The following is a 137,862-nucleotide window of genomic DNA, read 5'->3' as shown; positions in this document are numbered from 1 at the left end:
GTTGTCTGAGGCTTGTCCTGCTACAAGTCCCTTTATAAAACCATTAGATCTCATGGGATTTATTCACTATCACGAGAACAGCACTGGAAACACCTGCCCTCATGATTCAATTACCTCCCACCAGGTCCCTCCCAAAACATGTGGGAATTCAAGATGAGATTTGAGTGGGGACACAGCCAAATCATATCACCCCCGTTCTCTCTCTCTCTCTCTCACCCTTGCTTGCCCTTCTGTCATGGGATGATGCAGCAAGCCTTGCCTAATTGCTGGCCTCCAGAACCTTGAGCCAATGAAATTCTGTTCATTATAAATTACCCAGTCTAGCCAGGTGCGGTGGTTCACACCTATAATCCCACCACTTTGGGAAGCTGAAGCAGGCAGGTCACGAGGTCAGGAGTTCAAGACCAGCCTGGCCAACATGGTGAAACCTCATCTCTATTAAAAATACAAAAGTTAACCAGGCATGGTGGCATGTGCCTGTAATCCCAGCTACTCTGGAGGCTGAGGCAAGAGAATTGCTTGAACCCAGGAGGCAGAGGTTGCAGTGAGCCAAGATTGCACCACTGCACTCCAGCCCACGCAACAGAGCAAGACTCTGTCAAAAAAAAAAAAAAAAAAAATTACCCAGTCTGTAGTATTCTGTTACAGCAGCACAAAACAGATTAAGACATATGGTCAACTGATCTTTGAGTAGAGTGTCAAGAATATACAATGGAGAAATGATAGTATCTTCAACAAACGTTGTTGAAAAAACCAGATAACCACATGCAGAAGAATGAAATTGGACCCCTATCTTACAACATACACAAAAATCAACTCAAAATGGCTGGGCGTGGTGACTCACGCCTGTAATCCCAGCACTTTGGGAGGCCGAGGTGGGTAGATTACCTGAGGTCAAGAGTTAGAGACCAGCTTGGCCAACACGCTGAAATTCCAGGCTGGAGTGCAGTGGTGTGATCTCAGCTCACTGCAAGCTCCGCCTTCCAGGTTCACACCATTCTCCTGCCTAAGCCTCCCAAGTAGCTGGGACTACAGGCGCCCACCACTATGCCTGGCTAATCTTTTGTATTTTTTAGTAGAGATGGGGTTTCACTGTGTTACCCCAGGATGGTCTCAATCTCCTGACCTTGTGATTTGCCTGCATCGGCCTCCCAGAGTGCTGGGATTACCGGTGTGAGCCATCGCACCTGGCCCAAAGTTCTGCTTCTTTAACCCTCTCTGAAATCACCTAACACAAACTCCAACCCAGTAATACCTTTTCTTTTCTTTTTTCTTTTCTTTTCTTTTCTTCTTCTTTTTTTTCCCCCAAGAAAAAGAATTGTTTGAACCTCTGCCTCTTGGGTTCAAACAATTCTCCTGCCTCAGCCTCCTGAGTAGCTGGTATTACAGGTGTGCACCACCATGCCCGACTATTTTGTTTGTATTTTTAGTAGAGACGGGGTTTCACCATGTTGGCCAGGCTGGTCTCGAACTCCTGACTTCATGATCTGCTTCCCTTGGCCTCCCAAAGTGCTAGGATTACAGGCATAGCCACTGTGCCCAGCCTCTTTTCTTCTTTTTGTTTTTATTTATTTTTTTGTTTTGTTTTGTTTTTGTTTTGTTGTTTTTTTGAGACAATCACAGCTCACTGCAGCCTCGAACTCTTGGGGTCAAGTGATCCTCCCTCCTCGGTCTCCTGAGTAGCTGAGTCTACAGGTGCATGCCACCATGTCTATCTACTTTTTAAATTCTTTGTAGAGATGAGGGTCTCACTATGTTGCCCAGGTTGATCTCGAACTCCTGGGCTCAAGTGATCCTCCCACCTCAGCCTTCCAAAACAGGTGTGAGCCTGGGATTACAGGTGTGAGCCACCGTGTCCGGCTGCCTTTTCTAACACCCTTTTAATGAGATGCTCCATGGTTTCCCACGATGTGGACGCTTCATCATTACAATGAGTTAATAAATACAACTTTGGGCCAGGCACGGTGGCTCACGCCTGCAATCCCAGCACTTGGGGAGGATCACCTGAGATCAGGAGTTCGAGACCAGCCTGGTCCAACATGGCAAAACCCCGTCTCTACTAAAAATACAAAAAATTAGCCGGGCGTGGTGGCAGGCTCCTGTAATCCCAGCTACTTGGGAGGCTGAGGCAGGAGAATTGCTTGAACTCAGGAGGTGGAGGTCACAGTGAACCGAGATTGCACAGCTGCACTCCAGCCTAGGCAACAAGAGTGATACTCCATCTCAAAAAAAAGAATTAGCCAGGCATGGTGGCCCATGCCTGTAGTCCCAGCTACTCAGGAGGCTGAGGCAGGAGAATTGATTAAACCCGGGAGGTGGAGGTTGCAGTGAGCCAAGACCGTACCACTGCATTCCAGCCTGGATGACAGAGCAAGACCCTGTCTCCAAAAAACAAAACAAAACAAAACAAAACAAAACAAAATCTAACTTTGGTAAACTACCACTATGCTCCTGGTGGTCTTTGGCTGGAGGGCACTGGTATTATTCACTTAGAAAATCCAAGAGAATCATAAAAACAAAACAAAACAAAACAAAAAAAACCTTAGACTTAATAAGAGAGGTGAGCAAGGTGACCAAAACCAAAAATGAATACAAAATACAAAGATGGGTAGCCTTCCTTGACAGACACCTGAAATTAGAAAATGTAACAGGGCAGGGTACCACTGATCACAGTAACAAAATTCATCAACCTCTTGTGAGCAAGAAAAGTATGAGCTTGGCTGGGCGTGGTGGCTCACGCCTGTAATCCCAGCACTTTGGGAGGCCAAGGCAGGCAGATCACGAGGTCAGGAGATGGAGACCATCCTGGCTAACACGGTGAAAGCCTGTCTCTACTAAAATACAAAAAATTAGCTGGGTGTGGTGGTGCGTGCCTGTAGTCCCAGCTACTTGGGAGGCTGCAGCAGGGGAATCACTTGAACCCAGGAGGTGGAGATTGCAGTGAGCTGAGATCGCACCATTGCACTCTGGCCTGGTGACAGAGCAAGACTCTGTCTCAAAAAAAAAAAAAAAAGAAAAAAAAAGAAAAGAAAAAGAAAAAGAAAAGTATGAGCTCTATACATTATTTTTTTTTTTTTTTTTTTGAGACGAGTCTCTCTCTGTCGCCCAGGCTGGAGTGCAGTGGCGCCATCTCAGCTCACCGCAAGCTCCGCCTCCCAGGTTCACACCATTCTCCTGCCTCAGCCTCCGGAGTAGCTGGGACTACAGGTGCCCGCCACCATGCCTGGGTCATTTTTTTGTACTTTTAGTAGGGATGGGGTTCCACCGTGTTAGCCAGGATGGTCTCGATCTCCTGACCTTGTGATCCACCTGCCTCGGCCTCCCAAAGTGCTGGGATTACAGGCGTGAGCCACCGCGCCCGGCCAGAGCTCTATACATTTTGACAGAAGTAAAGAAAAAAATCACCAGAATAAATGGAAAGATATATCCGTGTTTCAGGCAAGAAGAATCAGCATTGGAGTCTGAGTGCGCCTGTAGTCTCAGCTACCTGAGAGGCTGAGGCAGGAGGATTGCTTGAGCCCAGGAGGTCGAGGTTTCAGTGAGCTAAGATGGCATCACTGCACTCGAGCCTGGGTGGCAGAATGAGAGTCTATCTCAAAATAAATAAATACAAATAAAAGAAAGAAAGAAAGAAAAAAACCATGTCCCGCAGTATGTCAGGCACCTCCCTGTGACTTGAACAGCATGATTTCATGTTGCCAAGTTTTTTGCTTTTTGGCTTTTTTTTTTTTTTTTTTTTCTTGAGGCAGAGTTTCGCTCTTGTTGCCCAGGCTAGAGTGCAATGGCGTGATCTCGGCTCACTGTGACCTCTACCTCCAGGATTCAAGACATTCTCCTGCCTCAGCCTCCCAGGTAGCTGGGATTACAAGTGTGCACCATCATGCCCGGCTAATTTTGTATTTTTTAAAGTAGAGACGGGGTTTCATCATGTTGGTCAGGCTGGTCTGGTGGGATCTCATCATGTTGGTCAGGCTGGTCTTGAACTTCTGACCTCAAGTGATCCACCCACCTCGGCCTCCCAAAGTGCTGGGATTACAGGCATGAGCCACTATGCCTGGCCATGAAGCCAGGTTTTTGAACTTTGCATAAGGGGAATCATTTAGTATTATCCTTCTGTGTCCCGCAGCTTCTTTTGCCCAACATTGTTTGTGAGGTCCATCCCTGTGATGCGCATGGAATTATCCTTTCTTCATTTTCATCGTAAGTCAGAACTGTGAAGGGTTTGAGTTTACCCTACTTGCAAGCTAAAAAGTTAGCCTGCTGAAGTTTTGCACAGACACACATACGTGCACATGTGCACACACAGAGAGATATAAAACACAAGACCCCAGCCAGGGCAATATAGCTAGACTCTGTTGCTACAAATTTAAAAAAAATTAAGGGCTTGATGGCACATGCTTGTAGTCTCAGCTACATGGGAGGCTGAGGTGGGAGGATTGCTTGAGTCCTGGAGGTCGAGGCTGCAGTCAGCTATGAACACCACACTGCACTCCAGCCTGGGTGACAGAGTGAAATTTTGTCTCAAAATATACACACACACCCACACACCCATACACCCCCCCACACACAGATTATCATGAATCAGAAAAATGGATCACTGATTACCACAAAAATCAGCAGCCAGAGCTATACCTTGTATCGATTCCTCATGCCCCAGCTCACACGAAGCCAGATGTTTCCTGTGTGTTCAGTGGGTTGCATCATGGGGGAAGAAACTAAAATTAGGAGACTCAGCTGTTGTGAACCTGCTGACACACCTGCCTGTCCTCCCCTCCATAGCCAGAGATTATTCATTACCCTGGAATGTCAGCAATCTCCTGGTTGGCGGGGGGTGGGCATTTCTGGGTTTCTTACCCTGAACTGTCTCTAAATCTCTCCACAGGGATGCACTATCTCAATATCCAAGGCTGCTGTTCAAACATTGTTCAGAAGGCCTAGTCCATGTAGGAACATGAGTGATCTGTGCAGATCTGCCTCCCAACACATTGCTATATAGCATTTCCTTGCGTGAATATACCATCATTTTTGTATCCATTCTATGGCTAACATGCATTTGGGTAGTTTTTAGTTTGGGGCTATTATGAATAAAGTTGCTGTAAACATTCTTTTATGTCTTTGGTTAACATTTATACACATTCTGTTTAGTATATACCCAGAAGTGGCATCACTGAGTGATGGGTGTGCACATATACAGCTCTAATAGAAACTGCTGGCCGGGTGCGGTGGCTCATGCCTATAATCCCAGCACTTTGGGAAGCGAAGGTGGGTGGATCAACTGAGGTCAGGAGTTCGAGACTAGCCTGGCCAACATGGCGAAATTCCGTCTCTACTAAAAATACAAAAATTAGCCGGGTGTTGTGGCAAGCGCCTGTAATCCCAGCTACTTGGGAGCCTGAGGCAGGAGAATCACTTGAACTCAGGAGACAGAAGATGCAGTGAGCCAAGATCTTGCCACTGCACTCCAGCCTGGGTGACAAGAGCCAAACTCTGTCTCAAAAAAAAAAAAAAGAAAGAAAAGAAAAAGAAAAAGAAAAAAGAAACTGCCAAACAGTTTTCCAAAATAATTGTTGTATCCATTATGCTCCCATCAGCTGTGAATGAGACATTCTGTCTCTGGAAATCCTTACCAACAGTTGGTATTATCAGATTTTTAATTTTTTGCTTATCTGGGGCCGGGCAGCGGTGGCTCACACCTGTAATCCCAGCACTTTGGGAGGACAAGGCACGAAGACCACCTGAGGTCAGGAGTTCAAGACTAGCCTGGCCAACATAGTGAAACTTCGTCTCTACTTTAAAAGTACAAAAATTAGCTGGGCATGGTGGCACATACCTGTAGTCCCAGGTGCTCAGGAGGCTGAGGCAGGACAATTGCTTGAACCCGGGAGGTGGAGATTGCAGTGAGCCGAGATTGCACCACTGCCCTCCAGCCTGGGCAGCAGAGTAAGACTCCATCTCAAAAAATATGTATATATATTTTTGCCCATCTGATAGACAGGAAATAAAATTTTGTTCCTTTAATATACAGCTCTCTGATTTACTGTGAGCATATTTCTATATATTTATTGGCCATTTGGGTTTCCTCTTTTGCAAAATGTTTGTTCATAACCTTTGCATAGTTTTTGATTGGGTGTCTTGTCTTTTCCTTAAAATTTTTTAGGAGTTCTTTATATATGAGGGATCACCTAACAGTACACGGAAAATGCATTTGATGAAAAAACCTATATGAATGGATTTCAAATGTTTTCTTGTTTTTTTTTTTTTTTTTTTTTTTTTTGAGACGGAGTCTCGCTCTGTCGCCCAGGCTGGAGTGCAGTGGCGCGATCTCGGCTCACTGCAAGCTCCGCCTCCCGGGTTCACGCCATTCTCCTGCCTCAGCCTCCCGAGTAGCTGGGACTACAGGCGCCCGCCACTGCGCCCGGTTAATTTTTTTCTATTTTTTAGTAGAGACGGTGTTTCACCATGGTCTCGATCTCCTGACCTTGTGATCCGCCCGCCTCGGCCTCCCAAAGTGCTGGGATTACAGGCGTGAGCCACCGCGCCCGGCCGTTTTCTTGTTTTTTTGTTGTTTTTCTGTTTTGCTTTTTCTTTCCTATTTTTGTTTTGCTTTTATTTATTTATTTTTGTTTTTTCTTTTTTGGAATTTCAATTTTTTTTCCACCAAAATAAATCTGCACTAACTTGTTATAACATGTCTGAACAGGATCTGGTTTGAGGGGTTAAGAAGGATAAGACATCGATTTGAAAAGAGCCTCTATCAGAGCCACTGCTAATTCTGCTAATACTGAAGCAATAACAAGATCAAATTTATGGTGACGGTTGGGTGGAAGAATGGTGAAAAATCACTGATGCTTTCTGAAAAGTTTATGGGGACAATGCCCCCATATAAATCAGCAGTTTACAAATAGATAACTCAGCTTAAGAATGGGCCAGGTGTGGTGGCTCACGCCTGTAATCCCAGAACTTTAGGAGGCCAAGGCAGGCGAACCGCTTGAGCCCAGGAGTTCAAGACCAGCCTGAACAACATGGCGAAACCTCATCTCTACAAAAAAAACCAGAAAAATTAGCCAGGCGTGGTGAAACATGCCTGTAGTCCTAGCTACTACTTGGGAAGCTGAACTGGGAGAATCACCTGAGCCTGGGTAAGTTGAGGCTGCAGTGAGCCATGATCAGGCCACTGTACTCCATCCTGGGTGACAGAGTAAGACTCTGTCTCAGAACAAAACAAAACAAAAAAACCCAAAAAACAAAACAAAACAAAAAACAGAAGCCAATAGTAAGATGAATCACATGCTGGAATTATCTGACAAGGATTTTAGAGTAGTCACCAAAAAAATGATTCAGTAAGGAATTACAAATAAACTGGAAACAAAAGAAGAAATAGAAATTCTTGGGCCAGGTGCGATGGCTCACAACTGTAATCCCAGTACTTTGGGAAGCCAATGCGGTTAGGTCGTTTGAGTCCAGGAGTTCGAGACCAGCCTGGGCAATACAGTGGAGCCCCACCTCTACAAAAAATACAAAAAGTAGCCAGGTATGGCGGTGTGCACCTGTGGTTCCAGCTACTTGGGAGGCTGAACTTAGGAGGATCGATTCAGCCCAGGCGGTTGAGGCTGCAGTGAGGCATGATTGAACCATTGCACTCCAGCCTGGGCAACAGAGTGAGACCCCGTCTCAAAAAAAAAAAAAAACTTCTCACCATATAGATGATATAGAAAAAGAACCATATAGAAATAACAGAACTAAAGATTATAAATGAAAATTAAAACTGACCTGGCATGGTGGCTCAAGCCTGTAATCCCAGCACTTTGGGAGGCCAAGGTGAGTGGATCACCTGAGGTCAGGAGTTCGATACCAGCCTGGTCAACATGGTGAAACTCTGTCTCTACTAAAAATACAAAAATTAGCCGGGCATGATGGCGGACACCTGTAATCCCGGCTACTTGGGAGGCTGAGGCAGGAGAATGGCTTGAACCGAGGAGGCGGAGGCTGCAGTGAGCCATTGCACTTCACTCCAGCCTGGGTGAAAGAGTAAAACTCTATCTAAAAAAAAAAAAAAAAGAAAAGAAAAAGAAAACAGAAAATTAAAGCTAATGCAAAAGGTTCAATAGCAGGATGAATATCACAGAGAAGTGATCTTGCAGACAGAACAGTAGAAATTGTCCAATCTCAACAACAGAGAGAAAATACGCTGGAAAAAAAAAAAAAAAAAAAAGGACAGAGTCTCAGAGACCCTTATAGGGCAACAACAAAGATCTAAGATTTATGTCACTGGACTTCTGCAATGAAAGAGGAGAAACAGTAGTGAAGAAAACACATTTAAATAAATAATGGCTGAAAGCTTCCCAAAGTAGGCAAAGGACATAAACCTACGGATTGAAGAAGCTGAGCAAACCCCAGTAGGATAAACCAAACAAAACCCAGGCCCATACGTCATCATTTAAAGTCTAAACACTAAAAACAAAAGAAAACCCTTGAAAGCAGCGAGAGAGAAACGACACACGAGGCATAGGGGACACTGATTAGAATGACAGTGGCGTTCTCATCTGAAACTAGGGAAACTAAAAGGAAGTGGCATGATATTCTTCAAGTACTGAAAGAACTGTCAACTGAGAGTCCTACATTGGGCAAAAGCATCTTTCAGGAATGAGAGGGAAACAAAGGCATTCTCAGGTGAAGGAAAACTAAAACAAGTCTGTGTTAATCAGTTCAGGCTACCATAATGAAATACCATAGAATGGGTGGCTTGAACAACATGAATTCATTTCTCACAGTTCGGGAGGCTGGGAAGTCCTCAGTCAAGATGCTGGCTGATCTGGTTCCCACAAAGGGCTCTCTTCGCAGCTTATAGAGGGCTGCCTCCTGGCTGTGTCCTTCTGGTGGGAGGAGAGAGAAGGGTAGGGGAAGCAAGCTCTCTGGTGTCTCTTATAAGGGCACTCATCCCATCACAAGGGCCTCTGATGGCCTCATCTAAACCCAATTACTTCCCCAAACTCCCACATCCAAATACTGTCATATGGGGGTGAAGGCTTCAACACATGAATTTTGGGGGAGACAAATTCAGTCCATATCAAATTTGTTTCTAGGACATCTGCTATTAAAGAAAGGTGAAAGGAAGTTCTTCAAACAGAAGTGAAATAACAGACGAAGACTTGGAACTTCAGAAAGGAAAAGAGAACAACAGAATGGGTTAAAATAGGAGTAAATACTCCTCTCCTCATGAGCTTTTTTTTTTTTCTCATGAGGTTTTTAAAACATATTTGATGGTTGAAGCAAAACATTGTAACAACATTTGATATGGTTTTCAATGTATATAGAGGGAATACTTAGGACAATTAACATTTTGAAAGTAGGATGGGTAAAGGGATCTAAAGAGAAGTAAGTAAATTCCTCCATGTCAATTACAGTGGTGAAACACTGACATGGGTGGACTGTGATAAGTCACACAGTTGCAGGTTGTAATACCCACAGCAATCACTAAGAAGGCCATACAAAGTGATTGTCGTAGTACATTCTGTGCTGCTGTAACAGAATACCTGAGACTGGAAAATTTATAAAACACTTTTATTTCACACAGTTCTGGAGGCTGGGAGTCCAAGATCAAGTCACCAAGAGGTCTGGCATCTGGGAAGGGCTGCTCTCTGCTTCTGAGACAGTGCCTTGAATGCTGCATCCTCTGGAGAGGGGAAACACTGTGTCCTCACATGGCAAAAAAGGGGAAAGGGCAAAAAGGGAGGCATTCCCTCCATCAAGCCCTATTCTAACAACATTAATCTGTTCATAAGGGCAGAGTCCTCATGACCTAAACACATCCCAAAAGACTCCACCTTCCAACACTGTTGCATTGGGGATCAAGTTTAGACATGAATTTTTGGAAGGGACAAAAACATTCAAATCATAACAGTGATATGCTCAAAAATTATATAAATAAGTCAAAATGGAATTCTAAAAAAATGGTAACGTATCCACCCCAAGGAAGGCAAAGGGAGAGAAACAAAGGAATGAGAATCAGAGGGAACAAACAGAAAAAAGTAATAAAATATACTAATGTAAACTACAATGAGGGCTGGGCACAGTGGCTCACACCTGTAATTCCAGCACTTTGGGAGGCCGAGGTGGGGAGATCACGAGGTCAGGAGTTCAAGACCAGCCTGGCCAACATGATGAAACCCCATCTCTACCAAAAATAGAAAAATTAGCCAGGCGTGGTGGCATACTCCTGTAATCCCAGCTACTCAAGAGGCTGAGGCAGGAGAATTGCTTGAACCTGGGAGGCAGAGGTTACAGTGAGCCAAGATCACGTCACTGCACTCCAGCCTGGGTGACAGAGCGAGATTCCGTCTCAAATAAAAAGATGAAGAGGCTAGGCATGGTGGCTCACATCTGTAATCCCAGCACTTAGGGAGGCCGAGGCAGGCGGATCACTTGAGGTCAGGAGTCCGAGACCAGCCTGGCCAACGTGGTGAAACCTTGTCTCTACTAAAAATACAAAAATTAGCCAGGTGTGGTGGTGTGTGCCTGTAGTCCCAGCTATTCAGGAGGCTGAGGCAGGAGAATCACTTGAACCCAGGAGGCAGAGGCTGCAATGAGCCAATATCGTGCCACTACGCTCCAGCCTGGGCAACAGAGCAAGACCCTGTCTCAAAAATAAAATAAATAAAAATAAATTAAAACAAAAAGACAAAGTTGGGCACAGCAGTGGATGCCTTTAGTATCAGCTACTAGGGAGGCTGAGTTGGGAGGATCACTTGAGCCCAAGAGTTCTAGGCCAGCCTGGGCAACATAGTGAGACACCTGTCTCTAAAATAAAAATAAAATACAATTTTTAAAAAGATGAAAGATAGTCCCAGCACTTTGGGAGGCCGAGGCGGGCAGATCACCTGAGGTCAGGAGTTAGAGACCAGCCTGAACAACATGGAGAAACCCCATCTCTACTAAAAATACAAAAAAAAAATTAGCCAGGCATAGTGGCAGGCATAGTGGCCTGTAACCCCAGCTACTTGGGAGGCTGAGGCAGGAGAATCGCTTGAACCCGGGATGCAGAAGGTGCAGTGGGTTGAAATTGCATCATTGCACTGAAGCCTGGGCAACAAGAGGGAAACTCTATCTCAAAAAAAAGAAATCAATATGTTAAAATGATATCTGCACTCTTATGTTCATGATATAATTATTCACAATAGCCAAGATAGGAAATCAACCTCTATCCATCAATGTGTGAATAAAGAAAATGTGGGCCGGGTGCGGTGGCTCACGCCTGTAATTCCAGCATTTTGGGAGGCCAAGGCAGGTGGATCACGAGGTCAGGAGATTGAGACCATCCTGGCCAACATGGTGAAGCCCCCTCCCTACTAAAAATACAAAAAATTAGCCGGGCATGGTGGCATGTGCCTGTAGTCCCAGCTACTCAAGAGGCTGAGGCAGGAGAATCGCTTGAACCCAAGAGGTGGAGGTTGCAGTGAACAGAGACTGCGCCACTGCATTCCAGTCTGGGCAACAGTGTGAGACTCCGTCTCAAAAAAAAAAAAAAAAAAAAAAAAAATCCACCAAAGAGATATAGCAATCCTAAATGTGCATGCACTAAACAAGATCATTTCAAATTACACAAAGAAAAAATGATTAGGCTGAAAGGAGAAGTGGACAAATCCACAATTATAATTGAGGATATCAACACCCACCCCTGCAACAAATGGAATTACTAGAAAGAAATTCAAGCAATGATAAAGAAGAACTAAACAACGCCATCAATCAACAGTATCAAGGCCAGGCTCGGTGGCTCACGCTTGTAATCCCCGCACTTTGAGAGGCCAAGGTGGGTGGATCACCTGAGGTTAGGAGTTCGAGACCAGCCTGGCCAACATGGTAAAACCCTGTCTCTACTAAAAATACAAAAATTAGCCGGGCGTGATGGCACATGCCTGTAGTCCCAGCTACTTGGGAGGCTGAGACAGGAGAATCCCTTGAACTCAGGAGGCAGAGGTCGCAGTGAACCAAGATCACATCACAGCACTCCAGCCTGGGGGACAGAGCAAGACTCCGTCTCAAAAAAAAAAAAAAAAAACTGTATAGAACATTCGACCCAACAACAGAATACATGTTGTTTTTGAGTGCCTGTGGAACATTCACCAAGATAGAACATTACCTGGGTCATAAAACAAACCTCAACAAATTTAGAAAAACTGTAATAAGAGGGAGTATGTTCTCTGATTATATAGAATCAAATTAGAAATCATAACAGAAAGACAACAGGAAAACCCCTAAACACTTATTTTAAAACATGCTTCTCAATAACCTATGGGTCACAAAGTAAGTCAAAAGGAAATTTTATAAATACACAGAACTGGAAAAAATGAAAATACACCTGTCAAAATGTGTGCAATGGATGAGTATAGTGTTGAGAAGGAAATTTATAGAACTAGGTACTTACATTAGAAAAGAGGAAAGGTCTCAAATCAATAATCTAAGTTCCCACTTCAAGAAACTAGAAAAAGAAGAGCAAACGAATCTCAAGGAAGTAGAAGGCAGGAAATAATAAAGATAAGAACAGAAATCAATACAACTGAAAACAGAAAAACAGCAGAGAAAACAATCAATGAAACAAAAACTTGGATCTTTGAAAAGATCAATACAATTGAAAAACTTGTAACAAGACTAGCAAAGATAAAAAGAGAGAAGATACAAATCGTCAATATTAGAAATGAAAAAGGGGATGTCACTACAGTACTGCAAGTTCCATAAAGAAGAACTCTATGCTCATAAATTCAACAACTTGGAAGAAATGGACCAATTACTCCAAAACTACAAACGATCAAACTCAAGCAATATAAAATAAGTGATCTGAATAATTCTACAACCATCAAAAATTTAAATTTATTATTTAGACCTCAAAAAAGAAATCTTGAGGCCCAGATGTTTTCACTGGAGAACTCCTCCTAACACTTAAAGAGAAATTAGCATCAATTTTGTAGAATCTCTTCCAGATAATAGAAGCAAAGGGAACACCTCCCAACTCATTGTATGAGGCCAGTGTTACCTTGCTACCAAAACCAGGAAAAAAAGCATACACACAAAAGGAAAGCTACAAACTGATATCTCTTGTGAATTTAGGCACAAAAATCCTCACCAAAATATTAGGAAATCAAATCCAGCAATGTTTTAAAGGAATTATACACCACGACCAAGTAGGATTTGTTCCAGGTATGAAAGGCTGGTTCAGTTTTTGATACTCATCAATGTCATCCACCAAAACTGGTTAAAGAAAAAAAGCATATGGGCTGGGCGCAGTGGCTCAAGCCTGTAATCCCAGCACTTTGGGAGGCCGAGACGGGCGGATCACAAGGTCAGGAGATCGAGACCATCCTGGCTAACACGGTGAAACCCCATCTCTACTAAAAATACAAAAAAAATTAGCCTGGCGCTGTGGCAGGCGCCTGCAGTCCCAGCTACTCAGGAGGCTGAGGCAGGAGAATGGCGTGAACCCGGGAGGCGGAGCTTGCAGTGAGTGGAGATAGCGCCACTGCACTCCAGCCTGGGCAACAGAGTGAGACTCTGTCTCAAAAAAACAAAAAAAAAACAAAAAAAAAACAAAAGGCCAGGAGTGGAGGCTCACGCCTGTAATCCCAGCACTTTGGGAGGCCGAGGCGGGCAGGATCACGAGGTCAGGAGATCGAGACCATCCTGGCTAACACGGTGAAATCCCAAAATACAAAAAATTAGCCGGGCGTGGTGGCGGGCGCCTGTAGTCCCAGTTACTCAGGAGGCTGAGGCAGGAGAATGGTGTGAACCCAGGAGGTGGAGCTTGCAGTGAGCCGAGATCGTGCCACTGCTCTCCAGTCTGGGCAACAAAGCCAGACTCCATCTCAAAAAAAAAAAAAAAAAAAAAAAAAAGCATATGATCATATTAATTGGTGAGAAAACAAAAACAACCCAGTGGCCAGGCATGGTGGCTCAAGCCTGTAATCCCAGCACTTTGGGAGGCCGAGGCAGGTGGATCACTTGAGGACGGGGGTTTGAGACCAGCCTGGCTAACATGGTGAAATCCTGCCTCTATTAAAAACACACAAAAAATTAGCCGGGCGTGGTGGCAGGCACCTGTAATCCCAGCTACTCAGGAAGCTGAGGCAAGAGAGTCGCTTGAACCCAGGAGGCCGAGGTTGCAGTGAGCAAAGATCACGCCATCGCAATCCAGCCTGGGCAACAAGAGCAAAACTCCATCTAGAAAACAAACAAACAAAACCAGTTTTTTTTTTCTTTTTGTTTTTCTCTTTTTTTTTTTTTTTTTTTTTTTTTTTGAGACAGTCTCTCTCTGTTGCCCAGGCTGGAGTGCAGTGGCGCGATCTGGACTCACTGCAGCTTCCACTTCCCGGGTTCAAGAAATTCTCCTGCCTCAGCCTCCCAAGTAGCTGTAACTACAGGCATGCACCACTACGCCCAGCTAATTTTTGTATTTTTAGTAGAGACTGAGTTTCACCATGTTGGTCAGCCTGGTCTTGAACTCCTGACCTGAAGTGATCTGCCTGCCATGGACTCCCAAAGTGGTGGGATTACAGGCGTGAGCCACTGCACCCGGCCCATCCCAGTATTTGATAAACACCAATACCCAGACTTCTGGTTCTGTTCCCAGATGGACCTGCTGGTTCTTGTGGTCCAATAATAAGATGCAGACAGACTAGAAGGGAAGGGAGTTTTTTTCTGCAGCTGGCTAGAGAGAAGGTAGGAGTAATTCACCAGACCCACCCAAGGTTAGGTGTTTTGTTAGCTTATGTATACAATTCAAACTCTATGCCTATGTGCAGGAGTGTTTCTTAATTAATCTAATCTTTTTTTTTTTTTTTTTTTTTTTGAGACAGGGTCTTGCTCTGCCGCCCAGGCTGGACTATAGTGGTATGATCTTAGCTCAGTGCAGTCTAGACTTCCCTGGCTCAAGTGTTCCTCCCACCTCAGCCTCCTGAGTAGCTGGGACTACACATGAGCGCCACCACACCCAACTGATTTTTAAATTTTTTGTAGAGATGCAGTCTCCCAATGTTGCCTAGGGTGGTCTCAAACTCCTCCTAGGCTCAAGTGATCCACCTAGTGCTGGGATTACAGGCGTGAGCCACCTCACCTGGCCATCTAATCCTCTTAATTAGGGGTCTGAAGGTAGGAAAGTTTATTTCTTTTTTTTTTTTTTTTTTTTGAGATGGAGTCTCGTTCTCTCACCCAGGCTGGAGTGCAATGGCGCGATCTCGGCTCAGTGCAACCTCTGCCTCCCGGGTTCAAGTGATTCTCCTGCCTCAGCCTCCTGAGTAGCTGGAATTACTGGCAGGCACCACCACGTCCGGCTAATTTTTATATTTTTAGTAGAGATGGGGTTTCACCATGTTAGTCAGGCTGGTCTCAAACTCCTGACATCATGATCCGCCTGCCTCGGCCACCCAAAGTGTTGGGATTACAGGCATGAACCACTGTGCCTGGCCGGAAAGTTTCTTTTTAATTTCTTTCTTCCTTTTCTTTTTTGAAACGGAGTCTCACTCTGTCGCCCAGGCTGGAGTGCAATGGCTTGATCTCAGCTCACTGCAACCTCCGCCTCCCGGGTTCTAGAGATTCTCCTCCTCAGCCTCCCTAGTAGCTGGGACTATAGGCGCATGCCACCAAGCCTGGCTAATTTTTGTATTTTTTAGTAGAGACAGCGTTTCACCATATTGGACAGGCTGGTCTTGAACTCCTGACCTCATGATCCGCCCGCCTCGGCCTCCCAAAGTGCTGGGATTACAGACGTGAGCCACTGTGGCCGGCCAAGTTTCTTAATCTTAATCCTAAATGGGTTTTGGTAGGGGTCGCATATGTAGGAATGCTATCAGGTTTTGAGGTTGAGAAATCCAGGAGGGGTTTTCGTGGTTTGTTTTTGCATTTCAGTTCTGGTACTCAGGCACCAGTTTTCCCAGGTCAGTATTCATTTTTTACTCCTGCTTTAATGTTTGACTTATACACTCCTCATTACAACAAAGGGCTTATGGAGACCTGGGTTGCCACAGTTCCTGGAAAAGATGGAGTGGATACACTCCTCCCTGTTTCTCCCACAAAGTACAGCTGAAACCCCTGGATGTTACATAGAAGCCTGAGAAGACTGCAAGGTACAGAAGAGCCAGCAGATGGCTAGGGATTTGGACTCAAGAAATGACATGGTGCTGAGCCCCGTGGGTTTTCTTATGCATTCAAGACCAGGTGCTGGAGAAAGCAGCAACCCAGAACACCAAGCAGTGCAGACAAAAAAAGACTCAGGAAAGCCTGGCGGGCACAGTGGTGCGTGCTTGTAGTCCCAGCTATCCAGGAGACTGAGGCAGGAGGATCACTGGAGCCCAGGAGTTTAAATCCAACCTGGGAAACATAGTGAGAACCCCATCTCTAAACAAACAAACAAAAAACCCAGAGACTTGGGGAAACCTCTTCCCCATAGCCAAAGGACCAGGTAAGGGGCAGCCTTGTAAGAGGGTGTGAACCAAAAAGTATCCCAGACAGGTCTCAATCAATTTTGAAGTTTACTTTACCAAGGTTGGCCAGGTGAGGTGGCTCACGCCTGTAATCCCAGCACTTTGGGAGGCCGAGCCGGGTGGATCACTTGAGGACAGGAGTTCGAGACCAGCCTGACCAATATGGTGAAACTGCATGTCTACTAACAACAACAAAAAAATTAGCCAGGTGTGGTGGCACATATCTGTAATCCCAGCTACTTGAAAAGCTGAGGCATGAGGATCGCCTGAACCCAGGAGGCAGAGGTTGCAGTGAGCCAAGATCTCGCCACTGCACTCCAGCCTGGGTGACAGAGTGAGACTCCATCTCAAAAAAAAAAAAAAAAAAAAAGTTTACTTTACCAAGGTTAAGGACAATGCCCTGGACACACATCTGTGCCTGTGCCTTTCTCCAAAGATGATTTTGAGGGCTTCAATATCTAAATGGGAAAAGCGGGCTGGAGGGGAAAGAGGGAGGGTGTGGTCATCCACAGGTTGCAAGAGAAAAGGAGCAGGTAGGGGATTTTTTTTTTTTGAGATGGAGTCTCACTCTGTCGCCAGGCTGGAGTGCAATGGCACGATCTCGGCTCATTGCAACCTCCGTCTCCCGGGTTCAATCGATTCTCCTGCCTCAGCCTCCTGAGTAGCTGGGACTACAGGCGCCCGGCACCATATCCATCTAATTTTTGTATTTTTAGTAGAGACGGGGTTTCGCCATGTTGGCCAGGATGGTCTCGATCTCTTGACCTCGTGATCCGCCCGTCTTGGCCTCCCAAAGTGTTGGGATTACAGGCGTGAGCCACCGCGCCTGGCCTAGGGGATTAATCAATTATGTATTATGGCTGGGCCTGGGGGCTCACGCCTGTAATCCCAGCACTTTGGGAGGTCAAGACTGGCGGATCACCTGAGGCCAGGCATTAGACACCAGCCTGGCCAACATGGAGAAACTCCGTCTCTACTAAAAATACAAAAAATAGCTGGGCATGGTGGTGGGTGCCTCTAATCCCAGCTACTCTGGAGGCTGAGGCACAAGAATTACTTGAACCCAGGAGGCAGGCGGAGGTTGCAGTGAGTTGAGGTGGTGCCACTGCACTACAGCCTGGGCAACAAAAGCAACACTCTGTCTAAAAAAAAAATAATATATATACACACACACACACACACACACACACACACGCACACATATATACTGAGTGTTTTGAGAAAACCAAAGCTTTAAAGCAGAAAAACACCTGGGAAAGCTTCATCAGAAAGTCTTTCTCCACCACCACAATGTCCCTGCCTACTGCTCTCATCAAACAAAGGCAATTGTCATTTCATCTTTCCACACTTTTTGAAGTCCCCTTGTATTGTGGCTATTCATCCTTTGTCAACCATATGTGTTTGAAGCTGACTATGTCTTTTGGGTAGACATATCTGTATGTTGGTCTAGGCAGATGGGCCCCACAAAACCACTGCGCTCCTGTTATGGCTGGGAAGAGGAAGCAAATATTTCCTATGCCTCCAGGGGATACAGATTTAACCAAGAGTTAGACCTGGAAGTACCCCATAGTCAGTTTGAGGGATAAAGCAGAAGCATCATACATGAGTCAACATCCAAGGACCACATAGTATCTGGCACATCTCAGAAGATACCTGTGTTGGCTGGGCACAGTGGCTCACACCTGTAATCCTAGCACTTTGGGAGGCCAAAGTGGGTGGATCATTCAAGCCCCAGAGTTCAAGACCAGCCTGGGCAACATGGCAAAATCCCATCTCTACAAAAAAGTATAAAAATTAGCTGGATATGGTGGTGCACACCTGTGGTCCCAGTTCCTTGGGAGGCTGAGGCAGGAGAATCACTTGAGCCCAGGAGGTTGAGGCTGCAGTAAGCTGAGATGGCACCACTACACTTCAGCATGGGTGACAGAATGAGACCTTGTCTCAAAAAGAACGTAAGAAAGAAAGCCTGTTTGAACAGAAAAGGGGCTAAGTGGGGGGCAGATCCTAAAGGAATCCTTCGATTTTACAGAAGGAAAACATAACATGCTCATTATTGCACTGAAATTTAAAGAAAATCTTCTTTGCCGCTATCCTTTGTATTTTGCAGTAAAAAGTTAGCTCCATAGGCCTAAATGCATTTTCTTTTTAATGTTCACCTAATTAAATTCCAGATCCAGACACTAGCCTTAATAATGATTGTCTTTATAATTAACTAAAGGAATCTAAGATTCCTTTTGGCTGTGGGGGGAGAGAGTCCAATCTCCATCATAAAGTTAGTTTACACCATCTGATTTGGTGAAGTGTTGAATTGAGAAACTTTGACAAGAATGTCTGTCTTGAGTCCCTGTACAACTACAGAAGCCTGTGAAATGCCCAGGGTCATTGCCAATGCCATCTCCATTAAGTCAAGTCTGTCCACAGTGGGGAGAGCAAAAGGTTGGTTAATAAATACAAAAGTACAGCTATAGGCCAGGCGAGGCTGCTCCCGCCTATAATGCCAGCACTTTGGGAGGATCACTTGAGCCCAGGAGTTCAAGAGCAGCCTGTGCAACATAGTGAGATCTTGTGTTCAATAAAAAATAAAGGCCAGGCGTGGTGGCTCACGCCTGTAATCCCAGCAGTTTGGGAGGCCGAAACGGGCAGATCACGAGGTCAGGAGATCGAGACCACCCTGGGTAACACGGTGAAACCCTGTCTCTAATAAAACTACAAAAAAATTAGCCAGGCGTGGTGCCGGGCGCCTGTAGTCCCAGCTACTCGGGAGGCTGAGGCAGGAGAAAGGCGTGAACCCAGGAGGCGGAGGTTACAGTGAGCCGAGATCGCACCACTGCACTCCAGCCTGGGTGACAGAGCAAGACTCCGTCTCAAAAAAAAAAAAAAAACAAAATAAAAAAATAAAAAAATTATCCAGGCATGGTGGTGCACGCCTGTAGTACCACCTACTCAGGAGGCTGAGGCAGGAGGATCACATGAACCCAGGAGGTTGAGGGTACAGTGAGCTATGATGGTGCCACTGCACTCCAGCCCAGGTGACAGAGTGAGATCCTGTCTCAAAAAGAAAAAGTCACACTGTACCTCATAAATATTTACAATTATTACATGTCTATTAAAAATAATAGGCTGGGGCCGGGCACAGTGGCTCATGCCTGTAATCCCATCACTTTGGGTGGCCGAGGCGGGTGGATCACCTGAGGTCAGGAGTTTGAGACCAGCCTGGCCAACATGGTGAAACCCCATTTCTACTAAAAAAAATACAAAAATTAGCTGGACATGGTGGTGTGCACCTGTCATCCCAGCTACTCGGGAGGCTGAGGCAGGAGAATTGCTTGAACCCAGGAGGTGCAGTTTGCAGTGAGCTGAGATCGTGCCACTGCACTCCAGCCTGGGTGACAGAGCAAGACTCTGTCTCAATAATAATAATAATAATAATAATAATAATAATAGGCCGGGTGTAGTGGCTCACACCTGTAATCCCAGCACTTTGGGAGGCCAAGGTGGGAGGATCACTTAAGGTCATGAGTTCGAGACCAGCCTGGCCAACATGGTGAAACCCCATCTCTACCAAAAATACAAAAATGAGCTGGGCATGGTGGGACATGCCTGTAATCCCAGCTACTTGTGAGGCTGAGGCACGAGAAATCACTTGAACCCGGGAGGCAGAGGTTGCAGTGAGCCGAGACTATGCCACTGCACTCCAGCCTGGGTGACAGAGAGAAAACCTGTCTTAAATAAATACAATACAATACAATAATAAAAGCAAAAAGAGGAATGTCTGTCCTTGAAATTATTACTTTAGCAAAGAAGGCTCATAAAACCTTCAAATGACACCTGTAGTTATAATTGAGAATATGTTGTCCCTGAAATTATGTTGCAAATGACATCTCTGAAACTCTAAGTGCTATAAATAAGGATTTTGAACTCCTAGCCTCAAGCAATCCTCCCATCTTGGCCTACCAAAGTGCTGGGATTACAGGTGTGAGCCTCTGCGCCCGGCTGTGGATTTCAGTCCCAGCCTTGCCCCTCTGAGGCAGCGTAGTCGTCAGAAGTTGCTTCGCCTTTTTGTTTCAGTTTCCTCAAGTGCAAATGAGGACAACGAAAGGCAGTTTTGTGTCACCTCAGACGTGGTCCTAAATGGGCCCACTGGGATAGTTCCCATTTTTTAAAGTCAGAGCATCGATCTCTAAAGGTCTGCCCCTAGGTTGGGGTCAGGGATGTAAGAGCTGCCCTGCCTGTCAGGCCCTGTTCTCCAACTGCCACTAAGAGAACAGCAGAAATAGGAACACTGAGACCAGCAGTCCCAGACTCAAGGTGAAGTGCGTGCACCTCTCTTCCGTTTCCCTCTTGCTCTTCCTCCCTCTGCGTTGACTCCATCTCTCCCACCTCTGTATCCATCTTACCTCCTCAATCTCATTTTCTCTCTGCTCCTGTTTTTCTTTTGTCCCTGTTATCCCTGTCTTGTGTCTTTATCAATGTGTCTTTCTCCTTCTTTTTTTTTTTTGGATGGAGTCTCACTCCGGCTCCCAGGCTGAAGTGCAGTGGCGCCATCTCGGCTCATTACAACCTCCACCTCCTGGGTTCAAGCAATTCTCCTGCCTCAGCCAGGGAAGTACATAGCTGGGACTACAGGCGACCACCACCGTGCTTGGCTAATTTTTGTATTTTTAGTAGAGAGGGGGTTTCACCATGTTGGCCAGGCTGGTCTCAAACTCCTGACCTCAAGTGACCCGCCCACTTCGGCCCCTACAAGTTCTAGGATTACAGGCATAAGCCACTGCGCCTGGCCCCTCCTTCTTCTTCTTCTTTTTTTTTTTTTTAAAGACAGGGTCTTGTTTAGTCACCCAGGCTGGAGTGCAGTGATCTGCAACCTCTGTTTCCTGGGTTCAAGCAATTCTGTCTCAGCCTCCTGAGTATGTGGGACTACAGGCATGTGCCACCACGCCTGGCTAATTTTTGTATTTTTAGTAGAGACGGGGTTTCACCTTTTTGGTCAGGCTGGTCTCGAACTCCTGACCTCAGGTGATCCACCCACCTCGGCCTCCCAAAGTGCTGGGATTACAGGCATGAGCCACCACGCCCAGCCTCTTGGTATATTTCTCTGCATCTCTGTTTCTCCTTTGATCTCTCCGTAAACTCTGGCTTCTCTTTCTATCTATGTCTTTCTCCCTATTCTTCTCTGTCTCTTTGATTCCTCCATGTCTGTCTCTTTCTCCCTAATCTGTCACGGTCTGTCCCTGAGGAAGTGAGTAAAGTGATCCCACACCTGTCAGGGCTGGACCCCCTTGCTCTTCTCTGATCCCACCCACCTCCTTAACCCCCTAGCCCACTGACTATTTCCCTTCTCCCCATGCAGACAGGTGGGTGGCAAACTCAAGGGCCACCGGGGTCACACTGTGAAAGCACCAGCCAGGGAGACTAAAGCAGAAAAATGAGGATGTGAAGCTGAGAGATCAAGACAGATAGAGGCAGAGACTAAGGGCTTAGGCAGGGAAGAAGCAGGAAGAAACAGGAGGAGGAACGTGAGACAGAGTCGCTGAAGTCCTTGCTGGAAGCAGATGGGATTAAATTAGAGAGGAGACTGGGAGAGTGCCAGAGAGACACCAAGAGGATGCAGGTGAGGCATCTGTCCCCTGAGGCCCCGCAGCTACAGTGTAGGCGGGCGGCAGCCGGAGGAGGCCTGGCCTGAAGCCAGCTCACAGGTCATCCGCTCCTCACTATGTCTCCCGTGTTTGCCTGCGTCTGATGCAGTATTCCCCTCTACCTGCCTGCGTTTCTGACCCTCACGCAGCTTCTTCTATTTTTTAGTGTCTCTCCCCTTCTCTTTGTCTCTGTCTCTTTTCATTGATCTCTTGCGTGTCTGCCTCCATCTCTTTCCACCTCTCTGTCTCTTCTACCTCCCTACGTGCATGTCTGTTTCTATTTCTTTCTCTCTCTCATCTCTCCATCCGCCGTCCTCCCTTTGTCTCTGTAGTCTCTTCTCGTCGAAGCAACCGAGGGTCTCACCTCGCATGCCCTTCTTTTAGGAACAGAGGCTGCCGGCCCCGGGCCCAGGTCGGTCAGTGGGCGGGGCCTCAGGGCTCGCCCCAGCCGCGCCCCAGCCGCGCCTCAGCTCGCGAGCCACGAATGACCCAGGGCACCCCAGCCCCAGCTCGAGGCCTGGTGAGGCCGGGTGACGCCGTTGACGCCAGGCCTCCACGGAGTACCCCCTCCCCCGGCACCGTCCCCAGCCACCCTACGACTCTCACGCGAGGCCCCTAGCCTCGGTTTCCCAGCTCGCTCCCTGGCTTCTAAACGTGGCTCCGGCCCCCAGCCCCGCCCCAGCCAGCGGCCGGAGGAGCCCGGGCGGAGGAGGCCCCGAACGTAGCCGTAAGCGGACAAGCCACCCGGGCCGAGGTCGCGCAGAAGGACCGCTCCTAGGCCCCGCGGGTGGGTCCGGCAGTCCCCAGCCTGGAGACTGCGCGGCGGGAGCCGCGCGCGGGAGAGGGGCGGGGCCCGGCGGTGGGAGGAGGTGGGTCCAGAGGCGGCCGAGGACCGGAGCCTGCGGGTCTTGGGGAGCATGGAGGGGTGCGACCTCGGAGGAGCCGGGTGGTTGTAGGAAGGAGGTGGGGCCCGCCGCGGCCTCAGGGGACGGTGCTGAGCGATAGGACCAGGGCGATGCCGAGGGGCAGGGCCGGAGACCCCGGGAAAGTGGAGTCCCCAGGACTCTCGGAAGGGAAGGGCCTCCAGGAGCTACTCTCCAGGGGCGGCGCTAGATCGACGCAGGTGAAGGCCTGCAGGGGGCAGGGCCGGCCCGAAAATCCAGAAGGGGCGGGACTAAAGGAGGTATTGGCCCCGGGACACAAGGAACACCCCAGTGGGTCTGACTGGTGCTCCCGTCTCAAAGATGCAAGCCTGGTGCTGCCGCCGCAGTGCTTGTGGAGATGAAGGTTCCAGGCCGAAGCCTGGGCAAGCCTCAGTGGTGTGGCTGCGCCCTGCCCGGTACTGAGTCGCTCAAACAGGTGTTACAGCTGTCACCGCTGAGGACTCTTTGCATCCCCACGGACCAGCTTTGTAAGGGAGAAAGGGTGTTCCCACTGCCTTATAATGGCTTGCAAGAAAGGGACGGTTTTCATGTCTCGAGGTCATTCGCCACTGGGGCAGTTTGTGCAGAGGAAACCCTTGACTCCTCAGGAAGTTTTTGCGCCTCCCGGTGTCTTCTGCACCCCAGTGTAGGCAATGTTTGCCCCACCCATGTAGAGGTTTTCGCAGAAGTCAAGCTTGGGGGCGGGGGCGGGGGCGGGGGCGGGGGCATGGGCATGTCCACTCAGAAAAATCTAGCTCCCCCACCCCAAAATAGAAACTCATTTCTGGTTATTTTGTGGTTACCCTTTAAAAACACTTGACCTGGCTGGGCACAGTGGCTCATGCCTGTAATCCCAGCACTTTGGGAGGCCAAGGCGGGCAGTTCATCTGAGGTCAGGAGTTCGAGACCAGCTTGGCCAACATGGTAAAACCCCATCTCTACTGAAAATACAAAAATTGGCCGAGCGTGGTGGCTCACGCCTGTAATCTTAACACTTTGAGAGGCCAAGGTGGGCGGATCACTTGAGGTCAGGAGTTCGAAACCAGCCTGGCTAACATGGTGAAACCTCATCTCTACTAAAAATACAAAAAATTAGCTGGGCATGGTGGTGGACGCCTGTAATCCCAACTACTTGGGAGGCTGAAGCAGGAGAATCGCTTGAACCCAGGAGGTGGAGGTTGCAGTGAGCCAAGATCATGCCACTGCACTCCAGCCTGGGCGACAGAGCAAGACTCCTTCTCAAAACAACAAATAAAAACACTTGACCATACTGAGCAGAGGAGAGCAGAAAAGCAGTTCTGTGGCAGAAGGGGAGGCTGATCCAGGGCACCTTCTTTGAGGGAGCTAGGTCTCCCGGCCCTCTTCTTCCATCCCAGATCTACCCTGAGGCCACATGGAGGGAGGGAAATCACCTTCACAAATGCCATGCTGAGTGTCCAGAAAGAAGGGACTCCTGTGAGGCCACATCTCCCAGCCTTGGCGACAGGGGCTGTGGAGCAGGGGTCAGGGGTATTGGGGTGTGTGTGGGGGGATGGGGTCAAGGGTACAATGTCTAGAACCACCCCCGCCCCCAGCAATCCTGGTGTTTATTCACTTCTTTCCCAGGCTTGTTCCTCTGACAGCTAGGATCCATCACCCAGCCCCAGACAACCTTATTCATGTCGCTAATTCACATCTTCATTCTCCCTTCCTGCTCATCCAGCCCACAGACATTTACTAGAGCCCATCTGCTGTGGGCCTCCAAGTCCTAGGGCTTCCGAGTACCTGAAGCAGGCTCTGCCCCTTGTCCTAAGGAGGGGCCCCATAGGCAATTCAAGGAGTCCACACATAGGCATTTCAAAACGGACTTTAAATACTCATCAGGGTGCCACACAAAGGAGCTGGGGTGAGAACTTCGTACATGTGAGTGTGGGGCTGGGGTGCCCTGAGAGAGAAAAAGGGGACCCATCTGTCAGGGCAGCTGGGGTGCCCCACCCCCACCCTGGGACTAGGGAGCAGAGTAGAAGCCCTCTCTGGAGGGTCCCAGGGCTAACTGGGAGCCAGCCCTCCCTTCGAGGTAGATCATCGGGGAGGGAACCGAGAAGCAGCTCCCATGGTGGCAGTGGCTTCCTCAGTGGTACTGCTGATAGCTGGGATAGCCTGGGGCTGGGGTGCCATCCTTAGGGGGCAGCTGACTGGGGTCCTCCAGGAATGGGGGCGCTGGAGAAGGGAGACTCGGGTAAGGATGAGTGGAAGAGGCCAGGTGGAGGATTTCCCACTCCCCCGACCACCAGTTACTCACCATTTCGGAACTGCTGGGCCGTGTAGCGAGTGAGGAGGATGCCAACACCCTCAATGAGGGCCAACAGGATGCCCCCCATCATCGCTGAGCCCACCATGGCCAGGGGTCCACCTGGGGGAGTTGGAGGCAGAGAAACAGAGGTGAGGGCAGGCAGAACAGGGTGGAAGGGGCTGGGGCCAGGGCCAGGGGGTACTCACTGCGGGCAGCCAGTACAGCCCCAGTCAATGCTCCACTGGTGATAGAGTTCCAGGGATCCTCCTTGCCCCGAAGCCGCACCAGGCCACAATCGATGGTGGAGAACAGGCCCCCCCACACTGCGAAGCTACCTGTAGTGGAACCGAGGCCTAATTAGTTCGTAGGAAATCCCGAGAATTCACATCTCAGGGGACTTCCAAGGCCTGAATGCTTTGGCCAAGAACAGGGAGAAAAACCCAGACACAAAGGCAGATAGCAACTCCCCACAGAGTATTTTCTATCTGTCCCCATCCTGTGGTAGCTCCCACTTCAAGCTGTCTATAATCACCATCAACGTTCCCTTCACCTTTATGGGGAGCTGACAAATGTTTACAAGCAGATTTACCTTCATATGGCTTTTAACAGAGCAACTTTGAGCTTCATAATCACCACACAGAGTTGGAATTCTGATTTGGGTTTCAGTGAGAAGGAAATAGGAAACCCAGTTAATATGATAGTTAAAATGTTTACTGAGGGCTTACTGTGTGCCAGGACCTGTTTGAGGTACTGTGTTATTTGACTTTTGCAATTTTATATTAGTTAATGTTATTAAAGTGTTTAGCATAGCAACCAGCACTTAGTGGTATATAAATTACATAAACTTTAAAACTACCGATGAAGTGGTTACTGTTATCACCACCCCCGGTACAGGTGCAGTTCAGAGAGGTTAAGCCACTAGCCCAAGGTCCCACGGCAGGGAATAGTCAGGACCTAGATTTAAACTCCAGAACCCACTTTCTTCCCCTCCATATTCAATTGTTGGGAAACATCACCCCTCTGGAAAGTCTCCGGCAGGGGCTAGAATCTGAACCCCCAACTTGCAGCCTAGACCCAAAGGATCAACCACTCCCACCTTTGCCAAGACATCTCCTATATCTATCTCCCCAAGTCCCTCACCTCCAATCTGGGGGGCTCGGATCCTCACAGCGTTGGTACTACCTCTCAACCGGTGCCGAATTCCCTGGGGAAAGGAAGGAAGTCCGTCAGGGCAGGGCTGAAGCCACTGGCAGACAGGTTTCCAACTTTTAAGAGAGGGAAAAAGATGGGAGACCTGTTAGAGGTATCAGCGGTAGAAATGTGGAGAAGTGGCCAAGAACTAGGGGCCTGGAGAGCGCCCCAACATGGGTGTTCTCAGAGCTGGGATGAGAAGTGCTAATGCATTCATACGTTTGTTCATTCATTCATTCAGTGAATGATTAACAAGTACCTACTATATGTGCCAAGCACCATGCCATATGCAGGGATACAGCCATGAACAAGGTAGATCTGCTCCCTGCCCTCTCAGAGCTCACATTAACAGTGGGAGACACAGACCTTGAGCAAGGATAAGTAAACAAGGGGGCTTCAGACAGCAATCTGCACTCTAGAGGAAATGCCATGAAGAAATATGATTGGGGCTGAGGGGTCAGGAAAGGCCTCTTGAAGGAGAGAGAATCTGTGCTGAGACCTTGATGATGACAAACTTGGGCAAAGATCCAGGGAGGAGAGTTCCAGGAGTCTAGGGGAGGGACGGGGCTACATATATAAATTGCAGAGACTTTGGCTAATAGATGGCATTTAAAGTCACGGCATTTGCGATCTTCTGGGAGGGGAGGTGGTCAGAGAAAAAGAACTATGTTAAAAGAATTCTCTCAACTTTAAGGCTGTCTTCCCTCTGCCAATTAAATTCCTGCCATTTTCCTCTATACAGGTTTCTGAGTCAATCTGCCTCTAGGTAAAATGTGTCTGGTCCTGGTGCAGTGGCTCACACCTGTAATCCCAGCACTTTGGGAGGCTGAGGTGGGTGGATCACTTGAGTTCAGGAATTAGAGACCAGCCTAAGCAACATGTTGAAACCCAGTCTCTACAAATAAATAAATAAATAAACAAATAGTTAGCCAGGCATGGTGGCGCAGTCATGTGGTCCTAGCTACTTGGGAGGCTGAGGTGGGAGGATCACTTGAGCCTGGGAGGCAGAGGCTGTAGTGACCCCTGATTAGGCTACTGCACACCAGCCTGGGCAACAGGGCAAGATGATGTCTCAAAAAAAAACCACAAAAAAACAAAACAAAACAAAAAAAAACAAAAAACATTGGCCAGGCATGGTGGCACACGCCTGTAATCCCAGCACTTTGGGAGGCCGAGGTAGGTGGATCACCTGAGGTCCAGAGTTCGAGACCAGACTGGCCACCATAGTCAAACCCCAACTCTACTAAAAGTACAAAAATTCGCCAGGTCTGGTGGCACTTGCCTGTAGTCCCAGCTACTCGGGAGGCTGAGACAGGAGAATCGCCTGAACCCAGGAGGCAGAGGTTGCAGGGAGCCAAGATCATGCCACTGCACTCTAGCCTGGGCAACAGAGCAAGACTCTGTCTCAAAAAAAAAAAAAAAAAAAATCTGTCTGGCTTTGCACATATATTTAAGATTTGGTGATGACTCTTTGAACGACACAGCATTTCCACAGAGGAGCTCCATTTGGGTGGGGTTGAGGGTGGAAGACAGAAGCCATGTTTGCAATCCCTACAAAATCCCAGATACAGAAGCCAGGCTTGGCACACAGTAGGTGAGTGGGCACCAGAATGAATAAGTGCACGTGACTGGCAGCTCCAAGCAGTTTTCAGAGCAGCATCCCTTGTGGGCAAGACGGCTGACCCCACATCAACCTAGAGAAGGTCTGGACTCACAACAGGGGCATTGCGGAAACCCTTGATGGCCTGGAAGACTCCACCACCGATGACACCCATAGTGAAGGCTCCACCGCAATCATCCACAATTCGCCATGGGCTGCAAGCAGGAAGGGAAGGATGGGGTTAATGTGAGCCCTCCCCCAGGCCCTGTCACACGAACTCTTTTCTAATTGGGAGAAACCAAGTCACCAGAATGGGAAGTTCCTAAGTAGGAACAAACACTTCAGATAATAAGGAGCTAATCCTGTCACGCTTTTTCCACAGCTCCCCCCCCATTAAAGCGAGAAATGGGGCAAAGGGGGAGAAATATTAGTCTTCGCCCTGTCTACCAACCAAGGAATCAGCCAACTGTTTTACTGTGATCAAAGATTAAATGAATTGGCACACGCAGAGTTGACGTTTCAATAAGCGACGTAGGCGTGTTAACTAGACAAGACAGATTGTCAGCAAAGCAGGACCGCGTGGCACCCCTTCTCCGACGGTGTGCCCGTCCAACCATGCCCCGCCCCTTTTCAATCCGGCGCAACTGGGAAAAACCAAGAGCGACCGCGGGAAGCATCCACCGTCCCCGCCGGCCCTCAGCAGGCTCATCCGTACCCCGCCCCCACTGACAAAGGCGACCTGGGAAAAACCACCCGCGGCAACTCGGGATTTCCGGTCAACACTGTACCACCCCTAGCCGATGGATCGGCCAGCGTGTCTTTTTTCGTTAACAGGGACTAGGAGATTACGAAGTCAGGAGAAACATGGCGTGGTTCGGCCTTCGCCGCACCTTCTGAGGGGAGACGGTTGTGGCCCCTCATAACGGAGCCCGAGTGACAGGAACCGAGTAGGGGTAGCGGGAGATACGTTAAGAGTCCCCTGAGTCTGGTACATGGGTCTGTGCGGCCGGTGCCTCCCCCGCCCGACCCCCACGGCTGGCCTTGGCGTCGCAGCAACAGTCCGGATGCCAGTGCCCATCGCCGTACCAAGGTTCCCGAGCGTACTCCTCCATGGCGCTGGCGTCTGGCCGCGCAGTCAGGCCACGCCCCCAGCGTAGACGCACACCGGCGTCCGAGCTTTCCGCCTATTACCGGACAGCGATTGGGTCGCTACGCCGCATGTCACTCCAAGGGCGCACTCTCATTGGCCAATCGAGTTTCTGCCATTTGTTCATTGCCTCCTGAGCGTAGTTCAGTTACTTTCAGGCTCGGGGAGTGAAGGCCTCATTCAGAGAAGGTCTCATTCTGTGTTTTGGGAAGAGTCGTGTGGGCCCAGGTATCGTAGCGGCGACACGAGAGAGACGGCCGGTGTGACAGCCGTCCACTACCTGCACGAGTGTATTGGTAATGTTGGGGTGGGCGCACTCTTTTGGAGCTGGAGGAAGTGCTGCCCTCTGCTCCCCCATCCCAGCGCTTTGGTTTCTCCCACCCGGCAGTCTTTGGGGTACGCTGGATGAGCCCATTTCTGAAGTGCGGAGGGGCCGGGCTCCTTAGGCGGCGGGCGGAGCCTGGGCCTGGGAGAGGAACAGGGCCCTGGAGCACCCGGTTTCGGGACAGTAGGGTTGGTGAGAATTGCGATAATATTGCCACCTAACTCTTACATCTTTTAGTGCGTATGTTCTGTCCACCCAACTACTGGTTCATTTGAGTAGATGGGAGTCAGATGAGTACATGTTGACGGGAGGCGCTTGGTGACGGGATCCAGATATGAATCTATCTGAGCTGCTTGTCAGTTTGTCCGTCTGTCCCTAGGTCTATCAGCTATGCCGCTGCCCGTTGCGCTGCAGACCCGCTTGGCCAAGAGAGGCATCCTCAAACATCTGGAGCCTGGTGAGTCGGCTAAAAGCAGATGGTCCTAACACGTGCCAGCCTCGACAGGCACTTTTGTTGTTGATACTGACGTTTGATACCTATCGTGGGCCAACTGTGCACCAAGCAATGGGGTGGCAGGCATTTTTCATTGTTAACGATATGGATTCCTGACATCCATCTCTACCGCGTGTCAAGTGGAGCGGGTTGGGGGAATAGATATTTCATTCTTTTTTTTTTTTGAGGTGGAGTCTCACTCTGCACCCAGGCTGGAGTGCAGTGGCGCGATCTCGGCTCACTTTGACCTCCGCCTTCCGGGTTCAAGCGATTCTCCTGCCTTAGCCTCCCGAGTAGTTGGGACTACAGGCACGCTTCACCACACCTGGCGAATTTTTTTTTTTTTTTTTTTTTTTTTTTGAGACAGAGTCTCGCTCTGTCGCCCAGGCTGGAGTGCTGTGGTGCGATCTCGGCTCACTACAACCTCCGCCTTCCGGGTTCAAGCGATTCTCCTGCCTTAGGCTCCCGAGTAGTTGGGACTACAGGCACGCTTCACCACACCTGGCGAATTTTTTTTTTTTTTTTTTGAGGCAGAGTCTCGCTCTGTCGCCCAGGCTGAAATGCTGTGGTGCGATCTCGGCTCACTACAACCTCCGCCTTCCGGGTTCAAGCGATTCTCCTGCCTTAGGCTCCCGAGTAGTTGGGACTACAGGCACGCTTCACCACACCTGGCGAATTTTTTTTTTTTTTTTTGAGGCAGAGTCTCGCTCTGTCGCCCAGGCTGGAGTGCTGTGGTGCGATCTCGGCTCACTACAACCTCCGCCTTCCGGGTTCAAGCGATTCTCCTGCCTTAGGCTCCCGAGTAGTTGGGACTACAGGCACGCTTCACCACACCTGGCGAATTTTTTTTTTTTTTTTTGAGGCAGAGTCTCGCTCTGTCGCCCAGGCTGGAGTGCTGTGGTGCGATCTCGGCTCACTACAACCTCCGCCTTCCGGGTTCAAGCGATTCTCCTGCCTTAGGCTCCCGAGTAGTTGGGACTACAGGCACGCTTCACCACACCTGGCGAATTTTTTTTTTTTTTTTTGAGACAGAGTCTCGCTCTGTCGCCCAGGCTGGAGTGCTGTGGCGTGATCTTGTCTCACTGCAACCTCCGCCTCCGGGTTCAAGCGATTTTCCTGCCTCAGCCTCCCAAATGGTTGGGATTACAGGCACGTGCCACCACCCCCAGCTGATTTTTGTAGTTTTAGTAGAGCCGGTTTTCACCATGTTGGCCAGGCTGGCCTCTTAACTCCTGACCTCAGGTGATCCACCCCCACCCTCGGCCTCCCAAAATGTTGGGATTACAGGTGTAAGCCACTGTGCCTGGCTATTTCATTCTTAACAATACTGACTGGTTGGGCGTGGCGGCTCATGCCAGTATTCCCAGCACTTTAGGAGGCTGAGGCGGGTGTATTGCTTGAGGTTAGGGATTGGAGATTAGCCTGAGCAACATGGCGAAACCCCTTCTCTACAAAAAATACAAAAATTAGCCGTGTGTTGTGGTGCATGCCTGTAGTCCCAGCTACTTGGGAGGCTGAGGTGAGAGGATCACTTGAGCCTGGGATGTCGAGGGTGCAGTGAGCCAAGATTGTGCCACTGCACTCCAGCCTGGGCGACACATGGAGACCCTGTCTCAAAAATATCCAAAAAAACCACAAAATAATACTGACCACCTAATGCCTATTTGGGGCCTACTGTATGCCACGTTAAATCCATGGATTATGGGGGTGATGACATAGTATCTAATAGGAAGTACTGCTAACCTCTACTGCTGTCTCCTGTGTGCCAAGTGTAGTTGCAGTGAGGATCTATCATTTAGGCCTACTGTGCTGTGGCTGCAAATCACACCTTATTGTCAGTAATACTAAAAACTGGCATCTATTTGGGGCTGTGGTGTGCCAGGCACTGGAAAATGCATCTTCTCCTTATTGATAACTGACATCTATTACAAGCCTACTGTGTGCAAGGTATAGACCTTGTGGTTAATAAAATTGACAGTGATCCCAGGCCGGGTGCAGTGGCTCACGCCTGTAATCTCAGCACTTTGGGAGGCCAAGGTGGGTGGATCACGAGGTCAGGAGATCGAGACCATCCTGGCTAACAGGGTGAAACCCCATTTCTAATAAAAATACAAAAAAATTAGCCGGGCGTGGTGCTGGGTGCCTGTAGTCCCAGCTACTCGGGAGGCTGAGGCAGGAGCGTGGTGTGAACTCGGAAGGCAGAGCTTGTAGTTAGCCGAGATCACGCCACTACACTCCAGCCTGGGCAACAGAGCGAGACTCCATCTCAAAAAAATAAAATAAAATAAAATTGGCAATGATCATTGATTTACTTTTTTTTTTTTTTGAGGCAGAGTCTTGCTCTGTCACCTAGGCTGGAGTGCAGTGGCATGATCTTGGCCCACTCTCTACCTCCCAGGTTCAAGCGATTCTCCTGCCTCAGCCTCCCGAGTAGCTGGGACCACAGGCGTGCACCACTCTGCCTGGCTAATTTTTGTATTTTTTAGTAGAGACAGGGTTTCACCATGTTGACCAGGCTGGATTTTCTTTTAAGCCTATTGAGTGACCTGTGCCTATGGTATATATATTATTTATTATTTGTTTAGGGACAGGGTCTCACTCTGTTGCCCAGGCTGGAGTGCAGTGGCACGATAATAGCTCACTGCAAGCTCAAACTCCTGGGCTCAAATGATCCTCCTGCCTCAGCCTTCTGAGTAGTTGGGACTACAGACGTGTGCCACTGTGCCCAGCTAATTTTTTTTTTTTTTTGTAGAGACAGGTCTCACTATGTTAACCAGGCTAGTCTCAGAGATGGGGTTTCACCATCTTGGCCAGGCTAGTCTTGAACTCCTGACCTCGTGATCCACCCACCTTGGCCTCCTAAAGCGCTGGGATTACAGGCATGAGCTGAGCCACCACGCCCGGCCAAGATGAGTAAATCTTTTGATGAATCCCTATCAACTCTGAAACGAGATAGCTTTGGCTAACAGTAGAACTCATCATCTGAACCCAGAAACAGAATTAGGTAACCTTTTTTTGTAAACCTCCTAATACAGAGAGTTGGATTTCGAATGTGAAAGATACTTCATATGCTTCCTGGCACACACACACGTCGTTTACGTGTGGCTTGTGTGAATGTGAGTGCGTGTCTCTAGGCTCTGTAGGATGAGGACACCCCTGGTCCTTAACTGCTCTCCTCGTCCCCACCTTGTTCTGCCAGAACCAGAGGAAGAGATCATTGCCGAGGACTATGACGATGATCCTGTGGACTATGAGGCCACCAGGTTGGAGGGCCTACCACCAAGCTGGTACAAGGTTTTCGACCCTTCCTGGTGAGCCTGGGTGAGGGGGGACTAACTTCTGACTTCACCCTTCCTGCGCTTACCTTGGTTGTGAGGTATAGGGGGACACAAGGGAGGGAGCCTCGGGTGGAGGGCATTGGTGTTAGGTATCTGCAGGACCCAAGTTGCTGCCTGCTGGGGCCTGGCGCCTCTGGGGTTGGAAGACTGTCTTTTCTCTCTTTTTTTTGAGATGGAGTTTTGCTCTTGTTGCCCAGGCTGGAGTACAATGGTGCGATCTTGGCTCACTGCAACCTCTGCCTCCTGGGTTCAAGCGATTCTCCTGTCTCAGCCTCCCAAGTAGCTGGGATTACAGGTGCGCACCACCACACCCGGCTAATTTTTGTATTTTTTTGTAGAGACGAGGTTTCATCATATTGGTCAGGCTGGTCCCGAACTCCTGACTTCAGGTGATCCGCCTGCCTCGGCCTCCCAAAGTGCTGGGGTTACAGGCATGAGCCACCACGCCCGGCTGACAGTGTTTTCTCTTCGGGAGAAGAGATTCTGGGGATCCTACCTGTGGGGTCCTGACATGGGGCAGGTATAGGCAGAGACTGGGGAGACGAGTTGAGGATCCAAGGCAAAGACATCTGTGCTGACACTTCTCTTGGCCTGCGGCCCCACAGTGGGCTCCCTTACTACTGGAATGCGGACACAGACCTCGTATCCTGGCTTTCCCCACATGACCCCAACTCTGTGGTTACCAAATCGGCCAAGAAGCTCAGAAGCAGTAATGCAGGTGAGTTGGCAGGTACGAGAGTGCCTTGAGTGATCTAAGCAGTTCTCACAGAGAGGCCAAGTAGAGTGATAGTGGATCAGAGGGGCAGGTGAGACCAGGTGGGCCCAGCCTCAGGCAGGCGAGGTTGTTGAAGGCAGAGGCTGCTGGGTCCTTGGGTGGCAAGAGGTCACTTCAAGACTTGTGTCCCCAGATGCTGAAGAAAAGTTGGACCGGAGCCATGACAAGTCGGACAGGGGCCATGACAAGTCGGACCGCGGCCATGAGAAACCAGACAGGGGCCACGACAAGTCAGACCGGGGCCACGACAAATCTGACAGGGATCGAGAGCGTGGCTATGACAAGGTAGACAGAGAGAGAGAGCGAGACAGGGAACGGGATCGGGACCGCGGGTATGACAAGGCAGACCGGGAAGAGGGCAAAGAACGGCGCCACCATCGCCGGGAGGAGCTGGCTCCCTACCCCAAGAGCAAGAAGGGTAAGCTGGGCAGAATGGGGCTCGGTGAGACCAGCAAGGTGCAGGGCACACTGCGTGAGGAAGCCTTCCCTCAAAAAGATGCCTAGACCTGGGGCCTAGAGGAGGGTGCTGTGGTACATGGCAGCCAGGGGCTTCATTTCTTCTTGTGGGGTGGGGCTCAGTGATCAGGGGCTCCTGGTGCCTCTATTGAAGACTTTGCCCTGCCACTTCCACAGCAGTAAGTCGAAAGGATGAAGAGTTAGACCCCATGGACCCTAGCTCATACTCAGATGCCCCCCGGTAAGTGACAACCCCTCTTGACTCAGTACATGGACACCATCCTGTCTCCTTCCTCCATTCCTCATTGGGACCAGGTGGGCCGTGTCCACCACATCTCCCATCCCCATCCCCATCCCCTGACTCTTTCACCGGCAGGGGTACGTGGTCAACAGGACTCCCCAAGCGGAATGAGGCCAAGACTGGCGCTGACACCACAGCAGCTGGGCCCCTCTTCCAGCAGCGGCCGTATCCATCCCCAGGGGCTGTGCTCCGGGCCAATGCAGAGGCCTCCCGAACCAAGCAGCAGGATTGAAGCTTCAGCCTCCCTGGCCCTGGGTTAAAATAAAAGCTTTCTGGTGATCCTGCCCACCATGCCTGAGTGCTTCCTTCGAGGCTGCCCAACCCAAGTCGGCAAGATGCACAACACATTTTATTTGCAAAAACTCAGCTAAGAGAGTGTGGGGCTGGCAGGGGCTGGGGGGCTGAGCTGAGGTGGGTCATGAGAGAGCTTAGTCATGTCAGCCCTGCGTGGGGCTGGGTGGTGGGGACAGGGAGTCCAGTGTCTACCTCACCCTACCCCTAATACTGATCAGAGTTTGGTCCCAGCTGGGCCAGGGCAAGAAGAGAACGAGGCCAGGCCAATGTCTTCAATCCCAGCGGCTAGGAACCCTTCACCTTGGTGAGCAACCTGTGGTGGGAATGGGGAGGAAAGAAAAACACAAAGCTGGGCTAGGCCGGCAGGTGGGTTTCCTGAGCAAGTGAGGGCGGCAGTGGTGAGGCTGGTAGTCCTGGTGTTAGTAATGGCGCCCACCTGGGTCAGAAAGCTACACGTGGACTAAATAAATACAACATCTTTATTTGGCATTGGATATCCTGACATTTGTTCATTACAGTTCCTTAAAAAACAAACCAAAAAATCAGAACAAATTAATCAAAAATAAAGATCCAATGGCTCTATTTACACATAGCAAAGACAGCCCAGGCATCTTCCATGCACACACACACCCCGCCCCAATACAGTTAAGGGGTTAATAAGCTTTGGGGAGTGCAGGAGGCAGGTTCCACAGTTCATCAATCCCACGACACCCCCATGAGGTAGGGGTGCCTCACACAGCCAGACAGATATCAACAGTATGATTGGCAGCTTTATTTTTCCTCTCTAGACGTCTCCAAAAATAACCCTGCATCTGGCAACTGACAGTGTCTTAAATACGATGAGATTCAGCCACTTCAAGGACCTCCATTTTTCCCACACCCTGGATCATTAATGATATGATTACACCACAAATCCCAAGTCCACTAAAAATCAAATGGCCCCAACCGCACCTTCTGCCAGAAGGGCTGATGCAAAAATCTTAGCTCTTGTCCCTTTCTCCCTGGGGACTCACAAGAAGTCCATCTTCAAGGTGTCAGGGAAGCTGGCCCAAGGCCACACAAAAGACGGAACTGCTAACATGATCCAGAGCGGTGGTAAGGGAGGAGAGAAGGCCTCAAACTACGGGCAACTGAACCCCAACAGGTAGGCATCGGTCATTCCTGAAGAGCTGCGGAGTTCTGTCCAGTGTGTCCTTATGGAGGTGGAGGGACTGCTGGGAGGGACTCTCCCAGACAAGACACCTCCAGAAGAGGGCATAGGGTCAGGGAGGGAGCAGACAAAAAAAAAGGCCTTGAATAATAACCCCGACCCTGCCTCCAAAGAGGTTAGAGGGGGCAGAGGAGGCAGCTCTAAAACCCCCACTGGGGGAAGGGGGTCAGCCTACCAGGAAGGGTTCACGTGACACCCAGCTCTAGTCCCACACCCCTCCAGAAGTCTCAGTGACCTGGGAGAAAAGACCATCTCCCAAACCCAGAGGAGCCAGGCCCCGGAGGGCGGCGACTTGGGTCCTGCAGATGCCCAACACCCTCCACCCCAGTCCCCCTCCCTTGTGTTCCCCATTGCTGCCAGCCCTCACTTCACCAGCACTGACTTCGGCAGAAAGGACTCCGTGATGAGATCTCCATGGTGGGAAGACAGCTGCGGTGGCGGTGGCTGCCCGGGAGGCTGCTGGTGAACGCAGGGCCCGGAGGCGGAAGCAGAGGCAGAGGCTTTGGCTGCACCTCGGGGAAGGCTGTAGAGGTAGACGGCACCAATGACGAGCCCAGCGCCAAGGGCAAATAATGGGTCCACGTGGAAGCCAAAGAGGCGAATGGAGGCAACAGTGGACAGCACAATGGACAGGGAGGTGGCAAAGCCCTTGAGGATGTTGTCAGCGTACTTGACAACCACAGCCACCAGTAGCCCACCAAAGGCCTGGTTGAGCACCACGCCCCAGACAGCAGGCGTGTACCCAAAAAAGAAACCGCGGGTGGCCACGGCGGTACCCTCAGCCCACCAGAGCCCCACTAGGCCCAGTGCTGTGCCAAAGAGGCCCAGTTGCAGGTTGCGCAGCCACACGGAGCCTGAGCTGCCTTTGAGGATCTTCTCAAAGTAGACACCTGCAAAGCCGGAGGAGAGACAGGAGGCCACGACGGCTGCCAGGCCTGCCCCAGGGTTCTGATCCAGTGGCCGTGGGCCTCCCCCACTGGCTTGCTGTGCCTGGACAATGGCGACACCAGTGAAGAGGAGCAGCAGGGAGGCCCACTGCAGCCGGGAAAGGCTGCGGTTCAGCATGAGCACGGAGAACAGCGCTGTGGTCAGGATCTTCAGCTGGTACGTCACCTGCGAGTGGCACGTGGAAGGCACTGAGGGCTAACCCTGGCCCCCAACAGGTACCTATGGGGGGCAGCACCCACTGTGGGTCCCCAGGCACAACGGAGGGACAGGGTGGGGGGTATGACAACAAAAACAGCAAAAGGAGCCAGCCACTGGCCATTGGCTGAGCTGCAGCAAAACAGTTCTGAGGTCTCTCCCACCAAGTGCACAAAAGGACGGCTGTGCCAGGAAGTCCACATCCCAATCCTATTTCCTGGCTGTGTGACGGGACAAAGCACTTGCCCTGTCTGAGCCCTGGCATCATCATCTATAAAAGATGGCTGAGGTATGGAGTATCTTTGTGATGAGGGACTTGATACAAATGAATCAATAGCCACAACAATGTCAGCAAATACTTACATAGTGTTTACAATGTATCAGTGTGGTTCTAGGCACTGCACATGAATTCATTCATTTAATTCTCACAACACCATTCTGAAGTGAGCACCACTGTAAGCCCCAATTTAAAGATGAGAAAACTAAGGCACAGAAAGGTTAGGTGACGTGCCCCAAAATCACACAGCTGGAAAGTAGCAGAGCTGAGATTTGAACCCAGGCAGCCTGCTCCCAGAATCCAGGCTCTTTAACCATTTCACAAAGCTGCCCAAAAATAGCCTAAAGCTTATCTATCATCAACCAAGGGCTCTTCACAGGTATTATTTCTTTTAAGTATCCTAGCATCTCAGTGAACAGGCATTACTATTTCCACCCCCAATTTTCACAGACGAGAAAAGGTTGAGGGAATTCCAAGGACATTCTGGAGATGACATAGCCCCTGTCCTCTGCAACATCCCCCCACCATGCTATTCCCATACTCCAGTCCCCAACCCAGTTAGTTCCTCTGGGGCCATGCTGGGCTTGCGGCTCACCTGGAAAGTGGCAGCTGGTAGGTTAGAGATGGCAACATACTGGAGGTTATTCTGCAAGGTGTAGATGAGAGAGGGCACTGCGAGCTTGAGTGTGTCCACATACTGCACCAGGACAGCTTCATGAAGGAAGAGAACCAGGTGCTTCACGTTACCTAGGTGGGAGGAGGAGAGCCCTTCTCAGCACTGACAGCCATACATGGGGAACCCCTGAAGGCTGGGAACAGGCCTTGCTATCGTGACTCCCCCATCCACCCTGCTGTCCAATCCCTGGGGGCTGGAATGAAGTCTGTGATCTTGGTTTTCCCTAGGGTATAACCATGTTTCCAGCTAGCTTTTCTGAGACTCAGTTTAATGGCAGCAAAAGAATCAGCCATCTGTGTATGCTAATCACAGAGCATGTCACTATGTTAGAGCCTAACTCCCTGGCAGAGAGCCCACCTCCCTGGCAGAGAGCCCCATTCAGGGCAAGCACTCAATACTCAATACATTTTTGTACAATGAAATAACCATCATTAGGCTAGGCGCCATGGCTCATGCCTGTAATCCCAGCACTTTGGGAGGCCAAGGCGGGTGGCTCATGAGGTCAGGAGTTCAAGACCAGCTGAGCCAACCACACCAAAACCCCATCTCTACTAAAAATACAAAAATTAGCCAGGTGTGGTGGCATGCGCCTGTAATGCCAGCTACTTGGGAGGCTGAGGCAAGAGAATTGCTTGAACCTGGGAGGTGGAGGTTGAAGTGCGCCGAGACAATGCCATTTGCACTCCAGCCTGGGCGACAGAGTGAGATTCCATCTCAAATAAAATAAAATAAAATAAAATAAAATAAAATAAAATAAGAAATAACCATCATTAACTTGGAGCTTATGAAATAGAAGCCCTAGGAGCTGGGGTGGAGGGCTGTCTCCCACACAGAAGGGAAGTTTAGTCTAGACTTTTTTTTTTTTTTTTGCACAGTGGCACCATCTCGGCTCAGGCTCACTGCAACCTCCACCTCCCAGGTTCAAGTGATTTTCCTGCCTCAGCCTCCCGAGTAGCTGGGACTACAGGTGCATGCCACCACTCCCAGCTAATTTTTTGTATTTTTAGTAGAGACAGGGTTTCACCATGTTAGCCAGGATGGTCTCCATCTCCTGACCTCGTAATCCGCCCACCTTGGCCTCCCAAAGTTCTGCGATTACAGATGTGAGCCACTGCACCAGGAGTAGTCTATAGACTTTTAGACTTATCCTGGCTCCTCACTGACCCATGTGCCATTTGAGGGCAAGGGCCACCACCTCCCCCTTGTTGCATCTTTCTGTCAGCCCTAGACACAGAGTTGCCTCTGTCATATGGATGAGTGCAGGCTTGACCATTAAGCAGAAGTCCGCTTGGGACCTGCTCCAGTGAAAACATGATAATTGGGCTGGGCACAGTGGCTCACGCCTGTAATCCTAACACTTTGGGAGGCCAAGGCGGGTGGATCACCTGAGGTCAGGAGTTTGAGACCAGGCTGGCCAACGTGGTGAAACCCTGTCTCTACTAAAAATACAAAAATTAGCTGGGTGTGGTGGCAGGCGCCTATAATCCCAGCTACTCGGGAGGCTGAGGCAGGATAATCTTTTGAACCTGGGAGGTGGAAGTTGCAGTGAGCCGAGATCATGCCATATGCACTCCAGCCTGGGCAATAAGGGCAAAACTCCATTTCAAAACAAACAAACAAAAAACATGAGAATCATTTCCTATGTAACAAGGCCTTTGCAAAACTCGCCCCACTTTTTGGCAGTTCATCTTTTTTTTGGCGGGGCGGGGGCGGGGGGTGGGTATGGAGTCTTGCTCTGTCGTCCAGGCTGGAGTGCAGTGGCATGATCTTGGCTCACTGCAACCTCCGCCTCCCGGGTTCAAGCAATTCTCCTGCCTCAGCCTCCCAAGTAGCTGGGATTACAGGCACCTGCCACCATGCCCGGCTAATTTTTGTATTTTTAGTAGAGACGGGGTTTCACCATCTTGGCCAGGCTGGTCTCAAACTCCAGACCTCGTGATCCACCTGCCTCTCGGCCTCCCAAAGTGCTGGGATTACAGACATGAGCCACCACGCCCAGCCGGCAGTTCATCTTTTAAGTCACAGCTGGGTGTCACTCCACAGGCAAAACTTCTTCAAACACTGAACAAGGTTGTCCCTGGAACTCCTACTGATGCTCATTCACCAAACCCTGTCCACTACTGGTCTCCAAACTCTAATTCAGGGGAAAAAATTCCGGGCGGGGGAGGGAGGGGTGCTGAAATGTGGCTAAGAGATGAAGGCCTGTGATTAAGTCTGTGGCTATCTGTTATTTCCATCTCCCATCAGTAATGAGGACAAGCCACTCCTCTGCATTGCTAACCCATCCACCCCCACGGCCTGAGGCAGTGTTCACACCTGCATAGTTCACAGAGTTAATAAAGATAAGAGCAGGTCTCTTGTTAACCTGGAGTTAACAAGTGGGTAAGAATGTTCTCTTCAGTGTAAACAAAGGGCAAAGGTGCATAATTCATCTCCATCCCTTTACTTATGCAAGACCTTTTTAGAGAAACAATTGGGCAACACTTCAAAGTAGAAGACCTTCAGGGAGATGTTGAAATTAGTAGATAAACCCAACTCCCAATTTACAAGAGATAAAGAAGACAGAATATTTGTTAAATTTTTGAGAATATTTGCCTCAGGGAGGCAGTCAGCAAAATCTAGACTACCCAAAGTCTACAAGACAAATGACCTGTTTTCTCCAACAAATTAATTGCAAAGACCAAAAAACCCCTAGAGATTAACAGATTTAGAATATAAGATACCAAACAAGGCCAGCCTGGCGGCTCACGCCTGTAATCCCAGCACTTTGGGAGACCGAGGTGGGCAGATCATGAGGTCAGGAGTTCGAGACCAGCCTGACCAACATGGTGAAACCCCATCTCTACTAAAAATACAAAAATTAGCCGGGCGTGGTGACATAAGCCTGTAATCCCAACTACTCGAGAGGCTCAGGCAGGAGAGTCGCTTGAATCCAGGAGGCGGAGGTCAAAGTGAGCCGAGATCGTCCCACTGCACTTCAGCCTGGGCGACAAAGTGAGACTCCATCTCAAAACAAGAAGATACAAAACACGGACTATATACAAATGAATTTTTTTTTTTTTTTTTTTTTTTTTTTGGAAATGGAGTCTCGCTCAGTCTCCCAGGCTGGAGTGCAGTGGCAATCTCAGCTCACTTCAAGCTCTGCCTCCTGGGTTCACACCATTCTCCTGCCTCAGCCTCCCAAGTAGTTGGGACTACAGGCGCCTGCCACCACGCCTGGCTAATTTTTTTTGTATTTTTAGTAGAGATGGGGTTTCACCATGTTAACCAGGATGGTCTCAATCTCCTGACCTCGTGATCTGCCCACTTTGGCCTCCCAAAGTGCTGGGATTACAGGCGTGAGCCACCATGCCCGACCTTTACAAATGAATTTTTTAAAAGTTTTATGACATTTAATAAATTACAAATTTGAACATTAACTGGATATGTGATTATTTTTTATTTGAATTTTTAAAAGGGCCGGGTACAGTGGCTCATGCCTGTAATCCCAGCACTTTGGGCAGCCGAGGAGGGCGGATCATCTGAGGTCAGGAGTTCAAGACCCGCCTGGTCAACATGGCAAAAACCTGTCTCTATTAAAAATACAAAAATTAGCCAGGCGTCATGGCAGGCACCTATAATCCCAGCTACTCAGGAGGCTGAGGCAGGACAATCGCTTGAACCCAGGAGGTTGCTGTGAGTTGAGATCGCACCACTACACTCCAGCCTGGGCGACAGAGTGAGACTCTGACTCAAAAAAAAAAAAAAAAAAAAATCGAACAAAGATGTAAGCCTGGGCAACATGGCAAAACCCTGTCTCTCCAGAAAGTACAAAAATTAGCCAGGCATGGTGGCACGTGCCTGTGGTGCCATCTACTCAGGAGGATGAAGTGGGAAGATTGCTTGAACCCAGGAGCTCAAGGCTGCAGTGAGCCGAGATCACACCACTGCACTCCAGCATGGATGACAGAGTAAGACCCTGTCTCAAAAAAAAAAAAAAAAGACTGGGGGTACAACTGCAGTTTTGTTACATGGATATATTGCACACTGATGAAGTCTGCATTTTTAGTGTGCTCATCACCCAAACAGTACTGTACCCATTAGGCAGTTTCTCTCTCTTGACTCGCCTCCCACCTTTCCATGTCCCCAAGACCTATTATTCCACTCTCTATGTCCATGTTATTTATTGAATTATTTTTTTGAGGCGGAGTCTTGCTCTGTCGCCCAAGCTGGAGTGCAGTCGTGCGATCTTAGCTTACTGCAACCTCCACTGCCCGTGTTCAAGTGATTCTCCTGCCTCAGTCTCCCAAGTAGCTAGGATTACAAGCAGGCACCACCATGCCCAACTAAATTTTGTATTTTTAGTAGAGACGGGGTTTCGCCATGTTGGTCAGGCTGGTCTCGAACTCCCAACCTCAAGTGATCCACCCACCTCAGCCTCCCAAAGTGCTGGGATTACAGGCGTGAGGCACCATGCCTGGCCTATTTTTTTTATTATTAATTTTTTCATGTATGATTCTTAGACAGAGTCTTGCTCTGTTGCCCAGGCTGGAGTGCAGTGACATGATCTCTGCTCACCACAACCTCCATTTCCCAGGTTCAAGCTATTCTTGTGCCTCAGCCTCCCAAGTAGCAGGGATTACAAGTACCCACCACCACTTCCAGCTAATTTTTGTATTTTTAGTAGAGGCAGGGTCTCACCATGTTGGCCGGGCTGGTCTCAAATTCTTGACCTCAAATGATCCACCCGCCTCAGCCTTCCAAAGTGCTGGGATTACAGGCGTGAGCCACCACGCCAGGCCAGTATTGTATTTATTTTATTTTTTTAAAAAACAATGCACCAAAACATTTATTCAAGATAATATGGGGGAATTTACTTCCATACAATATTACTTTGTGTGGGATTTACTTAAAAATAATATAGGGCTCACGCCTGTAATCCCAGCACTTTGGGAGGCTGAGGTGGGTGGATCACAAGGTCAGGAGTTCGAGACCAGCCTGATCAACACGGTGAAACCCCGTCTCTACTAAAAATACAAAAAATTTGCCAGGCATAGTGGCAGGCGCCTGTAGTCCCAGCTACCTGGGAGGCTGAGGCAGGAGAATGGCGTGAACCCAGGAGGCGGAGCCTGCAGTGAGCCGAGATCATTCCACTGCACTCCAGCCTGGGCGACTGAGCGAGACTCCATCTCAAAACAAAACAAAACAAAACAAAACAAAAAATAATAATAAGGGGATAAGGATGTAGGTAGACATATAGATTGGCAGTGAGTGAACAATCACTGATATTGTTTAAAGAGGCCATGAGTTGCTAATTGCTAACTCTGGGGGATGGGTACATGGATATGTTACTATTTGATTATTCTCTCTGATTTTGCATGTATTCGGAATTCTCCATAATATAAAGCTAAAGATGACTAAATCACATGTGAGAGACCCCTGCTACTTTATAAGCATAGACAATCCCACTCCTACAGTTCACACAGGTCAGCTCCCTGGCTGTTAGGGCTAGAAAAGTGTAAGATGCAGCTACACATAGCTGAAGGGGTGCCCCAGGCAGGTTGAGATTTGGAGAGACTCTTGAAGCAAACCGTCTGTGTGAACACACGCACATACATGTGGAGTCCCACGCACCGACCCTGGTGCAGCCCCCTCCCTGGCTCGTACCCCTCTTCTGTGCGAAGAGCAGCAGCAGGCAGGTGAGACCTTTGAGCACTTCCGCCATGACCACAGCAGTGGTGGCAAAGAAGCGGTCCCCTGGCAACGTGCGGGCGTAGCGGATGCTGAGGATGAGGGAGGCATTCTGGACCACCAGCACAGCTAGGGATATGTACTTCAGGCGCCTGTGAGCTGTGGGGAACGGAAGGGGCAAGGGGGAAGGAGGGGGTCAGAAGCCGCTAGGGCATAGCCACACCACCACCCACCCCCTCCTTTCTCACCCAGGACCCTCCTAGCCACCGCTACTTGCTCCCTCAGCCTGCCTGTCTTCACCCAATGAGGGTCTGACTCCTACCGCCTTACTGCCTCAGCCACAAGCAGGAAGAGCCAGAAGGGAGAAATGGGCCCCACCCTGTCCAGTCCATACCTGGAATCCTTACCGAGGTTTCAGGTAATGGCTGAGGCAAGCCCTGGCCACGCGCCTCGGCTCCCGCCCAAGTGAGAAGCAACTCCTCCCCAGACAGAATACCGACAACTACGTTCTCCACGTTTACTGAGTGTTTACTGTATGCATATCACTGGGTTAAGGGATTTCTATGGATTACCGCAATAGACTCATATCATTGTCATCTCCAAAAGAACTGCGAGGATTCCCATTTACGGATGAGCAAACTGAGAATGTATATGAAATGATGCTCCTATTTAACGAGGGACTGTCTCATGTAAAGAATAATACATCAATGCAGGGAATGAGGCCACTGTATAAGGTATGTTCACCCCCTAAGGAAAGGTCTTTCTCCCATCTAAGAAATGATTCGATTCCCTCACTCTCAGAATGGCCTACATCCCATATGGAATGATCCTCCTCATACCCAGAATGGTCTCTCCAACCCCTCCCTCCTGTGACAACTGGTTCCTCCCGACCCAGAATAGTCTACTAAATACAAGAAATGATTCCCCCATGCTCCCAGGGACTGAATCCTGTATCAGGAATGGTTATCCCACCAAGAAAGGTCTGGCTCCCTCAACCAGATGAGGAAATATTTCCCTGCATTCCACATGGTCCGTCCTCCCACCACCGCGCACCGACCCTCTAGCTAATGCTCTACCCACAATCACAATCTTTGCTCTACCCACAATCACAATCGACTCTTTCTGCTATACGGAAGGACCTGGCACCCTCAGAACGTTCTTTTTCCACCACATAACGATGAGCCCTCCCACCCGAACGTACAATGAACTCTACCTCCATTAGGAAGGGGGCCCCCAGAACGGTCTCCTCCGCACATAATGAAGGACACCATCATCCTCAAAATGGACCCTCTCTAGTCACATAAAGGACTCGCCCCACCCTAACTCACAATAGTCTCTCTGTCCTTTTATAAGGAAGGAACCACCACCCTCAGAATAGTCTCCCACTTCTTCAGTGAAGAACTCCCACGCCCGCAGAATGGTCTCTTCCACAAGGAAGGACCCCACATATTCAGAATGGTTTCGGTGCCCTTAGCCTTCCCAAAAAGAATTACCCTCCACACTCATAATGGTCCATATGCGGAAGGATCCCACAATCACTCTCAGAATGTTTTCTTCCCCGCCCCCAACACACTCACAATGTGCGCACACACACACACACACGTCAATCCACACGGGATGCTCCCTCTCACTTTAGTGAGGAACATTCCCGACGCCCAGCGATCCCGACCTCCGCCTCCCATGCGACTGCTCGGACACAGACTGTCTCACCCGCACTCGCATTCCCCGGCTCTAATGCACCCGCGGAAAGCGCCCCTGGCCCGGCCGCCGCGGTGGAACCACCAGCCCCAACCGCTGCCATGTTGGCATTTGCCCGGCCCGTCCCCTCGGTAACAGCAGACCACTTCCGTGTTCGTCACTTCCGCTTCCAGGCCGCCTGAGTGAAGGTGGGTCGAGAGCCGGGATCGTCAGGGTGGTGGCTTTTCTCCTTCGCTCCTAAAAGCTCAACGTAAGAGTAGCCCCGGGATTTCCAAATTCCGTCGGATCTGGATGCCGGGGACACGGCCCGATCGGCCTACCCACCGCCCCTACAGAGCTTCATCGGCCCATTCCTGTCACTAGACCCGCCTTGTCCTGCTGTTCGTCCGCTTCACTGATCGCGCTTTCCAGATCACCCCCCGATCCCGTCTCCTAGTCTCATTGGCTAAGCCATCCCTCTTTCATCTCGGTTCTTTATTGGCAGCTTCTCCATAAGGCACCGCCCCTTCCGAATCAGAAACTCCCAGGTGCTTCCTGGTTGGACTGAAGTTCCGCTTTCCCGTCTTCCAGCGAGGCCCCACCCTCTGGAAAGCACAGGGGAATCTGGGGACCAAGAAACTTTGACCTGTCGGGGTCGGGTGAGGGCGTACTGGCTGAAGCATCAGGTGCGAGTCAGGCATGTAAGCTAGCAGATAAAAGCAGAGCAGGTGAGGATAAACAAATGAAAATGAAAAGGAAAGTTGACGCAGAGAAGACAAGTGAGTCACCAATGAGGACGGCAAATAAAGGGGACAGGCGAAAGGCTCACAGGTTAGCTAGCATTTGGAAGCAGGGCGAGAGTCCGGGCCAGGGGCGGTGGCTCACGCCTGTAATCCCAGCACTTTGGGAGGCTGAGCCAGGCCGATCACCTGAGCTCAGGAGTTCCACCCTGGGCAAAATGGCAAAACCCCGTTTCTACTTTAAAAAAAAAAAAAAAAAAAAAAGCCGCGTGTAGTGGTATGCACCTGTACCCAGCTACTCGGGAGGCTGAGACAGGAGAACCGCTTGAACCCGGGAAGCGGAGGTTGCACTGAACCGAGACAAATAAGCAGGGCAAGAGAGGTGACAGCCGAGATCGGAGCATGTGAAACCAACATGGAATAGGGCAGGCCAGGTAAGTCAAGTGTTTAAGGAGAAATTAGAGGGATGGGTATGTAAGGGTAAAGATGGGGGAGAGGGTAAAGATGGGGGAGAGGCTAAAGATTAAGAGCAAAACAGGGCGGGCGCGGTGGCTCACGCCTGTAATCCCAGCACTTTAGGAGGCCCAGGCGGGCGGATCACAAGGTCAGGAAATCGAGACCATCCTGGTGAACACGGTGAAACCCCGTTTCTACTAAAATGCAAAAAATTAGCCGGGCGTGGTGGCGGACGCCTGTAGTCCCAGCTACTCGAGAGGCTGGGGCAGGAGAATGGTGTGAACCCGGGAGGCAGAGGTTGCAGTGAGCCGAGATCACGCCACTGCACTCCAGCCTGGGCGACAGAGCAAGACTTTTGTCTCAACAAAAAAAAAAAAAAAAAAAGGGCAAAACAAGTGACTACACCCTGGACAGATTCCAGTCAGTGCCCAACTCCAGCCCCGCCCTCATCAGTACCCTGATAGGGCTCTTCCTCTCCAACAGGGAAAAGGGCTTCCTCCTTCCCCTGGGGTGCCAGAGAAGGTAGTTTTATCTGCTTCTGAGATGGCCATCTTGATTGGGGATGTACCCTAAACACCTTCCACCTTCATGCATAGTATCTCCAACAGACAGCCCTTCTACACATACTGGGCGCTGCCTAAGATCAGGGGCAGGGGGAAATCAAGATTTTTTTTTTTTTTTGTGGTGCAGTTTCAAGAACCCTTAAAGGTCTTTAGGATGGCAACATAAGACTGTGGCTTCCTAAGGACAAAGCAGAGGGACAGTCTATCTCAGTGCAAAGTAGATGCTCCATAAAAGCCTCATACCTACAAATGGCCAGCCGCTTCTGATTCTATTACTTTTATTAAATAGTGGGTTTCCACACATGGCTTTTTAAATAATCCAGGCAGGGGGAGAAGAGAGGAGGTCACACTTGGAACTCCCCTCCCCACAATACGTGATTATTTACATTTTAGCAACTGGACAATCCTGGCTCAGGAGGAGGTTGCAAGAATCTGCAAAAGTTGGAGGGGGGTGCCCCAGGAGAACAAACAGCAAGCCTTATTTCCCCTAGCCCATCCCCCAAAAAACCATCCATCCCATCCTAGTGTCTGGTGGTGTCCGGTGGTGTCCATCTTCCATTCCTTCCCAAATTATGGAAGTAAGGTTCTTCTCACCAGAATAAGAGCACTTGGGATAACAGAGTAGGGTCCCCTCACCCAAAAAAAAAAAAAAGAAAAAGAAAAAAAAAAGCCTCGGGTAACAGCAGGGCATTACCTCCCCCAGAATAAGGACTCCTGGGCTGAGGCAGGTAAGCAGCTTGACCCAATATGGGACCCTAGGCTAGGGGAAAGGGTCCCTTTACTAAAATAAAAGCAATTGGGGTATTGGAAGGAAAGCACCCTTGCCCAAGTAAGAGCATATGAACTAAGTTTGTGTGGTGGTAGTAGGAGGTGCCAATGTGGGGGTGACACGTCATCAGAATAAGAGTCCTGGGGCTCAGAATGGGAACAACTTCACTGAAATAAACTTCCTTAGCAAAATGAGAAGCAAGAACTTCCCCCTCCAGAATCAGGGACCACAGGTTCTGGGAGGAAGGCTCCTTTGTAGGATTGGGAAGGGAACTGGGCAGACTTGGTTTATGTCTTCTAACCCCTGATCCTCAATCCCTTACCTTAGTAATACTGGACTTTAATAACCGGTAATGACCTGTAAAACCAAGTCAACAAATGTCCGTCTATCCCTGTGACATGGCCATGGGATGGCTCTTCCGACCACTGGGGGCCAGACCAGGCCAGGCTTAGGGTAGCAAGGACCAGGCCAAAGGGGCGGGGCCTCCTTTGGGGGGGTTGAGGGGTGCATCCTCGGCTGGTGTTTGCATCCAGGGGTCCAGCAGGATCTCTTCCAGTGAGGGTCGGGAAGAAGGTTTGGGGGCCAGGCACCGGCGGATTAGGGCACAGCAGTCTGTGGGCCAAGAAGCAGAGGGAAGATTAGCAGTCAGTAGGGGGTACTGATCCCTGAGAGGGATGGAATCTTCTGGGCTGGGGTCAGTGAGGCCTCACCTGGGGAGACATGAGCAGGGAAGTGGAGCTCAGCTTCCAGAATCTCCTGGTCCCTCTCGAAGGGAATGTCCCCACACACCATGTCATAGAGGAGGATACCCAGTGACCAGACAGTGGCCGGGAGTGCATGGTACTGGTGTCGAGAGATCCACTCTGGGGGACTGTACACCCTTGTCCCTGCACACAAGCCAGGGGTTAGACCACTCACTCTCATGATGCCCTTCTCCAACCCCAAACTCCCCAGGAAGGATGGCCTCACCACAATTAAGAGCACTCAAGATAAAAGCAGAGTCCCCTCACTAGATAAAGAGCAGCTAAAATAGCAGAGTCCCCTCAACAGAATAAAAGCATTGAGAAGTAACAGGATCCCTTTACCAGAGAAAGAATACTCAGGATAGTAAGAGGATACCCTCACCAGAATAGGAGCCCAGAATAAGGTTAGCGCACTGTTAAAAGATGGACTTTATCAGAGGGCAAGGCTGAGAATCCCCAGTATTAGCAATCAATCATCTTATACAGATGCAGTATGGGTCAAGGATTACAGGATACCCCACCACTGGAGGCCAAAGGTCACAAGTCCATCAAGTAAAAACAATCCCTCCAGGGAGATTTAGAGAAGCCTTACCATCAAAGTCAGTGTAGGGTTCATCATGAAGCAGGGCACCAGAACCAAAATCAATGAGTTTGGCACAGCCACGGCGTAGGTCTATCAGGATGTTCTCATCCTTGATGTCACGATGGACAACTCCACGGGCATGGCAATGCTGAATGGCTGCCACTACTTGACCAAAGAAGCAGCGGCTTGGGCCTTCACCCAGCGGGCCCTTCTCTGTGATATAGTCAAAGAGATCCTGGGCAGGCAAAGGCCGCTCGAGGACCAGCATGAAGCCCTCTTGTGTCTCAAACCAGTCAAGCAGGCGGATCACGCCAGGGTGCCCACCGCCTGCACCCACTTTCCATAGCAGTGCCACTTCGAGTGGGCATGTGACTGAGTCTGACTGGGGGAACAGGTAGGGTGGGAAGCAGGGAGAGAAAAAAGACAGATGTCAGGGCAACAGCTCTGAGGCTTTTTACCTAAGCTCAAATCAGGGCCCCTTCTCCTGACAGTGTGTTGTTGAGCAACTCACTTCCCTTCCTGGGCCTCAGTTTCCCTAAAGACACAAACTCACACAGTGATTGAGAGGGTGAAACCAGCAAAGAGCCTGCACAAGTCTTGCATGTAGTAGATCAATAAACATTTGAGTAAACGAAAGTTTGGCCGGGCACAGAGGCTCATCCCTGTAATCCCAGCACTTTGGGAGGCTGATGTGGGTGGATTGCTTGAGCCCAAGAGTTCAAGATCAGCCTGGGCAAAATGGCAAGACCCTGTCTCTACACAAACACAAAAATTAGCCAGGTTTGATGAAATGCACCTGTAGTCCCAGTTACTCGGGAGGCCGAGGTGGGAGGGTCCCTTGAGCCCAGAAGGGAAAGGTTGCAGTGAGCCAAGATCGCACCACTGCACTCCAGCTGTCTCAAAACAAACAAAAATAGAAAAAACTGGTTTTTAACAAAAGGCCTTCAGCAGAAGCAGCACCATTATGTGGTATTTTGTTTTGTTCCCTGACATATCCCAGGAGATTAGAATAGTACCTTACACAGTAGGTGCTCAATAAATGTTAAACAGATGACAGCACTTGATAGCATGGGCTCTGACAAGCAGTTAGCACTCAATAAACACTGTTATTGTGTAATGGTTTGTTTTGTTCACGGACCTATATGAAGCACTAGAACAGTGGCTGCTAACAAAGTAGGGCTGAATAAATATTTGTCAAACAGGTAAAACAATTAGTAAAAAATGCCCTAGCAAAAAATGAGCTCTCAATAATTATGTAATACTTGGCTGAGTGTCTAGAGTTGTGTCTGTCATATAGTAGGTGTTCAATATACCTAATTTGTTAAACAGCTGAGTGATTTATTGCAAAGGACCTAGTACAAAAGGACTTAGTGTTATGTATTTTGTCAGCATCACCAAGCACCTAGAACCAGTCAATAAAAAGCATAAACGTGGCCCTGCACAGTGGCTCACGCCTGTAATCCCAACACTTTGGGAGGCTGGGGCAGGCAGATCACCCGAGGTCGGGAGTTCGAGACCCGCCTGGCCAACATGGAGAAACCCCGTCTCTATTAAAAATACAAAATTAGAGGCCGGGCGCGGTGGCTCACACCTGTAATCTCAGCACTGTGGGAGGCCGAGGCAGATGGATCACCTGAGGTCGGCAGTTCAAAAACCGCCTGGCCAACATGGTGAAACCCTGTCTCTACTAAAAATATGAAAATTAGCTGGGCATGGTTGTGCGCTCCTGTAGTCCCAGCTACTCGGGAGGCTGAGGCAGGAGAATCGCTCGAACCCGAGAGACGGGGGTTGCAGTGAGCCGAGATCGCGTCACCTCACTCCAGCCTGGGCAACAGAGGGAGACTGTGTCTCCAAAAAAATAAAAAAGAAAAAGTATAAACGCTACTGGCCACAAAATCCGCCCCCCACCGCCTCCCCACGCCCTGCGCAGGAACACTTCGACCAGCAACCTTCTGGGCTGAGGTAGAGCCCTCTCCTGGCCAGGCTGCTGACTTGCACAGCAGCAGACGTTTTCTCACCGAGACGCAAAAATTCCGATATTGCGCAGGCGCAATTTCCTCTAGAGCCCGCCAGGGGGCGCTCCCAACGCTACAACTTGCCCAGACCCGCCCTGATGTCGGTTAGCGCTATAACGGCAGGAGAGAAGCAGCCACCATCACCATGGCAACCAGTGACCTCTGCCCCTCGTTCCCCACCAGCATGCCCTGCGGGCAGTCCCCCAGCAGTGTTTGGAGGGAGGATGGGAAAGGATTGTTGGAGGGGAGAATCCAGGGCTCTAGGGGAATTGGGGTGAATCAGAACTGTATGTCACCCCAAGGGAGTATACATGGGCTGGCAGGAGTGTTCTCACTGTTACAGGGCCCAGGGAGTCATACATGCCCTGGAAAAGCAAGGAGGTGAATTCATCATCAGTGATGGAATAGGTAGGTCAGGAAGGGCTCCGAAGGTACTCACCAAGGGGGACCAGCCCAGCACACGATTCCGGGGAATCACTTTGATGGCCACCTGGAGAAGAGAGGGGCATGATAAGGAGGCCAGCCAGTGATCCCCAGACCCCTCCCAGTCTAGACCTTCTGCCTATCTCCAGTATTCCTCCATCTACCAGCAGTCTAGTCTTTCTGGTCCCCAACCACACCACCCCACACAACTCATACCAGGGCGTCTCCCCTGCCCTACAAGTCCTCGGAAGCAGGTTCATCTCTCTCACCTTCCTGAGCCCTGGGCTCTCCGTTCTCAGGCACCAGGACTCATCACTCCAAGTCCTGAGTTCTAGATTTCCTGATACCCCAGGCCCACAATCTTCCTATTTAGCTCTACGACACCCCAACTCTGTACCAGGGTCTTGGTCCGTATGACTTCACACTGGACACCTACCTCCAAAAGTCCCATAAATCTCACATCTAGGTCCCCGCTTTCCCACACATACGCAGCCTGGACCCTGGGGTCGAGGACCTCCGGAATCTGAAGCCCCCGTCCCCTCACCCCCAACACAACCCCCTAGACCGACACACACGCGCGAACACGCACACACACACTTGGCCCTCTACACACACTGCAGGCTCACTCCTCGGACACACACACATACACACACATACACACCCCCGGTCCTCTACACACTGCAGGCTCACTCCTCGGTCAACCAGCATTCCAGGCCCAGGATCCCCGCCCCCGCCACACGCACCTGACCCTCCCAAGACCCTTGTGACGGATACCTGGAGTCGATCTGTGAGGCGGTGTCCTGCGAAGACGGTGCCAAAGCCCCCCTTACCCAGGAGGGGGCCGAGTCGGTACTCGGCCTCGAACGCTTCCCGATCCTTGCCTCCTACGCAGGCGGAGGCGAGGAAGTCAGGGTGGTAGCGTGCTGAGCCCAGCCACGACTCCCTCCCCCCGCGCTGCAACCATCATTCCAGCCCACCCCGTCTGGTTGCAGCAGAGGAGGATGTGCTCACCTGGCGGCGGCGTGGGGGTCACGGGGGGCGCAGGAGGCCCCTGCAGAGGCTTAGTCAACATGGAGGTGGCGCTGCGCAGATTGAGTCCACTGAACCCGCTAAGCCCGCAGGGCGTGGACGCCCGGGGCAGCGCAGCTGGGGAGCCAGGGCTGGGGGGCGCCAGGGTGGAAGGCAGAGAAACTGGTGGTCCGGAAGCGCCCGCAGACGGCGCAGTGTTAAGATTCGCCGCGCGCGCCAGCCCCAATGCTACTGAGCCTGGGCACGCGCCTCCCGGGAGAGTCACCCTGGGCGACAGCCCCGCCCACCTGGCTTTGATCAATCCGGACGCGGCACCTGCTGTACCACAGCCAATCGGAGCCACTCCTTATTTGCATACCACCCTCATCGTTTCAAGTGCCCCCTTATGCAAATACACGCTCGGTTCTTCCGAGGAGGCGGGGCCTGCATGTAAATGAGGGGGCTTGAGGTGGGGCTCACACCAAGAGGAAACCGGTTCTGGGAATCCCTTTGCAGCACCGCGCTTGTTTTGGTTGTTGCGCGGGGTTGTTGTTGGTAGTGGTGGCGGTGTGTGTATTTACACTTAAAAAATAACTGCGCAGTATCCTTTCCTGGGAAGTTGGTTTGCCGCCGCTGCCTGGATATTAGCACAGAGATAGCGCCAGGCCGGGCTTCTAAGAATCTACCCAGGACCCCGTCTCGAAAGGTGCTTGTCGGACTCCTTCACCGGAGTCTTCCAGGCGGCCTTCACTGGAAAGCTGAGGCCAGGGCCCTGGAAATATCTGGTAGCCAGGGAGGGGGAACCCACACCATCAACGCCACGGGTGCGCATTGGTCAAAGGCAGCATTGCCTGCGGAGTGTTTATTGGAGCTTTTAACCCTGAGCCCTGGGCCCAGTCAGCAGGTCTAGAATCTAGAACAGCAGAGGGTGGTTCCTGGGGGATGGGGGTGAGCCCAGAGTGGTGGTGGCATGGGCTGCACTTGGAGTTGAGAGAGGCAAGGACTGAGAAACATGATAGAGGCTGCTAGACAAGTGGCAACCCTGACACAAATTTGTGAAAAACAGCCAGAGAAGGCGCCACACCCCAGGAAGAAAAATGCACTCCAAAGACAACATGAATGCCAGGACATACACAAACACATACTGTCAGACACATTCACAGAAACGACCTAGATACACATGCAGCCAGAGACTGACATACACTTTCAGGCAGGCACACTGTCAGAAAAATAGTTATGTCCTAGAATGACACCCAGAGATACACTGTTACAGAAAGGCACTCACGCAGACCTACATTTGCCATGTGATGACACAGAAATGTCCCGTCAAACACACTGGCAGAACCTGTCACAAACACACTGTCACCATCAGACATGCACTGTCACAGCAAGACTTGTACTGTCCCAGAAATGAGAGACGCAGAGTCTGTCACAGGAAGATACACAGATGCTCCAGGAACACACATGCACTGCTCTGAAGGCAGACATGTACTGATGTGATAGAGTCACATTTTGTGGCAGTGTCACAAAAGCAGACATGGATAGACCTGTTCAGACACAGACACACATACACCATGACACATGCAGCTTATCAATGGAACAAACTGTCCAGAAATAGCTACCCAGAATCTGTTGCAGGAACACAAACGGACATCCACCCCATCAGACAGAAACCACAGATGCACTGTCACAGACCCACGCAGGCATGCACTCATCTTGGATTTAGACACAAACTGTCAGAGATAAGAGTCCCACACTCAGTCACCATCTGACACACCTGGAAACAAGCCCTCATCACACACACAACTGGAGACACTGTGAGCTGCACATGAAGACTTGGACTCACCACAGTCATACACACACAGACACCACCAAAAAAGCATACATGTATTCTCCTTTGTTCACGCAACATTATTAGGGGTTGGTTTGCTATAAGCCTGCCAGGCCTTGACGGGGATGTTGATATTAGAGATGTACAGATAAGTCAGGCATCAAACCTGTGCCATGAAGTTTATCTGTAGTACAGTTACTGGGGAGATTTTTAGATAGAAGTGAGAATGTGAATGGGCTTCTCAGCAGGTGACCCTCTACCTGTCTTGAAAGACAAAGAAAGTTGGTGGCTCAGGACAGGGGAGGGCAAATTGCAGGCAAAAGCCAAGAATACTGGACAGAGCGGCGAGAGATTGGCAGGGGCCAAACGGTGCAGGAACTTCTACAAAAAGGATAGTACTACTAACATTTGTGCTCTCAATGTGCCAGGCACTGTGCCCAGTAGTACATTACTTTGATCATACATATTCCCTCTAGATGATCACAAGCAGACAGCATGAGGGAGTAGATTTGTTTTTTTTTTTTTTTTTTTAAGATGGAGTCTCGCTCTGTCGCCCAGACTGGAGTGCAGTGGCGCAATCTCGGCTCACCGCAACCTCCACCTCCCAGGTTCAAGTGATTCTCATGCCTCAGCCTCCCAAGTAGCTGGGATTACAGGCACGTACAACCCACCCAGCTAATTTTTGTATTTTTAGTAGAGATGGGGTTTCTCCATGTTGACCAGGCTGGTCTCGAACTCCTGATCTCAGGTGATTCACCCACCTCAGCCTCTCAAAGTGCTGGGATTACAGGCATGAGTCACTGCACCCAGCCTAATCACCTCTTGTACAGATGAGACACTTGAAACTCAGAGAAGCTATGAATTGACCAGGGCCACACAGCTAGAAAATGCCAGGCAAGGTTTCAAAGCAACTCTACAACAAATAGATGCTTGGCCATTGGGTTCCAGAGACGCCTCACAGCCAGCCACTCAGCTGGCCATGCCCTCAACTGCAGAGCCAGACACACATCCAGCCAGAGGGTCTCCATTATCATGGCATGGTGAAAAAGATGCTTGAGAAAACCTGGGGGCCAGCCAGCCTTCTTTACCTTGGATTTACCCCTAGGAAGGGCAGGGAAAGAGGTATCAGACTGGGGGACAAGAAAAAGGGTTTAGCCATCCTTCACCTTCTAAAACCTAGTGGGGAAGGCCCCTCTGGTTACTTCCACTAAACTCATGTCGCTACAAAGTATTAGTTGTACTTTTCCAAGGTTTTTCTTCATCAGATCATGATAAGGAAAGAGCAACATTCATGGTGAGAGGCAGGCAAAGCAGCTGGAATTCAGGCAGGAAGTTCAAGCTCACAGTCCTCTGCTACCATCACACCCCCAGGAAATAGGGTAGGCAGGGGTGGGGTCAGCAGGCAAAGACGCAGCTTTTCCAGTGGTAATAGGTCCAGAAGGAGGTTTAATAAGCAGCAAATCAAATACAAACACCAGGCCCCCAGACAGACCCTGCTGGAGAGCACTCACACCTCTGAGGTCAAGCCAAGGTCCGTGCCATTGCCTCCTCTGCCCAGAGGCCCGCCCAACCCCTGCCCCACACAGAACAGAGCTGCTCAGGGAAACTGACATTTGGTTTTATTGTGCCAAGGACATTACAGATGGTGGATCTTGTCAACACCTGCAGGGCACGGGTGCCCCATCTGCCAAAGCTGCTCCCACACTCCCTATAACTCAAATCCCGGGTGGCAGCCATAATCCCCAAAGATGCCCCCCACCCCAAGATTCCAAAGAGGCTAGTGGTGGTGGAAGCAAAAGGAATGCAGCAAGGTCAGGGTTTCATTGTCCAAGCCGGCCTGACACCTGCCGCCCTGCCCTGCCCTTGCCCAGTGCACACCCTAGACCCTGGGCCGGCCTCCATGCAGCTGGAGGCCAGAAGACAGCAACCCACATCTTTGTGCCCTCCTCCATGCCCCATGGCCTGCCTGCCCAGAGAGATGCCACCTTCACAGAGCCACTGCTGTCGTCTATATCATTTTTGATTAGTTGATTTTATAAGATAAAAGTACATTTTAATAAAGAAAAAATTCAACATTGAAGGCTCAGACGTTCTTGGGGTACTGGGAAGGGAAATTTCCCACTTCTTCCTCCCACCTCCCTGGCATGAGTGTGGGTGCGGGGGGAGGGCAAGTTTTTCTCATCTTGGAAGGAATGAGGGGCAGGGAGACTTTCCTCTGTCTGAATGTCTCTCTCCTCTGGGGCTGCCTGGCTGCCAGTTGGTCTGTCTCTGTGTGCCTCTCGTCTATCTTCGGCACCCTTGCCCGAGTCCCCTGTGGAATGCAGGGATGGTTCTGTGTGGGGTGGGGGGGGCAACAGGGCACGTCAGCTGGCAGAGAGACAGGTGATAGTGGCAGCGGCAATGAGAGGGAGCGCAGGGGTGGGCTTGCCAGAGGGAAGTGAGAAGGAGGGAAAAAGCGGGAGAGCAGAAAGAACAGAAGGAGGCAAGAGGGAAGAAGCCAAAGAAGGTGAGGTGGCACCGGAGAGCAGGAGTACTGGGGTTGGGAGATGGTGTCCAATCCCTGGGTCTCCATCAACTCTTGTCTGGGGGCGGGTCTCTGTGCATTTTATTTTTCTTCATACTGTCTAGGTATTCCTGTTGGGACACTGCCAGCACCGACGCTAGGATCTCATCATCATCCCAGTCATTCAGACCTGCTGGGCGAGAGGAAGAGGAAAAGGATGATGGAGCGCTCTCAGCCTGCCTTCTCCTCACCCTGTGCTGACGTCTGGGGCTCTGGAGAAATCCCATAGGGCCCTTCTCACTCCCTTCTCAAACAGAAGGATCTGCTAGGCCTGTGAAACCCCACTTAGACCCCAGACCCTTCTGGGGCAAATTCTTTGGGTCAGAAAAATCCCCTCCAGTGCCTCTCCCTTGTTTTCTTGGGGAGATGGCCAGAGGCTCCAGAAACCCCCTCTCAGGACTTGCCACTTCTTCCAGTCTCTCCCAGCTCCTAGCAGCCTCCATCCCCCCAGACAAAGGAGGCTTACCAAAGGCAGAGGGGGACATCTGCTGAATGAGGGCCCGGCACTCCAAAGCAGGGTAGAGGGACACAAGGGGGGAAGTTGCCCGGTCGGCCCCTGCCGAGAACTGACTGCTTGTACCTGAAGCAGACGGACAGTCAAAGGTAGGGACCCAGGACCCAGGCAGTGCCTCCTAACTCCCAGCACATTCCCTGTGGGCAAGTCACTGACCTGGCGCACAGGGCGAAGGAGGTTTGGCAAGAGCTAAAACAGTGCCTGGGGAAGGGGGCTTGATGCCCAATTCAGCATGCAGCTCAGGATGCTCAGGTGATGAGGCTGAACTCCGCTGCCGTGGGGACCGGCTAGTCCACTCCTCCAGGCCACTGGAGGCTGCTGCCGTGGCCGAACTGCATGTGGCGCTGGCTTTCCGGGGCTGCAGTGGGGAAGGAAAATGCGTTAAGGACCACCAGCAACCATGACCTTCCTGTGACCCATCCCTGAATGCTAGTTCCCTTCCCAGGACCTTGGCTATGATACAGCTTCTACATAGGTCATCATCATCCCAACTCACACGGTGGACCACAAGGCTCCTCACAGGACAGAGGTGGAACTCCTTACCCTTTCTCTCACACCCCTACAGTCAATCTGACAGGAAACCCTGTTACCTCTATCTTGAAAATAGATCCCAAATCCAACCCCTTCTCACCACCTCTACTGCCAGCAGTGGCCACCAGTCGCCTGGCCTACTGCAGAAGCCTCCTCCTCACTGGCCCCTGCTTCTGCCCTCACTCACGAGACTCCATTGGATGACTAGCAGGCAAGGCAATCTTGTTAAATCCCCAACCACATCCTGTCTGTCCTCTGCTCACAATCCTCCCATGGTTTCTGCCTCGCTCAGAGTAAAAGTCAAAGTCCTCGCCACAGCCCACAGGCCCCTACCCAATCAGACCCACAACCTCTCTGACTTCATCTACTTCTACATTCTGTTCGGATGCACTGGCCTCCCTCTGGGCTGTTCCTGAGTCACACCAGGTGTGTGGGCCTGCTGCCCTCCCCTCCATGTGCACTCAGCTAACTCTCACCTTCTTCAAGGCTCAAATCTCACCTGCTCTGAGGCCTACCCTGACTGTGCTATTTCATACTGTGAACTCACATCCCTGCTTGGCCCCTTTATCCTGGCTCTACACTTTCCATCCACAGCATTTCCCAACTAGTTTATTCATTATGTTTATTGTTTATTTTGTTTTACTCTGCAAAACTGTGAGCATCACAAGGACGGGGATCTTGGTCTGCTGGGCTCACGTATGTATCACCATATACTGAAAACAGGGCCTGGCACAGACTGGCATTATTTGTGGAATAAAACTCAGCTCCTGCCAGCCAACATCTACAATCACTCCAAACTCCTTGTGATTTTACAATTCCTCAGATACTTGTCTGCCCTGCCCCTCCCCGATTCCCTAACAGTTCAGCCTTCCTCTGTGAAGACTAACCAGAGCCCCCACCTCCACTGATCTCCCAGCCAGGGTCAAGGACCCCACCAATGAGTTGTCACCCCCAACAAATGAGATCGCTGAGGGCAGAGTAGTCCAGATCTGATGTTACATTCTCAGTAGAGACCTGGCACACTAGGGCAGTCAACGAAAGCTTGTGTCTCTGAAGCTATCCATTATTCCCTAGTGTCACCAGCAGCATGGCTGCCCTCCTCTCACTCCTTAAGTGCCTGTTCTGCACAAGTATTTAAAGTTCCAAGGTATAATGCCAAAACTAAGACCAAGATGAGTTAGATGGTGCTGGATGCTCCCTTCCCTCCCAGATGTCAAAACTGCTTAATTTTTTTCTGCTCACTTGAGGGCAAATCATGAGAAGTAATGGATTCTTGGCCAAGCCTGTGACAGAGTCCATAACCCACCTGGCTGGGGCCGCGGACCTGGCGGGCCTGTTTCTCCTGATCCCGCAACCACTGCAGGTAGGATTCCCGAGCCACCTGCTCCTCAATGGCCTCATTTGTGGCCTCCCAGTCCGTGGCCCGTTTCTTGTCTTCTAGCATCTGCTGTTCGATCCATGACTCCTCCGATGTTTTTATGGCATTCTTCATCAGAGACTGCTCTGCAAACTGCAAGGAGGGAGAGGAATAGGGATGTGCAATAACACACTGAACCTGCCCAAGAGCCAAAACAGGCTCAGCAAGGTAGGCCCAGAGGCACCAGAAAAAAAGGAGACAGGAAAGCAGGTACTCCCACAGAGCAACCCTCCGCAGACTACGTCATGATTGGGGACCAGGGGAAAGCAGGCTTGGGATGTGGAACCTGTCATTCCAAACTCCTATGCTTGGAAGACCTGACTCCAACCCCCAAACCACCTCAACTGAGGCACTGAGACTGGGGCAGTCAGGTGTCTTCCAACCTGGGCTTTTGATTTTTTTTTGGAGACAAAGTCTCGCTCTGTCACCCAGACTGGAGTGCAGTGGCGTGATCTCGGCTCACTGGAACCTCCGCCTCCCAGGTTCAAGTGATTCTCCAGCCTCAGCCTCCCAAGTAGCTAGGATTACAGGTGAGCACCACCACCCATGGCTAATTTTTTTGTATTTTTAGTAGAGACAGGGTTTCACCATGTTGGCCAGGCTGGTCTTGAACTCCTGACCTCAGGTGATCCACCCGCCTCGGCCTCCCAAAGTGCTGGGATTACATGCGTGAGTCACCGCGCCTGGCTCTGGGCCTTAATTTAAAGAAGCCCCATCCAGTGATGACTGTTTCATAATGTCGAGGCCTTTCTCACACATGAGCAGATGAGACACATAGAAAAATTAGCTATATGAGCACAGGGTGGGAGTATTCAAGCATGTGAGGGGTTAGGGGAAGCAGTGGGTGTGTGAGGGAATAAGGGTGCAGTTATCAACATGGATGGTGTGGGGTGCTATGAGTTACAGGACACTACATCAGAGTACTGTTTTTCAGGCTATGAGATCCAACAGCATTTTTTAAAAATACAAAATATCAGAGTATATCCCAGGGAATAAGTGCAAATATTGTTTCATGAAGCTTTAGTTAACATTATTTTAATGCACATATGTACATCACACACAAATGCATATATGTTAAGTAATCATGTAAAATGTATTCTTTTCTTTTTCCTGCAGACCTTACATTCAGATAAAATGTAATTTTTTACTCTGAATAGTTAAAAAAAAAAAAAAAAAAAACGTAAAACTATGTTAGAATAAGCTAATTTTAAAACAAGTTAAAAAATCTAACCACTCTGGCAGTGTTAAACACACTCCAAGTGTTTTTTCTACTCGCTCACTCAACAACAATCAACACAGGAGACTTCTGTGACCAAATGTGCAGGCTGGGGGGAGGGTGTTTTCCCACACAGCAAGCAGCTAGCAGCGGACACCTGGTGTCCCTCCTCCAATGCAATTCAATACCTAGAGACAGTCTGGGATCCCACAGGTTGAGGGCTCAGTCTCACAAGACTACCCCCACTCCCCTTCGAACACCAATCGAAAGTCTGGGCCTCCAGAATTTCTGACTGACCGGCTATAAATTGGGATTCCTACAATACTTTTCTGGGGGTTCAATTAACTTGCTTAGAGCAGCTCACAAAACCCAGGAAACACGTCTGCCAGTTTATTATAGAGAAAATTACAAAGGATACAGATGAGATACACAGAGTAACATATGGGGGAAGGGATGTAGAGCCTCCATGCCCTCCCTGGGGTGCGACCCTCTAGAAACTTCCATGTATTCAGCTACCCAGAAGCTCCCAGAACCCAATCCTTTCGGGATTCTTTGGAAGCTTCATTATGTAGGCATTATTGATTAAGCCACTGGACACTGGTGATCAACCTAATCTTCAGCCTCTCTCCCCTCCCCAAAGGCTGGGGGATGGGCTTAAAGTCTCAAACCTCTAATCCTGCCTTGGTCTTTCAGGTCACCAGCCCCCATCCTGAAGCTACCTAGAGGCTGCCAGCCATCAGTCACCTCTTTAGCATACAAAAAGGCATCACTTTGGAGATTTTAAGGATTTTAGGAATTGTATGCCAGGAAGTCACAAACACAATTCACCAAAGAAGATATACAGATGGCAAATAAGCATATGAAAAGATGCTCAACAGCATTTGCCAATAGGCAATTGCAAGTTAAAATAATGAGATATCACTATACACCTAAGAGAATGGCTAAAATCCAACACAATGATAGTATCAATTGCTGGTAATGCTGAGCAACAGGAACTTCCAAATCGTTATGCTGGGCATGCAAATAATACAGCCACTTTGGAAGACAGTTTCTCAGTTCCTCAAAAATCAAAACATAATCTTACAACGCAATCCAGTAATCTTGCTCCCAGGTATGTATACAACTGATCTAAAAACTTATGTCCATAAAAAAACCTGCATGCACGTTACAGAAGCTTTATTCATAATCATCAAAAACTGGAAGCAACCAAGAATGTCTTTTAATAGGTGAATAATTAAACTGGTACCTCCATAAAAGGAACATTAAGTGATAAGAAAGAAACCAGCTAACAAGCCATGAAAGAACATGGAGAAACCTTAATGCATAATGCTAAGTGATAAGAAGCAGTCTGTCACATTGACCATTTTAATTTCAGGGCCAAAAAAGCAATTTGGCTGCAGGATGCTCACCCCTGCAATACCAGCACTTTGAGAGGCCAAGGCTGGAGGACCACTTGTCCTCAGGAATTTGAGATCGGCCTGAGCAACACAGTGAGACCCTGTCTCTACAAAATAAAAATATTTTTAAAGTTAGCCAGGCGTGGTGGTGTGTACCTGTGGTACCAGCTACTCGGGAGGCTGAGGTGGGAGGACTGCTTAAACCCAGAAGGTCAAGGCTGCAGTGATATTGCGCCACTGCACTCCAGCCTGGGCAACAGTGGTACAGTCTTAAAAAAAAAAAAAAAAAAAGTAGTTTGAAAAGGCTACATAAGGCTACATACTGTATTATTACAATTATATGACATTCTGAAAAAGGCAAACCCACAAAGATAATAGATCAGTGTTTGCACGAAGAGGGAGGAAGGGAGGGGTAAGCATACATATGGAATATGAGGAATTTTAAGGGTGGTCAAACTATTCTGAATAATACTGTAATGGTAGATACATGACATTATATATTTGTCAAAACCCATAGAATGTATAACACAAAGAGTGGACCTTAATATATGCTATTTAAAAGAAAATTAGGAAGGTTGGGCACGGTGGCTCATGCCTGTAATCCCAGCACTTTGGGAGGCCAAGGCGGGTGGATCACCTGAGGTCAGAAGTTTGAGACCAGCCTGGCCAATATGGTGAAACCCTATCTCTACTAAAAATACAAAAATTAGCCGGGCATGGTGGCATGTGCCTGTAATCCCAGCTACTCGGGAGGCCGAGGCAGGAGAACTGCTTGAACCAGGGAGGCTGAGGTTGCAGTGAGCCAAGATCGCACCACTGTACTCCAGCCTGGGTGACAAAGCAAGACTCTGTCTCAAACATAAAATAAAATAAATAAATAAATAAATAAATAAATAAATAAAATAAAATAAAAATTAGAAGATCTATGGCCGGTGCAGTGGCTCACGCCTGTAATCCCAGCACTCTGGGAGGCCGAAGCGGGCATATCACCTGAGGTCAGGAGTTCGAGACCAGCCTGGGCAACACGGTGAAACTCCGTTTCTACTAAAAATACAAACATTAGCCAGGCGTGGTAGTGCATGCCTGTAATTCCAGCTACTCGGGAGGCTGAGGCATGAGAATTGCTTTAACCCAGGAAGTAGAGGTTGCAGTGAGCTGAGATCATTGTACCACTGCACTCCAGCCTGGGTGACAGAGTGAGACTCTGTCTCAAAAATAAATAAATAAAAAATTAGGAAATCTGAGATCCCAGCATAGAATGCAAAAATGTGACAAAATAATATAAATGTATTACAAACATATGAAACAAGCTTGGCCGGGCACGGTGGCCCACACCTGAAATCCCAGCACTTTGAGAGGCTGAGGCGGGTGGATCACAAGGTCAGTAGACTGAGACCATCCTGCCTAACACAGTGAAACCCCGTCTCTACTAAAAATACAAAAAATTAGCCAGGTGTGGTGGTGGGCGCCTGTAGTCCCAGCTACTTGGGAGGCTGAGGCAGGAGAATGGTGTGAACCCAGGAGGCGGAGCTTGCTGTGAGCGGAGATCACGCCACTGCACTCCAGCCTGGGTGACAGAGCGAGACTCCATCTCAAAAAAAAAAAAAAAAAAAGAAACAACTTCACTTGAAGGGGGTGGGGGTACAAATAGGTCACTTTCTTTTTTTTTTTTTTGAGATGGAGTCTCGCTCTGTCGCCCAGGCTGGAGTGCAGTGGCGCAATCTCGGCTCACTGCAAGCTCCGCCTCCCGGGTTCACACCATTCTCCTGCCTCAGCCTCCCGAGTAGCTGGGACTACAGGCGCCCGCCACTGCGCCCGGCTAATTTTTTCTATTTTTAGTAGAGACGGGGTTTCACCATGGTCTCGATCTCCTGACCTTGTGATCCGCCCACCTCGGCCTCCCAAAGTGCTGGGATTACAGGCGTGAGCCACCGCGCCCGGCCAAATAGGTCACTTTCAAAATGAATGGAGTCTGTAACACCAAAAGCAAAAAAGAACTATATGTAGCATTGTGCTGTAGTGATACAGTTGTGACAAGTCTGATTCTGCTACATGTGTATATGGAAGTCAGCAGTTACATAAACGGGTGGTAGGAGCTACTGCATATACATCTGATAGCATATCTACTGTTGGAGTGGGAATTTGCAGATGAACAAGGGGAGAAGGCTAGAATGAAGCATGTGATAATGGATCTGAGTTGGAGACATCAGTAAGGATTCATGTTTAATATAAATAAACATAGTTACACGTAGAAATATTTATAGATATGTGTACACAGGCCACTATACACACATGTAGCTCCTTGTTCTATCGTCTGAGAGGGCCTAGAAGCATGGACAACCTGATATCGAAGAGCACATTCAACACCTAGGTCCTGGCTTCTATTAACATTCTCCAATACGTTCCAGGGCTCTTTAGAGAAATGGCTGTTTCAGCCAGGCGCAGTGGCTCACACCTATAATCCCTGCACTTTGGGAGACCGAGGAGGGTGGAACACCTGAGGTCAGGAGTTCAAGACTTCAGCCTAACCAACATGGTGAAACCCCATCTCTATTAAACAATACAAAAATTAACTGGGTGTGGTGGCACATGCCTGTAATCCCAGCTACTCGGGAGGCTGAGACAGGAGAATCGCTTGAACCAGGGAGTGGAGGTTGCAGTGAGCCGAGATAGTGCCACTGTACTTCAGCCTGGTGACAGAGCAAGACTCTGTCTTAAAAAAACAAAAAATTAGCTGGGCATGGTAGCGCATGCCTATAATCCCAGCTGCTTGGGAGACAGAGGTTGCAGTGAGCAGAGATTGTGCCCTTGCTCTCCAGCCTGGGCAACAAGAGAGAAACTCCGTCTCACCAAAAAAAAAAAAAAAAAAAAAAAAAGACCATATTGAGATGAATAAATAACAGGAAAAATTAATAAATTAAGGATGAGTTAAGGATGAGAGACAGATCCTCCTTGAAGAATTCCAAATAATCTATGCAGATACTCTACCCTTAAGGGGATGCAGCATAACCATTTCTTAGGTGTGGGCTGCACAGAGTGACTTCCTTTCACACAGTACAATATGGAAAAGGTGGGAAAGAGTAACCTTAAGTGGAGAAATCTAACAAACACTACTTCTGCCAGCTGATCAAGGGTAACACCAACGGGCATAAATGACACTCGTTGTATACACCCTTGAAATGATGTAATGAGAATGGCACTTTACCTCTGTGATCTTCTTCCCTAAGTCCCACAACCCTAGTTTAAACATGAGAAAAAGTTCAAAAGAGATGTTTCCTACAAAATATTTGACCAGTACTCCTTAAAAAACCGTCAAGGTCATCAAAACAAAACTGAAACTGTCAAAGATAAAGGGGCCTAAGGAGGCATGCAGATTTCGTTTAATAGTAACATATTAGGCTGGGCGCAGTGGCTCACGCCTGTAATCCCAGCACTTCGGAAGGCTGAGATGGTTGGATCACCTGAGGTCAGGAGTTCCAGACCAGCCTGGCCAATGTGGTGAAACCCTGTCTCTACTAAAAACAGAAAAATTAGCCAGGTGTGGTGGTGGGCACCTGTAATCCCAGCTACTCGGGAGGCTAAGGCAGAAGAACTGCTTGAACCCAGAAGGCGGAGGTTGCAGTGAGCCGAGATCACGTCACTGCACTCCAGCCTGGGCAACAGAGCAAAATTCTGTCTTTAAAAAAAAAAAGTATTAACATTGGTTCGCACATTGTAACAAATGTACCATAATCATCTGAGCTGTTAATAATACCAGAACTGGACGCGGTGGCTCACGCCTGTAATCCCAGCATTCTGGGAGGCTGAGATGGGCGGATCACCTGAGGTCAAGAGTTCGAGACCAGCCTTCAACATGGTGAAACCCTGTCTCCACTAAAAATACAAAAATTAGCTGGGTGTGGTGGCAGATGACTGTAATCCCAGCTACTTGGGAGGCTGAGGCAAGAGAATCGCTTGAATCTGGGAGGCAGAGGTTACAATGAGCCAAGATTGCGCCATTGCACTCCAGTCTGGGTGACAAGAGCGAAACTTCGTCTCAAAAAAAGATGATAATAATAATAATAATAGTAGAACTGTGTTTGGGAAGAGGAGGATATGTGGGAATTCTGTATTATCTCAATTGTTCTATAATTCTAAAACTGCTCTAAACAATTAAGTCTATTAAATACAAAAACTTGGCCGGGCGCGGTGGCTCAAGCCTGTAATCCCAGCACTTTGGGAGGCCGAGACGGGTGGATCACGAGGTCAGGAGATCGAGACCATCCTGGCTAACACGGTGAAACCCCGTCTCTACTAAGAAATACAAAAAACTAGCCGGGCGAGGTGGCGGGCGCCTGTAGTCCCAGCTACTCGGGAGGCTGAGGCCGGAGAGTGGCGTGAACCCGGGAAGCGGAGCTTGCAGTGAGCTGAGATCCGGCCACTGCACTCCAGCCTGGGCTACAGAGCAAGACTCCGTCTCAAAAAAATAAATAAAATAAATAAATAAATAAATAAATAAATAAATAAATACAAAAACTTAAAACATTCATTTTATTTTTTCTTTCAGACAGAGTCTCGCTGTCGCCCAGGCTGGAGTGCAGGGTTCGTGAAATCTCAGCTCACTGCAACCTCTGCCTCCTAGGTTCAAGTAATTCTCCTGCCTCAGCCTCCCAAGTAGCTCAGATTATAGGCGTGTGCCACCATGCCCTGCTAATTTTTTTTTGTATTTTTAGTAGAAACAGGGTTTCACCATGTTTGCCAGGCTGGTCTCAAACTCCTGACCTCAGGTGATCCTCCCACCTCAGCCTCCCAAAGTGTTGGGATTACAGGAGTGAGCCACTGCGCCTGGCCAAAACATTGACATTTTTGAAGAAAAAGAGGAAGCTGGGTGCAGTGGCTCATGCCTGTAATTCCAGCACTTTGGGAGGCCGAGGCGGGAGGATCGCTTAAGCCCAAGAGTTCAAGACCAGCCTCGGCAATATACTGAGATCTTGTCTCTACAAAAAAATTTTTTTTCATTTTTTTTTACAAAAAATTTTTTAAAAACACTGGCCAAGCATGGTGGCGAGTGCCTGTAGTCTCCCAGCTACTCGGGAGGCTAAGGTGAGAGGCTTGTTTGAGCCTGGAAGTGGAGGCTAGCTACAGTGAGCCTAGATTGCCCCACTGCACTCCAGCCTGGGTGACAGAGTGAGACCTTGTCTCCCCACCCGCCCACCAAAAAAAAAAAAAATGAGCCATTAAACCAGGACAAGTCACAGATAAATCTTAAATGCATACTGTTAAGTGAAAAAAGCCAGTCTGAAAAAGCTACATACTGTACATTTCCAATTATATGACATTCTAGAAAAGGCAAAACGAGAGTCAGTAAACAGATCGAAAACAAAAACAAGAAAATTCTGAGAAACTGTCACAGCCAAGAGCAGATAAAGGGGACACAACAACTAAATATAATATGGCATCCTGGATGGGATCCTGGAACAGATAAAGGTCATTAGAGAAAAACTGAGGTAATCTGAGTCAAGTATGGTCTTTAGTTAATAATATATCGATATTAGCTCATTAACTATGACAAATGTACTATGTTAATACATTAATCATAGTGAGGCACATGGGAACTCTGTAATATCTTTGCAACTTTTTTTTTTTTGAGAGAGTCTCATTCTGTCGCCCAAGCTGGAGTGCAGTGGCACAATCTCGGATCACTGCAACCTCCGCCTCCCAGGTTCAAGCGATTCTCCTGCCTCAGCCTCCTGAGTAGCTGGGATTACAGGCAGCCGCTGCCATGCCCAGCTAATTTTTATATTTTTAGTAGAGACAGGGTTTCACCATGTGAGCCAGGCTGGTCTTGAACCCCTGACCTCAGGTGACCTACCGGCCTCGGCCTCCCAAAATGCTGGGATTACAGGTGTGAGCCACCGGGCCCAGCCACTTTGCAGTAATTCTGTAAATCTAAAGCTGCTCTAAAATTAAGTTTATTTAAAAACAAAACAAAAAAGAACTATGTTGGAGGGTGTGTTGGTGTTAGGGTATGTGTTTCCGAAAATGAAGCAGGAGTACTTTGTGCTTGTAGAAGTGAAACTTGAATAGAAGATACCAAAATCTTCAGCAGATGACTATGACAGAGAGGGGAGAGGGGAGAGGGGAGAGGGGAAAGGGGAGAGGGGAAAGGGGAGAGAGAGAAAGAAATGAGAATCTATCAGTGTGTGCTGGGAAAATGCACTGCCACCTTCTGAACACCTACTAGGCCCCAGGCCCAGTGGGAGGTGCTTTCTGTATCAGCCAAGCTGCCAGCCTGGAATACTTATAGAATCTGCCTAGATTACACAGCCAGTAAGTGGTGGGGCCAGGCCTGTACCCCATGTCTCTGTGACCATGGCTGTCTGTAACCACTATGATCCTGGGAGAAAGATACATGCCAAGATGCCTAGAGCAGGCCCTGGCTCACTGCTCCCAAATAGGACTCCATATCCTAAAATGCCAGCCCTCAATGGGCACAAAAGATAGGTAAGCCAGCTGAGACGGGTAAATCAAGACCAAAGAACAAGCCCTGAGAGATCACCTTGAGTAACTCCCTATTTTTTTTTTTTTTTATAAGGGTGAGACCTCAGGGGAGACCCAGAGAGGAGACAGGATATTTTTGTGAGTTAGGGGCAAAACGGACTCCAACAGAGGTTTCTGACCTCTATATCCAGCAGCCATTCTGGGCATAGGGACCTACTCACCCCTGGTTTGAATGATGGCAGGCCCAGCCCCACACCAATGGTGGCCTTGTTAGGATTCACCACTGAATTATAGTGGATATTCCGATGGTAGCTGACACGAATGGGTTCATCCTCGTTTTGATGTATCCCATGGAATGTGTTGATGGGTTCTGCAGAGAAAGAGAAGGAGGGAGCATCCACAGCAGGCCAGGTAGGGCAGGCTCGAACGAGGTGCCATCAGTCCCTCACCTACCCACTGCAGAAGTACCTGTGCTGTACTGGTACACCTCCACAGGACGGTTGTACATCTCTGCCATGGCCTGCATCTCAATGTGGTTGCCATGGCAATTGTTTTTTCGCTTCCGGTTAATGTAGGTGGTAAAGTCCTCTGTGACATAGTTGGAGAAGTAGTCGGCATTCTTCATCTACAGAATAGATTGGAAGGTTAAGGTCTGTGTGGAGAAGAAATCCTCCCACACTGCCCCTTCTCCAAAGGCCTCCCCCATTTTCTCACCAGATAGTCCATGCAATGCTTTCGCACAACCTCATGCATGTCCTGGTCTCCATACACCTGGTCAGCTGTGGGGGCAGAAGAAAGCAGCGGCTAGGTCAGAGATGCCAGAGAAGAGCTCTGAATCACAGAACATCCTTTGGGGAGGAGGAGCTGGGGGACCAGGGAAATTCCCTTTTCTACCCCAAGGCCTGCAGAGTTCTTGCCCTTGTAGGCTAGAACGGGGTCATGGAAAAATAAGGCAGGCAGGGCCAGACTTGAAGAACAAGAGAGTGCAGGTGAGAGGAACACAGCCACAAGCCTCTTGGGCAGATGACTTTATCTAGGGTACACGTGGCCACTCAGAGAAATCAACAACATTCTAAGTTCCATAGGTTGGCCTCAAAAGCTATTGATTCCCACACCACCTCTTCACTTTCCACATGAGGAAACTGAGGTTCAGGAGGAGTTTGTGGTTTGTCCAAGATCACAAAGAGTCAGTCTGTGACAGAGACAACTCTGAATTCAGTTTTCCTGACTCCCATGAGCCAACACAGCCTTTGTAGGTTGAAAAAAAAAGGAACAAAGACAAAAAAAGAAAAACAGAAAAAAAAAGGGGGGGGGGGCCTCCAAGCCCAGTTCTGCCAGATACTAGAGAGCTGAGTGACCAGAGGCAAGTGACCCAAGTGTTCTGAGCCTCATATATCTCATCTGTAAAATAGGAACAAAAGGGATAACAGGCCAGGCATGGTGGCTCACGCCTGTAATCCGAGCACTTTGGGAGGCCGAGGCAGGCAGATCACTTGAGGTCAGGAGTTCGAGACCAGCCTGGCCAACATAGTGAAATCCCGTCTCTACCAAAAATACAAAAATTAGCCAGGCATGGTGGCAGGCGCCTGTAATCCCAGCTACTTGGGAGGCTGAGGCAGGAGAATCGCTTGACCCCGGAGGCAGAGGTTGCAGTGAGCTGAGACTATGCCACTGCACTCCAGCCTGGGAAACAGAGTGAGACTCTGTCTCCAAAAAAAAAAAAAAAAAAAAAAAAAAAAAAAAGAGGGATAACCACATGGCAGGCCTTAATGGTGGGGATTAAATGAGATAATGGGTATAAAATAACTACCACTGGGCTTGGGACAGAGTAGCCACACAGTAAATCGGAATTCCTTCCTCCATAGGGAGGCCTGAATGTGGGGTACTGTGAAGGTGACAGAGGTGAGTAAAATCCTGCCCCTACCTTCGGGGAGCACACAGTCTAGTAAAAGAGATAAGACACACATGCAACTAACTTTAGCTTAACTCAGGATGGGCAGCCTGTGGCCCGAATAGTCCAGGCGTCGTGAGATTTGGTCAAACTAAGGCGAGAAGGAAACACACTCCCTCTGCTTCGCTTGAGGATCTTCACACATGCCGTTCCTTCTCTTCAGGACGCTCCTTCCATCCTCGTCAGCTGCCTACTTCTCAAACACCAATGTGTTCTTTATTTATTTATTTATTTGAGACAAGGTCTCGCTCTATCGCCCAGGCTGGAGTGCAGTGGCGCGATCATAGTTCACTGCAGCCTTGACCTCCTGGGCTCAAGCGATCCTCTCGCCTCAGACTCCCAAAATGCCTGGATTACAGGTGTGAGCCACCGCGCCTGGCCCAACATGTTCTTTAATACAGTTCCCCACTACCCAGGACACCTCTATCACCAGATTTATCAAAGGTGTGCATAGACTTCTGCCCGACTGCACTGGGCTCCCACTGAAGGCAAAGGGCAGTTCACACCAAAGTCCACCCCCAGCTCAGGGCCCGATACAGTAAAGGAAATCAGGAAAAGTTTATTGAGCAAATGGATAGGCTGGGTAAGCCAGAGAGCTCTTCTCCCTGTGAAATTAAAGTGGGCCTGAAGATCATGCAAGTCTGATTTCCACTGGCTTAGGGAATTTCCCTTTGTTTCCCCAGAGGACCACTGCTCTGATGGGATCTCCCTGGGGCACTGGGCTAGGGTCAGGTCACACAGGAACACTCCCGAGTTCTTCCCTGTCAGTCTACCTCTCTGAAGAACTGTCAGAAGAACGCCTTCCCTGCCTTCCCCTTCCTACTCTGGAGGGCTCTGTGAGAAAGGCTACTCTGAGATAGAAAATAGGGCCCATGTTTGCCTCCTGTCCTCTTGGAGGTGAAGAGACCTGAAGGGTAAGGGGGTGTGGAGGTTGTGAAGGCGGGAAGGGGGTAGCCCCTTCACCAATGTAAACAAGGATGTGGGTTCTGCGGCCACACTCTCCCCCGCCCTCCCCAGCGGCATTTCCAGCAAGTCACATGTCCTGCGCACAGGCTGGGGGCCCCCTGCTGCTGCCTTTCTTAGAAGCCAGGACCACAAAGCCCGCACAGTGAGCTGCTTGAGGAGCTATTTCTGTAGGCTGAGCTTGGGGTACTGGGAGGCAGTGCTGTTGGCAGCTGCAGTAAACAGGAACAAAGATGAGCGTGAAGGGGTTAAATAGGGGTTGGTTGGCCAGGCTCAGAGAGATAGGCTGAGGTGATGGAGAAAGCCCATCTCCCATAGAAAGGTCAATTGTCATTTCCAGGCCTGGGAGTTCTATCTTCAAGAGCTAGATGCCAGATGCAGGAAAATGGGGGAAAGAGAGGAGACCATGGAACAGGGAAGGGATCTGGGGGAAAACCCCCTGAGGGTCCCATTTCTCTGCTACTGACCCCTTTGGCCTGGCAGAAAGGCTCTGCTGCCTCCTAGCTGTGTGGCAATGGATAAAGCCTTTAACCTCTCTAAGCTGAAATGTCCTCGTGCATAAGGTAGAGACAGTAACTCCTCTTCCATTTGCCGGGTGTTGTCAAAACTACACAGGAGGTTTGCCAAGCACCTAAGGCACAGTAGGTGGTCAAGAAACAAGAACATCATTTGTCATGACGACAATGATTCCTTCATATTGCTAGTTACCCACAAGTCAGCCAGAATGTTGCCATAACCACTTATGAAGCCCTTCCTCATTTCTGTTGCAATTGCTCAGTCAGAGGAAAGCCCCAAATGCAGACCTAGGATGCATGTCCTCTCCTGGCTCTCTACCTTTAGTGAAACCAAAGGTCCACAAGTCTACCTCTAGGCCCTTAGTTCTAACAAAACTTCAGCAGTTAAATTAATATCAAGTTAACAATACAGGCTTCATAAAACAGGGTCCTAAACTATGGACAAGTTATGACACTTCTTTCCTTATCTGTAAAATGTAAAATACCACCTTCTCGCCTCAATCCTACGACACCACTGATAGGTGATATGGCATAACATGTACCTAATCACAGCTTTTGGTGGGGAAATACATCACACTGATTATAAGGTATATCCTAAGTTTGGAATCATTAATGTGGAAGAAAATATACATCTCCAAACCAAGGAAAACAGCAATAGTAGGACCCCGACAAAGGCGAATAGGATTTCTCCAATAACATAAGGCAGGAAAAGCATCTAAGCACAGAGCTAAACACATAGGAAGTAGTCAACAAGAATTCATTTTTAGCCAGGTGTGGAGGCTCACACCTGTAATCCCAGCAATTTGGGAGGCCAAGGCAGGTGGATTACCTGAGGTCAGGAGTTTGAGACCAGCCTAGACAACATGGTGAAATCCCATCTCTACTAAAAATACAAAAAATTAGCCAGGCCCACGTGGTGGCAGACGCCTGTAATCCCAGCTATTTGGGAGGCTGAGGCTGAAGAATCGCTTGAACCCGGGAGGTGGAGGTTGCAATAAGCCAAGATCACACCACTGCACTACAGCCTAGGCAACAAGAGCGAAACTGTCTCAAAAAAAAAAAAAAAAAAAAAAATTCGTTTTTCTGACTTTCCTAGCTCCACCTCTGTCCTCCAGAAAGCCCTCCTCTTCCCAGAAGGCTGGCACACAGGGCTGGGGGCAAGGCATGACTTCCCTGTGGAGGGGTCTGAGGTTGGGGGGATGACCTGCAGAGGTAGGGGAATTCAGAGAACTTGTTTTGATAGAAACTGAAACTTCTCCTGCTGACGCTGCACTTGTGGGCAATCTGCACCTGTTCTCCCTTCCCAGAGGCCAGCTGGAAGGGGGTCCCCCACCATTCTGCCTCTGTTCCCATCTCCAACTGGGCTCAGAAATCCTCAGTAAAATACTACAATTGGTCCCATACCAAAGACTTTTCACACTCCAACTCATTCTACCTTTACCAAAACACTCTTACTTTACCCAGAAGACACAGAAATGTGGCAAAGCTGGCCTGGGATCACACGTTTAGCGGGGTGAAGGGGAGGCCAGGCTCTCAAAGGGTAACTGCCAGCCCCAGCTGATATTACCACCCTCACCCCAATCTAGCCACCATCTTAGTCGCCTTACTCCCTGGGGCAGGACCTGATCTTGTGTGCCTCAGTTTCCACACCAGCACAAGCAGGAATCAGCTAGAACTCAGGAAAGGCATGGGAGTGGGCAGAGATTATAGATATCAGGGGCTGTATCTCTCCCTAGGGCCACAGAGGCCAACATGCACATTACCGTCCCCATACACAACCTACTTCTTTCCTTTTTCTGGACACACAGAGACACCAGTGTAGAAATGCACATGTGTATACACATACAGCAGAGCCTGCCAAAGATGCTCCCTGAGGTCAAATGCTCACCCAATAAATCCCACAACAGAGAACTATCACATTCAATGAGTAGATGCCCCTGCCACTTCAGGAAAGACTGAAAATAAGAGGCTCTACAAACTGAGGAAACCCCTACCCCACCAACCTCCTTCCTAGCCTCTGGCAGGGTAGGTGGAGGGCAGGGAAAATAACCAAGAGCTCTAACAGACTAGCCTCAACCTCTCTCCTCTGCTGCCTGGGAGAAGTCCTCATGTAATTAATGTAATGTAACCAATAATGTACCCAGATTTATGTTAAGAAGCAAGACATGAGAGCCTGGATTATCTTCCTATAGGGTCCTACCATTTGCTTTAGAGACATCTGAGAACTGCCTACTCCCCAGGTAGCTGCCTGCCAGAAGAGCCACAGCAAGTTCCGCTAAGGGCAAAAAAGGAAGCTAGGTGTCTACAAGGAACCTAAAAACAAACCACACAAATGTGTGTACACACAGCTGCAGAGGGAGACAGGGACCTGGTCTGTTCCCCACTACCCTCCTGGTCCAGTGGAACCCTGGCCCCACTGAGAACAAATCTCCTGAGGAGATGAGCCAGGACAAAGGTCTCACTTGTCTGTCAAGCAGCCGTGGTGTGACCTGGTCTGTGGTCCCAACCACCCCAACTAGCATACCCTCAGTGGGAGAGACAGAAGAACTCATCCCCCTGGAGAGTCTGGTTCCTGAGATGTGTGCTCCTCTGCTCAAGGATTCCCACTGCAAGGATGAGAAACCTGAAGGATACAAGGGAGATACAAGGAAGCTGGTGTACAGGAAATGGCCCATGGGAATCTTCTTCTTTCTGAGGCCTGGTTCAACCTCAAATACCAATGTTCTGACACTGGTTGTATGACCTAGACAGGGTAGGGTCTTGGCTTTCTCTTGAGGCCTCAGTTTCCCCATTTATAAAACAATCAAAATTGACCTCAGATCCACCCCTACTAGTGCTGATGGTCCATGTTCCAAAACCAAAAGGCACAGAAGAGTGGGCCTAGCCAATGTTTCTGGGCCTCATCATGGTAACATGCACAGCCCTTGCCACTCCCCCATGGCCCATGTAGAAACAACCATGTGGCCTCCACTCTGCCCACAGAAACTAGCACCAGGACCCTGGTCAGGGTTAGAGGTTTCTGCTGAGTCAAAGCCACATGGAGAGAGGGAGCAAGGGAGAGATGCAGAGTCACATTTCCAGGAGGAGGTTATCTGAGCATAACAGGGACAGGGTGGGCCACAGGATACCTCTGAGGCTCAGGTTCCCACCTCCCCTCCACCCAAGCCTTCACTGATGCTCATGAATCCCCAATAAGAGGAGGTGGGAGAGAACTGAGTGCAAGCAACGGATATTGGTTCACTCAGGGGAACCAATGGCAGGCAGGCAGCTACCTGGGGAGTAGGCAATTCTCAGAAGTCTCTAAAGCAAATGGTAGGACCCTATAGGAAGATAATCCAGGGGAACAGAAGGCAGAAACCCACTTGCCTCAAGACACCCAACAACAGAGGGCCATGTGCTCCTACTTGGAGGAGGTAAGGTCCAGAGATGTCAAGGAACACAGTCAAGGTCATCCAGCCAGTTGACAACCAAGCTAAGAAGCTAAGGATCTTAGGATCATAAAAAGAATGTGTCCTGGCCAGGTGCGGTGGCTCACGCCTATAATCCCAACACTTTGGGAGGCCAAGGCGGGTGGATCACAAGGTCAGGAGCTCAAGACCAGCCTGACCAACATGGTGAAACGCCATCTCTACTAAAAAACACAAAAATTAACCAGGTGTGGTGGTGCATGCCTGTAATCCCAGCTACTCAGGGGGCTGAGGCAGAAGAATCGCTTGAACCCGGGAGGCAGAGGTTGCAGTGAGCCGAGATCACGCCACTGCACTCCAGCCTGGGCGACAGAGGGAGACTCCATCTCAAAAAAAAAAAAAAAAAAAAAAAAAGAATGTGGGTCCTTTGGACACCTCTAGGTTCCCAGGCCAGTTCTGGCTAATGGCCCTGAGCATGTCATTCCCCTTTCTATGCTTCAATCTTTTCACCTGTCTCATGGGATAATGATCCAAGTTTTGCAAGTGAGCCTGAAGCACCCAGCTGAATGTCTAGCACAAAGCAGGGGTCAAGGAAACAGTGCCCTCTATGTTTGCAACCCCCCACTCCAACTCCAACTCTCTGCTCCACATTCCTTCCACTATTCAACACATGACAGGAAGTCAGCCTGTAGGGCTTCACACTACAGCCTAAGCTGACTGCCATCTGTCCCCATCCAGGCGAGGCTGGAAACGGGGCGGGGCGGGGGGTGCCGGGCAGCAAAAAGCCCAGGGACAAAGTCCCCTTCCCAGGCACATGTATTTATGCACTCTGCACCAAGGAAACCTCCAGATAAGGTCTAGAGACCAGGGGCCATGTACTTCGGGGGAGAGGCCACAGGACTTCTGAGGTTTTACAGAGAAAAGCCAAAGGCAGCCCAGTCAGGGGAAATGTGTAGCCATAGTCCCGATAAGGAAAGGCCTTCAACCTGCTGTGGTCAGCTCTTCCTGTAAGTAGAGGCCCCTTATACTGAAGGCCCCAGTGGGAGGAAGGGTCGGGAGTATTTGGGGAGAAGAGCTAGATACACAGATACACACACACACACACACACAAATACTGCTCTTGATACGAGTTACTACAACAAGCCAAGTAGCCCCAAGAGTCGGGGGTATTTGGGGAGAACAGCTAGATACATACACACACACACACACACACACACAGAGTCGGGGGTATTTGGGGAGAACAGCTAGATACATACACACACACACACACACACACACACACACACCACACACACACACACAGCTCTTGATATGAGTTACTACACAAGCCAGGTCCTTACTAGCCAGCCCCGAGGCTTACCCTCAATGACTGCCCAAGACTCAGATGCCTGCTGTACTCTCTGATCCTAACTCCACCAGCAACCCTGCTTACCCCACATCCAGCCTGAGGTCTGGACACAGGGCCTCGCACCTAACAGGCCCCCACCTATTCTTTCTTTGCCTTTCTTTTGTCCAAGATGCCCCGAAACCCAGCTCTTCCTCTGGGAAACATCCCAGGAAAAACACAAACTTGAGACAGAGGGGCAGGAGGGGTAAGTTTTTTCCCAGTCCAACAGAGCCCACTGCCTGAGCCTCGTCTGCTTGGCAGAATAGAGAGGAGACCACTCACTCCACCCTTTCAACAAACACATGTGACTCTGAGGCACCACTGAAAACGGCATCTGGGTTTTACAAATGCTACTGTTCCATGAGGGTCTACTATATGTGTCAGGCACTAAAGGGATTTACCAAAGCAACTTCATTAAATCGTTACAACATTAGGGTCTTTTAGCCCCATTTTATAGATGAGGAAACGGCCTCAGGAAAGAAGAGCTGCTTGCCTAAGGTCATACCAAGAATCAGGGGTGCAGCCAGGGATGGAGCCTGAAACACTCCAGCCCACCAGTAGACATGGGGGTTACCCACAGACAGAGAGAATAGCAGACCAAGAAGGAACTCAAAGAGGCATTGAGAATCAACACCATTTCACAGACGGTAAGACCAAGGCCAAGTGTCACAGCAGTTATGAGTCAGGGCCAGAACTAGAAGGTAGGTCTTCTGACTCCCAGCTCAAAGTTCCTATCAGAGGGCACTTTTCCTTGGTAGGTATCAGAGCACCAAAGGGAGGATCAGGGTCACATTCCCAGCTTCCCCTTCACCCTAGCACAGGACCTCACAACTACTTGTGGGGTCACAGATTCAGAGCCAAAATGGCCTCAAAGATCCAGCTCAGACTGGATAACTGATGGTATTAAGGCATTATTAATTCTGTTAGGTGCAGTAATGGCATTTTGATTACGTTAAAAAGAAAAGAGTAAGTCTGTATCTGTCAGAGAAACATACAGAAATATTTACGAATAAAATGATCCAATGTCGGGGTTTTGCTTTAAAAATACTCTTCTTTCAGGGGAGTGAGAAAGAGTGGGCGGGATAGTGATGAAACAAGGCTGGCCACGTGTTGACTATTTTGAAGCTGGATGATGGGTATATGAGGGTTCATCATTCTACTTTTATGTAAGTTGAAAAAAAAATTCTATGACATAAGAAATTTGTAAAGATCTAGTTTGATAGCCCCCATGTACACAGATTGAGGAACAGAGACCCACAACACACCAGAGATGGGATCTGGGTATAAACCTAGGGGTCATACAGCCAGGGTGGCAGCAGTGTGCTATGGTTAAGAGCATGGGCCTCAGACTAATCTAATGCAGACACTGAATCCCAAGTCTACCACTTATTATTTTACTCCAGACAAGTCACCCACCATCTCGGAGCCACTTTTCTCATCTGACAAATGGAAGCAACAATAGTCCCTACACTCACCTAGCTCAGGGGGGAATCAAAGAGGTTTCCTGTAGCACCTGACAGACCAATGTGTCCCAAAGGATATTATTTTCTTTATCACTCTTCTTGCTGTTATTATTCATATTAATCTTGCACCACTACAACGTCTCAAGACCCACGGCTAGAGGTCAGATACCAACTTGAGGCTGGAGCCTGGAGTCCCTAAAAGATTAGCTAGCTCTGCCTCAACCCTGTCTCAGGGGCTATTCCTGGTAACTGGGACACAGCTTAGGGGCAGCCCTAGGCCCTTAAGGACTAAGGCAGAGACTCACCTACAGCCCGGAAGAGACAGGCGCCATCCTCCTTCATCTGCTTGATGATGAAGCCCTTCTTGTCTCGTAGGGCCTTTTCAAACCAATGCTCCTGCTGGAGGGAAGAGGTGGGGGTCAGCAACAGGGAAAACCTATACTCCATCCCCAGGGCCCCGACCTCAAGCTCCCGAGAGGCCTAGGTCATTGACAGAGAGGACGCTGGCCAAGGTAAAGTTCTCAGCCCTGTGTGACCACTCCATGCATGTGAAGTCAGAGACTCTTTTAGGGAATCAGTTGCTGAGTGAAACTAAGACTTGCTTCCAAAAGGGTCCCAGGTGCCCTGAGAACAGTGGCCCCATCTGCCTTATGACTTTTGCTGACCTTGCAAGGCCTGGCCCAGGGAGCCACATTGCCCCAGGCAGCCAGAGACTCAGACCCAGCAAGTGCCTGGGTGGAGAATGTGGCTCTACCTCAAGGAATTTCATCTAGGAAAGGTGGTGAAGAGGGAGTAACTGGCAAGAGCCTAGATCCTGAACCTGACAAAGGGCTAGAGGATTCCAAGATATGCTGTAGGCTGGGCGCGGTGGCTCACGCCTGTAATCCCAGCACTCTGGGAGGCCAAGGTGGGTTGATCACCTGAGGTCGGGAGTTTGAGACCAGCCTGACCAACATAGAGAAACCCCGTCTCTAATAAAAATACAAAATTGGCCGGGCGTGGTGGTGCATGCCTGTAATCCCAGCTACTCGGGAGGCTGAGGCGGAAGAATCACTTGAACCCAGGAGGCAAGAGGTTGCAGTGAGCCGGGATCACGCCATTGCACTCCAGCCTGGGCAACAAAAGTGAAACTCCATCTCTTAAAAAAAAAAAAAAAAAGATATACTCTAGAAGGCAAAAGTGTGCAAACAATATTCTCATCTGTGACTGAACACATTTAACAAATAGATATCTACACACATATACATATGTATGTATACAAACACACATACGCAAAATTGTGAAAGCTAGACAGCAAAATATCCCTAAGTCCTGGTGTTATCAGCGATTTTACTGCACTTTCCTTTTATAAAGGTACACTAAACCCAAAAAGCTTTGAAAATCAAAAGCCTTTGGCGAATTCATTTGGCATCATAACCTGACCAGAACTGACAAGAATCTATCCCACTTGGGGTGAATATTCAAATATTTCAATGCAGAAAACATACAGGTGTTTGATTATGAGGTGCTGCCTCAGACCCTGCTGGAGGTGTTACGTAATACAAAGTATACACACCAGGTGAGTTTCATAAATTCTGAATTTTTCCTAAATTCCAAAGCACATCTGGCACCGTGAAGGTTCAACTTAAATGAACCTGTACAAATGCATATTTTTGGATTAAAAAAATAATGACCACATAACCTCTTAAAACATAATTTTCATTTCAAAACAAAACCAACCAGAAGCAGCAGACCTTTCCTGGGCCCCTTACGCCCTCTGCTGGCTACCAGAAGCAGCCAGCCTGACCCAGCAACAGGGCTGCAAACTACAGGATCCCAAGCCTGCTCCTTGGGAACACAGGCCTGCCCAGGAATTTATAGGATCTGGGGTATCAGAGACCAGACATAGGGGCCCACCTGTCCATAAGGCCATTTTTCCCCAGCTCAGGCAAGGGGTGGAACCCATCCCCTAGGAAAGCCAGAGGAGAAACATCTCTGGCAAAGTTGTAAGCACAAGGTTTGGAAGGCAGGAGCTCTGGATTCCAACCCCAGCTTTGTCACAAACTTGCTGTCCGATATCAGTCTCAGTTTCCTATGGAATGGGGGATATGTTGATCTACCGGACAGAGCTGTCAAGAGGTTCAGAGGAGTTTCAGGACCTAAAGAAGCTTTGTAAATAACATACCATATACTGGGGGAAGTTGTCGCCAGTCACAGAAGGGGAAGAGATCAGCACGGAGATTATGTACAACTGATAGGCCCTCAGCAAATCCCAGGTGAGTAGCAGGACAGGAGGGGAGGAAGAGGTGACAAGGGAATACCCGGCCAGCCCCGTCATCAGGGCCCACACCCCAAGAAGATGTGGCTGGATTTCTAGAGATGACAAAGGCACCTGGAAGCCCTTAATGAGCTTCCATGCGCAGCACAAGGACTTCTGTTTGTGCACAACATTCCAGTGGTCCAGGTGGCCCTCCTTGCCCCCGAGCCTGTGGATTAACATACTCCAGCCAGTTATGGCCAAGTCCATCCTGGCCACACAGGGTCAGCCATCTCCCAGAGTCATGGGCCTGCCCCAGCCAGGGGTCTCCAGCAGGGATGGTGCAACCATAACTATAGTCCCAAACCTGACACAAGAATGGGTTCTTAAAAAAGAACACAGAAACTTCCTGCCTTTGGAGACAGGGGGAAAAGAGAGGCGAAAAGGAGGTCAAACAGGAGAGGGGCTCCTACTTATCCATCTAAGAAAGATTTACCAGGTAGCTACTCAGTAAGATACCGGGCTGGGCAGTGAGGACAGTGAAATGAATCAGACTTAGTCTCCACTCCTGATAAGCTCACAAACTACTTAGCAGAGGGGCAGGGAAACAGGTAACCACTACAAGGTATGAACAAGGTTGTGAAAAAGGTAAATACCAGGTGTTGTAAAACAGAAAGAGGCTGGGCACGGTGGCTCTCGCCTGTAATCCCAGCACTTTGTGAGGCCGAGGCAGGTGGATCACTTGAGATGAAGAGTTCAAGACCAGCCTGCCCAACATGGTGAAACCCCGTTTCTACTAAAAAATACAAAAAAAAATAGTGAGGCATGGTGGTGCACGCCTGTAATACCAGCTAATCAGGAGGCTGAGGGAGGAGAATTGCTTGAACCTGGGAGGCAGAGGTTGCAGTGAGCCGGGATCCCGCCACTGCACTCTAGCCTAGGCGACAGAGCGAGACTGCCTCTGCCTCAAAAAAAAAAGAAGAAGAAGAAGAAAAGAAAGTCATTAGGTCAGGCGTGGTGGTTCACAACTGTAAACCCAGCACTTTGGGAGGCCGAGGTGGGCGGATCACCTGAGGCTGGGAGTTTGAGACCAGCCTGACCAACATGGATAAATCCCGTCTCTACTAAAAAATACAAAATTAGCTGGGCGTGGTGGTGAATGCCTGCAATCCCAGCTACTCAGGAGGCTGAGGCAAGAGAATCGCTTGAACCCGGGAGGTGGAGGTTGCAGTGAGCTGAGATCACACCATTGCATTTCAGCCTGGGCAATAAGAGCAAAACTCCGTCTCAAAAAAAAAAAAAAAAAAAAAAAAGAAACACAGTCATCAAGGCTAGCACCTGAGAGGAGGTGCCACCTGACCAAAGGATTAAAAAACCAAGACCTCCAAAAACGCTTGCTAACTGGGTGAGAAATGAAGTCACTTCTGCCACGAAGTACCAGGGATGCCTGGAGCCCAGCAACGAATTCAGTAGAGCTAAAGTTCTGGGTAGTACTAGGCAGGTAAGCAAGGAGGGCCAGGAAGAACGATGAACTCATATTAACTGAATACCTGCCCCATGCCAGATGCAAAGGGTGATGTCACCTCATTTAATTGTCCTGACCATAGCCCAGGTGGCAGGAAACATTACCCTCACTTTACAAAGGCAGAAAGGAGGCCAGACATGGTGGCTCACGCCTATAATCCCAGCACTCTGGAAGGCCAAGGCGGGTGGATCACCTGAGGTTAGGAGTTCAAGACCAGCCTGGCCAACATGGTGAAGCCCAGTCTCTACTAAAAATACAAAAAATTGGCAGGGCGTGGTGGCGTGTGCCTGTAATCCCAGCTACTTGGGAGGCTGAGGCGGGAGAACTACTTGAACCCAGGAGGTGGAGGCTGCAGTGAGCCGAGATCGCACCATTGCACCCTAGCCAGCCTGGGTAACAGAGCAAGACTCTGTCTCAAAAAAACAAAAAACAAAAAAACAAAGGCAGAAAGAGAAAGGAGCTGGAGTTTGGATACCAGCAAAGCCTAGTATAGAGGCAACAGGGAAGGCTCCCATGAGCCACAGCATGGAGGACATACCTCTCAGCCCATCCATGGAATATCCTGGTTTGTCTCTAAACATGAAAGAGAACTGAATAGCCCCTTGCACTGCAGGGTGTGGGTCCTGGGGCAGTCAAACTGCCATCCAGGCTTGGATCTAAAGGCTGGACTGCTAGCCACCCACTGACTTTGGCATCAGCAGCCTGAAGAGTTTGGGCTCTGGCCCTTCTCTTTCTCCCTTTGGGGAGAAAATGTTGCTCAGGAAGGGCTGGTAGGGGTGGGGGGTAGGGGATAGCTCAGCCATAGATAAGTTTAAGCTCCAACAATGCCCTGGTCTGAGGAGATCAAGTCCAGGCTGTGAACTGTGGGAAAGTCCCTCCATATCTTTGAGCCTCCACAAAAAGGCTGAGTAAAGCTCCGTAACACCAGAGGATCCCAGGAGATAAGGCAAGATTCTGTAACCTAGGAGTCTAAAGGCCCAAGTGAAGTTGGAGCAGCAGGCTGTGGAACCCAACTGACTTAGGTTCTAATCTAGCTCCACCAATTATTAGCTATGTGATGAACTGCTCTGAGCCAGTTTTCTAATCTGTGAATGGGGATACCAAGCCTCCCAATAATAGGGATGCTGGGCAGACTCAAATATTACAGGGCTTTGCCCAGTAAGAGACCACTTAATGAGTTCCCTTCCTTTCCCCAGGAAGGAAAAAAGCCTCTCTAGTAGGCTGATTAATAGCCACGCAAAGATATCAAACCCTAACCCCCTGGAACTTGTAAATGTTACCTTATAATGAAAAAGGTAGAGCCGGACGTGGTGGCTCATGCCTGCAATCCCAGCACTTTGGGAGGCTAAGGCAGGCGGATCACTTTGAGCTCAAGAGTTCAAGACTAGCCTAGGCAACATGATGAAATCTCATCTCTATGAAAAATACAGGCCAGGCATGGTGATTCACGCCTGTAATCGCAGCACTTTGGGAGGCCGAGGCAGGTGGATTGCCTGAGGTCAGGAGTTCGAGATCAGCCTGGCCAACATGGTGAAACCCTCTCTCCACTGAAAATACAAAAATTAGCCGGGCGTGGTAGCAGGCGCCTGTAATCCCAACTACTCAGGAGGCTGAGGCAAGAGAACTGCTGGAACCTGGGAGGCGAAGGTTGCAGTGAGCCAAGATCGTACCACTGTACTCCAGCCTGGACGACAGAGCGAGACTCCATCTCAAAAACAAACACACACCAAACATTAGCCAGGCATGGTGGCTCGCACCTGTGGTCCCAACTACTCGGGAGGCTGAGGCTGGAGGATCACCTGAGTCCAGGAAGTGGAGGGTGCAGTGAGCCAAGATTACACCACTGCACTCCAGCCTGGGTGACAGAGGCCGGCCCTATCTGAAAAGAAAAGAAAAGCCCAGGCACAGTGGCTCATGCCTGTAATCCCAGCACTTTGGGAGGCTGAGGCAGGTGCATCACCTGAGGTCAGGAGTTTGAAACCAGCCTGGTCAACATGGCGAAACCCCATCTCTACTAAAAATACAAAAATTAGCCGGGCGTGATGGTGGGTGCATGTAATCCCAGTTACTCAGGAGGGTGAAGCAGGAGAATAGCTTGAACCCAGGAGGCGGAGGTTGCAGAGAGCCGAGATTGTGCCTGGGTGACAAAGCGAGACTCTGTCTCAAAAAAAAAAGAGAAAATAAAAAGTGTTTGCAGATGTAATTAACTTACATTATTAAATCTGGAGATGGGGGGGTTATCTTGGAGTATCAGGTAGGACCTAAATGCAATCACAAGTGTCCTTATGAAAGAGAGAAATTCAATACAGACAGAAAAGGAAACCAAATTTACAGAGAAGGCGATGATGAAGATGGAAGCAGAGATTAGAATGATGCAACCATAAACCAAGGAATGTTGGCAGCCACAAGAGGCTAGAAAAGGTCTAAATTCTCCTTGAGAGCTTCCAGAAGGAGTGTGGCCCTGCCAACACTTTGATTTGGAAGCAGTGAAACTGATTTTGGTCTTCTGGCCTCCAGAATTGTGAGAGAATAAACTTCTGTTTTTTGTTTTGTTTTTCTTGAGACGGAGTCTCTCTCTGTCGCCCAGGCTGGAGTGCAGTGGTGCAATCTCAACTTACTGAAACCTCCACCTCATTGCAACCTCCAATCCGTCTCCTGGGTTCAAGCAATTCTCTGCCTCAGCCTCCTGAATAGCTGGGATTACAGGTACCCGCCACCACACCCAGCTAATTTTTCTGTTTTTAGTAGAGACGCGGTTTCACCATCTTGGCCAAGCTGGTCTTGAACTCCTGACCTCATGATCCACCCGCCTCAGCCTCTCAAAGTGCTGGGATTACAGGGGTGGGCCACCGCACCCAGCCAACTTCTGTTGTTTTAAACCACCTAGTCTGTGCTAACATTTGTCACAACAGCCACAGGAAACTAACATACCCCTCTTGGTAGCACTCCTTGGTGTCTGTTCCCTAGTGCCTCAAGAATGTGAGACAACATGGCATGGATCCCACTCTGCAGGGTCCACCTGTCTACCATCCTCCAGAATAGGTGGTCAGAATTAAGGCAGCAGGGGCCTGGAATCTCCCTTCTCAGCATGGGAAACTACTGACCCTGCCTATGGATGGATGAGCTGCCACTGAAACAGGAAGGGGGCAAAAGATGGCAGCAGCAGTGGCAGTTCATGGACAGATGTCTTCCCTGAGCCCATGGCCAAGAGGTGTTTAGCATTCTGGGACTCACAGCTCTGTCCCAGCAGCCCTGGTGCCAAGACCACCCCCTCCAGCAAAGCACCCAGGAACACTAGCCTGGCTCCATGGACAAAGCAGGCGAGCTGGGCACGGTGGCTCACGCCTGTAATCCCAGCACTTTGGGAGGCCGAGGTGGGTGGATCACGAAGTCAGGAGATCGAGACCACCCTGGCTAACACGGTGAAAACCCGTCTCTACTAAAAATACAAAATTATTAGCCAGGCGTGGTAGTGGGCGCCTGTAGTTCCAGCTACTCGGGAGGCTGAGGTAGGAGAATGGCGTGAACCCGGGAGGTGGAGGTTGCAGCGAGCTGAGATGGCGCCACTACACCCCAGCCTGGGGGACAGAGTGAGACTCCGTCTCAAACCAAACAAACAAACAAAAAACAAAAAAAACCACAGGCAACCCATCCAACGAGAAACATAGACACAATACTCTCTAAGGACCAACACAAGCCCTCCAGGGCAGAAGGGGAGAAGCCCAAGGCACCAACATTTGGCTTGGCCACTGAGGGCAGGGGGATTAAAAACCTCCAAGATCACCCGGGAGCGGTGGCTCACACCTGTAATCCCAGCACTTTGGGAGGCCAAGGCAGGCGGATCACCTGAGGTCAGGAGTTCAGGAGATCAGCTTTGCCAACATGGTAAAACCCCATATCTACTAAATATACAAAAATTAGCCGGGCACGGTGGTGGATGCCTGTAGTCCCAGCTACTCGGGAGGCTGAGGCAGGAGAATCACTTGAACCCAGGAGCTGGAGGTTGCAGTGAGCTGACATTGCGCCACTGCACTCCAGCCTGGGCAGCAGAGCGAGACTCCACCTCAAAAACAAAAACAAAAACAAAAACAACCCAAGATCCTGTTATTCAGTAATAGAAAGGAATGAAGTACTGATACATGCTACAACATGGATAAGCCTTTAACATACTATGCTAAGTGAAAAAAGCCACATAACAAGTAACTGCATATTCTATTATTCCATTTACATGAAACATCCAAAATAGACAAATTAAGCCAGAAAGTAGATTAGTAGTTGCCAGAGGCTGGAAGGGGATGAGGAAATTGGGGGATCATGGCTAAAGAGTGCTGGATTTCTCTTTAAGGTGATGAAAATGTTCTAAAATTGACTGTAGTGATGTGATGGACGCACCGATCTGTGAATATACTAAAAGCCACTGAACTGTACACTTCAAATAGGTGAATAGCGTGGTACGTGAATTACATCTCATTAAAGTTGTTAAAAGAAACACACCCAAGGGCTCAGCACCAGCCAAGAAGGATGCTGAACACTGCTTGAAATGTCCTACCACAACCCCCAAAGGCCAAGGGGTCCCACTTAAAACTTTCATGAAGGGTGAGGGGAGTGGCAACAGGGAAGAGACTATAACTTGCTTCACAGCAATGAGTCCAACCTCCCTCCTCACCACTACCCATTTCATGGAGGGAGAAACCAAGAACCAGAAAAGGGAACTGGCTGAAGACCACACAAAAGCTTACTGCAGAAACAGGACTCAAATCCACATTGCCTGGGAAAAGACCCCTTCCTGCTTTCCCACCAGCTAGCTACCCAATTCCAGTTGGGGTAAGAAGAACCCAAGAAATCAGCAGGTTCCTAGATGCCAAATGAAGGGCCTTTGCTACCAAAGATAGGTTACTAGGAGTGGACAAAGGCTCCTAGGAAGAACGAAGATGAACCTGGGGCAAACTGCCCATTCTGGGCAAGTGGAAGAACCAGTCAAGGTCCAAGGTGAGCAAGATCAGATACACCTGGGCACGGACAAACTTTTGCAAAAAGGGCAGCTGAGTGGGGAAGTAGTTTACCTACAGCTATAAAGCAGGTAAGGAGGAGGTGCTGAAGTCTGGAAGGTGATGAGAGAATTGAGGGATGATGGCTCAAAGCTTGCCTTACTCCAAAGCCCCAACTCCACACACAACTCTACCTCCACACCACTATCCAACAGGCCTCCTGACAGGAAATCCCACTGAGCTTGTTCATTACAACAGGGCTGCCCACAAAAAAAAGCTGTTCATCCGCCGTGAGCCTCACACAAAACAGGCTGCTTGTCCTGCCCACCAAGCTTAGATGGCTGAGAGGGAACAGAGGAGCCAGGAAGAGAGGGGGAGAAACCCAGTTCCTCCTCAAAAGACATCTACCATTCTTTGCCACCTCCAGGTCCAGAGAGCTTTGGACTGAGTTCCCTAAAATCCCAAACAACACCTCACCAGCATCTTGCCTGGCCAGTGAGGAAACAGAAGCCCAGAGCGCATAGGTAGAACCTACCCTGGTTCATCCAGCAAAGCCCTGAAAGACCCAGAGTTGGAACCCAGGCATCAACTATGGTGCCACGCCCAGCTTTTTCCACCACCTCAGTTCACATGCCCCTTCTCAAAGAGTTCTGTGGGGTCTCCAAACTCAGGATGCTTACAGGCCAACCTTTTCATAGAGCAGACTCTCAGCAAGACAGCCATGCCTGGGAACCCCTGACATCACCACCCACCCAGCACCTGGACCCCACGGTGCCAAAGACTCCTAAAGGAAGTAGGGATACAAGAGAATCAGGACAAAGAGGAAGCCCAAGTAGTCAGAACCCCAGAATCGCCATCCAGACTCGTTCTTAACGACGCCTCTCTTCCCAAGGGATCCAACTGACCTCCAGGCTACAAACACCCCTAGTGATAGTTTAGGACCAAGACTGGGGTGGCAGGAGGAATCTTCCCTCTTCTCATCCCCAAAAGTTCTCAAGTTGGACCAGGTGAGGCAGGGAAAAGAGGATCACCTTATTTGTCCCAAAAAGTGTGGGGACAGAAAGCCTCTCCTGTCATTGGGAAGGGCAGGTTTCATGAACCCACAGAACTTGATTTTCATAATCTGTTTTTTAATTAATAAAGATGAGGTCGGCCGGGCGCGGTGGCTCACACCTGTAATCCCAGCACTTTGGGAGGCCGAGGCGGGCGGATCACGAAGTCAGGAGATCGAGACCATCCTGGTGAACACGGTGAAACCCCATCTCTACTAAAAATACAAAAAAATTAGCTGGGTGTGGTGGCGGGCGACTGTAGTCCCAGCTTCTAGGGAGGCTGAGGCAGGAGAATGGCGTGAACCCGGGAGGCGGCGGAGCTTGCAGTGAGCAGAGACTGCGCCACTGCACTCCAGCCTAGGCGACAAAGCGAGACTCCGTCTCAAAAAAACAAAAAAAAGATGAGGTCTCACTATGTTGCCAAACAGGTCTTGAACTGCAGGGCTCAAGTGATCCTCCCACCTCAGCCTCCCGAGTAGCTGGGACTACAGGTATGGGCCACTATGCCCGGCTTACTCCCATGTTCTTATGGGGACAAGTATAAGAGAGGGACTGCAAGGGGCATAAGGAGGTGTTTTTGAGTTACCATGGCAGCACAGGATGTTCTTTCTCTCTGTCGATGGAACCAGGGATGTATGGCTCCCTGTTTCTAGAGAAGGAAAGAAACTACCCAACCACAGAGAGAAGAAATAACTGGTCCTGACCCTTGAGTACAGATGGCTTATCGTGCCAGAATTAATGATGGGAGGAAGGGAACAAGAACAGGGAGCTCAAGACAAGGCTTGGGACCCCTGTGAAGTACAGAAAGATTTACCTGAGCCAAGGGGAAAAGGAATGTGGGAGGAGAATTTCCCCAGAGTGGCGATGTCCCAAACCCCTTTCCTGTCCCTGGGAAGAAAAAAGCTTGTCAAAAGCAGTTCAAAACTTATTATATGATCTAGAAGTGAGAAGCAAGCATAGCTAGGTCAGGGAGAAACTCTGAATCGCTCCTGGTTTCAGAAGGGAGGCTCCAGACTTCAAGTCCCCAGGACCTCACAATCTTCTCATAGAAAGTAGGAGGATCTTCTTGGCCCTGGCCACGAGGGAGCTCAGGATAAGGGGTTCATATGACCCCGAAGAGCATCCAGGTCCTTCTGTCCAATGGGAGAGGATGACCTCACGTTCCTCTCCTAGTACAGAAAGGAATGCCTGGTGTGGTAGGGGGAGAGCCTCATGCCCAAGTGGGAGCCAGGCCCCAGTCCCTAAGGCAAACGATATCTTGTCCCAGAGGAAGCTCGGGCCCAGACTCTTTTCCTCAGAATCCTATTCTATTCATGTCCCCAAAAGGAATTGGGAATCTGAGGCCCAAGTCCCCGAGGCAGGAAATCTTACATCCCTAAATGACCCCTATGACTAGGGTGTATGTATGTTGTCTGAGGTGAGGTGACAGTACCCTAAGGACAGGTTCAGAAATCAGGTCCTAAGGTGGGGAACAGGCCTTCGCACACCTGAGGTAGGATTCAAACCCTTGGAGGTAGACTCAGGACCCTGTTCCACAGGGATCCCTTATCCATGCCCCAAGGGAAGGGTCTCAGGGCTCAAGTGTCGGGGGAGGAGTCCTCCTCCTGTTTCTCAGGGGTACACCTTAAGTTCCTTGAGGAGGAAGCTCAGACCTTACCTCTAGACACACAAGTCACCAGGGTACGTATGAGTCTCCCGTCCCTGAAGGAAAGCTCAAGTGTCCTTGGCAGAGTGGGTCTCAGGCCCTTAAATGTAGGCAGAGATCTGTAGGGAGGCCCCAGACATCATCTCTGGGATCCCATGTTGCCCATGTCCCCTGAGGAGTAGTCTCAGGCTCAAGTTCCCAAGGCAAGGGTCATATGTCCCTGACAAGAAGCTTAGGCCCAAAGAGGGGAGGGCCTCAAACCCGTTACAAAAGGGAAAATGGGATACTGTATCCCCAAGGTATGTTTCAGTCCCTTACAATTGGGGTAAAAAGGTCACATATGTTTGTGGGGTAGGGAGTCTCGGACCCCCAAAACCACTCAGACACCAGTCTTGAGAAGAAGAATCTCCTAAGGCTTCACCTTGTCTGAGACCTTTGCAGCAGAACACCACGCCCCCGAAGAGGCCTCAGACTTGGTCTCTAAAAACCTCAGTCCATAAGCAGGTGGATCTTAGGCCCTAGGATCCAACGCTGTGAGTCTTCATTTTCCTAAAGAAAGGTTCAGGCCCCTGGTGGGGGCGCTGAGGGCCCATCACTTCTTACAAGAAGCTTAAGATCCTGAAGAGATTCAGGGCCTTGTCTCCGAAGAGGTAGGTCTCAGCCACTGATAGGAAATGCAGACCTTTGTCACTCAGAAAGCGGATGAGTTGTACTCAAGTAAAGCTGCTGGTCCTTGGGTGTTGGTTTCGGTCCCTGTCCCCAAGGGCAAGGGAATCACATCTCCCTGCAAAAAATCTTATATCCCTGGAAAAAGCTTAGAAGATCCCTGTCCTTAAAGGGGGCATGTGTGTGTATGTGTGTGTGTCAGGACCTTGATTCTACAATAAGGACTCTCAGGCCCCTGAAGACAGACTTAGGACCCTTGAGGTCTCAGGTCTGGCTATTCAGTGGTCCTGTGCCGTGCTACCTAGCGAAGCCAAGAGAAGACTGTCCTACATGCAGAGTGTCTCAGACTCTTGAAAGGGCTTAGACTCCTTGGGGATGTTCAGACCCGATCTCTGAGGTCTCCACCTTATTTGACTTTCCTGGAGGAGGAATCTCAAACTTCTATCCCAAAGGAAAAGAGCTCTTAAGCCACTGAACACAGACCTAGGTCTTTTGGAAGACCTGAGACTCCTGCTCAAGAGGGGCGCGATCCTACCTGTGTCTCTTGGAGAATTTCCACCTATTGGTCCTACAAGATGAGGTCCCAAGTACTGAAATGACGACTATAGACCCTAAAAGAGGCCTCGGATCCCATCTTTAAGTCTGCCACCTTATCGTAGGCCTCTAGCCCCAAATCTCTGGAGGAGAGGAAAGAAGGCGTCTCACACCCCTACCACCAGAGAAAACTGTCAGGCCCAGTGAAAACGCCTAAATCCTTTGGGGCGATCTCAAACAGCCTTCCTTGAGTCTCTTCACAGTCTGGGGGTCCCATCTGCTGTAGCCGCCCACCCCTCATCCCGCAGCTCTTACCTGCTCGACAGTGGCAGGGTCCATAGCCTCGATGCGTGCTGCAGCCGCCTCATACTCGTCCTCACTGTTGTAGCCTGCGCCGACCTCCTCACGCTCGGGACTGCCCCCGCCAACCGCGCCAACCCCGGGAGCTTGACGTCGCCGCTTGCTGTGCCCAGGCCCGGAGCAGCAGCCGCCCACGCCTACGGCACCACCCACACCCACCACCACGCCCGCGGCACCCACACCCGCCGCCGCTGCGCCCAGCGCGTCGCCGGGACCGCCGCCGGGACCACCTGGGCCCCCGCAAGGAGGTGGAGAAGCCTGTTGTGGCCGGGGACCCGCCACTGCACCAGGCGGTACGGCCAGCGCCCAGCGATGAAGTGCGCCCGGCGGTCCTGGTAGCGGGCCTTGAGGCGGTGGCGAAGCTCGCGGACGGGCCCCCACGACGCCGGAGTCACGGTCGCGATCGCCGCCGCCCACGCCCGCGCCGCCGCCGCCCACGCCCACACCCCCGCCGCGCCGCGGCGCCGGGGGCAGCGGCCCGGGCGGCGGCGGCTCGTTGGCGGGGTCGGCGTCGGGAGGCGGCGGCTTCTTTTTGGGGAGTATAGTCATGGCTGCACCGCCGAGTACCCCCCAACAAACCCGGCGCGAGGCACGCCGGGAGAGAACCCGGATGAGGGGGGCTAGTGTAGTGCGCTAAGCACGACGGGAACGGCGAAACCCGGATAAAGGGATCGCGGCACCGGTTCGAGAACCCTCGGCGGCGGCGGCGGCGCGCGGGTTACGCCGGGAGGAGAACCCGGATGTAAAGTCCAAGATGAAGGCAGTGCGGCGAGTTTGTCGGAACCTTCTCTCCAAGTCCAGCAAATTTATTGCTACGCTTGTTCCGGCCTTCTGCTTCAAAGGAAACAGAACCAAAACAAGCACCTCTTCGCTCCGCCCCCTCGCAGGTTCTTGCACTACCGGGTGGGGCCCCGGGGCGCTGCGCACGCGCGCCAGGGCACAGCCCCGCCCCTTGCTCGGAAGTACGTGGGCAAAATCGCCGCCGCAGCCACAACAATTGCGAACACCAACCAATTGAGCAGCTGCGTGGGTCCTCGACGACGCCCACGGGCCAATCACAGGCGAGTGCTCGCCCTCCGGTGCCCTCCGTCTCAAATTTCAGTCAAAGTCGACACCCTGGTTCCTAGCCTTTCTCCCCGTCGGTCCTGTCTTGCTCTTCACTTTTCTCCCCGAAGCTCTGACTCGCAGTCGTCGGTACTGCGGACGGACAGCGTGGCCTGTCCCACGTACGACAGGAAAAACACCTCCCCTCCAGGCTTCCAACTTGAACGCTGTCAGCCGGAATGACTGGAAACATCAACACTCCCAGAGCATAGCAGTCCCCTGTAGCGTCACTTCCGGTCCCACCCACCTACAAATATCCTTCCGGGGGAGGCGGGCACCGCTTCACCCCGGCAACAGCCTGAGTTCTGCGGTGATTGGCTAAAAGACGCCGTCACTCGCGTCATACCGACCAACCTTGGGACAGACAAGCACCGTGGGGACAGTGGTGGTTTGGGAAACAGACACGCCTTCTCTGGCACCACAGCACTCTCGCCCTCGCGTTGACCTCCCCGGCCCTATGGCTAGTGCGCAGGCGCGGCCCAGCCTTCCCCCCCCCCTTCTAATCGAGACGGGGGTCTCACTCTGTCGCCCAGGCTGGAATGCGGTGGCGCGATCATAGCTCACTGCAAACTCCAACTCCCAGGTTCAAGTGATCCTCCCGCCTCAGTCTCCCGAATAGCTGGAACCGCAAGCGCGCACCACTACGCCCGGCTAATTTTTTTTTCACTTTTTTGTAGGGACAAAGTCTCGCTATGTTGCCCAGGCTGATCTCCAGCTCCTGGGCTCAAGCGATCCTCCCGCCTCGGCTTCGCAGAGTGCTGGGATTACAGGCGTGAGTCACCGCGCCTGGCCAAGCCCAGCCTTTTTCTAAAACTGAGTTTGCTTGGGTCGATCGAGGTTTATGAATCAGCTCTGTCACCAGTCAGCGTCTCGAAATGGGGTTGGCAGAATCCCTGCTATTGAGTAGCTGGAGAGCTACACGCTAATTCTAGCTCTGCCCTTCCTGTCTGATTGATCTTTGTCAGTCATTTAACTCCCACCCCGTCAATTTTTGTTATTGTTGTTGTTTACTTTTTTATAGAACGCTTCACGTATTTGCGTGTCATCCTTTCGCATAGTGCCATGCTAATCTTCTCTGTATCGTTCTAAGTTTAGTATATGTGGTGCGAAGTGAGCACCCATCCTCAATTTCTATTCTATAAATTGGCAATGATAATTCCAATCTGAGGATCAGAGATTAATGCTTCTGAAGGGCCTGGTGTTGTGCCCAGCACATAGGAAGTGTTCAATAAAGTAGTCTGCATGGTGGTGCAGTGGAAGGATCCTAGGCTTTGGAGCCAGAAAGACCTCTCAGTTCCAGGCACAGATGGACCATTACCAACTGTATGATCTTGAGCAAGTCATTGTGTTGCTTTTGAGATTACCCATGTGTAAAACGGGAATGATAATGCCTGCCCAGACTACCTCAGGGAATGGTTATGGGGTTCAGATGAGCTGATGAACCAAGAAGGTATTTGGAGTTCACTTCCAGTCTTAGGAGACAAGCCATACAACAGGTTGACTGAAAGAGACCATGGGAAAGCTGTTTTGAGTATAGCCTTGCCTCCCTTCAGATACTGACACTAGTTGAAGTTCTTCCCTGAAAGGTGTAAGTAATAAATGGGTTCTAAGTAGTGTTTCCTGCTCATGAGATTTAATGGGAGGAGGGGACTTTCACGTTTACCAGGCCTGTTGTGTTCATGGCTCTGTGCCAAATGCATATTACATTGAATCTTCTCATGATCATCTCACTCTAGCCCCATATATTTCACTCACTACACATCTAAAACTGAACTCAAGATAGTAATCATGGCTACCCTTCACCAAGTACTTACTATGTACCTAGCACTGAGTGCTAACAGCTTTGATGTTCCCTTTACCAGGGAATAGCACTCCCATCCAGCCGTTGTCCAAGCCAGAACCTGGGAGTCAACCTTGACTGCTCCCTCTTCCTCAACTCCCACATGCCTGTCAATCCCAAGTCCTGCCAATTCTACCTCCCAAATCTCTAGAGTCTCCAATTCTACTGCCACTACTCTAGTCCAAGCCACTGTCCCCTACCACCTAAACTATTATAAAAGCCTCCTCCCTACTTTTCTTCCTTCCAGGACTGTTTCTCTGTATCTACTCTCCATAGCCAGAATGATCATTCTGAAACACAAACGTCATCATGACTTTTCTGTTTAAAAGCCTTTAAAAGTCCCCACTATCTTTAGGATGAAGTTCAAAATTCGCGTCATAGCGTCAAAGCTTTTTGTTATCTGGCCTACCTCTCCATCCTTCCTCTCCTCAGCCCCACACTCTCCTCCCCAGCTGGACTGAAATACTTTCAGTTCCCCAAAGGCCTGAGCTCACTCTCTAACCTCCAGGTCATTGCACATGCTGTTCCCTCTGCCCAGAACATTGCATCCTTTGATTTGCTGCCTGGCTAACTCCAACTCATTCCTTGTGTGTTGGCCAGGTTAAGTTCTCCTGCCATCTGCATGCTTCTATAACCCATGGATCTTAGTTCTGCCACACCATGTTGTAATTACTTGTCTGCCTTCCATGCTCAACTATACATCAGAGACAATGTCTACTTTGCCCACCTTTGTATCCCTAGGGCTGGCACATAATGGAAGTTAATAAATATTTGGTGACTAAATGAATTATCCCTATTTCACAGATTAGCAACCTGAGGCAAGAGAAGGTAAATGATTCTCTCACCCAGGGACTGGAACCCAGATCAACCTGAATCCATGGTCTGTCTGCTCAGTGCTCTACAGAACTCAGCCACACACTAGCCTAGTGTAGCCAGTAGCCCAGAAGAGAGAATGCAGGGGGCATCCATAAGGAAAAGAAATTCACCAAACCAAGTGATGCTTTTATTAGGGTTAAATTCAGAGTTGTTTGCTATCAGGAAGCCTGGGTTTAAGTCTCCTCTATGTGTTTCTCTGGGTCTCAGTTTCCCCATCTGTGAATCAGGAAGCTGGCGCAGATGATATCCAAGGAGGAATGTCTCAGGACCCCCTGGCCTGCCTCACTGGCTGTAGATGGACTCCTCAAACCACGTTCTTTCATTTCTCCTGGATCCCCATCTTCCAGAATACATCACCAACCATCCATCTCCCATACCTTGACCCATGCCAGCCCTTCTCCTAGCCAAAAGGGATTGAAATCAGAGTGTTTTCAACCCCCAAGCCCAAACCAGCCCCCAAATCCACAGAGCCAGGAGATACTCAGTCCTCATCTCTCCTCTCAGGTTTTATTGACTGATGGAAACTACATCTTTGTCAGCCGCCAGCTCCATGGGGACAGTGCTGGGGACAGAGAACCTGAGATGATGCCAGATTTCAGCCTGAGAGCAGAGTTCTGGAAGGTGACCCAAGAGGGAGAAGAAAGGAATATGGGAAAAGAAATTGTAGGGGAGGAGGAGGAGAAGTTCCTCCTGTCTCCTATAACTCCCAAAGTTCAGAAACATCCCAGGCCTGAGCCCCTGATGCTTCTGGACTCTTGCCCAAGAACATGGAATCAGCCCATGATCTCCAAATACAGCCCAGCTCTTGCTGGTTGCCAGGCTCTTATCTCGGCCAGTCCAGACTCCAGCCCAACCCAGGAAGGAGGCAAACCAGAGGAGAAGAGAGGAGGAGGAGGAGTTAGAGGTGGCCCCTCTGATTAGGGCAGATGTAAATGCTGCAGCAAACTGGTCAGAGGCTTTGCATAATGACACGGCAGCAGCTGCTATTGCTAGAGTTTGCTGGGGGCCCGGCAGAGGACAGGGTTGCGGGGTCCCATTTCCAGCAGCCAGGGAAGGGGATGGTAGAATTTGTGCTATCTGAGTGTGTGTTGGGAGAGGCAGCCTGACCCCTCAGGCAAGGCCTGGGGATGGCAGGTCACTGCAGAGGCCACAGCCCATGAAGCCTGTGTTTGCATTCCAAGCTTCAGAATCTGGGAATTGTTGGGCCAGATGGAGGGTGAGGACCTCGTGTAGAGGCCAGATCAGATGCCAGATCAGAGGTGAGGGTTCTCTTCTCTGAACCTCCAAAGCTCCATATCCCAGCCAGAGGGAGGTGGAAATCTCAACTCTCCTTCTTAGGCCAGACCTCAGATATCGGATCAAAGCTTTACCTTCAACTGAGAGCCCAAGGGGAGGAGCATGCAGGAGTCCAGCTGGGAGAGTGGGGCCAGTCCCCAGTGTGCTGGGGCAAGGAGGCCAGGTGCCTGTGGAAGCCCAGTGCTTCAGCTCCCACCAGGAAAAATGTCTGGGGTGGGGGGAAGTTTCCCATTTCCTGGCTACTTCCCCACTATGTGGACCATTTCATGAAACTCCATTGCATAGTTCTCAGTAGGGGGGCAGAAGGGGTGTCCAAGCCTGCCTCTCTCTGCCTCCCAAAAATATGGCTTTGGAAAGGATTTCCCAAAAATGAAGAGGACCTTCTGAATGGGCAGGTCTACCCCTCACAGGGAAGATATCTTGACGGTCTCAGGGAAGAGGCAAGGGGTACCCAGGCTGGAGTTCCTGAGGGTGCTGCCGGCCCTGCTGCCGCCACCAGGGGAGGAAGGTTGGCTCTCATCTGGGGTGTTGGCAGGAGGGGTAGGGATACTGATAATGGCAGCCACGAAGTCCCGGCTGTCGCAGTTCAGGTCAAGGCTGTCATGGGGCTTGGCATTGAGGCTGGAGCGGCTGTGGAAAAGATGGAAGGCTCTTAAAAAGTTATCTTAGGCCGGGTGCGGTGGCTCATGCCTGTAATCCCTGCACTTTGGGAAGCTGAGGCGGGTGGATCACCTGAGGTCAGGAGTTCAAGACCAGCCTGACCAACGTGGTGAAACCTGGTCTCTACTAAATACAAAAAATCAGCCGGGCATGGGTGGCGCATGCCTGTAATCCCAGCTACTTGGGAGGCTGAGGCAGGAGAACTGCTTGAACCCAGGAGGTGGAGGTTGCAGTGAGCTGAGATTGCACCACTGCACTTCAACCTGGGTGACGGAATGAGACTCCATCTCAAAATAAATAAATAAATAAATAAATAAATAAATAAATAAAAGTTATCAGCCAGGCTCGGTGGCTCATGCCTGTAATCCCAGCACTTTGGGAGGCCAAGGCAGGCGGATCACGAGATCAGGAGATTGAGACCATCCTGGCTAACATGGTGAAACTCCATCTCTACTAAAACTACAAAAAATTAGCTGGGCGTGGTGGCAGACACCTGTAGTCCCAGCTACTCAGGAGGCTGAGGCAGGAGAATGGCATGAACCCAGGATGCGGAGCTTGCAGTGAGCCGAAATCGCGCCACTGCACTCCAGCCTGGGCGACAGAGTGAGACTCAGTCTCAAAAAAAAAAAAAAAAAAAAAAGGCCGGGCGCGGTGGCTCACGCCTGTAATCCCAGCACTTTGGGAGGCCGAGGCGGGCGGATCACAAGGTCAGGAGATCGAGACCATGGTGAAACCCCGTCTCTACTAAAAAATAGAAAAAAAAATTAGCCGGGTGCAGTGGCGGGCGCCTGTAGTCCCAGCTACTGGGGAGGCTGAGGTAGGAGAATGGCGTGAACCCGGGAGGCGGAGCTTGCAGTGAGCCGAGATTGCGCCACTGCACTCCAGCCTGGGCGACAGAGCGAGACTCCGTCTCAAAAAAAAAAAAAAAAAAAAAAAAAAAAAGCTATCTTAATACTTGCCATAGCAATCATGGCATTTATTGAGCACCTACTGGGTCCCTGACACTGTGCTAAGTACGTAAGTACTTCTCCTGCATCCCCAATTATGGTGGTAAAGAGTGAGGACTCTAGAGTCAGACAGTCCTGGGTTCAAATCCTGGTCCTATTTTAACCACTCCAAACCTCTCTCTTCTCTCATCTGTAGCGTGGAATGAACACTATCTCCCATAGGGTTGCTGTGGAGATTAAATGAGATTGAAAATGTTACGAAGTGCTCAGAGCAGTGTCTGGAACACAATGAGCATACACATGAAAATGTTCTCTCATGGTTACTCCTAACAGTGTCCAAGTCCTTACAAAGTGTCTACAGTAGGATCTAAGGTGGGACCCTCACTCCTTTCTGAGTTTGCCTCTTACCACTCTCCCCCTAGCTCACTCTCCTCCACCCATGATAGCTTCCTTGCTATGTCTCTAATGTGGACCCACATCTGCTTCAAGGCCTTTGCACAGGCTGTTCACTCTGCTTAGAAAGCTCTTCCTTCCTCTGCATGGCCCACTCCTTTGCCTCCTTCAGGTCTTGGCTCAGTTGTCACCTCAGTAAAGCCTTCCCTGACCACACTATTAAAACTGCATCACCAACTGAGAGTGGTGGCTCATGCCTGTAATCCCAGCACTCTGGGAGGCCGAGGCAGGTGGACCACCTGAAGGTCAGGAGTTTGAGGCCAGCCTGGCCAACATGGTGAAACCTCATCTCTAGTAAAAATATAAAAAATTGGCCGGGTGCGGTGGCTCATGCCCGTAATCCCAGCACTTTAGGAGGTCGAGGTGGCCAGATCACAAGGTCAAGAGATTGAGACCATCCTGGCCAACATGGCAAAACCCCATCTTTACTAAAAATACAAAAATTAGCCGGGCGTGGTGGCACGCACTTGTAGTCCCAGCTACTTGGGAGGCTAAGGCAGAGAACTGCCTGAACTCGGGAGGCGGAGGTTGCAGTAAGCCAAGATCGCACCACTGCACTCCAGTCTGGGCGACAGAGCAGGACTCCATCTCAAAAATAAATATATAAATATATAAATATATAAATAAATATATAAATATAAAAAACTAGCTGGGTATGGTGGCGGGCACCTGTGATCCCAGCTACTCGGGAGGCTGAGGCAGGAGAATCGTCTGAACCCGGGAGGCAGAGGTTGCAGTGAGCTGAGATTGCACCACTGCACTCCAGCCTGGGCAACAAGAGCAAAACTTCATCTCAAAAGAAAAACCAAAAAACGCAGCCAGGCGCGATGGCTCATGCCTGTAATCCCAGCACTTTGGGAGGCCGAGGTGGGTGGATCATGAGGTCAGGAAATCGATACCATCCTAGCCAACATGGTGAAACCCTGTCTCTACTAAAAATACAAAAATTAGCTGGGTGTGGTGCCGCATGCCTATAGGCCCAGCTTCTTGGGAGGCTGAGGCAGGAGAGTCGCTTGAACCCAGGAGGCAGAGGTTGCAGTGGGCCGAGATTGAGCCACTGCACTCCAGCCTGGCAAGAGAGCAAGACTCAGTCTCAAAAAAAAAAAAAAAAGGCCGGGCGTGGTGGCTCATGCCTGTAATCCCAGCACTTTGGGAGGCCGAGGTGGGCAGATCATGAGGTCAGGAGATTGAGACCATCCTGGCTAACACTGTGAAACCCCGTCCCTACTAAAAATACAAAAACTTAGCCAGGCGTGGTGGCAGGCGCCTGTAGTCCCAGCTACTCAGGAGGCTGAGGCAGGAGAATGGCATGCACCTAGGAGGCAGAGCTTGTAGTGAACTGAGATCGCGCCACTGCACTCCAGCCTGGGCGACAGAGCGAGACTCCGTCTCAAAAAAAAAAAAAAAACAAAAATCTGCATCACCACCTGCTCTATGCTTTTTTTTCTTTTTTTTTTTTTTCTTTTCTTTTTTTTTTTTTTGAGACAGCGTTTTGCTGTTGTTATCCAAGCTGGAGTGCAATGGTGCAATCTCAGCTCACTGGAACCTCCACCTCCCGGGTTCAGGTGATTCTCCTGCCTCAGCCTCCCAAGTAACTGGGATTACAGGTGCGTACCACCACACCCAGCTAGTATTTTGTATTTTTAATAGAAACAGGGTTTCACTATGTTAGCCAGGCTGGTCTCGAACTCCTGTTATCTGCTCGCCTTGGCCTCCCAAAGTGGTGGGATTATAGGCATGAGCCACCGCACCTGGCCTGCTCTATGCTTTCTAGCCCCCATCCCTGACTGACTTTTCTCCTTGGCATTTACAGCTGTTTGATATGCTATATAATCTATGTATTTGTTTATTAACTGTCCTATCCCACTAGAATAGAAGTTAACTGTCTTATCCCACTAGAATAGGATACAGGGGCTTCTGTCTGTTCATTGACTGCCACATCCAAGTTGCCTACAACTGTGCCTGCCACACAATAGCTGCTCAATAAATATTTGGTGAAAGAATGGATGAAGAGGCCAGGCGAGGTGGCTCATGCCTGTAATCTCAGCACTCTGGGAGGCTGAGGCAGGTGGATCACTTGAGGTGAGGAGTTCGAGACTAGTCTGGGTAACATGGCAAAACCTCATCTCTACTAAAAATACAAAAATTAGCTGGGCATGGTGGCATGTGCCTGTAACCCCAGCTACTCATGAGGCTGCGGCAGGAGAATCACTTGAACCCGGGAGGTGGAGGTTGCAGTGAGCTGAGATCCCGCCATTGCACTTCAGCCTGGGTGACAGTGAGACTCTGTCTCAAAAAAAAAAAAAAAAAAAAAAAAAAAGAATGGATGAAGAATGAGATCCAGACAAGATAAGCCCAAGCTTCCAGTATGGAGGGGTTTGGGTTCGAGCTTGACTTGCTAGGCCTGGAGTCATGGAATCTCAGAGCTTCTGGTGTAAGCTCTGAGCTTCCCTAGGTGTGGCTAGCAAGTAGGAGGGCTGCTTACCTCTGGGGGGCAGGGCTCCTGCGCAGCCCTGCCAGCATGTCCAGCTCCTGCATGCTGCCACGGCTGACTGAGGCAGTGGAGTTGGCAAGGCGGATGGCACGGCGCTTGGCCCTGCGAGGGCAACAAGAAGACAGCAGGCTTCCGTGTCCCATTGGCTGGGAAGACACAGAGGTGCTGCGGCTGGTGCGGCCACCCGGTGAGACGGCTCCCAGGGCTTCGCTGAAGGTGACCTCGTCTGTGAACTCATGACACTGTGGGCAGAAGGGAGGCGGGGTCACGGGGCATCCCATGGGAGCTAATCCCACCCTCAAACCTTTGCTCAGGCTGTTCTCTCCTTTCTGTAAATTGCTCCCTCTTGCCTTCCCTTGCCCATCCTTCAAGGCTTGGCTCTCCTGTAGCCTCTTCCAGGAAGCTCTGTGTGATTTCCACAATTTGTAGTGAGTCTCCCATCCAAGGGAGAGAGCTGGCATGGCCTCAGAGGGACCCCTTTCTATTCTGCTATACCACCTCACATTAGGCCTCACCGTTGTCTTCTCTAGACAGTGCAGCAAGTGGTGATGTTGCTGTTCAAAGGCAGAACGGTTCCTGACACAAAGAGCCTGTTCCTCGCCACTGCCGCTGTCCTGGAATGGATGGAGCAGAGCAATAAGGGCAGCACCTTCCTCCCCCTGTTATGGCTCACTGCAACCCCAATCCAGGCCCCAACCCACCTCAAGGCCCCCATTCTGCTTGTACTGCAGGAAGGCATTGGTGGTACCACTCTTTGCCAATCGGATCCTTGCCAAGCGCACCTTCTGCAGAGAGAGGAGATAAAAGGTCAGGTGGGTAAGCCCCAAAGTAGACTGGCTTGGGGTGTAGGGAGTGGGAGGTGCTCGGATGGAAAGTGCAGTTACCTGCTGTGCTCGGCGCTTGTCAGCCCGCTGGTTCTGGTGGTAGATGCGGCTAAAGTTGGACACAATGACTGGCACAGGCAGGGCAATGACCAAGACGCCACTGAGTGAGCAGATGGACCCGAAAATCTTGCCAGCAATGGTGCTGGGCACCATGTCTCCATAGCTGGAGTGAGGGGAGGTAGGCCAAGGTCAGGAAAAGTGCCCACCTACCTTTCAGTCCCCCACTCCATCCCATCTAATCCGGACTAGCTCTGTGACCCTGGCCAGGCACTCAAACCTTCTGAGTCCCTCAGTTTCTTGCTCTGTAAAATGTTGGGGAGTCAAGTGAGAAATGGACCTGGCCCTCAACCCCTACCATCTGCTGCCCCTGTCCAAGCTACATACCAAGCACCTGAGTCAGCTAGAAATCTATGAAAACCAACAGAGGGGAGCATGAGGAAGTCACAGACAGTGAACACAGCCTCCTCCTAGGAGGAGAGTCCCAGCACCATGGGCCAGTCGAAGGGCTTCAAGTCCCAGGCTGAGTGTTTTGTTGGTTTTGGCTGCCTCTCTTACCTGGTCTAAGTAGGACCCCTTTTCATTTCCCTGTAGGGGAATCTTTGAAAACTGTCCACATACGACAAAACAGGGAGGAGCCTTGAAACCCCCCTGTCTTTCTCCATGCCACCCACCTCCCATAGAGATAGAGCCAAGCCAACCTTACTAACTTGTTCACAGAGAGCTCCCCTGAAGATCAGGGAGGTTCTGTAACTGACTCGCCCAAGATCACACTGCATACTTTTGTTCTGACCGCAGAACCAATCAGAACTCCTCCACAGAAACACAGCCTCTGCAGTCTTTAGCCTCTAAGCCTTTTCTCTGTGCCCTAGGATGGCTGTTCCTTATTTCTGTATTTTGACTCATTTTAAGCATTCAAGACTCTGCTCAAAAGTCTCTCCAACTTGGCCATTGCTGGCTCTCTGATGTGTCATCTCAGACCGTGTCCTCAACTATGAGACATGGGCAGACATCCACCCTCACAGAGTTGTTGTGAGGACTTGAATAGAGTAAAAGCCATCAAAATACTCAGTTCCAGCCTACTGTCAGCACTCTGTATTTGTTTGTTGGTCTGATCCTGGACCTCCAACTAGAATTGGGGTTTCTACGCTTTAGAAACCCCAAATCAACTTTTTTTGTACCTCTATGAAGAAACTGAGCAAACCCAATTCATTCAGTCATTCCTTCAACAGATACGGAGCACCAACTGTATACCCAATCCCAGTGATGGAAACTTAGAGAAGGATCACAGCATCTGCCCTAGACAGTATCTTTAGAAAGCTCATGAGTTCAGTGATTCCATTTGATACTTTTATCCGAACTCTGTTTCTTCTGCAGGGATCTACCAAAAAAAAAAAAAAGCTGAAAACATCTTGTTCTGGGAAACATCAAGGAATCACAAAGGCACAGAAGTAGTGCCCCACACAGCAGACAATTCTAGAAGGTTGGGAGACATGGGTCCCCAAAACAGAAAAAGAGGTGCTAGAAAGCCAACACCTATGTATCCTGCACCAGAAACATTCAGAGAACTTTCACAACTGTGATGTCATTGAATCCTCTCTAGACGATGAAGGGATCAGCATTCCCCATTTTACAGAGGGGAAAACTGAGGCCATGAGAAAACGACATCAACAGAAAGAGAGCAGCTAAGACAATCCTTGAACCCAAGTCTCCTGAGCTAGAAAATCAAGGCATTGTCAGAGCTGGGAGGGATCTGAAGAATAAGTCCAGCTCCTTCAGTTTGTACAGATTAGCAAACTGAAGCTCAAAAAGAGAGAGAGGCCAGGCACGGTGGCTCACGCCTGTAATCCCAGCACTTTGGGAGGCCAAGGTGGGCGGATCACCTGAGGTCAGGAGTTTGAGACCAGCCTGGCCAACATGGTGAAATCCCATCTCTACTAAAAATACAAAAATTAACTGGGCATGGTGGCATGCCCCTGTAATCCCAGCTACTTGGGAGTCTGAAGCGGGAGAATCACTTGAACCCAGGAAGCAGAGGTTGCAGTGAGCTGAGATCTTACCACTGCACTCCAGCCTGGGCAACAGAGTAAGACTCCACCTAAAAAAGAAAGAAAGAAAGAGATCATTCCTTTAAACTTCCTAATTTTACAGAAAGGGTGAGTGTAATCGGGCAGCCCCCAACACGGAGTCTGCACTCACCCAAGCGTGGTCATGGTGACAATGGTATACCAGAAGGCCGCAGGGATGCTTGTAAAGTTGGTCTTGTTTGTGCCCTTCTCAGCATAAAACATGACAGTGGCAAAGATGATGATGGCCATGGTTAGAGAAAAGAGGAGAAAGCCCAGCTCAGAGGCACAGCTCTTGAGTGTGTAGCCCAGAATCCTCAAGCCCTGTGAGTGCCTGGAGAACTTGAAGATGCGAAACACCCGGAACACACGCAGGGTGACAAAGGCGCCTGAGACATCATCGTTCTTGGGCACCAAAAGCCCAATGTAGTAGGGCAGGATGGCCACCACGTCAATGAGGCTCATGACACTCCGCAGGAAGCGGCAACGGCTGGGGGCAGCAAACAGCCGCAGGAGGTATTCACCTGTGAATATGAGTACACAGGCTGTGTCCATGCAGAAAAAGGCCTGTGGGAAGCGTTCGCCACAGGGCTGCTCCCTCGAGGACCTGCGTGCAGCACCGCGGCATGGGATGGTCTCCACCACATTGGCGATGACCGACACGGCGATGAAGAAGCCGGTCACGTAGTAGAAAACGAGGGCTGCAGTGCTCGTATGTGGATTCTCGAAGGCCCGCCAGAGCCGCTGCCGCAGGGAGCTGCCTGCAGGCAGGGCTGGGCCGTCCCCGGCCTGCTCGGCCTCCTCATCCTCTGCCAGGCGCTCGGCATTCTCCTTCTTTCGGTCCCGATACTCTTCAAGGCAGCAGTCACCAACTAGCTCGGGGACCAGGCCGTAGAAGGCCAGCTCTTCGTCGAAGGCCTGGATGCACTCCTGCCGTGGGCAGTGCAGCCGCCCCGTTCGGTAGAAGTTCAGCACATGGCGGAACATGTCAGGGTCGCGATCGAAGAAGTACTCGCCTGAGTCAGCATCGTAGAAGAATTCCTTCTCTGAGCTGCCCAACAAGGTATCTGGGTAGCGGTCCAGCGTATTCTTCCAGGTCTCAAAGCGCCGTCCGCTCACGTTCACCACCAGAACCTCATCTCCTCGAGATGTCTTCACCCCCGGTGCCGGGGGCAGGGGCTGCTGGGCCAGGGGCAGCCAGCCCACCGCTGCCGCCCGGGCAAAAGGCAGCCACGTGGCCAGGCCTGCCGCCATCGTGCCGCTCCCCAAGCCCAGGGAGACTTAGTGAGGGTGGCGTGTAGGAGAATGTGGCTGTCTCCAGGATGGTGGGGGCTTGGAGACACCTTGAGCCACCTGAACAAGGAAACTGGGGGTGTCTAGAGAGGCCAAGAGGAACCAGGAGGAAGAACTAGAGAGATGGGAAGGAGTTTGGGGGACATTTACAGAGCCTAGGAGGGGCCTGGGCAATGTCCTGAGGGACTAAGAAGGGACTTGGGGACATAGAGAACAGAAAAGAGGTGTGGGGATGGGGCCAAGAAGGAGCTGAGGGAGGGTTTAGAGAGACTGAGATGATTCTAAAGGAGTTAGCCTGTGCCTGAGAGGTGTCTGGGGGCGTCTAGAGGGGCCAAGAAACACGTGGGGGAGTTCTCGACACTCTCAAGAGTCTCAGGGAAGGCAGAAGAGCCTGGAACTCCTTTGTGGAGGTGGAGAGGAGACTGGGGCATCCAGAGGGGTAGAAATGGGACCAGAGGTGCTTGAAAGAGACTGAGAGCGTCTGGAAGTGGGGGTTCTAGAGGGGCTGAGACAGGTGAGGAGGGTTGTCCACACCCTCAAGCTTCTAGGGGAAGCATAAGAGGGTTAGACCCCCCTCATGGATCTGGAAAGGCAGCTGGTGCATCTGGAGGGGTGGCTGTGGATCCAGGAGGTTGTAAAGAGGCTGAAAGGTGTCTTGGGACTGCCTAGAGTTGCCAAGAATAGCCTGGGGGGATGTCTCTACTCTAGAGGAGTTCTGGGGAAGAAAGGAGAGGCGAGGGCTGCCTAGTAGGGCTGGAGAGGGGAAGAGGTTATCCAAAGGGGTGGATAGGGGGCTGGGTTATTTTTTGAGAGGCTGAGAGTTATCTGGGGGAGGTGGGTATCTAGAGGGGCCAAGAAAGCCTGGTCAACAGTCTCAGGAGTTCTACGGGGAGGAAAAAGGGGCCTGGGGAATTCCAAGGGGCTGGGACTCAAATGTTAGGAAGTTGGGCACAGTCCCAGAGCACCCAGGGGATCTATGAAGACTAAATAAGAGGAAGGGGGTTACCCCCAAAATGGGGTTAAGAGGAGGGTGGGGTGTTGAAAGGGAGTTGGGTGTGTCTCCAGGGAGGGGGGCTCCTGGGCTTTGCAGGAAGCTGGCAGGGGAGGCCGGGAGAAGGCTGGGTCCCACCGTTGGGGGCAGGTCTGGGGAAACCACACCCCGAGGGGCTGGCGGTGTGTGCTGGGCAGTGGCAGTAGCAGCAGCGGCAGCAGGAGGAAGAGAAGCAACCACAGCCAGGCGTAGGAGAGAAGGTGGCATAGGCAGGGAGAGGGCGCAGGGTCCCCGGAAGGAGGCCTGGGAAGGGCAAGGTCCAGTGGGACCCCTGGGGAGTATCCCAGGATGGGCTAGGGCGTGGGGGCTGGACCAGGGAAGGATGAGGACAGCGCTAGTGGTGGTCCCCCTCCCCCTCCCTCTCGGGCCGTCCTCACCTGTGTCCCCGTTGCAGCAGCAGCAACAGCGGTGGGGCTGGGGGTACCAAACACCCGAGCTCCTGGCCCCCTCTGCAGAGCTGCCTGAGTTCTCCTCCTCCTCTGGCTCTCTCTCCCCGCCTCTCCGAGCTTGCCGGGAGATGGAGGGAGGCAGGGAGGGGCCTCGTGGCTCCCCGAGCCCCCTCCCCTAGGACAGCCAGAGAGGGACCCTGGGGAGACTCCGCCTCCTACAAAGCTGGTTGGGCCTCAGTCGCGTCATCTGGAAAATGGGGGTGGCAGGGAACTTTGCCAGTTCTCTCCACCTCCTTCCTGGACTCCCCTCTCTTCCTGCCCAGCTCCTACCCCCTCTGCCCCCAGGGGCCCCCACCCCCACTCGCCTGAATCAGCAGCACTTAGCAGATCCGATCGATGGGGAGGCGTCTGTTAATGGCCCCAGAGCGGAGTGCCACAGGGAATGATGCAGCGCTGTCCCCTCCCTGCCCCCCAGACTGTGTAAGGGCAGGAGAGCCAGGAGTTGGGGGTAATTGCTGGGGAGTGTTTCTCTAGATGGCCAAGCTTCCGAAGCTGCCCCCTTGAGGGACGCAGCATGGGTTAGAGCCCCAGCTCTAAGACTTCGGCTGTGGGACTGGAGCACACGACTTCCTGTTTTTAGATATGAAATGAGGATAAAGGGAATGTAGAAGGGGACAATCCAGGTCCCACCCCTCTACCAAGTCGTCTCTCAGGCAGGCCCCACTCTGAGGGGGCAGTCTCTCTTATCTGTCCACATCCAGTGGCCTCAAATCACACCTCCTCCGCTAGAGGGCTCTGCTTCTGGATGGCAGGAGCACTGATTATGGAATGCCTCTGGCTGGCTATGGGTGGGTTCAGACCCCACCTTTGCCACTGACTTGCTGCATCCTTGAGCAAGTGACTTGCATTGTTTCCTCATTTGTCAGATGGAGAGACTTATCCCAAGTTGATAGCATCATTTGGAGCATTACATGATGTGAAAGGTGATAGCACTGGACACAGCACACACCAGGGATGCTTAATCTTAATTAAAGGAGTGTGATGACAGGGGCACTGTAACAGGGCCAGGCCTAGCCTTTCATCCGATTACCCACCCACGTAATCTTCCATTTGCCCACTTGGCACACTCCTGATTTGTCCATTTCTACATCCATTCCTCCACCTACCCATCCATCCATTCTCCCACCTACACAACCAATTACTCTATCCATCCCTCCACCCACCCATCTGTCCACTTAGTTGTTAATCTACCCACCCACTCATTCATCCATGTGTAAGTTCACCCCATCTGCCTATTTGCCAATCTATCTGTATGTATCCATCCTCCACCCATTTCTTCCCACCTGGAATACACGCAGGGTGACATCCTCTGCCCTTTGCTGTCCATACATAGCTCCACTCATCATTTCTTCTCCCACTCTTTACCCTTCCCATTCATGAGCTCATCTACCCATCCATCCATTCCCCTAACCATTGGTCCATTTACTCCCGACCTGTCCATAAACCCATCCATCCACCTATCTACCTAATTCATCCACCCATCCATTTGTCCATAGACCTATTATTCATCTGTCCATTTATATCTCTACTATCCATCCTCTATTTATCCACCCACCAATCTATCCATTTATTCATCCAACCACCTATCTATCCATCCATCCATTTATTTGCCAACCTATCCATCATCAGTCCATGCAACTGTCCACTTATTCATCCATCTGTCCATCCAACCACTTATCCATCCCCCCGTCTATCTACTCATCTATACCCACAATCCCATACATGTCTACCCATGTACATATCTGCAGGTATTTCAGCTCCACTCAGTTTGAGGGGCTGGTCAGCTGTAAATGGAGACAGGCTGGATGAGGGTGAGGAAAAGAGAGTAACGTTGCAGCCAGAGACCTCCCTCCCTCTTCCAATGGTGTGAACCTCCCCGCCCCCAGCACGTCCCTCCTGGTTGAAAAGAATGAGACGAGACAGTCAGTGGGTGGGCCCGTCTGGCCAGATGGTATTTTGGCTGCACAGCCTTTACACACACACACACACACACGTGTTGCTAGAACGCTGAACATGGACCACACACCCACCCAACATCCCCAATCCCAAATGCAGAGTAGCCAGGCTCCAGACATAAATTAAAAAATAAAATAAAATAAAATAAAAAAGAGTTGGTCTCTGGGAAGGAGAGCTCATGCAGAGATGAAGACAGAAGCCCTTGGGAGCCAGGACCAAGAAGAAGGAGAAATCCCTGCCCCTTCCTTCAGGATCCCCACTCCCTGGTGGCCTCTGCCCTAAGACAGGATCATTAACACTAACCATCAGGCCTCTAGTCCCTTTAATGTCCAGTCTCCCAAGCTATTTGATTTTGGCTTCAGCCCTCATTTCCCCACCACAGCCCAAGGGAATGGCATCCTAGGGGGTAGGAGGGGGAGGAGGTGGGTGCAGCCTGCAGGTCTTTAGCTGGTTTCTCCTGGCTCTAGGTCTGGGTCAGGAGGCCCCACACACTCCTTGCTGAGCCGCACAATTTCCTGGGACAGAACTTCCATGTCCTAAGAAACAAATGAACCATCAGGGGCCAGAAAAGGGGACAGGCTGCTCCCTTGCCAAATGCAGAGTATCATCTGCGATTTCCTTCACACCCTTTCATTAATCAATGCTCAGCTGTGTCTGGCCTGGGATGGGAAGGTACTCACAGCACCCCCAGCAGTGGGCTGGGCTCAGAAAAGTCATGAGGATGGGTGGGGAGCTACAGATATGGGAGTGGGATGCCTCCTGCGGCATGGTGCTGCTGCAGGATACATCACCACTCTGGCCACCTGCCCTTCTACTAAGTGTGAGCTTGCTTCTCAAAGGCAGGAGCTGGGTCTGACTCCTTTCTGACTCTCAGAGATGGGGAAAGTCTTTGGGTGGCAGGTTGGGCAAAAAGATGTGTGTGTGGACTCATGGGCATGGGGGATCTATGGTAGACAAATTGGTGGACGAATGAATTGTCCAGAGGACAGATGGAGATCAACAGGTTGGCAGGCAGGTCACCGGGTGGGTGAAAGGTAACACAAGGGGCAACTGATGAGTAGATAAGAGAATGATATGTCAAGAAATGGGTGGCAGGACATGGGGTAGACAATGAGATGAGTAAGTAGTAGATTGGGCAGATGGACAGATGGGCAAATGGTTGGGTGAATGTGTAGATAAATGGATGAGCGGGTACAAGGAAGGAATGAATGGATAATAACTTGATGAGACAGTGGAAGATGAGAGCATGATGGGGTAGTTGATGAGTGGGTAGGAGGATAGCTGGGAGGACAGGCTGGGTGGGTGGGCAAGGGGACTGGCAGATAACCCAGGGGCTGTGGCTGGGTAGGCAGGTGGCTGGGTGAACAGATGGGTAGGCTGGCAGGCCACACTCGCCTTGTGCAAGTGCATATTCTTGGTGAGCTGCTCCTCCAGCATGTTCTGCAGCTTCTTGTTCATCTCCCGAAGGTTCTCGTCGCCTGGCTTCACTAGGTCTCTCAGGACGCTGCCCAGCCCGCTGCGGTCTGTGTGGCCTGCTGCCACAGACACATCTGCAAGGGCCCAGGCTGAGAACAACCCCCTCGGCAGAGCCAGAGGAGAGCCAGGCAGAGCCAGAGGAGAAAAGAGGGAGACGAATACCAGGGAAGAAGGGAGCAGGAAAAGCCATGTCATGGAGGACAGAGGCTTTGACATACGAAACCTAGCTCTGTCACTCACTAGCTCTGCGGCCCTGAGAAATGAGGATAACTAACTTGTGGAACTGGAAAGATGCACATGACTGTGTGTGAAGCACAGAGCACACAGAAAGTCCTCAGCACATGTTGGTCAGTATGATTCTGATTAATAAAGAAAAATCTGTGAAGGAGAAGGTTTGAAAGAAAGAAGCAAAAGCAATGAAGATACAGAGAAGGAAAATGTATGGAGATAGAACAGTATAGACAGCGAGACAAGATGAAGGAGTGGGGTGAAAAAGAGAAACAGGGAGAAGAGAGAAGGGAGAGAGGAGAGGAAGATGAGGCACAGGGAGAGGAAAGGAGAAAGCAGACAGAGAGACACACTGGAGAATAGGGAGTGGAGAGATGATAGAGAAAGGAAGAAGAGGGAGGAGGCGAGATCAAGAGACAGTGCTTTCCTGTTCTCCCCTCCACAGGCCATGGTCTTATCAGTAGCTTCACTGAGTTCCGAGAGGAGAGGAGAGAAGCCGCAGCACATAATGGAGAGGGAGGGCCAGGTGAAGGCTGGATCAGGGCTGAGGGCCAGGGAAAAGGGGGCACTGACCGATCCGGCTGTCCATGACGTAGGTCTCAATGATGGCGCTCTTCCGGCAGAGGTCCTCTGCCATGGAAGCACTGCTCACCTCCAGGTGCTTCACCTGCAAGATGGCCCAGCCCACCTGAGACCCCTCTACTGTACATGTTCACACATGAGGCGGGCCCTGGACAGACCCCACACCCCCAAGGGCACTTCAAGTGGGGATGGGCAGGCAGGCAGGCAGCACCTTCTCCTCCAGCATCCATTTCTCCTGCTGTGTCTCTGCCAGCCGCTGAAAGAGCTCAGCCACTTCCTCATCTGACAGCTCTGCTGGCCGAGGGGGCTGGGCCTGAGGGCTGCTGGATAAAGACTGCAGGAAAGAGAAGGGGAGAGGCCAGACCCAGGCTCAGCACCACTGACCGCAGACAGGTGTCAGGGACTGGGGAGGAGAACCAGGCCAGAGGTGGATGAGAGAACGTGGGCCCTGAAGATGGGACTGTAGGCCCATCTTGGTACCCTCAGACTCTGTTTTCCCCTCTGCCTAAACGGGGGTAGAGAGTAACCACATCAGAGCCTTGTGGAGAGGATTAAAGGAAGATCCCAAAGCAAATGCGATCTAACTTCCAGCTGACAGGAAAACTGGAAGAGAGAGGGACATGTTAAATCATACCACCAGGAAGCCAGCAGAAAAACCCAAAAGGTAGCATACTTCCTGTGGGGTGACTAGGCTGGCCTCTTCAACAAGTTGGTCTCAGGAAAAAAGGGACCACACTAAAGAGATTTAAGGGTCATAAAACAACCAGATGTAACATGTGCTCTGAATCTGAATGCTAGTTTTCATAAAACCAGCAAGAAAGGACATTCTGGGGCCAACTAGAGAAATCTCGTTAAGGTCAAAGTATTAGATGACATTAAATTTTTTTTTTTTTTTTTGAGACAGAGTTTTGCTCTTGTTGCCCAGGCTGGAGTACAATGGCAAGATCTTGGCTCACTGCAACCTCTGCCTCCCAGGATCAAGCGATTGTCCTGCCTCAGCCTCCCGAGTAGCTGGAATTACAGGCATGCACCACCACGCCCGGCTAATTTTTGTATTTTAGTGGAGACAAGGTTTTGCTATGTTGGCCAGGCTGTTCTCAAACTCCTGACCTCAAGTGATCTGCCCACCTCAGCCTCCCAAAGTGCTGGGGTTACAGGCATGAGCCACCACGCCCAGCCCTGAACTAAGAATTTATAATGGTGACTTCTGGATGGTGAAAATATTATTTTTTTTGACATTTAAGGTTTCTTGGTTTTTGTTTTTTCTAAATAGAGTCGGAGTTTCACTGTGTTTCCCAGGCTGGTCTTAAACTCCTGAGCTCATGTGATCCACCCACCTTGGCCTCCCAAAGTGCTAGGATTATAGGGATGAGCCACCATACCTGGCCAGACATTTAAGGTTTTAAAAAATCTTTGCTCATTTGTGGTTTTTAAAAAATGTACTACAATGCGCACATACTATTTGTGGAACATAAAAAAGTTATTTCCAAAGGAAAGTGACTGGTAAAGAGGCTGACATGATAGCTGGCAATAATAATTCGTGATGGTTACAAGTTGGAAAAAGGGACCTTCTCCTTGGATGGTGCACCTACTATGAGCCACATACTTTATGGCACCAGAGAAGGGGGAATTAGCCCACAGATGATGGAACAGAAAGTCAGAGAGAAAGAGAATGGCCTGTCCTACATGTAGCAATCCGAATCCAAGTTGGTGGGCTTGGGGAGAAGTTGGCAAGAAAATATGTGTGCTGCGCCCAAAGTAGGAGATGGATTTAAGTGAGGAGAAAAGGGGAGGAGTTCTCAGATTTTTGGGTTGAGAGAAGCTGGAGCTGTAGGTTCTTCCTTTCCCCTTACCCTGGCTGGAACAGCCGAGCTCTCCTTTTCCCGCAAGATCTCCCGGTAGCTGAAGGAGGAGATGCTACTGCTGTCCCCTGTCTGGGTCCGGCTTGGTGAGTTCATCTCTGAGAGAACCAGCTCCTCAAGGCCTGGGTGGTGGAGGGAAGAGAAACTTGAGCCCCAATACCCCTGAGTCCCAGAGCAGCAACCAGCAGGAAGAGGCAGAAACAGATTTAACAGAGATGGAAAGAGAGACACCGAGGCATGGGGAAAGGCAGAAGCAGACAGGAAGACAGGGAGAGACAGAGACAGAAAAAAGAGCTGAGGCCAGGCGCACTGGCTCACACCTGTAATCTCAGCACTTTGGGAGGCCGAGATGGATGGATCACTTGATGTTAGGAGTTCAAGAACAGCCTGGCCAACATGGAGAAACCCTGTCTCTACTAAAAATACAAAAATTAGCGAGGTGTGGTGGTGTATGCCTGTAATTCCGGCGACTCAGGAGGCTGAGGCAGGAGAATCGCTTGAACCCGGCAGGCGGAGGTTGCAATGAGCCGAGATCGCACCATTGCACTCCAGCCTGGGTGACAGAGTGAGACTCCGTTTCAAAAAAAAAAAAAAAAGAAAGAAAAGAAAAGAAAAGAAAGAGCTGCCTTTCTGGAGAAACACATACAAAAAGAGAGGGAGAAAATGGAAGAGGTTGGAGAAACACAACGATGTGGGTACACATGGGCCTCAAATGGCAGACACACTTGGACACAGGGTTCAGAGAAAGGAAGACAGCTAGGAGGGCACAGGGCACATCTGCTTGCAGAGAGAAAATGCCAGAGATGGAAAGCCAGAGCAGATGACAGAAACTAACAGAGACCCTGGAGAAAGAAGTGAGCCAGAGCAGAAACAGAGAGAAAAAAACATGCAAGCAGGCTCTCGTAACCACGCACCTAAATCTCAGTTTAATCTAATGGACAAGGTGAATGTATTGAATGTATGGTATACAATTGTAACTTTTCCCAAGATTCTTTTCTTTTTTTTTAGACAGAGTTTCGCTCTTGTCGCCCAGGCTGGAGTGCAATGCCGCAATCTTGGCTCACTGCAACCCCTGCCTCCTGGGTTCAGGCAATTCTCCTGACTCAGCCTGCCGAAGCAGCTGGGATTACAGGCGCCCACCACCAGGCCCAGCTAATTTTTTTGTATTTTTAGTTGAGACGGGGTTTCACCATGTTGGCCAGGCTGGTCTTGAACTCCTGACCTCAGGTGATCCACCCACCTTGGCCTCCCAAAGTGCTGGGATTACACCTTTCCCAAGATTCTTACATTCATCTGTGATAAAACAGAAACAAAACTCCTCCTTTATAAAGAAAGGTTACTTCGGGAGACTGAGTGCCTCAGAGAGAAATTGATTTGGTGAGAGATACATCTGTTTTGCCACGTCACTTAAAGCCCTCAAGGATCTCTGGCAAGGGTGGGGTGACTGAGTGGGGATCCATAGGTATCCCGAGTAGGGGAACAAGGGACCAAGTTTTCTCTGAGTCTGTGATCTAGGAGATACAACAGAGCCATCACTGCATTTTACTTACTTAAATGTATTTATAGGCCATCCCCGTCTAAAAAAAGGCTGAAGCAACTAAAGTTGTGCGTGTGTGTGTGTCTTCTGCTTGAAGTGGCAGAAATAACAGATTGGATTAGTTGTATAATGAAAACACCACAGGGTTGCTGACTGTGTATAAGTCTGTCTCCCTAGCTCAACTGGGGGCTTCTGGAGGGCAGGGACTCAGGGAGTTTTATATCAGGGATCCTGTACTTGAGTGTGGAGATTTATAGAATGAGAGATTGTATACAATAGATTTAGAAACGCCAAGTGAGGTGTGGGAGTGTGTAACGTAGGACATACAGTGAGGAGACAGAGATATAAACAGACAAACAGAAGAGAGAGGAAGAGGAGACAGAGATAAAGTGGTGGGAAGAGATAAAGGGACAGAGAAAAGTAAGGGGGCGCTGGGCGCAGTGGCTCATGCCTGTAATCCCAACACTTTGGGAGGCTAAGGCAGGCAGATCACCTGAGGTTGGGAGTTTGGGACCAGCCTGACCAACATGGAGAAACCCTGCCTCTACTAAAAATACAAAATTAGCCGGGCGTGGTGGTGCATGCCTGTAATCCCAGTTACTCAGGAGGCCGAGGCAGGAGAATTGCTTGAACCCGGGAGGCGGAGGTTGCAGTGAGCGGAGATCACACCATTGCACTCCAGCCTGGGCAACAAGAGCGAAACTCTGTCTCAAAAAAAAAAAAAAAAAAAAGAGAGAAAACTAGAGAAAGAAAGCAAGGAGATAAAGGCAAATATAGAGGAAAGAGAGAGAACAAACTGAGACAGAGGCAGAGACAGAAACGGAGAAGAGACAGGGCAAAAACGAGACAGAAAGATAGAAATAAGAGAAAATGCAGAGAAAAAATCAGAGGAGAGACAGAGAAGAGGTAAAAGACAGATGGAGTTCCAGAGCGACAGAAGCAGGAAAGCACAGCTGAGGAAGATGCAGGACTGACCTGCAGCCTGCAGGCCCAGGCCCTGCCTACCCCATGCCTCAGCCTCCTCTCCCTGTCCTGGTCCCTCACCTGAGCGGCTCTTGCTATTAGTGAGGATGTCCTGCAGCCGCTCCTGCAGCTTATCTGCCCGTTTCCGCTCCAAATGCAGTTGCCGCTTGAGGTCCTTGAGCTATGGGGGACAGGGGTAAGGTGAGGACTAAGGCCCAGTGGGCCCATAGGAGGGAGGCTGCAGGTAGGAGGGAGGCTGTAGGTAGGAGGGAGCCGTGCTTGGGCACCCCTCCGTCTTACCGCAGCACTGCCCTTCTTCTCCAGGATCCTCTGCCCATCCGCTGTGTCCTTCACTTCCTGTGGGAGAAAGCAGGCATGGCTGGTAGGTGCCGGAAGGGCTGCCTGAAGCATGCTCCCTCCCTGCCCCTCCTGCACGCTGAGGATCAGGGGTGTGTCTGGGGACTGTGCAAGGACCGCTGACCTGCTTCAGGCTGCTAATGGTCTTCAGGTGGCAGTCCCGCTCCTCCTGGGCCTGCTCGAGCTGATCCCGCACATCCTGTAGCTCCTCCTCCTTGTCCTGCAAAGCGGAAAACAGCTTAGGCATTGGCTTGGGAAGCCTCTGTCCTCCCAGGAGGGCCCGTCACTGTCTGGAGAGAGGAACACCATCATGCGAGAGGCACCTTCAGCTCGGCAGCATGCTGCTCCCGACACTGCTTGAGGGCTTCCTCTTGTTCCTGCTGCTGCTGCTGCAGGGATTCCTACAAGACAAGTCCCAGGTCTGGCCACAGCCCCCCAGAAGATATCATGCCCAGTTAGGGGTATGAGGGACTGCAATGGGGGCCCAGAGGTATGCAGAAATGACCCTCCTGCAGGGAACCCCACATGCCCTTAGGCAGTATACAGAAGTGTCACATCTAAAGCTGCACCATTCACATGGTTGACCTAGATTTGCATTTACATTTTATTTAACAAAACATAACACAGTGCTTACTATGTGCCAAGAATGTTCTAAGGGTTTTACATATATTAACTCATTTTCTGTAATCCTCCCATAATACCTAGATGGTAGATATTATTGTTATCCCCTTTCTACCATTGATGAAAACAGGCCACAGAGAGGTCAGATAACCTGCCCAAGGTCACACAGCTAGGAAACAGCCCAGCCAGGATTCAAGCCTAGACAAACAACTGGCTCCAGCCTGTGCTCTTCACTGCTATATGACAATGCCTTTCAATGTATCATGAGATTTCCAGAAAATGGCAACAAAGGTTCTTTTTTTGAGACAGGCTGGAGTGCAGTGGCACAATCTCAGCTCACTGCAACCTCTGCCTCCTGGGTTCAAGTGATTCTCCTGCCTCAGCCTCCTGAGTAGCTGGAATTACAGGCGCCGGCCACCATGCCCAGCTAATTTTTGTATTTTTAGTAGAGACAGGGTTTCACCATGTTGGCCAGGCTGGTCTTGAACTCCTGACCTCAAGTGATCCGCCCACCTCGGCCTCCCAAAATGCTGGGATTACAGGCATGAGCCACCACACCCAGCAGGTTCTTATTCAAATAACATCAGTGTATTGCATTAATTTCCTGACAGAAGTACAGTTTCAGGAGAGAGGTGCCTTTCCAAATTTGCATAAAGGCAGGGCAGCCTTAACACGTGACAGTCTGTCCTATCTGATGGCCATCCCCTGATCCACTCCAGAGAGCTGCTATTGAGCCAGGGGACTGTGGGGATATCCCTAAGTCCAGAAAATCTCGGGAAGTTCCAGGGCCTGACCACTCCTGTTTCTCTGGTTTGACGTGAGGGCCCCAATCAACCTCTTGTTCCTCACCAGGCATCCCCAACTCACCTCGGCTTCTTTCAAGCGCCGTTCAAACCAGCCCTTGGCTCCATCCATGGAGTGTACCTGAGCTTGAAGTTCTTCCACTGTCTGCTGGAGAGTCTCCAGCTCCCGTGTCCGGGCCTGGGATGGGGCAGACTGTCATAGGCCAGGCAGGCAGAGGAGTGGGCACCTGATGCACGCCACCCATTGGCCTATCAGCAACACTGTGGTCCCCAGGTTTTAGAGGAAGAAGGGCATCATCATCTACCCACCCACCTTCTCCTCCCGGATCTGCCCACGGAGCTCCTCCTCCTGACGCTTCTTGTCTTCATGCAGCTCTCGGAGCTCACGCTCATAGCGGGCACGCACCCCTAGCACCTCCTTCTCATGCCGTAGACGAACTGCTCCCAGCTCTTCCTTGTGCTGGGACTTCTCTTGCAGCGTCTCCATTGCTAGCTCATCCAGCATGGCCTTCCGCTTCTCAGCACTCTGGGGACCAGGACGATGGCAGTTAACTTCATTCCACAACATTGAAAAAAGGCCTCCCACCCTCTTCCCATGCCCAAAGAACTAGCCAAACTCTACTCCCATCCCCAGTGAACTGGCTAAGGCACTCATCCATCCTTATAGAACTGGTCACTTTCTTTCTTTCCCCTCCCACTCTGATGGATTTGGCCAAGAAACTGGTCAACCACAAACCAATCAATTTTCCTTTCCCTCCAATCCCCACATATTTGGCTATATCACCTCTTCCCATCCCCATGGACTGAGCCAATTCCTACCCCTCATCCTCTCCCCTCAACCCTCATGTTCCCCTACCTTCCGAGCTTCCTGTAGTTCCTGGGTCAACTGCTCCTTCTCCTGCCCTATTTCTTGAAGTTGTTCCAGCAGCCGACTATTGGCCCGTAATGACTCCTAATGCAGACACCAAGGGGAAAGAGTTTGATAAAGAGCATCCAGTAGGTGCTAGTCACCCAGGACCATCTGGTAGACCATCTCCCTTCTCCCTGGTAAAGTTGGTATTGTGATCTCAATTTCTGGATAGGAAATACAGCAGAGACTGCTAGTTGCTCCCCAGTATTCAATCTACCTTACTTCCCTAGCAATAAAATTTATAATCAGGCATACAGCTGTCTAGCAGATGTTTCCCCTCCTCCCTCACTGTTAGGTATGGCCATGTGATTTATTTGTGTATGCGGAAGTGGTGAGTGTAATTTAGGTTATGCTCTTAAAGGAAAGAGGCACACTCTTCCCTGCCCCCTTTCCTCCTTCCTTCCAGATAGAATACAAACATGATGGTCGGGGAGCTTCAGCACCTGTCTTGGATGCCAAGATAAAAGTCTTGTGTTGAAGGTGGAGGAACAACAATGGAGAAAGAACCTGGGTCACTGATGACTGGAAAGCCATCATTCCATCCCTGAACAACATACCTGGACTTTTAATGAGAGAAAACTAAATTTGTATCTTATTTAATCTACTGTTATTCTGGTTTCTATTATGGAATCAGAATGGATATCCTTTGGGAGGCTGAGTCGGGTGGATCTCCTGAGGTCAGGAGTTTGAGACCAGCCTGACCAACATGGTGAAACCCCGTCTCTACTAAAAATACGAAATTAGCTGGGTGTGGTGCCAGGCGCCTGTAATCCCAGCTACTTGGGAGGCTGAGGCAGAAGAATCACTTAAACCCAGGAGGTGGAGGCTGCAGTGAGCTGAGATGGCGCCACTGCACTCCAGCCTGGGCGACACAGCGAGACTCCATCTCAAAAAAAAAAAAAAAAAAAAGAGGCCGAGTGCGGTGGCTCACACCTGTAATCCCAGCACTTTGGGAGGCCGAGACGGGCGGATCATGAGTTCAGGAGATCGAAACCATCCTGGCTAACACGGTGAAACCCTGTCTCTACTAAAAATACCAAAAATTAGCCAGGTGTGGTGGCAGGCGCCTGTAGTCCCAGCTACTCTGGAGGCAGAGGCAGGAGAATGGCGAGAACCCAGGAGGCAGAGCTTGCAGTGAGCCGAGATCACGCCACTGCACTCCAGCCTGGGCGACAAAGTGAGATTCCATCTCAAAAAATAAATAAATAAAATAAAATAAAATAAAAAATAAAAATAAAATGAAAAAGAATGGATATCCTAACTAACTGAAGAGGCTAGTTTCAGAGAAGTGAAATGACTTGACCCAGAACACAAAGGTGCTAATAAGTTAGGGAGCCAGACTGGAACCTAAGTCCTCCTGACTCCAGTCTTCCCACTCTACCTGATTGGGGACTTCCCTGGGCCATTACTAGGGAACTAGGAAGAGACAGGCCAGAGCCAAAGGTGTTACCTGGAGCTGGGAGTTGAGGTCATCTTTCTGTCCCATAAGGTCCTCGTACTCAGCCTGCCGCTGCTGCAACTCAGCTGCCAGCCCAGTGGTCTGTTCCCGGAGCATATTCAGTTCTTGGGTCTTTGCTGTTTGGATCTGGAGAAAGTAGTGGTGATAAGAAGTAGAGTGAAAGGGACCCCAGGGGCCAGGGACAGGGTATGAGCCTCCTAGTTCCAGGGAAACAGGGAGGGAGGTGGGAAGAGAACCAGGAAGAGAGAGGAAATTTCAAACAGAAAAGCAATGAAGAGAATGGGTAAATGTGGCATGTTCATACAATGGAATACCACACAACAATAAGAGAACACACCTGTGTTCCACGTGGATAAACTTACATAGTGCTACCAGAAAGAAGTCAGAGACAAAGAGCAGCTGATTCCATTTATATGAAGTTAAAGAACAAGCAAAATGAATCTTATGTTGCTAGAGATCAGAATAATGGTTACTTCTGGGGGAGACTGACTTTGAAGGGATAAAGGGGACCTTCTGGGGTACTAAAAGTGCTTTATACTTTGATCTGGGCAGTGGCTATGGTGGCGGGGAGAGAAAGAGAGAAAAGAGGGAGACAGAGGCAGAGAGAGAGGAAGACAGGATTCACTAAGTGTACACTTAAGATTAGTACATTTCATGCACTTTACTAGAGAGAAACTAGAAAGAAAGAAAAGCAGAGATAGGCCAAGCACAGTGGCTCACATCTGTAATCCCAGCACTTTGGGAGGCCGAGGTGGGAAGACAGCTTGAGGCCAGAAGTTTGAGCCAGTCTGGGCAACACAGTGAGACCCCATCTCTACAAAATAATTTTTTTTCTCTTTTTTGAGATGGAGTCTTGCTCTGTCACCCAGGCTGGAGTGCAGTGGCACCATCTCAGCTCACTGCAGCCTCCGCCTCCCAGGTTCAATCGATTCTCCTACCTCATCCTCCCAGCCTCCCAGGTAGCTGGAATTACAGGCCCCACCACACCCGGCTAATTTTTTTTTTTTTTTTTTTTTTGAGACGGAGTCTCACTCCATCGCCCAGGCTGGAGTGCAGTGGCACGATCTCGGCTCACTACAACCTCTGCCTCCCAGGTTCAAGCAATTCTCCTGCCTCAGCCTCTCGAGTAGCTGGGATTACAGGCGTGCACCACCATGCCCAGCTAATTTTTTTGTATTTTTAGTAGAGACGAGGTTTCACCATATTGGCCAGGCTGGTCTCGAACTCTGGACCCCAGGTGATCCACCCGTCTCAGCCTCCCAAAGTGCTGGGATTATAGGTGTGAGCCATTGCGCCAAGCGGAATTTTTTTTTTCTTTTTTTTTTTTTTGAGATGGAGTCTCGCTCGGTCACCCAGGCTGGAGTGCAGTGGAGCAATCTCGGCTCACTGCAAGCTCTGCCTCCCGGGTTCGCCATTCTCCTGCCTCAGCCTCCCAAGTAGCTGGGACTACAGGCTCCTGCCACCACGTCCAGCTACTTTTTTTGTATTTTTAGTAGAGACAGGGTTTCACCATGTTAGCCAGGATGGTCTCGATCTCCTGACCTCGTGATCCGCCTGCCTCGGTCTCCCAAAGTGCTGGGATTACAGGCGTGAGCCACGGCACCCGGCCGAATTTTTGTATTTTTAGTAGAGACGAAGTTTCGCCATGTTGGCCAGGCTGGTCTCAAACTCCTGATGTCAGGTGATCTGCCCACCTCTGCCTCCCAAAGTGCTGGGATTACAGGTGTGAGCACCACGCCCGGCCAATAAGTTTTTTTTTTTTTTTTTTTGAGATGGAGTTTCACTCTTGTTGCCCAGGCTGGAGTGCAATGGTACGATCTCAGCTCACCGCAACCTCCACTTCCCGGGCTCAAGCGATTCTCCCACCTCAGCCTCCCGAGTAGCTGGAATTACAGGCGCCCGCCACCATACCCAGCTAATTTTGTAGTTTTAGTAGAGATGGGGTTTCTCTATGTTGGTCAGGCTGGTCTCGAACTCCTGACCTCAGGTGATCCGCCTGCCTCGGCCTCCCAAAGTTCTGGGATTACAGGTGTGAGCCACCAAGCCCGTTTTTTTTTTTGTTTTTTTTTTTTTAAACAGAGTATTGCTCTGTCACCCAGGCTGGAGTACAGTGGCGCGATCTCGGCTCACTGCAACCTCTGCCTCCTGGGTCCTGGTTCAAGCAATTCTCCTGCCTCAGCCTCCCTAATAAAATTTTTTAAAGTTAAAAAAAAAAGTAGGGATGGATGGCCAGAGAGAAGAGGGCTGGATGCCAACTGAAAGGAGCAACAGAAACAAAGACAGGAGAATAGCATGGGGTCCAGACCACCCTACCCTGATGTGCACCAGAAACAGATGGAGATGGGGGAACAAGACAGGGATCAGCAAGGGCCCCCAGGTGTCCTTTACCTGCTCCAGGGCAGCCAGGCTAGTCCTCAAGGCATTGTTCTCAGCCAAAAGCCCTTCCACTTGTTCCTGTGCATCTGCACTCTGGATGGATACCTGGCCCCATGCCCACAGCAGGTGAGAGTGGGTCCAGAACAGAGGGACAGGACCTACCCACAGCCAAGAAAGAAAGGACACATACACACACAAACACACACGAAGGCCTGGGGGAAGCAGGATCCCCTGGGACCTTGCCTGCCTATGTAGTACCCACTCAGGCTGCCCCCATCCTGAACCCCAGCTCCCTGAGTCCACCCAGTACAACATACCTGATCTTGTAGGGCCCGCAAAGCTGCCGCATGTTCCAGGCGTTCCCCTTGCCGCTGATCTCTCAGCTCTGCCAAGCTCTGTGGAGACCAGGGGAGCCCATTTTACACCTCAGCCTCTCCTGGGGTGCATACAACCATACAAACTCCCTCTTTGACCACCCGACAGCATGTTCCCAGCACCTGTGGGTCTCAGACTATCTAGCCAGCAGCAATCTCAGGTTCACCCAGACGCCAGGTCACTACCCTCGGGGCTTAAGACACAGTCAGCCCCTCTATCCCAGCCTGAAGATCTCAGGCACATCTAGTCTCCTGGCCGTAGCTCCTGTGTGGTTCAAACTCACTCAGCTCCCATCCATAAGAGGTCTCATACTCACCCAGATTCCAGCTTGGGAGCTCCAGGATTCTCAGACACAGTCAGCCCCATGGATCTCAGATGTAGTCAGCACACAAGGATGACAGCTTCACCCAGCCTCCCAATCCCAACCACCAGGGGTTTCAGACACATTCATCTCCCATGTCCCTATCTCCCAAGTGAGATCCACCCAAACTCATAGTCCCAGATCCTAGAGGTCTCAAACTCACAACCTCCTAGTTTCCAGGTCCTGGTGAACTCTCAGACTGACTCCTTCACCTGTCACTCTGCTCCCTAGTCTCTTGGGATCTTCAGACCCAGCTAACCACCAGTTCCTGGGGGTCTCAGCTTTACCCAGACTCCTGTCTTAGACCCCATGTTCCCAGTTTCTAGGGACTTCAGAACCACAAGCCACCATATCCTCCATTCCAAGGGACCTCAGACTCACCTTTTCTAGAAGGAAACCCAGAGGCTTCAGAGTCATCCAGCCCCCTGTCCTCAGGAGCCTCAGACCCACCTAAACTTTTGCTCCAGCCCCTGGAGGTCTCAGACTGACCAGCTTTTTGTTCACAGCCCCCAAGGATCTCAGGACTACCTAGCCCATCTCACTTCCTAGGTGTCTTAGGCCCAAGCCAGCGCCCAGATCCTGAGTCTCAAATGCACTCAGCCTTCAGCCCCAACTGTCTCACCCTTGAAAGTTGTACCCAGCCATGTCCTCAGCCCTTGGGAGTCCCAAATTTACTGATATCCCAGCCCCTAAAGGTCTTAAAGTCACCCAGCGCCCAGGGAGTTCAGACTTACCCCAATTCCTGGTCCTAGGCCCTAGTGACCACAGATTCATCCAGACTGTGGTCTCAAACCTCCAGGAGTTTCATATTTACACAAATTTATAGCACACAGCCCCCTAAGTCCTTAGCCCCCTGAGATCTTACACTCATGAAGACTCCTATAACAATTCCTAGGGCTCTCCATTTTCCTAGCTCCTGGGGTACCCTAGAATCCATTTCCAACACAGGAAATCTCAGACTCCCCAGCCAGCCTCCATGGACCTCAGACCTCTCCAGGCTCCCAGTCCTAGCCCCTACCCCAGGGATCTCAGAACCCAGCCCCCATCACCTGATTTGCAGCCTCAAGTTCCTGCTGCAGCTTCTGGGTTCGAGCCAACTGGGCTTTGTGATCAGCTTCCTTCCGTTGTTGTAATTCCTCAATCTTGTTCCTAGGGGTGATGGGGAGCGGGTGTGTTGGGCATGGCTTGAGGCCCGGTCTCCTAGCTCTGCCCCTGTAGTCTTCACTAGGCACTGTCCCAATTGTCCACCAATGCCTGCAAATCTGGTAGTTACCTGCTGTCATTAAATAGAGTCTCCTTTTCTGTCTGCAGACGGCAAAAACTGGGCACAGAAGGACAGATGTAGATGGGTCAGTTCCGTAAGTTAATTCCCCCCTCAGCCCCCAGTACCCCTAGGAAAGAGAAATTTACCTTTCTTGTTTCTTTTTCAGTTTCTCGGAGAGCTGGGAAGAGGGGTGCAGACAAGTGATAACATTGAGAATAATATAAAGACAAATATAAAATTAATAAATATAGACCTTTTTTTTTTTTTTTTGAGATGGAGTCTCACTCTGTCTCCCAGGCTGGACTGCAGTGGCCGGATCTCAGCTCACTGCAAGCTCCGCCTCCTGGGTTTATGCCATTCTCCTGCCTCAGCCTCCCGAGTAGCTGGGACTACAGGCGCCCGCCACCTCGCCCGGCTAGTTTTTTTGTATTTTTAGTAGAGACGGGGTTTCACTGTGTTAGACAGGATGGTCTCGATCTCCTGACCTCGTGATCCGCCCGTCTCGGCCTCCCAAAGTGCTGGGATTACAGGCTTGAGCCACCGTGCCCGGCCAATATAGACACTTCTTATGAAGTCCTTTTTGGAAGCCAGGATTTACTTATGTTATCTTGTGGAATCCTCAAAATAGCCCTGAGAAGTGAGTAGTACATTTTACAAATGGGGAAACTGAGTCTTTGGTTGCCCAGCTGGTCAGCAACAACAGTATTATCTCCACCCAGATCCTTCAGGCTCCAAAGCCCAGTATTTATGCTCCCAAAATAGTGGCCAATGGCCATGTTATAGAATGGCTAGACTGGGGGGCCTGGAAAGCAGGATCATGACTGGGTGCCTCATCCCTGGGTCTCCAGGTCCTAAGATAAGAGCCAGGAGTCTGTAAATGCTTGCATGAATGAATGAATGAGTGAATGGGCAAAGCTGAGAGGAGATGGATGGGATGAAACTTATCATGCACAAGATATAGTGGGACTACATTAGCCCATTCCATACTGAAAGTAACTGAGACATAGGTGTGAGTCTCTCCATTTCACAGATGATGAAACCTAGGCTTTGATGGGGTACAATGCCCCTTCTGCCCTAGGATTGGGAATGGAATGGGAAAGAATCCAGCAGATTGGGAGTAAAATGGGAAAGAGCCAAGCAGCCGCACCTTAGCAAGTTCCTCCTGCAGCCTGGATGTTTCGGCCTGCTTTGAGCTCTGCAGGGAAGGATGAGGGATGGGAGGGTTGTTGTCAGCAAGGACAGGGAGAAGCCTTCCCCTGCCCGTCTGCCTCCCTCACCCCATCAGCCCACAAGATGGTGTGATGTCACAGCCATCTCCGTGGGACTACAGACAGAGGTAGAACATCTGCCCTGCCTTCTGTCTCCAGCTCCAACAGACCCAGATTCACCTCTAAGCCTTGCAGCTGCTCCCAGAGCAATCTCTTCTCCTCTTTCTCCATTTCCCATTTCAGCTCCACCTCTGCCAACGGCATGGGGGCCAGGACGGTGGGGGCTGGACCCCCTGGGGGGTCCCCCTGGCCCTCACTGACAGCTAAGGACTTCCCAGCTTCTTTCCCGTAGCGTTCCTGCAGGGCTGGTGAGTAGAACAGGGATATATTATGGATGAGGTGGTCTCTGAAGTCTCTTGCCATGCGTCAAACAGAGGGAGAACTGGCCTTCAACCCCTCAGGTGGCAGAGTCCCTGCGCCAAATGACCACATGCATAAAAGACGAAGGTTCAGCTCTATCCATGCCTCTAACTTTTTTTTTTTTTTTTTTTTTTTTTTGAGACAGGGACTTGCTATGTCACCCAGGCTGGAGTGCAGTGGAATGATTACGGTTCACTGCAGCCTTGACCTCCTGGGCTCAAGTGATTCTCCCACCTCACTCTCCCAAGTAGCTGGGATCAGAGGTGTGTGCCATCACCCCGGGCTAATTCTTTGAGTTATTGTAGAGACAAGGTCTTACTACATTGCCCAGGCTGGTCTTGAACTCCTGAGCTCAAGCAATCCTCCCATCTCAGCCTCCCCCAAAAATCTTTTTCCCTGGCCAGACACAGTGGCTCACGCCTGTAATCCCAGCACTTTGGGAGGCCAAGGCGGGCGGATCACGAGGTCAAGAGTTCAAGACCAGCCTGACCAACATGGTAAAACCCCGTCTCTACTAAAAACACAAAAATTAGGCGGGTGTGGTAGCGAACGCGCCTGTAATCCCTGCTACTCATGGGGCCGAGGCAGGAGACTCGCTTGAACCCAGGAGGCAGAGGTTGCATTGAGCCGAGATCGAGCCATTGCACTCCAGCCTGGGTGACAAGAGTGAGACTCCATCTCAAAAAAAAACTTTTTCCCTAGACAGTCTTGCTCTGTCGCCCAGGCTGGTGTGCAGTGGTGCAATCATAGCTCGCTGCAACCTCAAACTCCTGGGCTCAAGCGATCCTCCCAAGTAGCTGGAACTACAAGTGCACACCATGCCCGTTTAATTTTTTTATTTTATTATTTATTTATTTGTTTATTTTCTTGAGATGGAGTCTCTCTCTGTCACCCAGGCTGGAGTACAGTGGTGTGATCTCGGCTCACTGCAAACTCTGCCTCCTAGGTTCAAGTGATTCTTCTGCCTCAGCCTCCCAAGTAGCTGGAATTACAGGCATGCTACACCAAACCTGGCTAATTATTGTATTTTTAATAGAAACGGGGTTTCGCCATGTTGGCCAGGTTGGTCTTGAACTTCTGACCTCAGGCGATCTGCCCACCTTGGCCTCCCAAAGTGCTAGGATTACAGGTATGAGCCACCGCGCCTGGCCTATTTTATTTTTAGTACACACAAGGTCCTGCTATGTTGCCCAGACTGGTCTTGAACTCCTAGCCTCAAGAGATCCTTCTGCCTCGGCCTCCCAGAGTGCTGGAATCACAGGTATGAGCCACTGTGCCCAGCCTCTCACAAATATTTTAAGCCCTATCAACCACTAAGATTCTGTTTACTATTAGCCCAAGCTGGTTTCACGAATCCCATTCTCAATCCTTCAAGCCCCACCCATAGCCCTTGAAGGCCATGCCCACCATGTGCCACCATTGACTTATAGCTGAATCCCTCCTAGAGCCTCCTAATTCCCACCCACATTCTACTAAGTCTCCCTCCTAGTCATGGAACCAGCACCCACCACCACAGACGTCCCAGCTGCTCTCCAAAGTTCCACATACCACATGCTCCCACACTCTATCAAGCTTTCTTTCAGCTTTCATCCCAGACCCCACTTACAATCTGGGCTCAGAATCTTCCCAACACTCCATTCACTTTTTCCACTTAGCAAATATCTCCTTTTTGACATTCAAGCTGCTAATCTGTAACATCTGCTAGGTATCAGACACTGAACTAATGCAGAATGATATTACCTTTTATCTCTACTACAATCTTCTGGGTGACAGACATCACTACATGAACTGTGTAGATGACAAGACTTTGGCTCAGAGAGGTGAAATGGCTTGTCCAAAGCCACACAGGGCATGGGTCAACCCTATTTCTGAAGCCCTTCTCCTTCCCCTGAGAGGATGACAGCCTTTCTTGCCCTACTCAAGCCCCAAGGTCCCCGCATCCCCAGGAGGGCCTCTATGCACCTGCCACGTTCTTCTGCAAGGCTGTGTTTTCAGCCTGCAGCCTCAGCAGCTCCCCATCCACGAGGGGCCCAGCTTGGGCAACCCCTGCTCCTGCAGCCCCCTCCTTCAGTTGCTGGTTCTCTCGCTCCAGCTGTTCCATCTGGCTGCAGAGCTGAACAGAGGAAGAGAAGGGGCAGAGAAGCAGAGAATCAGAACAGTATTTGCTGAAACCTACATAGCATTTGTCCATGTACTTTACAATTCACTCAATTCCCATAATGACCCTATGATGTAGGTGCCCTCCCACTTTACAAATAAGGACATTGAGGCACAGAGATGTTAAACAATTTCAAATTCACACATCTTTTAAGTGGCAGAGTCAGAAAATACCAAGAGCATACCAAGTATGAGGACACCAAAAACCATTTTCCTCTTCCTACTTCCAACCTCAGAGATGCAATCCAAGACCTCAGGCTCCTCTGGAGGTTGTTAGTGCTACAGACAGCTCACTGCCACCCCTCTTCTGTGCAGGGCTGGATCCTGGGCCCAGAGTTAGCTCCCTCTCATCCTAAGCACCACAAAGAGCTTGCAGGTGATTTCCAGGGCCAACACTGATGACAGCTCCTGCATTGCCAGCCCTTAGTCTTGGAGACGTATACAATGCCAATAAAACTAAGCCAGACCTCTGCCCAATTCCTGGCTAAAGTACACTTCTCAAAGCAGTCCTGAGAAAATCCCTTGTCCCCATTTTCTTTTTTTTTGAGACGGAGTCTCGCTCTGTCGCCCAGGCTGGAGTGCAGTGGCACGATCTCGGCTCACTGCAAGCTCCGCCCCCCAGGTGCACCCCATTCTCTTGCCTCAGCCTCCCGAGTAGCTGGGACTACAGGCGCCTGCCACCACGCTCGGCTCATTTTTTGTATTTTTAGTAGAGATGGGGTTTCACCGTATTAGCCAGGATGGTCTCAATCTCCTGACCTTGTGATCCGCCTGCCTCGGTCTCCCAAAGAGCTGGGATTACAGGCGTGAGCCACTGCGGCCTGCCCCTTGTCCCCATTTTCATATGAGAATATCGAGGCCTACAGAGAATTTTTATTTTATTGCCTGCAATATTTTCTTCTTTTTTTTTTTTTTTTTTTTGAGATGGAGTCTCACTCTGTCACCTAGGCTGGAGTACAGTGGCACAATTTCAGCTCACTGCAACCTCTGCCATCCAGGTTCAAGCGATTCTCCCGCCTCAGCCTCCTGAGTAGCTGGGACTACAGGCATGCGCTACCATGCCCAGCTAATTTTTGTATTCTTAGTAGAGATGGGGTTTTGTCATGTTGGCCAGGCTGGTCTCGAACTCCTGACCTCAGGTGATCCACCCACCTCGGCCTCCCAAAGTGCTGGGATTACAGGCGTGAGCCACCGCACTGAGCCTGCCTGCAATATTTTCTACCCAGAACACCAATCCTTTCATCCAGTTATAACTGGCTTCTTTGCATCCTTCAGTGCTCTGCTCAGATGTCACCTTTAAAGTGGTATCCCTCAACAGAGAAAATTCCAGTACTCTCTGTCACAGCACTGTTCATTTCTTTCTTACCTAGTACTAATCACAATTTTCTTTTGTAACAAGCACAGATTCTGAAACCAGACTGCTTGAATGTGAATTTCTACTCTGCCTTTTACTAGCTGTGTGACAAATTACTTAATCTCCCTGGAACTCAGTTTTCCTCATCTGTCAAATAGGGATACTAATATCTCATAGGCTTATTTCAAAGATTAAATGAGTGAATAATGTAGAGTACTTCAAACACGACTTGGCACAAAGTAAGCACCATATAAATGTCAGTTATCACTACTAGCATTATTTGTTTACTGTTATCATCTTTCTCCCATCCCACCCCCAGAATGTAAGCTAAGAGTGAAGATCATTCTGTGTGGCTTACAACTGTATTTCCAGAACATAGAGCATGTGGTGGGTACTCAGTAACTATTTGTTGAAGGAACAATTGAGCTGAAATGTCTTGGTGAATAAGGGGTAGTGGCAGGTTTAACGTAGCTCTCTCTGTGAGCACTTCCAGTTCCTGGGAGGAATTGGAGGAGGAAAGGGACTATGTAGGAAGTCTCTGCAACTGGCCCAGTGCTGGACCAGGGCAGATGCCGGGAAACAAGCTGGATTTATGGAAGAATGTCTGCCCTTGCCTCACTCTGCAAGAATCATGATACCATGGAGGCTGGAGGCAGGAAGCAGTGAGAAGTCAGTCAGTGAAGCCAGCAGTTATGTGAATACCAGGGGCTCTGAACTAGGGACAGGACCAGGGGCACTGGAATGTATTATGTAAAGGAGTGATGTCGTAAGATCTGCAGGTCAGAACAGCCTCTGTGGTGTGAACTAAGTAGAAGAAACTAGAAGTGAAGACACCAGGGAGGCGGCTGTAGAAACAGCAGATGAGAAGTGGTAGAGACTAAGGCAAAGCAGGGCCACAGGGTGGATATAAAACTTTTTTTTTTTTTTATTGAGACAGAGTCTTGCTCTGTTGCCCAGGCTGGAGTGCAGTGGTGCAATCTCAGCTCACTACAACCTCCACCTCCTGCATTCAAGCGATTCTCCTGCCTCAGCCTCCTGAGTAGCTGGGACTACAGGCGCACGCCACCACACCCGGCTAATTTTTTGTATTTTTAGTAGAGACGGGGTTTTACCACGTTAGCCAGGATGGTCTCAATCTCGTGACCTCATGATCCGCCTGCCTTGGTCTCCCAAAGTGCTGGGATTACAGGCGTGAGCCACCATGCCCGGCCACAAAACTGTTAAAAAGTCAAATATTTTAGAGGGAAGATGAGTTAATAGAAGGATAATATTATAGCTAATGCTTCCATAGCTGGTACTATGTGCAAGGCTCTGTTCTAAGTGATTTACATACATTTATTCATTTAATCCTCACAAAAGCCCTGTGAGGAGGCAGGTACTGTTATTATCATGACTTCCATTTTAAACATTTGGGAACCAAGAACCAGGCAAGTTAAGTAACTTCCTTAAGGTTACAGTTAGTAAAAGGTAGAGCCAAGATTTTAATCTAGACCTTCTGGTTACAGAGTCCCTGCTGGTAACTACTACTTGCTCAACTGCCTCTCCTGGTGTTGTATCTGCTTAAAGGTTATTTTCAGTTTTGTTTTTTTAAGGTCACAGGCACTATATTCTCAGATGGAGCCTTAGAAATACCATTTTTGGGCCAGGCATGGTGGCTCATGCCTTTAATCCCAGCACTTTGGGAGGCCAAGGCAGGTGGATCACTTGAGGTTGGGAGTTCAAGACCAGCCTGACCAACATGGAGAAACCCCGTCTCTACTAAAAATACAAAATTAGCCAGGCATGGTGGCATATGCCTGTAATCCCAGCTACTCAGGAGGCTGAGGCAGGGGAATTGCTTGAACCCAGGAGGCAAAGGTTGCAGTGAGCTGAGACCTCGCCATTGCACTCCAGCCTGGACAACAAGAGTGAAACTCCATCTCAAAAAAATTTGCTGCCATAAGACTTTTTTCCTTAAAGCACACTAAAAACATAGACAATTATTAACTGTGGATACAGAAGATAGATGAGGGAACAAAAGACAATGTCTCCAACTGCCCAGTAGATTTAGAAACAGACAGGACACTAAAATCAATGGAGAGAGAGAATTAGTAGCTCCAGGATGAATTATCTGGAAGAGGTAGAACCCCAGGCTCATGTCAGATGAAGAGAAGAAAGAAAAGGGAAGAAGCTCAAACACTTTTCCATCCTATATTAAGCATAAGAACTCTGCCTAAAACCCCCCAACACCTTGGAGCACCATAGCATCAACCCAACATTATACACATGGAGACTTGAAGCTCAAATAAAAGGAGTGACTTGGCCAGGAACCAGCTGACCTCAGGGCTCAAAGCTTTCTAATCCCAGCAGAGTTAGTGGCCCCATCTGTCAAATTACTGCCCCCCAGCAGCAATCCAGGACCTGTTTCAGCACCACGGACAGTGCTCCAGGGCCAGACCCTATCCAATCACTCTCTGCTGCTGTTAGGTTTCAGCTCAGATGGCCCCTACCCCTCATTTCCCCTTTGACTATCCCAGGCACCAGCACCTTGCTGAACTCGGCCATTAGCGTGCTGTTCTGCAAACGGAAGTCCTCCTCCTGGCTGTGCAGCTTTGCCTGCAGCATCTCATTTTCACTCAGCAATACCTCGACTTCCTGCAGTGGCAGACAAGGGCCAGGACTCCAGCAAGGGCAGGAAGGATAGGGAGGTAGGGCAAAGAAACAGAGAGAGGGAGAAAATGACATGGGTGGGAGAGGACATAGGGTACAGAGAATGAGGTGATACAGGAGAAAGAGACACAGGGAGGGATAAAATGAGAGACAGGGAAAGGGAGATAAAGACATGGGAAGGTAGGGAGAAGGGAATACAGGGAGGAAGACAGCAGAAGAAAAGACAGGAAGATAATGATGGGGGAGAGAGGAGGTAGAGATGGGGAAAGGGAGAGAGATAGAAAAGGGGAGAGGGATTGGGAGGGAGAGAGTGAAAAAGATGGAGAGAGGAACAAACAGAAATCAACAGGGAGAGAACAGAACAGGGAGAAGAGAAGGAAGGGTCAGGAAAAGAAACGAGTTAGGAAGAGAGAGGAAAGGTGGGGAAGAAACAGAGTCAGAGAGAGAAAGCAGAAAAAAAGAGAAATCACAGAGACAGGAACAAGAGGGGGAGAGACAAAGAGAAGATTGGGAAGAGAAATGAGTCAAAGAGACAGGAACAGGAAGACAGAGACAGAGACAGAAAGACTCAGGGAAGAGGATAGAAAGAGAGAGAAGGAAAGAGACACAGGGTTAGAGACAAATAGGGAAACAAGGACAGATACAGCAACACATGGCAGTGAGGTAGTAGCAGACATAAGGGCACACAGAGAAAGAAAGGCCAGTACAAGGAAATCTCAGCATACAGAAATAGCCCACCAAGACAGTCTCCCAGTCACATTCACCCACAAGAGATCCCCTTACCTGAGCTTTCTTGCTCTTGCTCAGTGCCTAAAGTGGGGGTGGGTGGGAAGAGAGCTAAAGTGAACAGAGATGGACTGCCTTACTAGGATATGGAGACAACTGTGCCAAGCGTTTTGGGAGGACAATGATGATGGGGGTTGCGGGATGGGAGCATCTTCAACCACAGAACATGTGTGACAATTTGGAGCCCAAAGGCATGAGTGAGTGAATGAATGCAAATCTTGCCCTGGGGCCCCAGCACACACAAATCATCCTTTCTTGGAAACTCTGGAGGCTGGTGGGGGGTGGGGGAGGTAGGGAGGTGCCCTGGTATTTAACCATTTACGGGCTGGATCTCCAGGCTCAGAAATTGTGGCTTCATTGCTACATCTGTCCATACATGTCTCTGTTGTCCCTCCCACGCAGTGTGGAAACTGTCGCTCCCCTGCTGGGCAGCCAAGAGCATTGCCAGCTTAGGGGAATCAGCATCCTACCAAAGAGCAGTGCAACTTCCTGACTGCCGGATTTTCTGCATACTGTATTCATTCATCCAACAAATATTTATTGAGCACATATTATGTATCAACATTATGCTAGGTATGGCTAGATATGGGGACAGAGCAGTGACAAAGGAGAACCTTCAATGTCTTGAGGGGCCACATTAGGTTATATTCTATCTCATCTTTAGAGGATCTGAGAGGTGGGTTTGCTCTCATTTTCCCAACTGGACCAGGACAGAGATGGGAAGTAGGAGCACAAGGCAGGAGTGTGAGTGGAGGATGGGAGGCAGATTCAAGGTAGATTTACTGATAGATTTGAATATTTAATTAAAAGTCAGTGAATGAGAATGAGTAACTGAAATTAGAAATGAATTAAAAGTAAATTAAAATTAATCAATAAATTAAGCAGGATTAGGTAAAATTAGCCAACTAAAGAGAATTCCATGAGAATCTTTTAAATGACTACATGAAAACAGCATGCAACATTCAGTCTGGTTCACTGTAGGTGCTCACTGGAGGGATGAATGAGTCAGATAGGTAGAGGCAAGGGTGGATGGGTAGGTGGATGGGTAGGTGGATGGATGGGTGGAGGGAGGTACCTTCTGAGCTTTGCTGAACTCCTTATCCAAGTAGGCGACCTTCTGTCGAAGACTGGTGAGTTCTGGTGTCAGGAAAGCAGGGAAACTCAGCCTCAGTATGTGGCAAGAAACTGAAAGGCCTTCCTGCCAGGCCTCTGAGGGAAAACCTCAGACACCATGCCTCAAAGCCACCCCCATCTAATAAGGCCCTCTTGGCTCACCAACACCATTCTTGCGTAGTTCATCTGAAAGCTGGTAGTTGTTTGTCCGGAGTTCCAGGAGCTGAGCCTTTTGGGGAGGCAGGAAGGGAAAAGACTTGGTCAGGAAAGCGCCCCTACGCCTACCATGAGGGAACCAAGCCCCTAAGCCCCACAGACCTTATGCCCTCCATGTTCCTCTGTAGCTACTCCTTAAGACCTGTATGTGCTACACCTAAAGTGAGCTTCCAGGCCCTCAGACCCTGGCTCACCTTTTCCAGCTCCACTTATAACCCTAGCCAGCCTCACCCCTCCATCTCACACTACAATCCATGCTGCACTCAGGCCACCCTAGAGCACTGCCCCAGTCAGGGTCTTGCTTGTGTGAGTTCCCTGGCTCTCCATGCCCACAGGATAAAGTTCCTCCTCCTCATCCTGGCTGACCTCTCCACACACTGAACACACACTGTCAGGGGTGTTGTCCATCTTTCTGACCAGACCTGGGGGCCTCTGAAAGCAGGGAGTAGGGGCCTGTCTTCCTCCCTCTTTCCTAAGGGAAGAGGGTCAAGTATTCTGCCCAACTTTCACTGAGTCAGGGAGCTTTCCAGGGTCCCCCCACCTCCAAGTCTCTCAAAATACATCCAGGCCGCCTTCAATAATTAAGGGAGGGCCAGGTGCAGTGGCTCACACCTGTAATCCCAGCACTTTGGGAGGTCAAGGTGGGTGGATCACGAGGTAATGAGTTCAAAACCAGCCTGGCCAATGTGGTGAAACTCCATCTCTACTAAAAATATAAAAAATTAGCCGGGTGTGGTGGTGCACACCTGTAGTCCCAGCTACTCGGGAGGGTGAGGCAGGAGAATCACTTGAACTGGGGAGGCAGAGGTTGCAGTGAGCCGAGATTGCACCACTGCACTCCAACTTGGGTGACACAGTGAGACTCTGTCTCAAAAAAAAGAATTAAGGGAAAGTGCCAGGCGCAGTGGCTCACACCTGTAATCCAAACACTTTCAGAGGCTGAGGTGGGCAGATCACTTGAGGTCAGGAGTTCAAGACCAGCCTGGCCAACATGGTGAAACCTCATCTCTACTAAAAATACAAAAATCAGCTGGTCATGGTGGTACGCACCTGTAATTCCAGCTACTAGGGAAGCTGAGATAGGAGAATTGCTTGAACACAGGAGGTGGAGGTCGCAGTGAGCTGAGATCGTGCCACTGCACACTCCAGCCTGGGTAACAGAGACAGACTCTGTCTCAAAAAAAAAAAAAAAAAAAAAAAAAGAATTAAGCATCCTCCTCCCTACCAGCCCTGTAGAACCCTGAGGCTGGTTCTACCCAGCAAGGCCGGTTCCTTCCCGCACCAGGACTTTTCCCTCCCTCCCACGCCACCAGCCTCCACTTGCTATTCTCTGGTAGTCTGCTCAAAGTGAGAGGGCTTGGCCTTCACAGAATCTTTCCTGCTCCTGTCCTCCCCAGGACCCAGTGATCTGTCTCTCCAAGTCCTGGTCCAATTGGAATACTCTTTGTACCCCCTGAGACTTGCCCCCCAACAAAGCCCAGTAGTTCTCTCTCATTCATGGCCCAGTGGGATCAGTGTTCCTCATTCAAGGGTATTCCCACTCCCAAGATCTCCCCAGTCATGATCCAATGGGAATGGCCCTACGCCATTCAGGGTAAGCCTCTACAAGGCCTTGGGTAGGCCAGTTGGATGACTCTTACTCACTTAGAATCCCCTTCAGATGACAGTGGCCTTCCCCATTCATGGGTTAATCAACTCGCCCTTCCATTCTCAGTGTCCCTCACACAGGGACAGTTGGTTTCCCTCATTCAAGGACCAATTGGATTACCTGTCCTCCCTCAGAGTTCCTCCCCTCACCATGCTGGACCCTGTTCAGCGCCCCCCAGTGAGGAACCCTCTCAACAAGGGCCCATTCATAGTGCAATGCTATGGCCTTTCATTGCATCTCAGAGTCCCCCCAAAAGAATCAAGTGGGAGTGCCTCCCCAAAGCCCAGTGATCTTCCCTCCTTGTAGTCCAAGGTATTACTCGTTTACCTCTTCTGGTCCTCCCCCCAATTAATGGGATTAATGTTATTACCCATTCATGGCCTTCTTCACCCCAGTGCCGCCCCCTCTTAGGATGCACTACCAACTACCAATGGCACAGATCTCCACCTCCCAGGAACAATGACAACATCTGGGGTCTTTCCCCAATCCCCGGGCACAGTGGTATCTCCCCAAAACTTACCACCTCCCACCCGCTAATGGTTCTGCCCTCTCAAGGGCTCCTACCACCATGACGCAAACCACCGAACACCCGCTTCCTTCCTCTCCAGACAAAATGGTTTCGCCTTCTCAGGATCTCCTTCCCTCAAAGCCCATTATCATCACCCGCCGATGGTGTCCCCTGCACTGGCCCAAAAGTCTCATCCCCTCCAGGTCTGAGTAAGGTACCGCCTACTTAAGGGTGCTCTCCCCCGCCCACAATGCTAACAGAGTCCAACCTTCAAAGCCGCAGAGTATCTCGGAATCCAATAATCTCACCACTCCGAGCCTCAGTTTCCCTTCTCCAGACCCACCCCATAAACTCAGGGTCCATCCCAACCAACCCCTTCTCAGAGCTGATGGCACGACCTCTCTCTACCCCGCCCCCGGTCGCCTAGCCGGGTGGTCTTTCCCACCGCGAGCGGCACCTGCATCCGCTGAAACTCCTCCTCAGACAGAGCTTGCGCCATGTTCCTCCCCCCACCCCCCCGCCAGCTTTCTGCGCAGACGCAGCTCGCGCCTCCTGTCAGTATTAAGGTCGGACCAAACCACTGGCCAGGAATGGAGGGGGTAGAACCTAATTCCGGAGGGCAGCATTTTGGAGACGCAGAGAAGAGATCGAAACTGACTGGTCAGGTGAACTATAATATAACGTTCTACTAGAATGTAAGTCATCTGATTGGCTTTTGCGCTCTTTTAGGCCACCCATTGTGATACGACATTATTACATCCCCGTTTCATGGGTGGACTCGTCGTTAGGGAAGTCTTTGCCGACAGAAAATCACCCTTCCGCGATACTCCTTTAATGAGAATGGGTAACTTAATAACCATAGAAATGAAAGCGGAAGCTTCGCTCTGGTCTTGTTCCCGCCCTCCTTCGGAGACCCCAAAGGGGAATCCCACCTCTTGTAAAGCCTTTGGCCTTTTTTTTTTTTTTTTAAGGTTTGACACTGATTTTGTTATCATGATGCTGCACGTCATGTTAGGTAAAGGACTTAGCCACCAATAAATTAAAAATAGCGGAGTGGAAAGAGTGACGGTGAATCAAACGAAAAAGCCACATTAAAAGAAAACAAAAACAAAAACCAGGGTGGTGAAACACCCAGCTCATTCAATTAAGTATTAGAATGCACTATAACCCTCACCGATCTGAGAGTAAGAAATGGTATCTCGGTGTAGTTTTTTTCTTCTTCTTTTCTTTTTCTTTTTCTTTTTTTTTTTTTTTTTTTTTTTTTTTTTTTTTTTTTTTTTTGAGACAGAGTTTCACTCTTGTTGCCCAGGCTGGAGTGCAATGGCACGATCTCCCATCACCGCAACCTCCGCCTGGCGGGTTCAAGCGATTCTCCTGCCTCAGCCTCCCGAGTAGCTGGGATTACAGGCGCCCGCCACTACGCCCAGCTAATTTTTTTTTTTTTTTTTTTTT

At 50.1% G+C, this 137,862-nt stretch overlaps 7 protein-coding genes and 1 non-coding gene across 23 annotated transcripts; 1 reads left to right on the top strand and 7 right to left on the bottom strand.

Moving 5' to 3' along the window:
- Positions 1-24,855: 24,855 nt before the first annotated feature.
- On the bottom strand, positions 24,856-29,297 carry TIMM17B (translocase of inner mitochondrial membrane 17B). Of its 3 annotated transcripts, XM_037992889.2 has the most exons (7): positions 29,175-29,297; positions 28,204-28,303; positions 26,752-26,901; positions 26,438-26,501; positions 25,504-25,632; positions 25,307-25,417; positions 24,856-25,224 (listed from the first exon to the last, which is right to left on the bottom strand). In XM_037992889.2, exons 1-7 carry the CDS (start codon positions 29,198-29,200, stop codon positions 25,136-25,138), a joined length of 669 nt encoding a protein of 222 aa, XP_037848817.2. In that variant the 5' UTR covers positions 29,201-29,297; the 3' UTR covers positions 24,856-25,135. The 3 variants fall into 3 exon arrangements, with proteins under 3 accessions (XP_037848817.2, XP_007989826.1, XP_007989825.1); XM_007991635.3 differs by lacking the exon at positions 26,752-26,901; XM_007991634.2 differs by lacking the exons at positions 26,752-26,901; positions 29,175-29,297 and adding an exon at positions 28,979-29,168.
- Positions 29,298-29,362: 65 nt separating this feature from the next.
- Positions 29,363-35,214, top strand: PQBP1 (polyglutamine binding protein 1). 5 transcript variants are annotated; one of them, XM_007991631.3, is made up of 7 exons: positions 29,363-29,463; positions 29,940-30,017; positions 33,253-33,364; positions 33,997-34,109; positions 34,300-34,584; positions 34,800-34,863; positions 34,999-35,214. In XM_007991631.3, the coding sequence occupies exons 2-7, from the start codon at positions 29,951-29,953 to the stop codon at positions 35,153-35,155; spliced, it is 798 nt and encodes a 265-aa protein (XP_007989822.1). In that variant the 5' UTR covers positions 29,363-29,463; positions 29,940-29,950; the 3' UTR covers positions 35,156-35,214. The 5 variants fall into 5 exon arrangements, with proteins under 5 accessions (XP_007989822.1, XP_007989821.1, XP_007989819.1 ...); XM_007991630.3 differs by having other exon boundaries at positions 29,387-29,531; XM_007991628.3 differs by having other exon boundaries at positions 29,405-29,752.
- A 40-nt stretch (positions 35,215-35,254) lies between these two features.
- On the bottom strand, positions 35,255-46,310 carry SLC35A2 (solute carrier family 35 member A2). Of its 5 annotated transcripts, none has more exons than XM_007991638.3 (5): positions 45,904-46,309; positions 44,170-44,352; positions 38,443-38,594; positions 36,810-36,950; positions 35,255-35,530 (listed from the first exon to the last, which is right to left on the bottom strand). In XM_007991638.3, exons 1-5 carry the CDS (start codon positions 45,992-45,994, stop codon positions 35,432-35,434), a joined length of 666 nt encoding a protein of 221 aa, XP_007989829.1. In that variant the 5' UTR covers positions 45,995-46,309; the 3' UTR covers positions 35,255-35,431. The 5 variants fall into 5 exon arrangements, with proteins under 5 accessions (XP_007989829.1, XP_007989827.1, XP_007989828.1 ...); XM_007991636.3 differs by having other exon boundaries at positions 36,810-37,540; positions 45,904-46,307; XM_007991639.3 differs by lacking the exon at positions 35,255-35,530 and adding an exon at positions 44,588-44,672 and having other exon boundaries at positions 35,679-37,540; positions 45,896-46,309.
- A 1,580-nt stretch (positions 46,311-47,890) lies between these two features.
- On the bottom strand, positions 47,891-56,426 carry PIM2 (Pim-2 proto-oncogene, serine/threonine kinase). The gene is made up of 6 exons (XM_007991640.3): positions 53,174-56,426; positions 52,937-53,046; positions 52,179-52,229; positions 49,734-50,106; positions 49,109-49,285; positions 47,891-49,010 (listed from the first exon to the last, which is right to left on the bottom strand). The coding sequence occupies exons 1-6, from the start codon at positions 53,232-53,234 to the stop codon at positions 48,847-48,849; spliced, it is 936 nt and encodes a 311-aa protein (XP_007989831.1). The 5' UTR covers positions 53,235-56,426; the 3' UTR covers positions 47,891-48,846.
- Positions 56,427-56,598: 172 nt separating this feature from the next.
- Positions 56,599-93,157, bottom strand: OTUD5 (OTU deubiquitinase 5). Of its 4 annotated transcripts, none has more exons than XM_007991645.3 (10): positions 91,767-93,156; positions 79,111-79,204; positions 69,834-69,898; positions 69,588-69,744; positions 69,341-69,489; positions 59,916-60,119; positions 58,235-58,436; positions 58,031-58,144; positions 57,536-57,694; positions 56,599-57,312 (listed from the first exon to the last, which is right to left on the bottom strand). In XM_007991645.3, exons 1-9 carry the CDS (start codon positions 92,358-92,360, stop codon positions 57,573-57,575), a joined length of 1,701 nt encoding a protein of 566 aa, XP_007989836.1. In that variant the 5' UTR covers positions 92,361-93,156; the 3' UTR covers positions 56,599-57,312; positions 57,536-57,572. The 4 variants fall into 4 exon arrangements, with proteins under 4 accessions (XP_007989836.1, XP_007989834.1, XP_007989835.1 ...); XM_073013734.1 differs by having other exon boundaries at positions 57,015-57,312; positions 57,536-57,697; positions 91,767-93,157; XM_007991643.3 differs by having other exon boundaries at positions 56,599-57,697.
- A 769-nt stretch (positions 93,158-93,926) lies between these two features.
- LOC119622046 (U6 spliceosomal RNA) lies at positions 93,927-94,033 on the bottom strand. Its single transcript, XR_005238642.1, has one exon. It is a non-coding gene; the product is annotated as a U6 spliceosomal RNA (small nuclear RNA).
- Positions 94,034-96,119: 2,086 nt separating this feature from the next.
- KCND1 (potassium voltage-gated channel subfamily D member 1) lies at positions 96,120-107,488 on the bottom strand. Its single transcript, XM_007991646.3, has 6 exons — positions 104,562-107,488; positions 102,366-102,528; positions 102,183-102,266; positions 101,997-102,095; positions 101,473-101,723; positions 96,120-97,557 (listed from the first exon to the last, which is right to left on the bottom strand). Exons 1-6 carry the CDS (start codon positions 105,680-105,682, stop codon positions 97,332-97,334), a joined length of 1,944 nt encoding a protein of 647 aa, XP_007989837.1. The 5' UTR covers positions 105,683-107,488; the 3' UTR covers positions 96,120-97,331.
- Positions 107,489-109,147: 1,659 nt separating this feature from the next.
- On the bottom strand, positions 109,148-136,951 carry GRIPAP1 (GRIP1 associated protein 1). Of its 3 annotated transcripts, none has more exons than XM_037992937.2 (26): positions 136,868-136,951; positions 134,201-134,267; positions 134,001-134,062; positions 132,923-132,949; positions 132,017-132,124; positions 127,942-128,092; positions 125,740-125,924; positions 125,499-125,546; positions 124,498-124,529; positions 124,361-124,408; positions 124,137-124,236; positions 122,669-122,746; positions 122,364-122,456; positions 119,967-120,101; positions 118,463-118,558; positions 117,920-118,132; positions 117,671-117,784; positions 116,506-116,583; positions 116,307-116,402; positions 116,126-116,182; positions 115,907-116,006; positions 113,317-113,447; positions 111,675-111,797; positions 111,455-111,548; positions 110,573-110,727; positions 109,148-109,713 (listed from the first exon to the last, which is right to left on the bottom strand). In XM_037992937.2, exons 1-26 carry the CDS (start codon positions 136,907-136,909, stop codon positions 109,621-109,623), a joined length of 2,526 nt encoding a protein of 841 aa, XP_037848865.1. In that variant the 5' UTR covers positions 136,910-136,951; the 3' UTR covers positions 109,148-109,620. The 3 variants fall into 3 exon arrangements, with proteins under 3 accessions (XP_037848865.1, XP_072869834.1, XP_037848864.1); XM_073013733.1 differs by having other exon boundaries at positions 136,679-136,875; XM_037992936.2 differs by lacking the exons at positions 132,017-132,124; positions 132,923-132,949 and having other exon boundaries at positions 136,868-136,931.
- Between the last annotated feature and the right edge of the window lie 911 nt (positions 136,952-137,862).

The sequence above is a fragment of the Chlorocebus sabaeus genome, chromosome X (genome assembly GCF_047675955.1).
Source record: "Chlorocebus sabaeus isolate Y175 chromosome X, mChlSab1.0.hap1, whole genome shotgun sequence".
In the NCBI taxonomy this organism is placed as follows: Eukaryota; Metazoa; Chordata; class Mammalia; order Primates; family Cercopithecidae; genus Chlorocebus; species Chlorocebus sabaeus.
The sequence above is the reverse complement of the archived record's forward strand: the minus strand, read 5'-3'. Positions and strand labels throughout refer to the sequence as shown.

What these genes read in the sequence shown, in the direction of transcription:
- KCND1 (XM_007991646.3), bottom strand. Translation starts at nt 105,682, where the DNA reads ATGGCGGCAGGCCTGGCCACGTGGCTGCCTTTTGCCCGGGCGGCAGCG. An exon ending in ACAAGCGCCGAGCACAGCAG is followed by an intron (nt 102,267 to 102,365) that starts GTAACTGCACTT and finishes CTCTCTCTGCAG; the next exon opens with AAGGTGCGCTTGGCAAGGAT. An exon ending in AGGAGCCCTGCCCCCCAGAG is followed by an intron (nt 97,558 to 101,472) that starts GTAAGCAGCCCT and finishes TCTTTTCCACAG; the next exon opens with CCGCTCCAGCCTCAATGCCA.
- OTUD5 (XM_073013734.1), bottom strand. Translation starts at nt 92,360, where the DNA reads ATGACTATACTCCCCAAAAAGAAGCCGCCGCCTCCCGACGCCGACCCC. An exon ending in GGTGTACCAGTACAGCACAG is followed by an intron (nt 69,490 to 69,587) that starts GTACTTCTGCAG and finishes CTTTCTCTGCAG; the next exon opens with AACCCATCAACACATTCCAT. An exon ending in GATGTCCCCCTCTGCCTTTG is followed by an intron (nt 57,698 to 58,030) that starts GTAAGCCTCCTT and finishes CCTCTCGCCCAG; the next exon opens with CAGGTCTGAATGACTGGGAT.
- SLC35A2 (XM_007991639.3), bottom strand. Translation starts at nt 45,994, where the DNA reads ATGGCAGCGGTTGGGGCTGGTGGTTCCACCGCGGCGGCCGGGCCAGGG. An exon ending in ATGCGAGTGCGGGTGAGACA is followed by an intron (nt 44,673 to 45,895) that starts GTCTGTGTCCGA and finishes CTGTCTGGGGAG; the next exon opens with GAGTTGCTTCTCACTTGGGC. An exon ending in GCTCTTCGCACAGAAGAGGG is followed by an intron (nt 38,595 to 44,169) that starts GTACGAGCCAGG and finishes CCTCCCACCTAG; the next exon opens with GTAACGTGAAGCACCTGGTT.
- GRIPAP1 (XM_037992937.2), bottom strand. Translation starts at nt 136,909, where the DNA reads ATGGCGCAAGCTCTGTCTGAGGAGGAGTTTCAGCGGATGCAG. An exon ending in AGCAGCTGCAAGGCTTAGAG is followed by an intron (nt 125,547 to 125,739) that starts GTGAATCTGGGT and finishes CCTTCCCTGCAG; the next exon opens with AGCTCAAAGCAGGCCGAAAC. An exon ending in AGAAGAAGGGCAGTGCTGCG is followed by an intron (nt 116,007 to 116,125) that starts GTAAGACGGAGG and finishes TGTCCCCCATAG; the next exon opens with CTCAAGGACCTCAAGCGGCA.
- PIM2 (XM_007991640.3), bottom strand. Translation starts at nt 53,234, where the DNA reads ATGTTGACTAAGCCTCTGCAGGGGCCTCCTGCGCCCCCCGTGACCCCC. An exon ending in GACCCCCACGCCGCCGCCAG is followed by an intron (nt 53,047 to 53,173) that starts GTGAGCACATCC and finishes CCGCCTGCGTAG; the next exon opens with GAGGCAAGGATCGGGAAGCG. An exon ending in ACCCTACACTGACTTTGATG is followed by an intron (nt 49,286 to 49,733) that starts GTAAGGCTTCTC and finishes GCTTGTGTGCAG; the next exon opens with GGACAAGGGTGTACAGTCCC.
- PQBP1 (XM_007991628.3), top strand. Translation starts at nt 29,641, where the DNA reads ATGAGCCCATTTCTGAAGTGCGGAGGGGCCGGGCTCCTTAGGCGGCGG. An exon ending in GTTTCGGGACAGTAGGGTTG is followed by an intron (nt 29,753 to 29,939) that starts GTGAGAATTGCG and finishes GTCTGTCCCTAG; the next exon opens with GTCTATCAGCTATGCCGCTG. An exon ending in AAGGTTTTCGACCCTTCCTG is followed by an intron (nt 33,365 to 33,996) that starts GTGAGCCTGGGT and finishes GCGGCCCCACAG; the next exon opens with TGGGCTCCCTTACTACTGGA.
- TIMM17B (XM_007991634.2), bottom strand. Translation starts at nt 29,166, where the DNA reads ATGGGCACTGGCATCCGGACTGTTGCTGCGACGCCAAGGCCAGCCGTG. An exon ending in CAACCGTCTCCCCTCAGAAG is followed by an intron (nt 28,304 to 28,978) that starts GTGCGGCGAAGG and finishes TCCTGCTTGCAG; the next exon opens with CCCATGGCGAATTGTGGATG. An exon ending in CCGAGCCCCCCAGATTGGAG is followed by an intron (nt 25,633 to 26,437) that starts GTGAGGGACTTG and finishes GTTCCACTACAG; the next exon opens with GTAGCTTCGCAGTGTGGGGG.